This window comes from Aquila chrysaetos, chromosome 2, assembly GCF_900496995.4.
Source record: "Aquila chrysaetos chrysaetos chromosome 2, bAquChr1.4, whole genome shotgun sequence".
In the NCBI taxonomy this organism is placed as follows: Eukaryota; Metazoa; Chordata; class Aves; order Accipitriformes; family Accipitridae; genus Aquila; species Aquila chrysaetos.
The window spans coordinates 35,948,870-36,068,619 of record NC_044005.1 but is presented as its reverse complement, the minus strand read 5'-3'; the positions used below and the strand labels follow the sequence as shown (position 1 = coordinate 36,068,619).

Sequence of the window (119,750 nt, the reverse complement as noted above, 5' to 3'; positions counted from 1 at the left end):
CAGCTAAGCATTGTTCAACGGTTAATCTTTTCTTTATTACATCTCATCGTATATTCTTCTAGCTTTATTACCTAAGTATTGTCTTATGTATGTTTTAACTGTGTTATCTCATTCCTCATCACATTAGATAAATGAAAACTGACCATATTTAGTGTCAACGTAGTCAGGATTCCTATTAAAATAAACTTGAAGTTTCATGTAGTAAACCTGTTTATTTTACAGGATTAGAATTAAGTGTCTGCTCATCTATTATTTTCAATTATTTTAGAAGAAAACATAAAAGATGACTGAAAGAGACTAAATACATGGAGAATGATGACTTAAGAGAAGGCAGCAACTCAGAAGACAAAAGAACAGAAAAGTTGCTTGAGACAGTTAACGAAAGAGGCAAATAAGAACCTACTGCTGTATACTTAAATTTCCTCTGTTCTTTGTGATCTCTGGAGCTTTGCACTGTTTTTAGCATGATTTTACAGCTCACTGTATTGGACTCTTTCCACAACTTTACTAGGCAAACTAGTTCTAACTATGTATATATAGCTATTTTTGACATATATGTTATTTTAAAATTTATTTTATTTTTAGCTAGTTATTTTTGCTCCTAAAAATACACGTAAGATCAGCACTCATCTAGGAAATGCAGAAGTTCTTCTGGTTTTTTTTTGTCTCATGACTACCAATAAGTTTAGATACTTACTGCATCTGAAAAAAATTACCTGCCTTTCACTTGAAGGCATTCACACTGGTGTCAAGATATGTCAAGATCTTTTGCTGTGCCACCTCCAGTGAAAGGCTGTCAAGGTGAAAACGCTACATGTCATCCTAGCTTCCCACGCTACATCCAATTTTAATTTCCTCTTAAATTGCCACAATATCTTGTGAGTACTGTATTCTATCATTATAATCCATGTTTCCTTCAAAAATAAAAAAATAAAGGAATACAGCAAAATAAAGAAATACTGCACTTTTCAGATTGTGGTATTTGTAGCTGTTTTTGGCAGAAAGGAAAAGTGAAAATGAGACATTTCCAGCAGAAACAGACTATGAATTGCACATGCTTTTGGAGGAAATTTTGCCAGGAATGGAAGACTGGCATCCACCAGTTCCAGTGTCACAACTGTAGGACTGCTCTTCCCCTTTTCAAATTAGATAGTTTTCCCCTTACCAGTCAGGTACTTCTTTAAATAACCTACATCCTGTAATCCTCAAACAAGCAAAACTTCCCGTGTTCATGTTTTAGAGGAAACAAAGTTATTAGCATATTATTGCATAAGCATATAATTTCTTCCATTTGGTTTAATCTTTCATAAATATACAAGCTCTCAAGACAGCTAAATGTAGAATAAAAAAGAATTATTGGAATGTGAAGAAATTCTAATTTCAGTAATTTCTACATCCATTTATTTATAGCTTTATGAGACATTATCAGGTAGCTACAGAGATACTTAACTCTCTCCATTGACTCTGCACAAAACTATCCGTTTAAAAACCTGCAAAGATCAAACAATTCCTACGTTGGTTATGTTAGCTGCAGAAAAACCACCACCCCTGAAGCTGATTTCCTGCTTGAGAAACCATAAGCTAATTGCAGAACAAAAGGTATGTTTTGAGAGTTCCTCGCTTTCAGCAGTTACTGCGTTAAAGCATATCTGATGCAGAGCAGCTTGTAAATGTTTTGCATGTTCTGTGAAGAAGATATTCTGCTTGATGCATGCTGTTAATACTGCTGGATGTCATGATATAGCATGAAGAAAAGCAAGGTGCATCCTTTAGTGTCAAAATCTTCAGTATCAACTGCTCCAAAGAGCATGTATTTGGGTAAAGAGTAGGCGCTGCTTTTTTTTCAACTGTCATCTTTACCAAGTCACTTTCCACCTGCTGCTTTTTTGAAAAATTACAATCCTTCCCACTCTCTTCAAGTCGGTTACCAAGATTCAAACCCATGGTGCCAAGATAATGGCTGTTACATGACTGACAATGAAACGAACAACATGAAGAGAGCAACAGGTAACTTGTGGTACTTGGCAGATTGGTTTTGTGTTTTTGTAAAAAATTATACTCGTTGATACTTATTACTGATTTCTTGTCTGGTGATGATGACTCCTAGTTTTCTACTCATTTTTCAAAGCCAAATGTTCACTGTATTTAATGTCCAATTTAAACTCAAGTTTTTCCATAAGTAAAATTATTACGATTAATTAATGAAAATAGCTTAGACTTTAACACCTTAAAAAGTACATTTTCAGAAAACAGCTTCATTATCTTAGGTATTCAGCTTCCAAAAGTATTTAGGCAATACTGTGGTTGGTACTGCTAGGCCTGTGTGACGCTGATGAGAGTTTCATTTCTGAAATATGATAGGATGCCCTTAACCCCAGACCTTCTAACCGTCTACATTAAAGGTCTCTTCATCTAATCCCCAGGAAGTTTGCTTCGTGCCAGGGCCTGAAGTCAGTCGCGTGGCTCTGCCAAGCTGCCCCCGTCTCCTCCCCGCTGTGTGTTTGAAACCTGTCTGTGTGTGAAGGGCTCGAGCATAGGAAGCCAAGTAGAAGTAACTCCACAGCTTGCAGGCCCTGGCTTCCCACCCATCGGCACTTCACCGGCTGCACCTCCGAAATACAGTCCCGTGGTGGAGGGACGTGACTGCTTCATGGGGCAGGGGTGGCATTATCAGCATTACGTGACCCGCCGAGGGACAGGGTACAAAGACAAGGCGCGCGCAGGAGAGAAGAAAAGGGGTTACAGGGCTTCGGGTGCTGAAAATGATCTCACCGATCGTTAGCACAGTCAGTGTTACAGTTTAGCTTCTACCACTAAGACCTGGGGCCCTAAGTTAAACGGATTTCATAAAGTTGGCTGGAATAGTACTTAATAATTAAAAGAAGGGCTGTAGGGTTTTAGGAGCTGTTTGAATTTAAATGCCATTTTGACTGATTATCTCCAAATATCTAGGACCTGATGCACAGGAATAGTCAGCACTAAGAATAGCTGGTGTAGTCACCAGTGGGCACCCCCAGAGACCTGGATTTGCCAATCAAGTGCAGAGAAAACTGAAATATCCAGAGTGACTGGCACTTTTGAAAACAAAGTCCAGATGTAGATTTAAGGTTTTAAATGCTCTGATTTCATCCATTAAAAGACTTTCAAAACTTGTGGGTGTGGATATGAAAACGCTTCTCATACATTATTATCAGCACTCTCTCGTTTTTCCTGGTTCTTATTGATTATGACCCTAATTAACTTGTAAATCAACAGCAACTCCATTAAAATCCTTCTGGCTTTGTAATGTTCTAAGTGGTCTAAGACAAAAGAAATTACTGTCTAAATGTCTAAATTTTTTATAAATATATATTTTATATATAAGCATTTGAATATAAGCATTTCATATAATAAGCATTTCAATTTAAGCTAAACAGAACTCATAAAATCTTGATGAAATAACTGTAGACTTCAGTATTGTACAACCATGATTTTATAGAAGTTATAACACAACTTTTGATACCTATGTAACTTTTGCTATGGAGCTAATACGGTTGTTCACATGCACCAACATTGGACACTTGCTATCAGTAAAGTCAAGTAAGTTGGTTTATATTAACCAGGTAGGAGCAGAACTTCAGTATAGTGCTTATTGGCCTAGAAAAATATAACTCTTAGACGAAGTTCTCTGTCAAGTGATGTAAAATCTGCACATTGTACAGAGATAAATTAGGATCTTCATTCAGTGCTATTGCAAATATTTTCTCATCATGGAGGTTACACTATAACAAGTCAATTCCTTATACACTTTTTGTATAGCAGCTTTCCTTCTAAAAGCTCAAAATATCACACAAATGACATGTGCCACTCTTGTGAAAATCCATCCTTCTACAAACCTAAGGGTTAGCAGCAAGATTCATGTAAATATTTTGTTGGGTTTTTTTTAGACAGATTATAAAAAAGCCTGGCTTCCCTTCGTATCCTTTGAATTTTGCTACCATTGGCAATTACTTATACTCGCCTAGCATAATGGAAGGAATAAAGCACATGTATGGCAAGGGGACACTAAAAGAATTGGCTTTTGTGGAAAAAAAGAACAAATCCAATTGTCTAGAAAGGCATTCGAGAAACCCTTCACAGAGAAAGTAAGGTATTATTTAGATTAAGGCTAATGATAGTCAAGACACAAGTAGATATATGTGGTATGAAGACACTTAGATTGTAAATTAGAAGAAAATTTCCAACCATCAGGAAACTAAGGTTCCAAAATAGCCTTACAATTGGAGTAATGGGGTAAATAAGCTCACTGGCTCTAGGATGGCACCTTATTACTTTACAAAAGAGATTTCATGGTTGCCTCTAAAAGGGAACTAGACTGAGTGACTCAAGAAGTCATTTCTAATCCTATGTTTCTGAATTCCACTTCTTTGTTTGGGTGGGGGTGGGGCAGAGAAGGGTTTATGTAGGAAAGTGAATCATTAATGTCATGTCAGATTTTAAAAGGAGAAATAAGGTAGTGTGTTTATATTCTCAGCCATCTAAACATAAATATGGAGGAGAGCAGTAAGAGAATGTGCAAGACTAGGTTCAATTGCAAATAAATACAGTAGAGTAAAAATGACGCAGTAGCTTTTATTATTTTGTGCCTGTGAAGTGCATACCTATACTTTATTGGTCTTGTAGAAAGAAATTTTAATAGAACTGTCCAATTTATATGCAGGTACATTAAGTTTCTATACAGGTGAGAAGGCTTCCAAAATTATATGTGTTAATAGGGAAAGATGGGAATCTTCTGTAAGGCAATTCAGACCACCTACATGGAGCAGCAATTTGACTTCTGACACAGATGGTCTGAATAGCCCCATAGAAATGCCTCCCTTCTGTCATTGACTGTAGAGCACTAATTTAGTCTTCCAAGTTGGGGGCCTAAAATTGAGAATGGAAATAATTCTTCTTCATTTTCCTAAATAAAATCTGTACAGACATGAATAAAGAAAGACCCTGCCCTGAGGATCTTATGATGAGAAGGCAGAGCATTTCAAACATTTTGCTACTTTATAGGAAGCTAGCCGTTTCCAGTACGGCTCCAATTACTCTTTATCAAATCAATTAAACCTGTACAATATTATAATAAACAATATATTTTTGTGCAAGTATCTTTGTATCAATATCATTACCTGTGTACTTGTGATGGAGTGAAGATGTAGTTTTATTTATTTTTGAGGTAGAGATGTAGTTTTATGTACTCTTACAATTAACAATTTTGTATGTAGTCAAATAATGCAAATAAAGCAACTAATGCATGTTACTGTTACAGGACCAGTTTATTAGTTTTCTTTCCTCCTTCTTTAATTAAAAAAGATTTTTAAGCCCCATTTCCTAATAAATAGCATCCTATTAAAAACAGCTTGCGATTTAAATAGCTGCTTGCCTTTATTTTTAGATAACTACCACTGAAAGAGTAAGATGAAAAAGGTTTTCTTTGTTTTGCTATGTATTACTTGCTGAAAAATCAGATATATCAAGTGGTATCAGATATACTTTAGTCAAGTGGGTCCTACCAATTTTCTTGTATTTTATACAACAGAGGAGAAACAAACATTAAAATTACATGAGGTAAAACAACAGAGATAGCAGTAAAAGACAGGTAAGTCATCTAATTTTATTTCTAATTTTTTTTTCAAATTATCTAGATACTAACTCAACTGATTTCGTTAATTACAGGTAAGTGTTTATGCTGAACTTGCTTATGTCCCTCTTCAGTAGCATTTCATGCCAAAGTTTACTTGGCAGATACTATAAAATAACAAGTAACTGAAAGGAAAACAAATTTCACTCATTATCAGGAATGTCATTCACATCTGTGTCTAGCTGTGTTGTCTGACACATGGGTGTTGTGTCTCTGCACAGAAATTTATTTTTCTTCTTCTTTCTTGTTCCCTAATAGGAAACGAGCCCCTAGGTCCAGAGCTCAGGAGGGAATGGAGTTTCCACCCTGTAGCATTTCTCTGAAACCACTCTCGGGTTGTGAATCTCTCCTTCTCTGCTGGTAATGGAATCCCACACACAGCCAGTTTATACTAATGATTTTAGTTGCCTCCAGCACCACTTATGACTAAGTGCAAAACCCTCTCTTCTACCTCACTACCCCCCCACCCTGCTGAACCACAAGTCTAACAAGATAACCAAGCCTTTTTCTTCTAAGGACTTCTTCACAGTGGAGCTAATTATACACAATGACATGAACATTTCCTTTGAGAGTTAGCAATAAAGACACCATGGCCATCTGTGTGTTCAGGAGCTAAAATTGCTGCACAAGTACGTGTATCTAAGTTAGCTGTGAGTTCCCCCCAGTACTTTTACAATCTGAGGGCTGGAAGGGCAGAAGATGATAAACTTTTAAAAATCTGTATACATATTCTATTACTTTATAATGTTACATATTGCACAATGCCACCCAGTGTTGTCAGAGTATGACAGTCAACTCTAAGAAATGTGTTCATTTCAGGTCACATCTGAAAAATTTACAGTGCTAGAGTTCTTGTTCTGCAAACTGTTAACCAAGAAAGCTTACCTGTTTTTTTAGTTAAAATTTAATCATTCTGTGTCAACACAGTGCAACCCCAGTTCTAGGCAAGGGATCATTCTGCTGTGGGTGTGTCACTCCTCACATGCAAGAGCTTGGGAAGTTTTTAAGCATTTCTTCACCCCTCATGCATTGCACCAAGGATAAAGGGTGGGTTGCTTCTATAGAACTTCAGTTTTGGCATTATTGTGCTTTCCTAACTCGTGTAACTATACTTGGACTTTTTAGTTAGCTAGGCTAGTAAAGGTATCTTTTCCTGATTTTTTCCCAAGTGATCTTCCTTGTAATTTCCCAAAAGTATCCCTTAGATGTTTAGGATGTCTAGTTTCATCTATTACTTTGTGTGTAAGAGAACCATGCAGTGAATGATGGGCATTCTGATTGCCTTGACTGTCTGACAGACTCCTACATCATTGGAAATGCTCTACAAATCCTTTACTTGGCATGTTCTTAAGGGATGCAAAGCTGCACATACACTTCCTGAGAAATCTATAGGACTGGTCTTGGATGTAGCAGCACATTATTTTTCTGGATATTTCAGCAGGGAACCTAAGAATGTAAGTGCAGGTTTCCTGCACAAATCTTCACTTTCAGAACTGGAGTTAAAAAGGGAAGATAACCTCAACACATTCTCCCCATTTCTCTTCAGTAATGTCTAATAAAATGGGCACCAGAATCACCCTGTTGACACCACATTATTGTGTGACCAAGCATGCACAGATATGCTGCAGAACAAGCTCTCGGTAAAGAAGAATGTACATATATTAGATCCTAGGGTCACTAGCAAGGTCTTCATACTATTTTATGTAACACACATTGAGATAGTTAATACAGGCTATGACAACAAACACTGTAGCTGGTTTTGTTTTAAACAAAAAGGCTAAAGCAAATTATTTCACATATCATGAATCAGCCAAGTTCTGAAAACATACATTGGTGTAAGATATATTGCTCCTGGGAGATGTACCATAAACTTAGCATAAGGCAATATAAACAGAAATTTCTCTTGAAATATAAATGAAAAATTGTCATGATTCACACAGGTGGTTTCCCAGAAAAACCTTTTTTCAGAGAAAAAAAAAAAACACAAAACAACAAAAAGCACCAAGTCTCTCTGGCTCCTGCGTGGTGTTGAACTCATTCCTAACTGATAACCTTTTGATCTTGTGGACACTGGTATTGATACACCTTTCTCTCTGATTCCTAGCCTTTTCTTCCAAGTCAAACAGGATTTTGCCAGTTTTGCTCAATGTAGCATGGCCAACGTAGTTGTGGCTTCTGGTTCCCATATTGCTTGTCAAACTTTGTTCCTGACTTTTTTATCAGGGTGAAGATGAGATGAAGACATGATCTTCCAAAAGGACATGATATTCACTCTATCCAATGACTTGGATGAGTGTTGTGAAGAACAAAGCAGTCTTGCACTTCAACAGTCACATGTCGCCAGGATCAAAACCATGAAAATTTTGAAAAAAAGAATGAGATTAATTTCTTTTTGCAGGCCAGGTACTGTGCAAAATGTCAACTGTAATCCATCCAATGAAGTGCATATGCTTTCCAGTATAATATGCATTCAAGCTACCATTGTAAATAACTTGTGTCTTTCAGTAAAATATGAGTTATTGGTCCCCTGGCAAATTCACTGAACAGCCTTAAAACAGCAATTCAAAACAAAAATCAGAACTGAGAAAAATAAATTAGGAACTTACTTCTTTGCGTTTGTATTTCTACACTCTTTGACATTGTGTATTGATTTTCATCTACAGACTCAATTACTCTGAAATAGTGATAATGAAAAAAAAGATACAAAATTAAAATGTAGCAATATCTAGGAATAACTTCAAAAACCAGCCTCAATTTTAAAAACATTTTTTTTCCTAGCAGTTAATTGATAATGTGTCTACTAACATTTGAGCTATTAATGTCCTGATTTACAACCAGACTTACTCTGGATTACACGCTTCCAGAGTGCAGTATTTGAATTTATTCCTCAATTACTAATGCAATCAATTGTAGCTATACATTAGCCTATTTTTAACACATCAAGCTTATAGTATAGGAGATTAAGAACTAGATCAAAACCCAACAAATTATGGTATGCTATATATAAAACATCATATGCCTGATTAGATACTCTTTGTAACTGAATTTTCTAAAGAGCCTATAGGAATGAAGAGCCTAATGGGCCCTTTACTTCCTTTTGAAATGTGCCTTGCTGTTTACCCTTTGCATCACGCTAAGATTATTTCAGTTAAGAGGAACTGGCATGCCAAATTTTCTCTTACTATATTGCAATACTGGATGACTAGATAAAGTTGTGCTCTTGCTTGCTTACTAGAGAAAGCATTTCTAAAATGAAGTATGTGCATCTCAAAATGAGTCTAGATTTCAAATAACATTACAATTTGAAAGAGTTCAGAATGATACTTTGCATTTTAGCCCATTTTAATGTTTTCAATACTTAAAAATTTGCTATGTAGTCAGTATGTTCTCAGAGAGGCCATTTTTAGCATAAAGTAGAGATACAAGAATATATATTGAAAGATTTAACTAGGTTCAATGGAGAAGAATACTGTTTAGCAACAACTTTAAGAAAAAATTTATCAATTAATCTCAGTGTTAAATGGTCTGAGTTATTAAATGAAAAATTACCTCATTAAAGTGATATGACTAAAAGTGGTCATTCTTGTGTCAACCAATGTTTCCATTTAACTAAAATGTTCTCTTATTTACTAAGCCACATGGAGTTTCTGGTGTTTTTATTCAAATGCATTAAAATGGTAGACCTGCTGAACTCTCTTTATCTACGTATTTTTTCAGTCTAGAACAACCAGACATTATCTATATACAATATATGAACAATAAATATTATTTTCCCTTAAAAATAATAAATTAATTCAGAGAAGTAATAAATGCTCATCCTTTGGTAAACTTTTTAAAAAATAGCTTTTAACTACAGAGAAAACACCTCACAGGCAAGTTTTATACGTTTTGAATGTTCTACTGCTTTCAAAATATAGTCAGTCAGTTCCATTTAATAGCTGAATATTATTCTTCTCTATATAGCTGTGCTTGATCATTTTGCCATATGCTACCGTCTCCTTTTCAAAAGCTTTCTCTAATGGTCTTTGATGTTTCCTTACAGAACTTTTTGTTCTTTTCCTTTCCTTCCATTTTAGTTCCAACACATACTCAGGCTGTAAAGGGAACATCTATTTAAGATATCTTCAGAGCCTAAGGATATGGATTCTTCTTTAATCAACAATTACAAAGCTCAGAAACACTGCTGATAACATCTTAAACTTTATGTACTTATCTATAGTAATCTCTGAAAATTGCTTCTTCTAAATCATGACTCCTTTGCACTGCTGCTGAAAGGTATATAGTGGAGATTGTCTCTTGAATATGTAATTAAATATTGAATGCAAGGCAAATTAGGCTCTCACCAAAAGGGCTTTATTCTGTGACAAATATATACATTACATTTTTCTTGTGAGGGTGAAAGTAGATCAAAATAGGAGGATGTATCATCTAGTATGTTCTTGTCTTAGTTTTTGACACCCTGCAGGAAAGCAATATTCAGGCTTGTGCATTATCTCATGCACTCAGCATGAGATGTACCTAATTGGTTACGGTGTCCACCAAAGAGCAAGACAGAGGTCCACATCCCCGGTCTTTCATCTGAATGCTTGTGTATATATTCGTGTGGAAATCAGAATACAGATGATTACTCTAGACAGTAGGCTAGAGTTTAAGGCTGATTTTTTAATTGGAATTTTAAATTATAAGTGTTACTGATATGCTTCGGTGGCTAAGTTTAAAGTAATCAGGGAATCATGCAGATTACAAGATACAGAATTGTTTAGGCATAGACTTAGGGTAGGAAGGCTGTAGTTTCCCATTAAGCACACATGGCATACCATGTCAGCAGAAAGGCCATGTAGTTCCTTCCTCCTCCTCTACTGTGATGTTGTTTCCATCTATTCTTTAAAGACTATACAATTTATTTGTTCATGTAACAAGGGACACATTTGTGACTTCTTAAAAGACAGCAAATAAATTACTACTCTGAGAGGAGAGAGAGCATGGAAGAGAAAGAAAAGAAGTGAAACCAAAGCAATATTTCTAATAGGATAAATTTTGCATTAGGTGAACCAATGCCTGGGAACTTCAATGAGAACTGTGGTTTTGTCTTCTCTACTCAGTGATGCATGCAGCACTGAACTTTACTCCCTTCCCTCCCTCAACTAATCTGTTCAATGAGTTAAATATAATTCTCAATTGTAGAATTTCTTTAAAAAATGTCTAGTCTTATTTGTTAGGCGTTACATGCCATAAAAACAGGAAGGTAGAATCTATCTGTTTAAGAAATGAAATTTTCCATAACACTTTTCTTACTGGATAAGGGTTTACTTCACAGGGAGCCTTGTCTGCACTTTCAGATAGAATGAGAGGAAAAGAAGAAGTTAAGTTTTCATCCCATGGATTTACTGTTTGAAATATAGGCGGTGTTCCTTTACACAAAAGCTTGGATTGAGAAAGGGACTTTGGCTGTTACTCATTTAGAATTCATGTTTCAGTATCTATTCGCTTTTATTTATTTATAAGTTTTCCTCATTTTCAAACCAGAAACAAGTGCTTTCTAAAGCACAAACCTAGGCTATAAATGAGCGAAAGACTTCTAGATATCACAATGTTGTAGCATATAGCATTTACATTCAAGTTAGGTTAGTTTAGTTAACTAACTCGTTTGAAATCTGTCACATGTGCCTTTTTTAGACTCAATATAAGACCACAATTGAGTTAGCAAGAAAGTTGGTGAGCAAAATTTGAATAGACAAAATACAAAAAGATTGCAGCATGGATTAATCTTTAAGCAGCCATTCCCAGTTTCTACAATTAAAGTAACTTGAAGGGCTATCCTTCAACTTACCACTCACTGCTCAATACTAGGTAGAATGAAAACATCGGCACTTGCCTTACGTGATCCCTATGAGAAGCATATGCAAAAAGGAAGATAATTGTTTTACTATAATTATCTCATCTGCTAAAATTTCCAGCTTTTACCTTCTCTTTGAAAGGAATGGTATCAAAAGCAGAATGATGGCAGGTGAGCTTGGCAGAATACTCTAACATGAAGTCCATGAACATACAAATTCTGGCTTAAATTCAAGTCTTTAATAAACATCTGAGAGAAAACACTTCTCCAATGCACCTGTGCAATCTGCAGTACCTTATAGTGTGAGAAAACTTCAGGTCTGACTGTTCAGGAATTCTGACTAAATAGAAACTACTTGCACAACTGAGAAAGAAAGTTAAAGAAGAAACTGGTATCTGGTGATGAGATTAACGCTCTCTTTTTTTGTCAGATTTTACAAAATCACTACCTGACAGGCACAAAGATTTCCCAGAAGCACACTTTAAAAACACCTATCATATCACGGTTTTTAGAAGTGCTCATACAGGCTGTGTCAAAATCAAAGCAGAGCATGTAAAGACAGAGTAAAACCACAGCTTAAAGACAACATTCCTGCCTTTTTTTTTTAAGTAGGGCACTAAGTGCAATGCTTACGAGGTTAGCATTTTGTAAGTGTTACAATACTTATAATTTTCCATAATAAGAACTTACTTTTTCTTGTTTCTAACTAGCAAACTGCAACTATTTGGGCTGAAATTCTTCATGCCACTGTTTGCCACTAGCTGGGTATTTCTGTAAATTTCAGCTACCACAATGGAACCATCTCTGAGAGTAAAATCAAGAGAAAATACCTTGTATTGTCTGTGTTAAATTACATCCTAGACTTCTGTAGATTGAGAAGATTAAATTATAGGATCAATGTATGCACAGTACCAGTGGATATAATCAATCTTTTCATGCTTTGTTAAGTTCACCAAGGTGATGGTATGGATTTGCCCGCCCTGATTAAAACTTGTTTCATCTGATAATTTTGTAATGACTACAGGCACTTTTACCAAACAGAGATTCACAGTTGAACTGTTTTGTCTACCCAAGCAACGGTCACACATCTAGCGTCCAACACAGACATACCCAGAAATCATTGTTCTATGATACCATAGCTTGAGGAGCTATTCAGGTTCATTGTTCCTGGACTCATGCGGTAGTGCATATCCCCCTTCTAGGTTAAGCCAGAGCAACAGTTTGTGAGTCATTCTGTGAACTGGAGGACATAACTGATTTATGTTAGAAAGAAAGAAAACGTGCACAAATAAGGCAGATCAGTTGGCTGACTTGGTTCACAACATAGTCCCACAGTCAGCTGTACAGATACGAAGCAGGGGACGTAAACTGCAGCACTGGAGTAATGAATGTCCAGGCATGGGAAAGACAACAACGCCTTAGACTGGCATTACAACTGAAGCTCTGTATAGTGGAATTGGAGCCTGTGTGGGGGCTATCCTCTAAACCGAAACTCAGGGGGATAATAACAGTGACTGGCAGAGCAGCTAACAAATGATACTAATTCAACCATGTCGTCTAGTTAAGTCCTTTGCATAAATTGCGTATCAGCACCATTTCAGTTTCAACCCTTAACAGTCACCTTGAGATAAAACATTGCTTGGATAAACATCTGTACTTGTTAGGGACAAATCAGGTGAAAAGAAGTATGGTCTTTTGCTACAGCTTAAACTAGTGTTATAGAACTTAATGGAGGATTTTATATTAAATTGTCTCTTCCACACAGTTCCTCAATCTAAGCATCACTCAAGACACAGAAGGAAAAAAAAAAAAGGCACCTGTGGTCTGACTTGCAGCAGAGCTGAGTTTCCTCAGCAGAAGTTAGTAATAAGTGTGGTTTGAATATAAATTTCTAAATACTTGGAAAACCAGATTATAAAGTTCTTAGATGGGACACCCAACATTACTTGGTTTAACTGTTTGGGTTTTACTCTCAGTACATTGGTATTCCATATATACAACATAAGCAGTTTTTCTTTCAATCTTTACTAAAATAAATTAAGTAATAACAACAGAAATTTTTAAATGGAAGCTAATTATTCTGTTTTCAGTACAGACTGCAGTAAACTGTAAATACTTCATGCAGCAGTATACTGCAGAAAATAGCAAACTGTTCATAGCACCATACAACTATCAGACCTAAATTATGCTATGGGTCACTAAATCTAATTTCCTGCAATTGCAACCAACCACATAATCTAATCCTTTTCCTAAATGTTCCAAATTGATTTTAAGGATTATTGAATTGCTTGCTTATAATAGGAGAAGCTATAACCCAGCCATCTCTGGATTTTACTGACAATTTTGTCAGAAACTTCTAATGCTCAATCTGAATTTATTCATGGGAAGTTGCTATCTGTTCTTGTGCTAATGTTTTCCTTTAGAATGAAATTTCATATATTCAGCTAAATGAACAAAGATTTTATGACAGATTGGAATATAGTAGAGAAATAGAGCACCTCCTTCCATAACATTTCTTTCACTCTGAATTCATCTTTCTTAAGCTTGGATGCCAAGAACTATTGTCGATGAGATAGCTCCTGCACATCAAATAACACAGCTGCTTTCCAACACTACTGTAACCAATGTCATCTAGTACACTTGCCTATTCCACAGCCATATCACACTGGTGACTAATAAATCATTCTGTGATCAACCACTCACTGCAGTTGTCCCGACCACAGCTGTTTCCAGTCAGTGAGCTCACAAATTAACAGAAATTCTCAGTATTAGTCCCTAAGAGTACTTGTACTTCATACTATTTAATTTCATCCCTTGTATATTATTCCAGTCCTTACAGTCATCCAAGTCTTCCTGGATGTTGCAGCTGCCTTCTGTGTTAATGACAGATGTATTTTTTGCTATTGGCAAACTCAATTCCCACACTCTTGTACCTCCATACTAAGCTAATTAATGAAATTATTAAACAAGAACTGTTTAAACGCTGGCCCTTGAAGAGTCCAGTAATCATACTCTCGTAACGGCACTTTCCCTTTCAATGTCACTTGTTATCTTCCTTTTAGCTAGCTTCCTCCCTTGCAATACAGTGCTTTCAATAATCAGTGAGCATTGATTATCATGAACACTGAATGCACAGTCATTAGGCAGGAGTCCTACAGAAATAATACGTTCTTACTTAGGTAAAGAGTGTCTGATGATGCATGTTTACCTAGAGACTAAAGTAAGGATTTAGATAAATCTAGGGAATTTTTTTAATAACAAAAAATGTCATTTTCTACTGTACTAACACTATTTGCAAACAGTAGTTGAATCTGATACATAATACTAAGAGGTATGTAATATTAAACTCTAGTTTTTTGCTATTATTAAGGGAAAACTTTTCATTTCATAAATGATGAAATATTTTTGATGTTTCATTTTGAAAAATCATGCCTTGTTTCATTACTGAGCTAAATTAAAAACAATTCAAAAGACCCAAATGTTACATGGAATAAATGAATAGAATTCTTAATGACTCACAATGAAGTCTTTTTTGTGAATCCAGACTAAGAAAAACATATTTTGAGAAAAAAAAAAAAAAAGTCTTTTGGATTGACATAAAATTAACATACTTTCTGATTGTTTTGTTTTTGCAACCAAACCGAAAAAAATTATTTGTTTCACCCACTTCTACTTTTATAGGCAGCAGGAATTCTGGTCTCCTCATATGCCAACCCCATCACTTTGCAGGTTTAGTGTTCATTTAACATAGGTTTTTCAGGACACAATTTATAATTAAATAGCAGTGTGGCAGAGATGGCTCTGGTCTTAAAGCTCAGATTGTGTCACACTATCCACAAGCATAAGTTCTGGAGGTGGTTGGACTAATGGAGGAGTGATAGTGCCTGCAAATTTTCCCAGTCCCTCCAAGAAAGCATTTCATGCAGGGACAGAGTGCCATGTGCATGAACAAGCCTGTAGTTCTAAGATGAAGACACAGAAGCATATATCAAGCGCCATATGCACATTTGAGGTAATGTTTTTATACTGGTCCTCAGAAAAAACTAGGAGAAGCTTGAAGCAAAGATAAAAACTGATTATAGGCAAGCAACAATGACAGAGTGGGCCAGTGGGGAAAAAAATAAGTCAAGGAAAACCACCCAGGAAACTATTGTATCACACGCATATGGCAGAAATAAAAAGTTGTTTACTGAAATGGAAAAAAAAATTGTCATACGTATCAGTTAGGGATTGTGTACAATACAACCCAATATTTATTTGAAGGCATAAAATGTCATCCTGTTTTGCATAATTAACTACTAGCAGAAACATTTATTGAATAAAAAACCCTACAGATTTGTTCATTATATACTTAAAAACCCCAACTATTTCTAACAGGTACTTTATATGTCAGAGTGATCACATGTACCCTAGCAACCAGGATGTTATTGAAATTCTACATACAAGCGCATGAGTCATTTTAAGCGATGTAGTAAGTCTAATAACGAATGTTTAATGAATGGCAGAATCAGTAAGCTATGAGCTAGATTTTATAAATGTGCAAAGCTTGGTAAATTAATTTTGTTCATAAATGTGCTGATAAGAAAGGATAAATATCTGTGCTATTTTTTTTTTCAAAATAATGTTAATTAATATTTTCGATGTTGTCAAGTTATTTCCCTTATTTATCATCTGAAGCTTTTTACACAGCAACTTCACTTATGTCAGTTGTAAGGATTTGATCTAAAAACATACCTCATATCTCTCTTATCCTGCCCCAAACTTGAAAAAGAGTCTTCTCTACTCCACATATAGCTGTGTGAGTACACGTGTCACATATCTAAGTTACAGAAAACATCCATGTAGTGTATTTTATATGCCCTCCCTGACACCAGTTTCCTGATGCTTCAGCTCTGATCTTTGATATAGAGGCATTACCCGTTTTTTTGAAACAGTGTTTTGTAGTTACTGCACACAATTTGCACAATGTGCTACTTCAAAGATCATCACAAGGCATTTGAAAAAAAAATGTAAATATAATTAAGACCCCAAGTCAAATTTCTTTCCACCTAGGGGATCTCAAAAGGTCCTGTTTCATGACACTACTGTTGCATTGATTACAAGGTTGAACTCCAGCTACTTGGGATTCTTTCCTAAGCAGCAGTCTAAGTACAAAATAGCCTATTATAAAGTCTACAACAACACATGATGGAAATATTTGCTTAAGTAAAAAGTAAAAACGCACTTTTTTTTCAAGTCGTGCTTGAAGTAGTTAATGTATTATATAAATACAAGGTTCAAGGTTGAAAGGAAAGAGCACTGATGCATTCTAGAATGACAGTTCTCACATTCCTAGCACAGACAATATATTTGCTTCTCCTTACTATTCCAACATCTATTCATCAGCTTAACTGTACTCATTGCTACTGCGTTTCATGCTAATTTGCATAGAGCATCAGTTAATGCTAGCTTAAAGGGGTTTTTTTTTTAGTACTTGGCTGTTAATTGATGCTGTGTATACTAGTCATATCTTATTGTTAAAGTTTTTCTTAAAATTCCTTTTATGAATCAGGAACAAATTCTGATAAGTTATCAATCAGATAGGAAAATTAATCAGAAGTTTCTGAACTTCTGATTGGAAATTCCCAGTAGTGCATGAAAGAGAAATAGGCCTTTGTAAACACACTGTACATAAGAAGCAGGAGACCTAAAAGTAACTGGCAGAACGAAGTGGCTTTGTCAATACAAAACTTGTTACTGATTTAACATAAACTGAGAATGGTGGACACCTAATCCAAATTAAGCTTAAGTTTCACTGACTGCTCCTCATAATTTGCACAAGCTTTGTGGGATCACTGTTATATTACTCCAAAGCACAGCACACATTTGTCAGGCAAAATGAGACTACGTCCGTTATGGTTAAGCCAAGGATGGCTTTTTAACAGTTCAGAACCCTTATTTGTAGACATTAAACTTGAGGCACAAATCCATTATTTTAATCTGTGCTGAAAGAAAGCAGAGGAAAATAGCATCTCAGAGAGGCAGTGTGAATGAAAACCTGTCACTTTTTCTGATGTAACTGAATCTAGGGTGTGGTGTGTGCTTACTATCTTATCGTAGAACCCATCCCTTGGTCTGTTTACAGTAAGGTACTGAGCAAGCCAAGCTTTTATAGCTCTTTTGAACTCGCTTAAAAAATTCTACTGCAGTTATCAGCACTTGCATCACCAGCAACATCAAAACTAGACAGGATTTCTCAATGTAGTTTTCATTCTCAATTTAGAAAAAGGAGAAATAGTAAGACCGTAATTAGCTCTTAGGATCCTTGTGTTTTGTAAATAGCCAAAGAAATGAGTGCTTAAGAGACAAATCCTTCAGAAGAGTGTTTAAGAGTAGAAGAAACTAGTAATTTGGATTAATTCTTCATAAGGAGTAATTTATTTGATTTTTTTTTCTGCTTTTAAATGATCCAGAAAAAGATGTACCAGTTTAAAATTGTCCACAGAGTCAATAAACAAATCCCCCCTAATCTGCAGGAAGATTTCAAAAAGTTAGCTGTGAACAGCTCTATTTTCTGGTGTGTTGGTGACTGAAGTCCTCAGATGTTGTTTCTGTTCTGGTTAATTGTACAATAATCAACTAGAGGAATGCTGCACTACGTATTTGAATTGATTTTCAGAGTCTTTCATGGGCATCAGCATGCTAAGCACTGTAAAGACATGGATAAAGTGCTTGCTCCTGCCTGACCAAACTGTGTCTAAACAGGCAAAAGGGGAAATGGGAGATGAGAATTTGACCAAAATTATGCAACTGCCTAATAGCAAACAAAGGAATCAAGATTTCCTGCATTTAAGCCTGATAAGCAGTGGGTCAGGCTGCTTTTTACCTTTAGAACTTACAGGGGAAATTAAATACTCCATTTTTTCACTTGCTAGAATGTGGATAGCATATTGGATTAGGAGACACAATTTTGAGTTCTCTGGTTTTGCCTCTTGTTTTCAGTCTGGTTTCCTAAGGAAATGAAACTTGTGCAATCACGGTGGGTGTGTATGGGTGCCTGCACATGTGTTCAAGTAGTAACTTTTGAACCTGTCGGCAAACTGTAGCAAAATTGGACACCAAATATTGGTCTCAAAGATAATGTTATTCAAAGGTATTGGTCTCAAAGGTAATGTTAAATATAAGTGTTGTGAAAATAGGGGAGCAACTGTAGATGCCAGACTGTACCCTGAGAGCAAGAAAATTTATGTGATACAAATCATACTACTTTAATTTTGATGTTAACAGAAACACTCACTGACCTCTTCAGTTAGGTTTTCCTCTGTATTAAGAAATCTATTAATTAAAAACCCAACAACAAAATGGAATCTCATGAAACAATGCAACATTAAGAACTGGAGCTTAAAGGAAGAAAGCCAAATACAGTATTATTCATAATAAAATAATGAACTAGAATAACTGCTCATGCATGGATAGCAAGGATCTCTCCTTTCAGCCTGTGTGTATCATGTCTTTATGAACATTCACAAGACCTCTCAGATTTCCTCTGCACTTCAGAGGATAAAACTGGTGGTAGCATAAAGCCCCACTGCTGTATTTAAAGGAAGAAGGAGGAAACAGAGTTGAAAACTGGGGTGAAGCTATGATTCATGATTGAGAATATTTATGTTAGTGATCTCCGATGTTATAATTAGGCAAGGTCTACTCAAAAACATCAGTGTAGACAAGGCCTCATTGAGGCTCAGGGAAGGCAATGATTCAACTTCTAACATTAGAATATGCAGTTTGAGCACGTGTCTCATGTTGGAACTTATTTGCTCCTTTACAAGCACTGCTCCTCTTCCTAGCTGGTGAGATACCCTGCTAAGAGTGTGTGAATGAAGCTGGAGAGGGCACATATGTTTCATTTGAGTACTGCTGAGCAGGTCAGAAATTTTATTTCCCTTTTTAAAACAAGGGTTCAAGTATAATTCCGTTTTCCACCCTCACTAATGTGAGCAGCCTTCAACCAAACCAAAGCACACAATTTCCATTGTGTCACACACATTCACTCAGCATAAGCATAAAATGAGAGAAGCTGAAACTCTAAGACCTTTTTACATGGGATGGGCTAGGGAATGTTTTTATTCTGGTTGCTATAGTAATGAATACAGATAAAGCTGGTTATGCAATCACTGCAATTACACATTTAAAGAGGGTGGTACTTTCAATCAGTAGCAATACAACTGCAATGTGAGAAAGTGATGTAATCAAGGAAAGATGGAAGCATAAGTCAACAGCATGCTTATGACGTCTTTATTGGATTTGAGAGAGGAAGACTGGCTCTTGGTTAAGATGTTATCATCAGATTTTTGACATCTAAATTCAGTATTTTGCTCTTCCACAGCTTGCTTTTGTGACCTTGACCATGTCATGCAGTTCCAGATCCAGTGAAACACAGTGTTGACTGAAAATTATGAGCAGTAACAAGCCATCTTAGATGCTTGACCAGGGAGCAGAATCCAGAACCTTAAGTTACTCAGATTGACAACAGGCTGCATTCTGAGGTGGGAACAGATGAACATAGTTAATAGTAATTACTTCTGAGAGATCACATCTTAAATTACAACATCTGAGGTACATAAGTCCTCTTTGCTGAAAGGAGGCATTTCTTTTACTTGAGGTTCTAGAATCTCTCCTCAAGATAGATTCCCTTCAAAGGACAAGGAAGTCAATGCTCTGTTTTTGCAATGTATTTAAATTCAATGGCTTGGACGCTGGGAGCCCTTGTAGAGATGATCTCACTCAGAGAGAGTGCTCTGGCACTCATGATACCATTCTATGAGACGCCTAGGTTCAATTCCTTCTGCTGTTTGTGGAAATTCAAATCTTACCTCCCACGTCCCATTTTTCCACATGGAAAAATGTCTTAAATGCCAGGCTATAGGATATTTAAAAGGGAAGGGTGCTCTCGCTCTCTCCTATTCAATAATTAAAGAACCTTGTGTGCACAGAGAATGCACACAACAAATGTTAACACAACCAACTACCAGAACACCTTCTTGGGAAGGGGAGAAATTAGGTTCCATTTCTGTTATATTTAATATTAAGTAGTCCTTGGTAGCTCTTCAAGCAACATAGCCAGAGGAGCAAAGAGCCTATGGATTTTGATTTCTGGACAGGCTTACTAGCCTGTCCAGAAACAGCGCTTCAGATGACACCAGAATGAGGAAGCAGCTATGTCAGGGTATTAAGAATTTTAACTTGGATCTAAAGAATTTGAAATACAGAATACTCCATGGACTGAGATGTCAATCTTGCTGAACAGTTGCCATTAGTAAAATGACAATGTTGGTAGTTCCCTAGCTGCCCCAGGTTCTGTGTAATTAACTACATTACAACTCTGAGAAAATCAGAAATCACCGCCATATGGCCATGGAAGATAAAAATACAACTGGCAAAGATTTAACAAAGTTAAACATCTTCAAAATAAAAGATTCTTTTAAGCAATTTTTCAAAGTATCAAAAAGATTAAAAGAATTAAGCTTGCAACAAGCATAGTATTTAATCAGTCAAAAGATAGCACAAGGACTTTGTATAGTGGGAAGTTTTCGTTGTTTTTCAAAACATATTCCATAAACAAACTGCAAAGCGCTTTGAATAATTGTCTTGTTGGATAATTTGCCTTGTGATAGCCAAAGAGACAGATGAGATACAAAGAAATAAAAAAGGAAAAGGAGATATTTGCACAACAGATAAAATTAAATTTTAAAAAAAACCCAACATATTCTAGTCTATACATAAATGGCAGAGAAAGGAAAGACAGAAGGTACATGATTGAGATAAGCTTGTTATATAGCTGGGGTGACAACCTGAATTTCCTCTTATCTCTGATGTTTCCAAAACCACTGAGATTAGAATTCAAGGAACAGGAGAATGAGGTAAATGATGAAAGTAGTGTTGAGGGATACAAACAATGCTTGAAAAGGTAGCTGCATATTAACTTGAACTGTATATAAGTAAATACAGGCAGTTAAAATAAAACATGAAAACAAAAGAAAAAATCAATTAAATAACTCTTTCAGTCCTCTGTGGTATACCTAAGCATGTTCTACAATCTACACAGCTCCAAGGGAACAAATTCCTATGGAAGCATGTCAAACATTAAAATTATATCTGTTTATCTGAGCATCATCACCACAACTATTAGCATAGCACAGTCTTGGAAATGTGTATGAAAATGAAATGGTCTAGCACATCTACATACTTGCCCAACTTCTAATGGTGATGAACAAATTTGTAAAGTCAGCGTGGCACATGAATGCTTCCCACTGGTGGATCAAACTGAATCCTCAGTAACCAGTACTTAAATACACTGTGTGTTAGAGAAATCATAAAAGCTATGTAAAAGAGGTATAAGGTTCTGAATCTCAATCAGCAATTACTCCTACAGGGTCCTACTACCTATTTTTTGCCACCTATTCTGCAAAAAAGCTGAGGGATCTGCAGACCTATTTTGTTTAAGAGTTTGAACTATTTTTTCATTGCCACAACCACAGACTGACACAAAAGCACTTAAACAACCTTCCTGTCTGAATACAAATAGTTCGCACCTTGTAGAATAGTAATTTGAATATTGGTAGTATCTGACATGTCCATTTAAGCATGATTTTCCTTCCTTATTGTCATTTCTCTCTACTATGGAAACACACATTAAACTTTTTTGTCCACATTATTAAATAATATTCTGTAACTGATGCTGAGAATAATACTGTTTGGCATGTTCTTAAAAGCAATGTAAACCAATCTGCATTAAGAATACTAGTTCAGTTATTCTGACTCATTAGTCACACATATTATTGACAATGTTTTTCCCTCCTCCTCTTTGTCTTCTGACCTTTAAAGATAGATACCACTAAGTTTAAACTCAAATTTTAAAATGTGCTTGTATTTGACAAAGAAATAGCACACAACATTTTTTTTTTTTTAACCCGTGAGTCATCCTGAACAAACATTAACAACTCTTCCTCTCAAAATTCCAAGAAAGTGATAAAATAGGACAGGTAGATAGGAAGAGAGAAAACACACCCAAACAATCACTTTTGAGACAGAAATAGAAAGTCTAACTTTTACTACCGTATTATTTTCAGGTTGCCATAAGACTTCACTGTTCATGTTTATACCAAGGATTTTAGAAGCTTTCAAAAGTGTTAAAGAAAGGTACTGTTAAACTCTTTTTTACAGATGCTCAAAGGGGCAAAATAGAAAGCTGCAAACTAACGATTTTGAAAAAAACTTCTAGCTGAGGCTACAAAAAGGTTTGGAAACTTTACCTAACCCTCTTGTAGCCTGACCACCAGAACTCTTAGCACTGAAGGTGCTCAGCATGTCTTGACAATTGTGCATTGTTTTCTAAGTTAAATGTTCACAGAGCCACCTATAATTAAGAGACCAAGTTCCTGAACCTAACAACGTACTTGGGCTAGGGCTTTACAAGAACCCCTTAATATTGCCCCTCGAGGAGCTCCTAACAAATAAGGATTTCTTTTAAACCAGATTAATTTTCAGCATATGAATTTTCAGCCTGTCCCTGTTTGGCATTTTAAAATAAGAGTGGGTTTAAATGTGTTTGCTGAATTGGTGCCTAAATACCTTCAAATTATGTGATTATTGATACAGGACCGAACACTGGGTTTGGTATATATTTGCAATTACATTCTGTTCAGTACTGCTATAGCTACTCTCCTGATTAAAACTGAAGCCAGCAATAGATAATGCTTCTAATCCAGAAAAGTGACAGTAATGCTTGACAACATTGCTATTCTGAGCAGTCCTTTAAAACAGGAAACAATATGCATTGCTTTAAAGCTGAGAAGGTAAGGGGGTATAAAACTGGGAGATAGAAAAGATCTTAGGAGTTCAGGAAAATTTGCATCATTTTAGGTCTAAGTAATTGACATTTCCCCATATTCATTTTACACCTAGCCACAATGGACCACAAATGAAGGTGGTCCATTATCTCTCTGCTCACGCAAAATTTTCTTTATTGCATTCATCTGCCTGATCCTGTTCCCACCATCATTTATTGCAAAGTGTCTATTAAATCAAGCAAACTGAGGAACGGGTTTTACATTCCCTTCATGTAAGTAGAAGTCTGATGGTATCAACATACGAGTGTTAAATATCCTTCTGTAAAGCGTCCGAGCACAGTTTTGCTGCTATTTTGGTCACCCACCTCTTCAAGGTGTTTTCTCCATTCATTCTTAATAACCCTAAGAACTATGGAGACTGACCAGTGCATTGACCTATCCTGATGATATTCTTCAGGGACAAAGTAGAAATTCAACAAAGTACTGTTGTATGTAACAATTTTTGTAAACAGCTTTGCAAAAAAACAAGATTTTTTTCTAACTAGCTCCAAATACGTTGTGAAATACCAGTTCTGTTCAACTGAAAAGGCGTCAAATAAATTCTTCAGTCCTGAAGAAGGACCTTCCTTCTGCCGGACATGTGGAGCAAATAGGCTCCAGGTCAAGTCATATGTATACAGACTAACTGAGAACAAGAGAGCACGTGAAAGACAAATGGAGTCCTAGAAAGATTAATCTTTCGCTTCATGCATACATATGGCTGGTAAACTTACCATTTTCAGCCCCCTATTTTTTTCCTTTTATATAATGGTCAAGGTACTGTTTAATTCTTGTATCAATAACAACAGAAGACTAAGCCATTGGCAGCCACTGCTATTACCTGCAGCTATACTGCCTTTGTTCTTAGCTCTGTTCTGCTTCCTTCTAATCCCCTAGCACGAAGGGCTCTGGTGAGCTGCTGGAATGGATTTGAGGGAAGATGCTCTTCCTCCCCTCTTCTCTCACTTCCTCTCTTCTCCAGCTGACTCACATACTGAGCATACTGAGAGAAACAGAGAGAGAGTCAAGCAAAACCTGGTGAGAAGGGAAAAGTGCATTTCCCTTAAAGCGATGCAAGAGGAAAGAGTTCCTCAGCAGAGGAGGAGTATGGGCCTTGTCTATGTGGCGTATGATGTCCACTTACGTTTTCAGGACTCAGTCCCGTGTTCAGCTCAAATCAGCACAACCTTGCACTTCAGGGTGAAATCCCCTTGGAAAAGGTTCCTGCCCAGCAGATGAGATCAGAAAGGCCAGAGAAATGCCACTTCCTACACACCCACATCCCGTGAAACCCCTGTGATTACTTCTCATTTCTCCTCACCTCAACTGTGTCACACAAAACCTACCACTGACTTTGTCACTGCAAATAACAAGGGCAAAATCATTAATGCTGGCCTTGAACACTGCAGCAGCAAAATTAAATTTTGCCCACTCAGTTTGGAAATTTTGAAGCAGCTCTGTCAGAAACAAACTATGTGGAAATCATGTCTACATTTCTTTCCAACTCAAAGGAGCACTGTAATTTTAGGTCCTATTTGCTAAACAGAAAAATTTTAAGTAAATACTACATAAAACAACAACCCCACACACACTTCTGTGAGCCCAACTTTCATCCTGTGATACTTTCAAAGGGACTGTTATATCCACAACAATTTATCTGTGAAACCACTTAAAAAAGGTTAAAACAATACACTTAATATATTTCTAGTGAGTGTGTCTTGCCTCTTGCTGCTGACCAAGAGATATCCTGTAAAGGAAGTAGCTAATCACTGTCTCCTTGGAAAATGTTTACAAAGGGACGTTTGGGATGATGTTATCTACATCCTGTTTAAGTAGCTGTTTTGTTCTTTTTAAATCAGATGGTGAACCAAAAAGTAGCATTCTTAGCAGTATTGTTATGCTTTTCCTTTCTGTATCTTGAGTCTCACTGTTTCTGGACAGTAGTTATTTCAAGGGTACCAGCTGTTTTTCACCTTATCTCTCCATACTTTATAAATGTGCATTTTAAGAAAGAAGGTGTTGCGGCATGGTTGGGGTTTTGGGGGGAGTGGGAGAAGGAAAGGAAGGAGATTCAGTTTTGTGCAATTCTTAGCAAAATCAATTGGTAAATTATATGTACACATAAGCATCCTGACGACCTGAATCGAAACTGGTAAGGTATGTTAATTCTGAAAGACAATAAAGGAAAGAAAACTATTTTGCTATGGACTACTGGAGAGAAACAGAAGTTATATTGACAATGCTCTTGGACTTGGTTATAGTAAATAAAAGCTCTTATCTTTCCCTGATGCCAGAATTAAATGTGATTTTGGTTTTAATGATACAGAACACAGACTTCAGTTAGCAATACCATTACCTTTCACTGCCTATTGCAGTATCATAAACAGTCCCACTCTGTGCTACTTCTGAAACAGCTGGGCATTAATGCAAGGTAGGCAGATGATCCTTATAAGTGGATGATCAGTGTTTACTGTATTTCAGCATTTTCCTAAATAGGAAAACATCAAAATCTTTAATCAGTAGAAAGGCTGAGGTATTACTTGTAGGACTGAGCCTCAAAGCCACACAAAACAAAGTGTGCTTCTACTCAGAAGAATGCCACCAGCTACTAACATTTTCTGACTTACCAGACTTGATGTTTTTATATGTTATCAAGATACATGTCCATTACTTTTCTTACTGGAACAATTAATTTCAGTCCACTGTTATTTAAAGTCTTCCAGATTAAAAACAACCCCCCAAAAATATAACAGTTTCAGTTACACATAGCTGACAGTGCAAGACTGTTGCCAATCAGCAGCTTGCAAATTATCTGTACAAACAACTAATGATAAACTTAGGCATAGTTCTTAAAGTAAATTTTAGACTCTGATGACTTTTAAGTTATTTAGGGAGTCCAAGGTGAAAATAGAAGGAGAAATTAAGTTATTAAAAATTATGAAATACCTAAATTTTCCTGGACTGGTTCACTTCACCTTGTAAGATTTGTGTGAAAAGAAGAAAAAGGGAAGAGGACTTTGGCCATTTTGGGGGGGATTTGTCCCTGCTTAATATCCCAGTCAGGGTACTGATGAAACTCAGGTACTGGTGCACTGTATGCACTGCCTGATGCATATATCCGTCTATCAGTGTCAAATTTGCTGGACTGAATGCAAAACCTCTAATTTGGGTTGTAAAATCATGCGCTCATTTATACTGTGCATCACTGGAATATATGAGCACTTTCACAAGCATAAATGCAATTATTTTCAGAGTATTGCTAAGCAATTGGATCAATTCTTACCAACATAGCTGTAAGTCAAGGGAAGACTTTATCAATCATCTTTGTGAAGTACAGCAAGGTGGTTTTTCCCATTTAAAAAGGGGGACCAGAGGCACAAGAGAAAGGCCACATAAGTTGTGGCACTTGAAAAGAGACAATGAGGACCTTTTTTCCAAAAAACTAATTATCATTACTTAGTGCTTTGCATGATCAAAGTACATGTTTTTATTTCATTTTCACTAGTGAATGTTCAGATTTCTGCAATTTCTGCAGGTAAAAGAATGCCCAGTCAGCATCCAAAACCTGAGGAATACAGTCAATAGATATGTAGAAGGCTCTTTTCAGCATCATTACTTGAAGGGCAAGGGACTCTAGGAGAGTCCATAGAAGATGCACAAGCAGTTTTCAATTATCTTAGCCATCAGACCACAATTTTACTTCTACAATCCCTTCCCCTAGTGACTACAAGCTTTGGTTACCTTCTGTAACCAAAGTGGATGAAAATGACAACTCCCATCAGTATGCCTCCTTATTTGCCCCTACTACATATCCATACTATGATCTGAATAGAAGCAGAGGTGCTATAAAAAGAAACTGTATCTTGTTTTATAGTTAAAGGCAATATTGACATCCATACACGCAATAAGACATGAATCTCCTAATTTTGGAGTACACAATTTTTCAAGGGCATCTCTACATGGTAACACTGTGATAACTGCAATGGCCTAAAGATACAGTCAAGACAAGATCTATAGGTAGAGATAATGCCTTTTATTAGACCAACTAGTATAATACAGGAAAAAGCAGACAGATTTCCAGATGTTGCTATTTTTTAAGTTTAGTAAAGCTTTCAACATCATTTCCTAAAGTATTCTTGTATTCAGTTTGGGACATTGAGGTCTGGATGGTTGGACAACTAGCTACCCACCTAGTAAAAAGCTGTTTGAATGGTTAGGCTCAGAGGGCATGGCTTGTACTCTAACTGTAGGCTGGCAGTGAGTAGCACAGGGGTCTATCCTGGGACCTGTTCATTTTAACAGTTATCAAGAGTCTGGGGGAGGCAATGCAGTGCACTCTCTTCAAGTTTGCAGGCAGCATCAAATCGGGATGACAATTCAGTACACTTGAGGGCACGGCTGCCATCCAGAGAGATCTAGAAAGGCTGGAGGAATGAACTGACAGCAACTTCTACGAAATGCAGCAAGGACAAATGCGTAGTTCTGCACCTGGGAAGGAAGAGACCCTTGCACCAACATAGGCTGGGGACTGACCAGCTGGGGAGCAGCACTGCTGAAAAGGAGGTGGAGGTCTTGCCAGGCAGCAAGCAGCACACAAGCCTGCTATGTGCCCTGACAGCAGGGAAGGCCAACAGCATCCTGGGCTGTATTCACAGGCATGGAGCCAGCAGATCGAGGGAAGTGATTACACCACCTCTACTCAGCACTCTAGATGGAGTCCAATTCTGGGCTCCCCAGTACAAGAAGGACATTGACAAACTGGAGTGAGTTCACCAGAGGGCCACTGAGATTTTTTGGAGGCGGAGCACTTGCCCTGTGAGGAGATGCTAAGAGAACTGGGCCTTTTCAGCCTGGAGAAGAGATGGCCTCAGGGGTCATGTAATAGCAGATTGACTGTACTTCTGAGAAGGTTATTGAGAAGGAGCCAGGTTCTTCACAGCAGGACATGGCAGGAGTATGAGAGACAACAAATAAACTGGAACAAGAGAAGATATTGTGGATATAAAGAAAAATCTTTATTATTTTTTTTTTTTAACCATGAGAGCAATCAAACATTGCAACAGGTTGCTCAGAGAAGCTGTGCAGTCTTCAGACTTGGATCCAACTGGATAAAGCCCTGAGCAACCAGTTCTAGTCCTACAGCTGGCTGTGCTTTGAGCAGGAGGCTGGACCTGAGGTCCCTTCCAAACTCAGTCATTTTGTGATTCTGTGATTCTCTGCAGAAACACTCTTCAAGTCTACTCAAAATCTTGTCTTTTTCTAACTGTGCCAGTTGGTCTGATAAGAGATACTGCTTTTACCTACAAACTATGTCTTGCCTGTAATTTCCAAGAATAAAAACCACAATGTTCCATCAAGTGGCAGCATGTTTACGCCTACATGGATCATTATTAGGACTGGACTCATTCAATCCATCCCACAGACCTTTGGCATTTGAACTGACAAAATGACTCACAGTAGCTATAATGATCAACCTGAGTGTTCCCTGAGAGTGGTGGGGAACCCATGGCTGGCAAATAACCTAAGAAATGCTCTGGCAAAATCCAAAACCAGTGAGGCCCGGGTATTCCATGCTCTACTCTAGGTTTTGACAATTTTCCTAAGCTTTTCCTTTTTCTCTTTCATGAATTCTAGTCTTGCCTCTTTTCTACCTTGTTCAGCTCAAGGCTGACTGCTGGACATTGGAAGGTTTAACAGAAGCAGCCTTTACAGAAGAAATGTCAGTATAGAGGTAAGTTGGATAGGTAGATCTGTTAGTAGCATAGCCACTAACTTTGTAAGATGTCTTGCACATAATATACAGAAACCTATGGCCCTTAAACGTGAGGAGGCAACAGCTACTGGGTGCTCTCAATTCCTTCTATTCTTGCAGAAAAGCTAGAACCTCAGAGGTACCTTATTGACAACCCAAAGCACTCAAATAAGATTAGTCCAGTCTTCTTCAACCTGACCTAAAGATCATGTTTAAAAAGAGAATTAACTTTCTTCTTAATTTACTATCCACGCTCTCAATCCTACAGTCTTACACCTTCAGGCCCCATCCTGCAGTCATGAGTATGAGTTTTATTGCCTCCCACTTACTAATTTGTATTTACTAAGCTGTATTTGTCCAAAATGTCAAGCTAGAACATGCACCATTGAAGGAAGGTACTTGTGATAAAGTCACAAAAACTAACACTGTTATAGGTCACATTGCTTCAGAGAGTGGAACATGCCATCCCTGGCCACTATGGCAAAGGTGCGTCAAGAGAAAAATGGCAAGAGAGTTACCATGATCTGATAACCTCAGTGGCGTTATCAGACCAAAACCTTCACTAACACTACAACTTTCTAAAAGTAGAAACATTTGATAAATTAGTGAAAGCACCCAAAGCCTAGATCATCCTGATCAAAAGTTATGACCCAAGCTCGGAACAAGACATTAGAAATGTTCTACTAGCTGTAACAGAAATCGACACTCACACCAACAGTAATTGTTCTGACATTACAAACTTTAATTGTAACAGGGAAGTACATTTAGATGATGCCTTAAATAGGGCTGCTATTCCTATCAGCTGTTCATACAGGATAGCCACACTTTGGTGTATCACAGCTCAGATGAAAGAAGTTTTTTCATGTGCAATTGCTAGCAGGCCCTCACTGATGACAACCTGTTAAACCCAATGATTCTGATTACTACCTAGGTTGCATAACATATATTGACTTTTCTTACAGTCACTCTTCATAGCTTTCCATTTGCTGTCCTTCCTTTCAAATATGTTAGCAAGCTTTTATCCTTTTCTGGAATTGCTTCCTACGCTGGATCGTCTGGCCTGCCTTTCTAATGTTGTCTCCTGTCCCCGCCACCTAGCAGATGTTCTGTCAGCGCCAAGGAACCTTCTCATTCATGATCCTACAAGGACACCAAAAAGCTTTTGGAATCAGGCTGTGATTTTACAAGGATCTATGTAAAACAGATCTAAGTGAAAGCTACTGGAAAAATGTGTGGTCTTGCTCTCTTGCCATTGTTTGATTGTGGCAGCAGTTGAGCTAATGAGTGGGTGGTGAAATGAATCAAATAATTGATACTGTATGGCAGAACATGTATCATTTTTAGTTGGGTTGGGTTTTTTGCTTTAATTTTTGTGTGCAACTCACTGTGTGGTTGTACAAGCTCCACTAGTTGGCCCATTGGGAAGAGCAAGAATATGGACCCAGGAAAGATGGCAAATTAAAAGAGCTTAAAGTAGATAGGAAAGAACAGCTTAAGAAAATTATTTTCACTTCGCTTCAAGGACAAGCTAGGTTCATGGACTCGCACTAACTTGGAGGGAGAAAGGCATATCCTGAAGTGCAACAGAACTTGAAAGATCCAGCTTGCGCTGAGGTGGTAAGCTGGTCCCTTCACTTAGTTCCAGTGGTAAAATCCAATTTATAAGTTACTATTGCTGCAAGATCTTCCAGGAATCTGAGCACAACAGTATAAAAACGTCTAGCTGGTTGTGTTCCCTTGGGAGCAATATGGCCCAACCTAGCCATCATCATCTTGCAACTCTGTTAGCATGGCTCCTTTGGATCCTAAGTTATATTTTAAAGTAATCATCTACTGATTGAAGCTCTGAGAACAGAAGAAGTATCTTGCCTTTCCACAGAGCAGATCTCTGAACCTCTGAGGACACAAAACAGGCATGAGTCTACTTTACAGTAGAAGACCATTTCTTCTGAAGAATGTCACATTCAAGGATCAGTATGTCAGACTGTTGTGTGAGCATGTAGGTTACAACTGAATTTTTGTATGAGATTGTGTACTGCCAGATTTACATATGGATTGCCTTCTGACCAAAAAGCTAGAGAATATTCTTTCTGTCAAACCTCCATTTATTTGTGTGTGTACGCATGCACGTGAACTTCTCAAGGAAAGTGTGTTACAGCAAAGGTAGCTGGGATGTAGCTCTCTGAAGCAGAATTCGGCCAGGAGGTTGGCTTGACAACATAATTGCTACAGATAATATCACAGACCACATGACCTGTGGTCTTGGGTATATATTAATATATTTGTGTTTCTTAAACCACAGTGACCTACAAGCTCTATGCTAGGAATCAGCTTAAAACTTACTCAGAAGGGTGTCACCTACTGAATCACTGATGTGATTTCCAGGAGTATGTAGGGTTTTTCCTTTTACCTGGAGGTCTTCTGCAAAGCAAAAGTCAGGTTTGCACAGCTCCTGTTGTGATAATGGTAGTTACCACTGTCTCTGAGAAAACGCCAGTGAGCTGCGTCCTTGGCAAAACTGATCATTTTGGAGATCTAGAATGATGTGCCCTGGTTGTTGGCAGAGAATTACTTCGAATCCCTGAACCTTACCAGTTAGTCTTAAACAGTTTACGAAAACTGTCTGGATCTCAGTGTGAGGCACAATGGCATTATGTTGCCTAAGTAATTTTTAAGAACGTAAACTGCGCTCTCAAAATAAGCTGTCGAGAATGCGGCAGCCGAAGCGCCCTGTGACCCAGAACTTTTGTACAGCTCCACCGTGTGTATTTCTCAACCAAAGACCATTTGGTCAAACTGTAAGTCACGGGATATGGGGCAAATTTGCCCTTTCAGATTTTCTGCCAGGTCATTTCTCCTCAGAAGCGAAGGAGCTGTCCATGTTGAGTTGGAAGAGCTCTCAGAAACTCCTAATTATGATACGAGGACCGTGAAAACCTCTGGGTCCTCTCTCCTTGCTCTGTGACCAGGCTGGAGGGACAGCGTAAGGTGCCAAATAAGCACTGAGCCTTTAAAACGACAATCGCCGGTGCGGGCATCTCAATTGTGTGCCCCCACCCCAGCACTGCGCAGATGCTTACGTCCCGCTGCGTGTGTGTTCCTGCCGACGCGGAGCCGAGTGACCTGGGCACCTTCCCGTCAGCCGGCCTCTCGCCAGGCCCCCGCCGCGCACCACCCGGGGCCGGGCCGGTGCGGGGCGGGGGCCGGTGCCGGTGCCGCCAGCGACCTTCGGATCCCTTCGCCAAGGCGAGCGCTCGCCCCGCCCCGCCTCTCGCCGCGGCCGGCGGCAGGTAGCGGCGCGGAGGGGCCTCGCCCGACACCCCACCCCTGCGCCGGCCGTTGGCGAGCCGGCCAATCAGCGCGCGCGGGCTCGGGGCGCGCGTGGGGCCACCCCACCCGCAGTCACGTAACCCCGGGGTGGCGTGGCGTGGCGTGGCGCGGCATGGGGGGGGGGGGGGGTATAGGGGCCCGGCCGCGGCGGCCGGTGCTGTTGTAGGCGGGGTGTCGCCGCGCTTGGAGCGGCTGGGGTTTGGCCAAGAGCTTGTCCCCCGCGGCCCGGCCCGCCCCGCCCCGGCACAGCCTTCCCAGGTGCCCCGGCAGCGGCTGCCCTCGGCCAGCGGGGGCCGCGGGCGGGCGGGCGTGCTGCGGTGGCGTGCCGGCGGCTGAGGCACGCGTGAGCCCCGGCGGCTCAGCCCGCCGTGGGGAGGGGGCTTGCCCAGAGGGGAGGGCCTGCCCTGCCCTGGCGAAGTTGTGCCGTGGAAAAAGTTGCGGCCGCTTTAGAGCCAGGCGGCGTGAGCAGGAGAGCGCGTTTGGGTACCTGGTAAATCCGGCGGCTTCAGAGAAGAGCAGCCCAGTAGCCGAGTACTTCCTTCTGCCGATAAGATCTTCGCCTGCGCTCGTCACGGGTGGCGGCCGCCGCCGCTGCCCCACTTGAATTGGTTTCAGACTCCTCCCGAGGCGAGACGGGGAGCGGGAGAGCGGCGAGGCGGGAGGAGGCGATGCGCGGGGCCGCGCTGCTCCCCCCGGCCTCCTCCGCCCCGCGCAGCCCCGCTCCCTGCGCTGCTGGCAGAGCCGGCCGGGCGGCGGAGCCGCGGCTGGCACCGACATGGGAACCTTAGGGAAAAGGAGAGAAAACCAGTGAGTCCGCCGTCGCTGTTTCGGTCTCCCGCTCCCCGCGGCGGCGGGACGGTGCCCCGCCGCGGGGCAGGCTGCGGTCCGGCCGCGGGCGGCGGCGGCGGGCCTCGGGGTCGCACGCCGCCGCGCCTGAGGGCGTGAGGTGCCCGCCCGGGGCGGTGGGGACGGGTGCGACGTGCTGCTGCTGCGCTGCCCCCCGCGGCGGGGCAGGCGGGGGCTTCCGTGGGGCCCGGGGGCGGCAGTCCGGGCTCCGCGGGGGGGGGGGGAGGGGGCGGCCGAGGCTCTCCCGGGTGGGAAGGAGAGGGGGAAAAGCGGCGCGGGAGGGGGGGTGTGGGGGAGGACTTTGTTTCACCCTTTTGAGTGCGAGTGTGCGCCGGGCAGGTCGGTCAGCGCGGGCGGGGAAGAGCCTCACGTTCCGGTGCCAGCGTGACAGCTGAGCGGGAGGGGCGGCTCGGCCCTCGCCCGGGCTCCGGTTACCTGCGGCGCCGCCGGCGGGCCGACTGCCGGGGGGACGCCGAGCGAGGGGCCGGGGCCGCGGAGCAAGGCTGTCCCCTCCGCGGCGGGGGACGGCCACCTGCCCCGGGTGTCAGTTCGCGAGCTGAGGATCAGTCGTTTGTGGTTTCTGCCCCACCGCCGAATAGCGTTCAGTGGAAACGCAGGGTGCTCGTCGTCCCCCGCCCCGTCGCCCCCCAGCACAGCTTTAATCTATTTTTCATGTCAAGTAACTGCTGCTGTAAGGCGATCCGTTCGGATGAATGGTTAGTTTCAGCCGTGTCACCGGCTGAGTTTTGCCTGTCCAGTGTTGACACGTTGGCCGCAGTGTTATTGTAAACTTTTTTGGGGGTGTGGACACTTTAGTTTTTCTACTCTCTGTTGCCAAGACCTAAAGTATCTTCTGCCGTAACTCCTACTTCATACTTCATTGCTACTGCATTTCTAGGATCCTCTGCCCTGTGTGGAAGAGGCACTGGAACAAACTTAGGAGAGGGGTTTAAGCTTGTAAAAAGAAAACCCGGAATCAGGCCTTTGCTCTTTTCATATGAGAACAGGAAGTCAGATCACAAAGCTAAGAGGGAAATTTAGAGAAAGGGGAAGGGAAGAGAACATTCTTCGCATAGCCGCTGTCAGCTTAACTACGGGGGAGCTGGGTGATGGTCACTACCTCTGCGGGGTCAGGCCTGTATTTTCCTGACTTTGAAACGATGGAGGTCTGGGGTCAGTGTTGGGTTATAAGTGACATCATGTACAGTTTTGTGGCTTTCCCAGCATTCAAATGAGACAGAAATTTAAGATGAGGCTTGAAATTCACTGGGATGAGGTAGGGTCCAGTCTGTCTTCATAAGGCATGCATATTTCCAACTTCATCCAGGAGTGCCTATACGGAGCTGTTTATGTCTTTTACCTTGCCTGTCTGTATGTAATATGCACACTGGATAAATTTCTATGCCTTTTCTTCCCAGGACTGTCAGTTTATTAATAAAGTCTTGCATAGCGTTCCAAGAAAAGTTGTAAGAAAACTTAAGATAGCATCTTAAAGATGCTGGAATCACTTGTTTAGAAAGACTGTGGAGTGTAAATTGTCCCTGAAATAAACCCAAGTTTTATTGAAACAACAGTGGTTGTTGCCCTTTTGTGAACAGTATGGTTATGCTCTCAAGTCAAATTTTGAAGTGGTTCCTGTTATTTGCAGGCAAAAATGTTTCAGCACTTTGCATCGATATAATAATGTGCCTATTTACTATTTCATATAGAATTATGACCTTGTATGCAAACAATGAACAGCCTTTAATATTATCTGTAGACATACACATTCTTGAAATCTAAGATATTATATCATCAAAATACAAGCCTAAAACCAGATATGTGCTTTATTTTGGTGTCTTTTACCTTTAATAATAAAGACATTAATTTAGTCACGTATGCGATTTTAAAACAACTTAGTAGGAAAAAGTAGTATAGAACAGATGCAAATTAATCTGTTTTTTGTTTTTTGTTTTTTTTTAAATTGTGAAATACTCCACTGTGAAGTTGCACTGATATTTTGTTTACTTAATAGTGATTTTCCAAATGAAATTAATAAAGCTAGTCTGGCATTTTTGAATGTTTGTAACATTTGATTATAGTTATTTTTTTCTCCTTTACTTTCAGTGGGCACAAAAATATGTGGTGGTAGATTACTGCATAACAGTGTTCCTGTTACATAGTTTGAGGGGGTTTATGCTTGTGCTGAAATCGTAATGTAAACATAACTCCCCAACAAAGAAACAAGACTTCTGGTAATCTTGACAGATCATTGAAGGAGCTCTATAACCTTAGGGTCTACAATCCACATTTAACAGGGGGGAAAAAAAGAATAAAAAAAAAAGTCATTTACTGAGCAGTCTCTTTGGTGTACGTATTAAGTGGGAGGGTTATGTCTTTCAGCACCATAGCTACAGGGACTTAATTGTCCTTTGAATTTCTCCTCCTTTCCCATGTAGTGTAAAATTTACCACTCGATCTTCTTGTATTTACTTCACTATTGTGCTTTCTTTTAGGCAACCTGCCCAAGCATGCAGCACTGCCCCTGAATCAGCACTTGAGCTGAAGCAGATCAGTCATTGTCCCAGCATCTCAAATCTTACCCAGGTCACAATGGTGCCGTTGGGGCACTTAGCCAAAGGGGCCACTTTGGAAGATCTTCTTGAAATCTGCATTCAGTCTTTTGGTGAGTGTCTGTACATTTTTAGAATCGTATTAATTCATTTGTGTCCTGGCTATGTTTAGGTCACTTACTAGTGAATTACATTGATTTATTAGTGGAGTAGAAAGATGTAACTGAGAATTTTCTATACCTAGGTGACTGCATATTTTTATAGGTTTCTGGATCTGTTTATGCATGTGTGTGTAATATATGCTAAGAGGTTAGTGTGACTACTGCTTTTTCTTGAGAGAATAAGACAAACGCCAGTCATCTATACTTCTATGTGTGTTTTTTGTTGTTCCTTCAAGTACCAATTTGGTAAACTTCAGCAAGTAATCACTATATTTTGCATATTGCAGTAATATTCTCATCATGTCTGTAAACAACATGTTTATATTAAACATTTTGAAATGACCAGGGCTATTTTTACACTAGGTGAAATAACATTGGGCTGCTTTTTGCATTATTAGTACAGATTTAAACTTGATTCTTTACAAAATAGAAAGAATCCAAACAAAAATCACAACTGTATACCTTTTTGAAGCTATCAGTTATCCATTTATCTTTTTACAGTAAGAATTGTAATATATGGACAAGCCTGAATCTTGCCTGAGCCCTACGTCCCTAGTTTCCTTTCCCAATTTTTTCATTAGTACATATGTTTTTTTTTTATATTATTAAAATATGTTAGTACTGAAGGCACTCAAAATGATTCTGAATAATTTGCTTGTTAAGTAGTGCATCTGTTCGTTAATGCTGTGTCTTTCAGTGCTGTGAGCTATTCCCAAAGCATATGTGGCAAAGTCTTAGTTGCAGAGTAGTCCTTAGAAAAATAAATGTACTTCAACACCCACTAAGCTCTAAAATAATTAATCTATATAGTTAAATAGTAACACGTAGTGCTGATCGAGTGATACAGCACATAAATACTGTATAAACAATCACTAATCTTTCATATTCATTGGATTTTTTTTTTTTTTTAAACTTTAAAGCCTTCTAATCAGCATGTGTAGAAAAATGCATGTCTGAGAAAAGTCGATGAAACATGTAATTGTCAATAATGTTTTTCTTTTTGGCTTCTTTTCCATTTAATTATTGTAAAGAACATATCCACTGAGCTGCTCTAAAGCCCTAATTCCTAAATGTTGATTCATATTTTTATGAGTTTTGGTTCACTTGGGGTGAGATAAGACATCTAAAGCATGTGTAAGACCTTCATACAGTTTTAATATTTTGACTACTTGATCAATAATACTGTGTCCACATTTCTATGAAAAAATGCTACTATAAATGTAACATTATAAAAATCTAGTAAAATGATTACGGTGATTGATTTCAAGTAGTGTAGGTGAAACCCTGAATGGGAGATTATTGTTGGCTTAATTATTTTAATACTTTATTTAATACTCTATGTATATCAGCTTAGACATGCTTATGTGTTCTTAGATTCCTGGGCATCTGTATATTATAAGGACTAATGTGACAAAAAAAATCAAGTGTACCTGTCCAGTTCAGCTATATATGCATGTGGATCTTTCTAAAGCATTTCATACTTCAGTTAGAAAATTTACCATAGCCCACTAAATTGGATTTTCTTGAACCTTGACAAATGGTATGTAGGTCTAGCAAAGCGAATTGTAGTGCATCTGCAAACATAATCTTAAACTCACTAAGGACTGCTAGAATTATAACGTGTGCTGCAGAAGTTTAGACTCTTCATTGGGCAATTCATAGTAGTAGTGTCTGTATTTGTACATCTTCTATGACATTATGCAGGTTCTTCAGCTATGTTGGAATTTCCCAGTAGGGTATTTAAATAAATTGTAAAGTGCAACTGTTACAACTATAAATAACCAACATAACTAAGTTCCTTAAAGAAGGGTCTTGTAGCTACCAACAAAAACACTATGCAAAATTCATTCACATCATTGTGCCGATAAAGGAAGAGATGGAAAAAACTTTAATCTGGGAGTTTGAGGAGGGGTGGTGGTAGCAAGAAAAATGGTGGGGAAAAAAGCATATTTGCTGAATGATTGTGAGTAAACTGAGTGATTGAGGAAGTCTCTTCCTGTGCATAGTATTAAAGTAAAGTTGTCACCCTGTACTCTAATAGTTCTATTTCAGACTGAGGTTATATCTTCAGTCTTGGATATGCTGACCTATAATATTTTGTATATTATTCTAGAAATTCATTATTGTGATCTCAGCAAATTTTATTTCAATATTAAAAATACAGAAACCCCCAAGATATAAGCACAGATTTGCTCTGTATATTTTAAGTTTACTTTCTGGAAAAAGCCCTTGATTCATTTGCTGTCTAGGGTTAAGGAGAACAATACGCAGTAGGTAGAGATGGTGATTTGTCACATTTCAGAATATATACTGCATCATGTTAATATTATGTGTACAATTACAAATACAATTCCTACACAAAGTATGCAGCTGAATTTATGTTCCTGGACTCAATTATACAAGTTTGGAAAAAGTAAATAATGTGTAAGAGAGGCTGCTGTCAACAATGGTGTGTAAGGGGAAGTTGGCAGCCTTTTCCTATATGCAGAGAATGTCACAAGAAGGTCTAACCAAGAAGGTATTAAGAATTAATACACACAGCTGTGAAGAACACAAGTGTAAGTATTTATCTTACAGTATGGATGAGGGGAAAAAGTGAGAAAGGGATATGCTAAGTTGAAGTTAAGAGTGAGAAAGCTAAGCTTGCCACGGTGTTGTAAATGAATTCCAGGATGTTTTGTAGAAAGACAAGTCTTGTCTAGAGAGCCAAGCTTAATCCAAAACCTGTGCAGAGGAGGCAAGGAACAAAGATTGGATCTTGGAGTTAGTGATACTGTCTGTGGGTCTACAACAGTGCTGGGTAGAAGATGACACTAGAATGTGGACAAAATAGCATAAATCACAGTGGTGGTGTTTTACCTGCTAATTCCAAAAGTAAAGAGTTAGGAGGCCTTTTGTTTTGTTTTCTTTTTTTTTTTTTTTTATTTTTTTAGAAAAGACCAAAAGTTTATTCAGTGTAATTACCTTAAACATCTACTTTGGGATGATTAGTGTGTGTTCTTTCACCTCTCAAATTTGGTTGTCTTTAGCTTGAACTGATGAATGATAGGCATGTGCTTTAGTGACAGAAATAGTGAGGGTCATATGAGGGAGTGTGAAGTCATGTAGATGTGGTTCATGATAACTACATCCGAGAGATCAGGTTTACACCAGTGTTTATTCAATTGCATGATGAGGAGATGCTGAAAGTAGAGGTTTCTTCAAATCCCGTGAAAGGTTGCATCAGGGTGTGTAAGATGAATTATTCTGCAAATCCATTGCCAAAAGAAAAGGCAACAGAAAAGCCAGGACGTAAGCTAGGGCAAGAGTTCAGGAAAAATAGCATGATGGGACGTTGAAGGCAGGAAGTGTCTTAGAAAGCAGTATTGGTCCTGAGATTAGGAGAAGATTTGTAGAGACTTGAAACCGCTCTTATCAGTTTAAGGAGAAGAGATTTGGTTATATAGGACAGTGATTCAAAACACGTTCTACATGACTTGGAAGATCTCTCAACATTGTAAGTAGCTACAGGATGCTGTTACTGCTATGATCTGGATTGACAAGAAGAGCTGTAGAGCTCAAGTAAATGCATCACATGTGATTGCCTTAGAAAAGAAGAGGAAGTGTAGCATGTAAGTGGAGCTGACAATAACTTTTAAAGATGAAAAAGTGATCATGTGGAAAGAAAGAGCAGTCATAATAGGGAAATGAAAGGAAAGAGAAATCAAAGAAGGGAAGAGAGTGCTTAGAGTGGAAGAGCAGGAGGTAGGGCAAAATCATTGAAAAGACTAGAAAATACAGAGGATTCAGTGAAACATCTCCATCAGAGAGGTTAATTCTGAACAGAAAGATCATAAAGAGAAAATTAAAGGTAGATGTTCAATTGGCAACAAGATGGCTGAAGTTGTGAGTTCAGGGAAGCAAAGAAGTAATAAATAGATCTTGGCTTGGAATATGACAGCTTCAGGAGGGAGATGATTTATTCTGGAGAAAATCTTCATTAGTGACTGTGATTCTGGAGTGGAATTGTAAGTAGAACAGTGACTTTAACCCCCTGCATCCATGTTTTTCCATTATGTAGTATATAAAATGCCTGGAAAAGAATGTAGTTTGACTGGCAGACAGTTCTCTGAAAGTCAATATGGCTTTGTCTCCTACTTTGCTGCTAGCTGTGAAGACACTTACCAGCTTTGTTGTTGAAACCAGCAGAGTAGGGTCTGCTTTGCTGGTCCACAGCCATATTAACTGTTTAATGCTGACAGTTCAGTAGAACACAGGAAGCATATGCCTAGTAGCACAGCCCTATGTTTTGCTAGTTCTTCTTACAGTATTCTTTGTGAGACTGCATAAATGCATGTTAACATATTTAGTCCAGCAAGTGTTACAGATCAGAGGCGAAAAATATATCGGCAGCATTCACTTCACTGGATATCTTGTTAACTGTATACCTGCTAACTACAGAAATGAAATAATAGTTGTTCCTAACACTTTTCACCCTAGACTGTCATGCTACTGTGAGCTTGATGTTCTGACTATGTGTTAGCAAGTCAGTTTCTATTCTAGCAGATACTTTTTTTGTATTTGTATCTTCACTACATGTTTGTGCATGGTAAGAGGTCCCTGTTTCATTCCTTTGACTGTAAGCGTTTCTCTTTATCTTATAAATGTACTTTTTTTTTTTTTTTAATCTTGAGTAAGGTTTAAGTGTGCTTATTTTTTTAAACAAATACAGCTTTCAAGTATTGGATGAACTATTTTAACATGCATTCAAGCTTATAGACCATGTAGGGTCAGAGGGCCTTTTCTGTGCCTACACAAAACATTTGTTTAAATTGTTTTTACAAGTGTTTAAAAACTCTGTTGCAATTGGGACAAAATGTATCTTCAGCATAGTGTCAATTTGCTATGTCCCTGAAGTGTTACTTAGAACTACCTAACAAACAATTCCAAGAGTGCACTTGAAAGTCATAACTCATACAAACACTTGTGTCCTCCTAAAAACATCTGAGGGTCATTTAAGAGCTGAGAAATCCCTAAGATCTCAAAATTTTAATATTATGAAGGTATTTCTGTCCTTAACCTTTGAGTGCGAGATCTTACTCATTCGCCTCTTACTTTTGAGTACTGGAAGCATGTATGTTGTAGCCCACAGAAGACCTATGCTTATTCTACAATTCAGGCACTTCAGTTACTGCTAGACAAGATGAATGTGCTCAATGGAAAAAAGAAATAATGAAACATCATCTTTAAATGCATGTTGCCATGTAGTGTCCCTGTGTCTGGTTTCTTAAGAGAGATGTAAGTAAAGTGCTTTAGGAGAGCAACCGAAATATTTCCCAGAGCGTGTAGCATAATTCTGTGTGGAAGATGAGCCACAATAAACTGTTTGCAGTGGATTTAGTTGTTTATACCGCTACGTCAATCTTCAATATGAAAAAAAAAAAGATTAAAATAAGATTTAAGCCCATGGCTAGTACTTTTCAAAGCAGTTAAAAATCATAACCTCAAAGATTAGCAATGTTATTAATAGAATTTAGGTGAACCTAGTGCAATTTGCAACTTCTAATGGTCATAATACTCTTGGACAGCTAGGTGTAAGAGGAGGTTGTGATGCAAATTGTTCTGCAGTGTCTGATCAGTGCTAAGCTAGCCTGTTGCCTCAATGTATGATAGAGATGTTTGTAAACAAACCTTAGAAACTCTGGAAACCACTTCCAGACTGATCTGGATGAAAGATGCCACAGAATTGTTTTGACAGAAATCAGAAATCTGGCAAAGGTGCTGGTGCTGGTTGCCTCCTAGGTGCTAGCTGCCTAAAACTGTACAAGTTAATCATAGTTAACATTTTCTAGAATAAAAAAATAACTACATTAGCAGAGCTGTCTAGTTCTATGAACTGATATTTTTATAGCTCAACTTTGTATCAATATCATGCAAAAATATATCGAGTCTTAGGAATTCTTTGAAAGCCAGGTAAGTATTGCATCCATTTTACAAACAATGAAACAGGCAAGTTAACTCATTAGGAGAACTGTAGCCATCTTCTCTAAAATACAGAAAATTTGAAAGTTCTATCCAGTTTTTCTGCTTTCAGTTATCTAGAAAAACCTATTCTACTCTTAACATAAGTACTTTCTTCCAGTCTAGTTAAAATATACAATAACTAGTAAAACAATCACAGTTCAAGTACCAAGTTTATCCTTTTACCAAATTTACCATATACCAAATTCTAACATAGAATTCTGACTCAAAAGCAGTTACATCTTTCGAGGCATATGCACACCCACAGAAGGCAAGTTTGGTCATTTACTTTTTTCTGTTAGGTTTGCCTGAATAGGCATTTGTTTTTATCTTATGCTCCACAAACTTGCAGGGTTCCACCCCTTGCCCCTGAAGCCTAGGCTGAATGTTGAGGTCTCCAGACCCCCCAAAAGTACTTAAAGTTTGTTCATGGTATTGTTCCGTATTAAAATGTTGTTGATCATTGTGTGTTAAGTAATCTGGGTGCGATTTGGTCATATACGGTGCAGAAACTTTAGTGTTGCTTGGCAAGAGAAACTATGTTAATGATCAATTAATGACATTGTGGGAACAGAAGAGTCATTACGGCTCTGTAGAATGCATGACATTGTGGGAACAGAAGAGTAGTTACTGCTCTGGAGAACACTAAGTGCTGTTTAGCTAACTATTAAAGTTAATTGTGATTGTACCAAAATGAAAATAGATTTCATTTTTAACCTGATGTCTGTGGAAAAAGTTTTCCCAAAGACAAGCAACTTAGATATCTTTATATTTTAAAGTTCCATTTAGCTAATTTGACTTCAGTCTTTTCAATATAATTTTCCAAAGTCAAGAAATAAGTAATAAAAGAAAATGAAGAAAACTTAGACTTCTTGCTTTATGAAGCAGTCTCCCATTTACTTATATTTACCACAGCGATGTGATAGAAAATTCTATCTTCATACCTCTAAATATAACTTCAGAAAAAAAATATAACTTTTATTTAGCAATGCAAAAAAGCTTAGATAGCAATAGAAAATAATTCATTCTCCTGAGGATGTTGTATGAATTTAATTCTTTCTCCTCCTCAATCTATGTATGAAGTTGAAGCAAGAAATAAGTCACTTGTTCTTTAGGCTTCCCCATGCATTTTACTTCCTATGTTATTTGGTTTGGTTTGTGTGTGCTTTAGTGTGAAGACTTTTAGTGTTTTGCTGTGTATCGCCAAGTGTGAAGACATGTTTTTACATTGCTTTTTTAAGTCTGAAAAATAAGGGGCTTCCCTTAGACTGTTACATAGTTCAGTAGATCTTTCTGTTATGCAGGACGGGCTGGAGGTTAAAAGCTAAGGTAACTTTCTAAACATGATATCACTTTTTTTCCCCCCATTACTGAGGTAAGACAGTCCAAGTGCAACCACTGGCAAAAGGCAAAGATAAGAGAGTACCTGTTGGGAGCTATTAAGATTACACTTGCATTGGTGATGACTTTAGGAATCCCTAAACACTGCAGTTTTAATAATCAAATGTATATGGAGGTCACGTTCAGAAAAATTCAGTGCCTTGTGCCGCCTGTATAGTGTCGAAAGATCATTTAGAGATATGCAGTAATATCTTTCTTTGGAAATACGGAACTCCTCCGGCAGAGAACAGCGTGAGATGTCAAGAGTTTCTTTTCTATTTTAACCTTTACATTTTTTGGGGGAAAAAGATTCACCCTCAAAATACTCACTTTGGGTATGGGTGAGATTGTCTTCTCTCTTCCTTCAGGAGAACCAGTTATGTTTAATGTTGGTCTCCAGTGTGTAGTGTTACTCTTTTAAAAGTGTGCATTTAAGAAAAAAGAAAAAAAAGTACTTAGGTTGAATAACATAGAAAACAATCAGATACCTTTATTAGTAATATTAACAAATGCCCTGCAACAGTACTTGGGAGGCATAAGACTCTTGCTCTGAACTAGACCAGCTGATGCAATGGGGCCAATAAAGCTTACACTTGAACACATGTGGGAATGTTTCTCTGAAAATTTGGCATACTGCAGCTAGCTTGAATTGGCAATTGGGAAGCTGCTTCTGTATGCAGATAATTTGATAGCAGTACCTGGTGATTAGGTATGTTTTTTAAGTTTGGAATGAAGCTGCGGGGGGGGTTTGGGGGTTTTTGTTTGTTTGTTCATTTCTTAAACTTTGGTTCTTTTCGTCCATGGTGAACAAGAGATGTTTCAGTCTAAGGGTGAACTGTTGTGGTTTAACCCCAGCCATCAGCCAAGCACAACACAGCTGCTTGCTTACCCCCCCTCCCCGCCAGCCCCTGCAGTGGGATGGGGGGGAGAATTGGAAGGGTAAAAGTGAGAAAACTCATGGGTTGAGATAAAGAGAGTTTAATAAGTTTAAAACAAACAAACAAACAAAACCAACAACCAAAAAACCCAAACAAAACCAAGAAAAACATGTGATGTGAAAAAAACCTAATTGCTCATCCCCAGCCAACTGATGCCCAGCCAGTCCCCGAGCAATGGCAGCCCTGGCAAACTTCAACTCAGTTTTTGTTGCTGAGCATGACATGATATGGTGTGCAGTATCTGTTTTGTCAGTTGGAGTCAGCTGTCCTAGCTGTGTCCCCTCCCAGCTTCTTGCCCACCGCCAGCCTACTTGCTGGTGGGGCAGTTGTGAAAAGGCATGCCCCATCTGCTGGGTTAGAAGCTACTTTGCCAGAGTCTGTAAACACTAATACTAGAAATATATCTGGAAGTTAGAGAAAAGACTAGAAAGCTGAGGTGTGTAAGGGAGGGAAACATGAAACAGTAAGTCAGAAATACTCGAGCAGGAGTAGAGTTGGAGCATGCATCAGTAATGAAAATCATGGCCAGGAACTGGGATCTAAGTGATCTGCAACATCTTCGAGTCCCTGAGAGGAAAGCAACTTGATGTCTGCTAGTCTGTTACAATTTGAATCTTTGGATGGGGCTGACTTCATACTTCCTTGGATCTGATAACTGGCTGCCCCAGGATCAATCATGCAGTTAGAGAGAAGCTTGTTATAAAACCCTGCAGCTGTGGGATGAATAAGTGTGAAGCATGCAGCTGGGTTCAGTGGTCAAATAGTGATACCGGCCTCAGAAGTTTCTGATTCTGTTCCAGGAGTCTCATTTGTCTTATCTATCCGTGCTTATGCCACCCCAGCTGTGTGGCCAGGCATTACAGTTGAATTATTTAAGAGTTGCCTGCAGCTCAAAAGCTGCACGTGGCTCCAGTATCGTGATTTAAAGCTTTGAAAAAATCTTGAACACTCAAATGATGTTTTGTAGGCTTTGGAGGAAAAGACTATTTGATTAAAAAGTTCTCATCTAAATTTGCTAAAATCAATATTTTAAACATGCTGTAGGACAATGTATGGGGGGGGTGTGTGTGTGTGAACTTTCTATCTTGTTCTGTGTACTTGATCTGAATTTCCAAGGCTAATGGAATGCTTTCCACCCACATTTCATTTGGTTTCTCTCGAAGTACATTTTAATTTTTCAAAATCATCCCATTTCGCCTTGACAAGAGCTTTTATCTTCTTGTTTTCATTTCAAAGAATTACCCACCCAGAGTTCTTTCTGCAAGATGTAGCTTCCCAAAAGCTATTTCTGAGAGAGGGTAATGGCTTTCCCTTGAGGTTTTTCTCCCCTAATGTTCCCTACCCTCACATAGTACAGTCTTATTATCCTTTTTGGATGCATATTAGACTCACTTGTGTCTTGAATATATCTGCATTGTTAATGAGTATTTGGAGGAACAGCAGTGGGTTCTCCCCCCCCACATTCTGTAGGGAATTTGAAGGGGGAAGTAGACTTGGAGAAGTGTCAAGTTTATAGGGTTTCTTCCAACATCTGTGTTTACTTGGCTTGTTTAGGGTTCTGTTGGTGCAGGATTGATCACAAAGTAGTATGATTCTTTCCTCTCTGGAAAATACTGATTTGTTCTCATTTTAATTTTGGAGTTTTCCTCCTAAGACCAATTACTTGTGTAAATAAATTTATGTATTACTCACTTAATAGTTACAAGCATGTATGGACAATAAGCCAATTTAAAAAAAAAAAAAAGCTTTAGCGCAATTCCCTGAGTATTTTGGTACTGTCTGCTAAACATTATAGCATTCTAGTTGCATGAGAGGGAACACCACCATCCTGTATAGAATTAAATGTAAGTTGGAGAGCTTAAGACTCCACCTGCTTTCTGCTTCAGCTAAAATTAAAACAATAATTCTTTTACCTAATTAGTGTGTCATCTTTGTAAGGACATTGTAATTAAGTTATTTCTGAAAGATATTACGCACTTAAAATACTGATCTGAAATAAAGAAAAATTCATTAAGGAGAAGTACAAAGTTCTACACTTAGGGTAATCAGTTGTGAAAACAGTAAGGTAAAATCCTTGATATATAGCATTTCTTCAGAAAAGGATCTGAATGGGAAGATGGATTTTAAAACTGAAGATAGTTTAATGATATTGTACCACTGCAGAAACTCTAAGGATAGAAGTGCATGCGTAGAGGGATATGTGTGCTTATTTTTATTTTTTTATATAAATACACACATTATATATGTACATTTACATATATAAAAATGTATATATATATATAAAGGTATTATGTACCTATATAAAATTGACAAATTTGGTGTTTCCTAGCTCAGAAAAGAGACAAGGGGAGCAATCCTTAAATAGAGAAAATATATTGATAATGGACAGAGAGTGTTTTTTCTGTCTGCTGGGGGCCAGGCATAATGTGCTTAAGCTTGCCCAAGTTGCCTGAAGTCTTTGATTAGATGGTAAGGAGGAGTCTAATGACGGATGTGCTCAAGTGCTGGAATAAGTCACCTACAGAGGCTGTGAAATCCTCATCACTGTAGAATTTTAACAACAGATTAAACTGGTTCTGAAGCATACTGGCTTTGAGAAAGCTGATTCTGCACTGGAGCAGGGGAATAGAGTACATTAGCTCCTAGCCCTGATTTCTGCCATCATCTGAGCTTTCAGCTGTCATTAAAAAATAAAGACTATTTCCAATTCAAAAAGTAAACACCCTAGTTTAAGTTGAAAGTGCTTGCTGACCCTCAATGGTGTCATAACTGATGAGCAGGGTGATGGCTTCTTATGAATCTGATTCTGACCAAATGTGATCAATTTAATGAAGAGAGTTAAATGACAGGGTACCAAATTCCAACACAGCAATAATAAATCTGTAGTAAGAAGACTACTATGTGTTGTGTAAGTTTTAAGCTGAAGGGGAACAGTGTTTCCTGTTTGTGAAGGGAAGTTCCAGGAAGTATCCATGAAATACTCATGAAATATTTAATTCAAATTTGGTTGCTTCTAGCCATTCTAAGATTGTCTCGTAGTACTGCACCTCTCATGTGGGGCAGAGACATTGACTTATGGCTGTTTCAGTTCAGTCACTAAACCCTAGCGTGTACTCCCACATGTACCTCCAGATTTCAGACATGTCTGTGTGCTTCATCGAAGTCTTTGAGACCTTAAGAACATCAGTTCCCTCAGTTTTCAAATCACATGCTGCTTTAGTAATCTTTGCAGAAATTTATAACATCATCTCCACGCCATCATCTTTAAGCCACCAGAAAAAAAAACACTTTGCAGAAATCTTGAAGAATTCGATGTAGCACATCAGTATAGCAACCCATGACTTTCAGCTTTGCACTTAATAAGACTGCCTGGCAATTGCTTGATGCTTTCTTGCATTGCATTGCTTCTGGTGCTACTTTTTGATAACCACTGGAAGACTTAAGGGAGTTTACAAGAAGTTATTCATGTTCTAAAGAAATTATTCATGTTCTTAGTAGCTTAGTCACTGATCACGTGATGTCAGTGCTCTGTGACTAATTTCTGATTCATTTCAAATTGTACACTAAGTGATAGAGTTGGAGCCTGCTTATGAAACAAAGACAATGCTTATGAAATAAAGGCCTCTTAGACCTAGAAAAGCTAACTTTTCTTTCTTGCAAAATTCAGTTCAGTTAAGACATCCTTGGCATTCTTCCTGTTGCCTTTATCATTGCACTCATGAGTGGGAAGGTCTCAGTACAATGATCTTCTCTATTGAACATACTCTTTCTGTTAAGTGTGTTTACCACAGGCTTCATGGCCATCAGGACCTGGTGAAAAGCGGGCAGTGTGCTCTTAAAGCCTTGCTTATTGGCCTTTGAGTACTTCGATTCTTTCAACTATTCTAGGAACAAGTGATACTTCAGTTATTTCTAAGTCATAGATTACAGGGAGCCACCAATTGGATTGTGCAATAGAGTGGCTGATGGGCCTACATTATGATGTTCTTACCCTTGTGCGTTCTGAGTCTCGCATATGCAATGGAACTTTTGTAATTGTAGTTTTTAGCAGCTTTGTGTTACTATGTAGATAATAAAATATTTAGCCCTAAATGTCTTTGTGCTTTGACTCATGTAGTGAAGTACTGGAAAATTATATTCAACTCCTGCTTCCTTGTTTGTTTCAAAGAATATTTATTAAAACATCTTAGTACAATAAAGGCATTTAGAGGAGGAAAAACGTGTAACCATTGGGTTATTTGTATTTTGGTGCAGTGAAACAAAACTAAGGCTTACGCAGTATTTTGCAGCTTGCTTTAAGGTAAATCAACTAACTGAAACACACCCATTCCACTTTATTTAGTATTCACTTAGTGGTTTTTGCTCAGCAGGGTGTGTGGTTAGAAACAGGTATACAAACGGAAGTGAAAATGAGTCTCAAAGTTTTAAAACAAACTGCTGGAGGTTCAGGACAATGCTGCAGAGGCATTCAGAGACACTTGCAACGCAGTCAGGAAAGCCCTCTTATTGGCTCCGCCGTTTGCACAGAGATAGTTTACCACTGCTTTTGTTACTTCCTTACACGCAGCTACGTTTAGCAGGTTAGCTCTCTGAAAAGAAGTGACCTAGTGGTCAGAGATGTGAAAGACCTAGTGACAGTTCTGAAACTGAAACTGAGCTGGAGTCTCTGCTCACCTAAGGCCCATTTTTAGCCGTTTAACTCCATGGATTTTTTTGAATTATGAATTTGGGAAATACAGATGGAAGAGGAATCAGATTCAATATTTTTCTGTTTAGTAACACCTGCTGGATCATGGTGTATGCACTTGAAAAGTCCTTCCTTTTAAAACTGGGCAGGAAGATGACATTACATATTTGATACTGCTCGTGTTTGTAAAATTGTGTGCTGCTACAGTTCCATGCAGGCTTGCTGTTAAGTGCTGAACTGTACTGGGAACCTTAAGGGGTTTTTTTTCTGCAGGGTGTTTATTTTGGTTTTTAAACCATCACTAATACAATGGTTTTCTTTGTGGAGATAAGCCTTTTAGTTGGGTGAGAGAATGGACAGCACAAAACTTAGTACTGCTTTAATGCGTGCAGAATAATTGCATGCGTGCAGAATAATTGCATGTCGTCATAATGAAGTCTATCTCTGTTGTGAGATAATTAGGTCTGAATGTTGTGAAGCACAAATGCACTTTCATTATGCAAGAAAATACCGTAAATGTGTTGACCTAATCACTAGTAGTAGTCAGAACATACTGTTTTTCTCTGAATTGTAAAATGGAAAAGAGTCCTTCTAGAGGACAGAAATTCAATCTGGAACCTGGTACCAAGTGGTACCTGTGTTATGTCATGGCAGAGGATTTTGGAATATGCACAAAGGAGAAACTGCTAGGAGAGAGAGTTATATGCTGTCTTTGTTAGCTGGAGATGATCTATATTGAGCACTTCTGAAAGCCTGGTGATTTAATTACAGCTGTGTATACTTAATAGTATGTGTGCACATGACGATTTGGCTTCAAAGTTAAGGATATATTGAACTGCTTTTCTGATTAAACAAGAGCTGTTGGATGGAGGCTCTGACAGAACACCAAGTTTTTTTAAAATGGGTGAAAATTGTTACAGACCTCTGTGTCCAAGGCCTAAAATAATTTTAGTCTTCCTGAAGACACTGGAAGAGTACAAAATGCCAAATATTAAAGGCCTGAATAAGTACTGATTTCTGATGTCCCAGCCTTCCTCTGCAAATTTCCTACTTCTCTGGATGAATACTTTGCTGTTTTGCCCTCAGTGCACCTGGTGTAATACCTAGGCAGTTTATATCCCGGAAAGATTCTCTAGGTAATGAATGAAATTATGTGAGAACACGAACAAGGAACGCATAAACTTCGGTTCATGCTATAAAACTGAGAACTTGTAGTATAAGTCAAAAGGCAGCTCAAGAACTTTTAGTTACTTGGGGTCTCATTTATGGGGCTATAGGACAAGCAGACTTTCCCCTCGCCCATATCGCTGTAAGTAGAATTGCTCCTTACAATTTAAGTATAACTACAGAAGATAGATTCAGAAAGTGGTGTCTCGTGTTCAATGTTGAAGATCACCTGATGCATAAAGTTCTCATTCTGGGCTTGATAGTGCTGAGTGGGTTGATGCATGTTCACATAGGCTCTGCCAGAATTTACTGATCAGGATTTTTCTGCCTGTCTTGCCTGAGAGGCTGGCTGTAGGTATTTCAAGACTCTTTATTGTATGAAGTTTCCTCCAAACTGACTAAGCTTTTGCTAGAAGAATGAAATTACCCACACCAGGTATATGATACCCAGCATATCCTCTGCTTTCAGGGCTTCAAACAGTCAGCTAAAACAATAACTTCACTTGTAAACTACAGATCTAGGCCATTCTGAGTCACCTTCCTACTAAACTGTATCTACTCTGCATGAAATAGTCAGCCTGTCTGCCAGCTTAAACTAAATTTAATGGAAAGATAGGAATCTCAAAGAATTGCTTGTGTAGAAGAGAGACATCCAGATCAGAACCCACATTGGTGTAGGGGCAGCTGTGCGAGACCAGCACTGGTTTGATTTGATTTCCTGTCTGGCCAGTCAGCCTGGATTCAAGCTTTTGTGTAGCTGATAGCTTTAAGCATGAGTGAGGAGTTATGGCATTGTTGTGAGGAAGAGAAGGAAAAGACTTTCAGGGGAGAGTATAGTGATAAAGGGCATGAATAGGACTATTGTGGAGTGAAGAACAGAGGAGACAGATCTAGAGGAAATCAGGCTTTATTAGTTCTACCAAAGATCCAATGTATTGTTTGAAAGGAAAGACCTGGGCTTGGGGTTCTTTTTTCACATTTGATACCTTCCTGTAGAAAGGCATGGAAACTCTTGCTGAATGACTAACATGGATTATATTGTTTTGCAAGTGGGCTAAGTTTAATGTTCCCTTTTGGTGTTGTGCAATTTAAAATTTTTTTTTTCCCCTCTAGTAATAGATGCCATTTCATATGCTGCAAATCTGCTGTTTCACCTACCTCTTCCATTTTGCCTTATTGTGCGTTGTTTCTGTATATTGTTTCTGTTATTGCTATTTTAAGTGACAAGTACATTTGCCCTCATAGAGGACAGTGTATTTAAAATTATTCAAAAAGGTAAATTTTCTTTTGTGTTTGAAATGGCGTCTAATTGCAGTTCAAGCTACTTAGGTTCTCTCATGGCAGGCTGTAGGAAAACATCATCTGTTAATGTTTACAAACACTTTCACTACTGTGTTTGTTACAGAAATGGAAACTATTTTAAACATTGTTACATTCGATGTCCTTGATCTTTTCTGAATATGGAAAAAACCCCCACAAGACCCAGAAGATAGATGTAGTCTAAAAACCTTCTTCAAGTGAAATCCTTGTAGCGCATAGTTCAAGGAAATGTGTTGGGACATTTAGGTCCAGCAACAGGAGTATGCATAGGTTAACCTCTGGGCTTCTGCATACGTTATATCTTGTTCCATGTGCATCTAGGTATAGATCCTAACCTGTGCACGTACTTTAGTGTTATGTATGTCAGTTGTACAAAAAGCCTCACAAACACTTAAGAATATCACCGTTCTGTTTGATAAGTTCAGTCATGCCACTGACTGACTGGTGTAGATCAGTAACTGAATTCTTTTGCTCTGCAATTCATTAGTTTGTTTCAAAGGTTATACTCATCTGCCTAAAGCTAAGCATTTAAGTGCATTGCTGGGCTGAGATCATGATGTATAATTATCTGGATATTTTGAGTGCTTTTGAGACATAACTGCCTTTTTTTTTTTTTTTTTTTTTTTTTTGTAAGGATCTTCCAAATCCTGGTAGTGAAATAAAGTTGTTGATATATAGCTCTCATCAGAACAATGATGCACTTCCTAAGTTACTAAGTTACTGCTATCTTTCAAATAGTGTAGGTGAACAGGCCTGATTAGAATTAGTGTTCTGAAAAAGCCTTTTGCAAGTTGTTTACCAAGGTATACCAAGATTTCAATATGAATACTCCTTTTTTTTTTTTTTTTTTTTTTTTTCAGATTTAGAAGGAAATGCATATCAAAACAACCAGCTGCTAAAGATAATTCTGGCCATGCATCAGTTTATCATCTCCTCTGCAGACATGCTCCAGAAACTCATTGATCTATATCCTTTGTAATATTCACCTGCTGTTAAGGTAATATTAGATAACTTGACAACATTGAAATGGATAAGTAGAGGATATTTAATATATGGGTGTATTACTGTTCTACTCATTAAACAATATACTTGTTCTTTACAGGTTTTGGTTGTATAGTGTGTTTTTGTTTGGTTTAGGGTTGGGTTTTTTTGGTTGGTTGCTTTAGCTTATCATCCACAGAGAAAAAGATGAAACTCCAATTCAGATTTGAAGTAGCATAAATCACTGTCCATTGGCCATGGAGGGACTACCTAGCAGGTATTAGATTAACGTAGGCACCTCAGTTAGGTACTGTGAACCTGGGCCTAAGTTTCAGATCTCTTTCTGTCCTCCATACAAGTAGAAGAGCAAAGAACAGAAGTGTAATTTTTGAAAATACTCTGATTGTATCATCTGGAGATGAAAATTTTCAACAAATACTATTTCTCACTCACACACTCAAAATTACAATGCACTGAAATAAATCATAAGCTTTTCCTTCCCATTTGTTCCCATTTTGAGGTGACTGCCTGGACTTATACATGTGTGTTTCTGGCTCATTAGGTTTTTCACAACAAAGCTACTAGATCATATTGGCAATACTAGCTTTTCTTAGGAATTGTGGAATATATTACCTGACTTCTTAGCTTTACAAAATGTTTACTCCTAATTAGATGAGCACAGCACAGGAAGCAGACCTGACAGGCTAAGAATCTCTAGCCAATTTTGGTACAATTTAATTCAGATAATTCTTTCTTCCCCCAGATTCTGTATCTTTCTGGGTTTTAAAAGCAGCGTCATTTACCACAGAGTGTTACTGTAGTGTTGGATTCTGACTGTCCTGCTGCTTCTCTAACCACAAGTGTTAGATCAAGTGTGCTAAGCTACAACTGTGGTGTAGTGTTGCATTTAACTTAGGCTCATGCACTCTTTGAAAATGGAAGGAAGTAATTGCATGTTTCTGAGAAGTAACGTTTTCTACAGTCAGAGAAGTGATTCAAACTTTTATCAGACTTGCATATTTTGCAAGCTTGGTTTTTGGCTCTGTGTATAGCTCCCTGTAAAAATATTGAAAGGTAAAGACGGTTTTGAATTGATCAGATAGTCTGGGTTCTTGTATTTTGAAAAACCTTGCAAATGTCCTGGTTTCACCATTTTCCATCCCCTAAATTATGTGAGTGATTTTAGATAGTTATGGATGATTTGTAAGCAATCTAACTTCAGACATTCAGTTCAGGGCCCTTCAGAATATTTGGGAACTTATTCAGACCTCACTAGTTCTATAGTCAGCCTAATTTAAGCACTTAATATGGGTGCTTAAATTGTGGATGGTATGTTCCGTCAGTTGCAGTAGATTTAGCATGCAGTTAATTTCAATCAGGCTGTGGGAGGATCCACAAAGTATTTTCATTGAATTATGTTTTTTAGTACTGAAAATATGTGTGTAATCTACAGCAGAAGAATCAAGATATGCATAATACATTTTCCAAATGGATTTTCCATGTCTTCAAAATATATTGGCTACAATATCACAAATTGTTTTATAGAGCTAATAGACTAAAAATCCGGGTGTTTCTTTCCAGTTATTTATACAGCAAATCAAATGAAAACTGTTGCGCAGTTAGGAAGGTGAGGTTAGCAAGGAGAGGCATTTCACATTTTTCTCTCCCATTGTATACAACTGGTTATGTTTAAAGGAAAATAGCATCTTTTTGGGAAAAGCTCCAGTGAATCGTAATTAACTGAAAAGGATTTCTTCATAAAAGCAGTAATTGATAAATTTGGTATTACTGTTTCAAATTCTAGTGAGATGTGCAAGGGCATGAGTTTTATTAGAAATTGTGAGGCATGTTGCAAAGAAACACCTGTAGAAAGCTGAATCATTTTGTTACTTAACACTATTCAGTACTTGGGCAGTTACATCAGTATTACTCATAGTAGTCATATTTGCAATAAACTTTTGCTAACCCTAATCTGATATTATATGCCATCAGTAGAATGATTCCTACTGCTTACAGATAGGGAATCATCAAGCATGTTACATTTCATGTCATATGTGAATGGATGTGGTTTTCCTTAACAGTTTTCTACCTATCTTAATGCTTTAGAAAATAAATCTTCTATGCTGTGTGTGAAGATATGCTATTTTGTGAGGTAAGAATATTCTTGCTTGGTAGCTATTAGTCTGCAGCTATCCATGTGCCATACCTAAGAATAATTTTGCATATCTTAAGCTGACATTAAAAAGAGAAACAGCTATACTGCTTCAGCTTTTCAAGGTTCAGTTTAGCAGCATTACACAAAAAGGCCCAACCAGCTTTGTGCAGATCTGTTGAAGTCAGCGCATGAATTGTTGGGTCACAGTTTTGAACTGAGTCTGTACGAATCTGTATCTTAAACATCAGTGAAAATTGACAGTGCTCAGGAATTGGTAGCATTGTGTCTAATATTATATAGGTCTATTAAAAAAAAAAAGTGGGATATTGCAGCTATATTGCTTATATTAAGCAAAACTTTATTGCATTCTGTAGGTAATTCTCCTTAGTAATTCTACTTAGTCACTTGCAATGATTCCAGATCACTTTTTTTTTTAATTAAGTATAGTAAAGTTTGATATCTCAGTTTACAGAAAACAGAACAGAGGAAAAAAAGATGCAACTTTTTTTATACAAAATGGGAAATAAGTAGTAACAGGAAGGTAAAATTTGTTTTAAGTAGTGATGATTTTATTATCTCAAAGCAGATTACTGGTTAGGTCAGAATGCTTTGGTATTGTATGAGATCTGGGAGCATTTTTGCTTCTAGGCAAATTCATACATACATGCATCTGTAAGAACGTGCATTTCCATTTTTCCAACAAGCACAGATTTTTACATGCATGTGTCTAGTGGGTCTGGCTGGGATGGAGTTAACTGTCTTCATAGCAGCCCCTATGATAATGTGCTTTGCATCTGTAAGTAAAACACACCAACGTTTTAGCTATTGCTGAACAGTGATTGCACAGCATGCAATTTCTGTTTCTCACTCTGCCCCCGCAGGCTGTAGGCTGGGGGTGAACTTGAGGTTGTGAGGGGACACAGGCAGGACAGCTGACCTGAATTGACCAAAGGGGTGTTCCCATGCCATACGGCATCATGTTCAGCAATAAAAACTTGGGGGGTAGTCATTCCAAAGTAGCTGTTGCTCAGATACTGGCTGGGCATCTTGTGGGAGATAGTGAGTGATTGCCTTTGCATCACTTCTTTGTTTGGTTAGCTTTTTTCTTTCAGTTATTAAACTGTCTTTATCTTGACTCACACATTATTCTCACTTTTGCCCTTCCTATTCTCTCCGTGATTCTGCTGGGGGGGGGGTGGGGAAGGAGTGAGCAAGCAGCTGGGTGGATACCTAGTTGCTGGCCAGGGTCAAGCCACCACAGTGGGTGACAAGTCACCTATAGGAATTGAAATATAAAATATATAACTGAAACAATTTGAATGCCCAACATAGAAAAGTGTAGTTCTCGGAAAATATTTTGTGCATGTGAGACTGAGTCATCTGTAAACTATTAAATATATTTAATTAGTAAATTTTTCTTCAGTTAATAGATAAAATTCCAACTACCATAGTGCATTTTTTTATGTCCAGACCAAATAATTTCAAGTTTTAAAGGGGTATATAAAATTATCTAGAAGTTCATGAAGAAAAAATCAGCATGCATATTATCTAGATTTAATGTGAAACCAGAAATTTTAATATTGAATTTTTTGCAAACATTTATGTAGTATAGTTCTATACAGCATTAAGACAGGTAGTTTCTAATTCATTTTTGATCTTGAAATTCTGATTTTTGATAAAATCAAGGTGGCCTAGCAAAAGCATCTAAAAGCAAGATTTATCCCCTGAAGTTGGTCAAGAAGAAACATAACTCATAAACAGGAGCAACTATCTAAATTTCAGCCTTGCTGATGTTAGAGCAAAACCTTTATTTTTGTGTTTCTGTATTTTCAATGTGCAATAGGTATTGGATTACAGAGTTCTGGGTTATGTTCAAAATGGACTCTAAACTATCCACAACTATGGAAGAATTTCAAGAACTGGTTAAAGCTAATGGTGAGGAGTTACACTGTCATCTAATTGACACAACCCAAATGTGAGTGCCAAAGTCGCATTATGCTTGGAAAACAAACTTTTGCTCTGAATTTCCTTTATTCAAATATAATGTCTCTCCAGTATAGCAGGATAGTGGTCCTATAGTGGGTTAATTTTAGTAAGTCATATGTTATCTATCCTTAGAAGAGTTTATATATCATTATAGATTAAATATATATTATGTAGAGGAACAGAATGCCTTTCAAGTATGACTTAGGTTGAATTTAACTGCTGTGTAGACTTTGTGCTGATTCTTTATGCTAGATAAATTTTACTCTATCCAGGGAACTTAGAAAATTTGTAGAGGCCTAATGATTTTGAAAGATCACTTGAAGTCAGTGAGAAAAGCGAATACTTTTTGATCGGGTAACAGATGAGGTAAAAAAAGTGTTTGTTTTTAACACCAAAGGTAAGTGAGAAGATACAGTTTATTACATTGTCAAACTCTTGATACTATTTTCTGTGATTTTAGTTATAAAATTCCTTGTCCTGTCCAGAATAAATCCTACAGCTGTATATCACATAGTTCCTTCTTGGGAAGAGAACCTTCCTTGTTACATGACAGTAAGATAGTTCTGCGGAATTGTATAACAGTGTCAATTCATACTTTGGTTGGAAATGCACAGGCAAAAGCAGAGCAGAATTTGGCATACATTTTATATCTGGTTATGAGAGAGAATATTTAGTTTTTCAAATCCAATTAAATTTCATTACTCTGTGGGTGAATAGCATAGGCAGACAGTTCATACTCAGAGGCTGGTCAAGGAAATGTGTAAGAATTATTAAATGGAGGAGCACTGGATGTGTTCAATGGAGACAAAGTTACGGACAGCAATTCTGGAAGTACAATATATAATCTCATGCTGTTTAGTAATATAGTTGTATTGTACTTATGTGCTACATCAATATAATAAAGACTAACAATAATGTTTTGTCCTATAACCTCTAATGCATGAAAGGAGCTTGCTGTTTAGAAATTCAAATAATTCACTTTTTATTGCAGTAAGGCATGAAAACAATGTTACTTTTGTATTAGGGAGAGAGGAAAAGTTTGCTCTTCAGAAAATAACTCAGGGTAATTCTGTTTTAAAATTTGTCTAAAAGAAATTCTAGGGATTGGTCTAGAAAGCTGACACAGCGTGTGAAGGCCAACACCAGTAAGAAACGGAAAGTCTCGCTTCTTTTTGATCACCTTGAACCAGAGGAGCTGTCAGACCACCTTACCTATCTTGAATTTAAGTCTTTCAGAAGAATATCAGTAAGTGATTATTTATTTATTTATTCAGTCATTTATTTTAAAGATGGGAAGGACGTAGAAAAGATGGGAGAGGGGTAGTATTACAACATTAACCCTGCAGCGCAAGCTGTTGGACAAGCTGAGTCTGTCCAGACTCTTTTTGTTTTACTAGTTTTGAAGGTGGTTGGTGGTACTTATTCTGAGTACATACCCTTTTGCTGCAGTCATTTCAGAGAGGGAGAGTGAAGCTTTTAAGCAACTGTGGAACAGAGCTGGGGCATGGTCAGTTGGAAGGGAGAGGAGTAAACCATTTGATCTTCTTCCAAATAATCTCTTTTTGTTAAAACAAGTGGTGTCATTGGGCACAGGAACAAGCAGCCTCCTTTGACCCAAATCAGTAATCAGGCTAAAAAGGGATGAAGGAAACTTGGAATATTCTCCTAGAATGCTAACCTCCTGTGGTTGTAGGAAACAGTGCAGCATTCTTGTGCAGTGACTAATGGACTGTCTGTATAGAAGATGTCCACTGGACTCTGCTTGCCATTTTTGATTATGCATAACAAAATAAAGACTAAGGATAAGAAAGCACTTGAGAAAATGCCATGTTTTTAATGTAAGAGGGGCTTAAAATATTTTATTAGACAAGCTTTCAAGTACACAAACAATTCTTAAGGATTTGTCTCATGTTTTCTTTCATTTGATATGTTTTCTCAGCTATTTTGGTAACAGTTAAGTTGCTAACTTCCCTAGGCACCTTGGCTTTGCTTGCATCCTTATATGCTACAACATTACTTCTATTCAAACCTGATACAGTTCACACATGGAAAAGAAAAGTGAACATTAGAGACCAGAATCTAAGATGGTTGCAAAGTCAGTGTGATGATAACAGTGAAAGCAAAGTGGTTTTTTTAGGGTTTTTTGTTTGTTTTGGTTATTTGGTGGGGTTTTTTTTTGAAACACTACAATCTGAAGATGAAGTCTGGCAAGGAAAGGGGCTCTCAATAGATTGTGGAAGATTTCACAGTTGTGTGTTAGTGTACTTTATTTTGAGCTGACAGTATATGACTCTTCATGTTTTGTGTTAAATTCAAAAAGCCATAGAACCAGAGTCATGCACAGATTACTGCCTGTAGGCAGTAATAATACGCAAAGCTTATATAATTCTTAACATTTTCAAGCTCTGTGCAGACATTAAGTAATTAATGATTAATAAGCATAACAAGTATGATGGCAGTCAGTGTCAGATGTGTCATAGAGTTCCAACAGTTACATACTTGTATACATTTTATATGCAGGGTCCCTGCATATGTTGTGGTATAAACTGAGTTTACCAAGACCTCAGATCAGAAAATAACGTGTAATTAATAAATAGCTATATTAATTAACTCTTTGCAGAATGTATTCACTATATACTAAGCCACAGAATCCTTCTGTTATTCTAACATGGCAGCATATACTGGGAGAAAGGCTGCAAATGACCTGCTGTGTTATCAGTCACTGGAATAAACTATTCATAGGTTAAGTCATTTGAAAGTCAGAAAGGAATACTTGATCCCCTGAACGTATAGAGCACACAGCAAAATCTTCCATGGGACACCATGTGTCTTGCAGCAAAGAAAAATGCAGGGAGTAGTGTTCACAGAGTAATGACTGCAGGTATGTTGGTGTTTGGAAACCATTTTAATTTATAGTTATAAAATACAGGGAGGCTACATTCTGTTGTAAGAATCTGGATTCTGCTTTCCTGTTCAGGCTCATAAGTTAGTCATTGCAATACCAGACTCTTGCATTATTTAGATACCTGGACTTCTTTACCATCTGCCACTAACAATCTTGTTACAGCTGACCTTGTTAATAAATTCTTGCACCAAAGTTATTTTGAAACTTTAAGTAGTATGTTAGATAAAAATTTATTCAGCATTTAAAAAAATTCCTTTTGTGAAGGAGAGAGCTGCTGAGAACAAAATATAAACTAATCAAACTGATTCATAATTGTACTGAAACTGCTATGAAGTCCATAATTATGTAGTCAGATATTGAAAAATTATCTATCTGTATAGAGTAGTTGCTTAAAAATCAAGATCCAGCCAAATCTGGCTGGGGTTCAAAATTCAAACAATAAGTATAAGTAGGTACTATGTAATCTCAGAGACAGCTCTTCTTATTACTGTTAATGTTTCTTCCATTTTTAATTTAATAAGAGGACAAATCCAGAGATGTCTGCTGTCATATCTGCTTTTTAAAGTTTTAATAGTTCTTATTAAATGGATGGAAAAAAGTTAAAAAGCAGAGAGAAAGTGAGAGGGGGAGAGCAAGAAACAAAAAGCAGCTTGACAATTTGCGACCTTTTCTTAAGGATCAATGCCATTCAGCATCTTCCTGTTGCCTTAAGAAAGGAATATGTGTCTATTACAGCTATGAATGTTTTTGGTAAGATGTTAGTATTAGTGGTCATAGTAAAGAATGGATGTATAAATCCTGTGTCATATTTTATGATGGTTCAAATTCTTGTGTATTCTTGTTAATGGATAAATCAAGGGAACAGATAAACATTGTATCAACAAAAACAAATGATTACTTCTCTTTGATCTTAATCAGAAAAATGGCTTAAAAAAATCTATTTGTCACATACAGGTGTCTACTGAACAATTTTAGATCGCTTTGGTTAAATAAGAGAATCTCACAAGCTGTATTAAAAATATTAAGGAATCTGTAGCCCTCACTCTTTTATGGTCTTATCTCAGTTTTAGATGAATCTCATTGAACTTGCTTTTGTATTAGCTTAATTCAGAAGTGTGCCCTAGCTACATAAACTGAACACTTAACTTCCTTAAACTATCACTGAGTTACTAGATTACACTTTGAATTCAGTTTCACCTTCCCTGAAGAAGCCTAGATGCAATGAATCTATGGAGCCACTGAGGCTAGGAGGAAGGCCCCAGTTCTACTTATCCTAGGGTTTATAAGAGCCAAGGCTCCTGAGATATACATGATGCAAATGATGTGATACAAATCAGGGTGAAAAGATGCTTTCAGCTAATTCAATTAGTTGAAGCCTTCTGCTTTGAACTGAACAAAGCTTTGACAAAGGAGAGATTTCAGTCTTATGGATATTTCGGGTGTAAAATATATCTTGTATATTTCATTTGAAAAGCAGACCTGTATCTGCACACAGATCATGAGGTATATGAAACTGTAGATGAGTTTTCGTTTACACCTTTTTTTGGTTTTTTTAAGTTCTCAGATTATCAGAACTACATTGTGAATAGTTGTGTGAAGGAGAATCCAACAATGGAAAGATCAATTGCTCTTTGCAATGGTATCTCTCAGTGGGTGCAGCTAATGGTTCTCAGCAGACCAACACCACAGCTTCGGGCTGAAGTGTTCATCAAGTTCATTCATGTTGCACAGGTCAGTTAAATTTTGACATGTGTTGTTTAAGAGCCCTTTAGTTGCTCTTCCCACACTACTACTGCAGGGTCAGCTGGGGGTGTTGGCACTGGTCTCCTGGTTCATACATACAGCATGTGTATTTGTGTATGCTGTGGTTTCATACCAAGTATTCAGATATTACAGTGACATGGCACCATGGCTTTCTCATATCCATTCTGAAGAAATTATTTTCATTGAAAAACTAGACTTGCTTTTGAATCAGCTGGTGAGATTCCAAGCTGTGACTGCGTACCTTTCCAAAGCATGAACCACTATCATGCCTTTGGCCATGATTAGAAGCATTTCTACCAGATATGCCTTACTGGATAGAAGCAGAGCTGCTATGGTCCTATTGATATTCTTTGCATACTAATTCAACTGTAGTCATAACCAAGATAACAGGCAGTGTTTCCTAGTTGTGGTAGAGTGTGGGAAGAGGGAGAAGTACTGAGGAAGTACTTTGAAGACTTACTGTATCGGCATAATTAATACCTGATTTAATAACAGTAGAATAAGTACATGTTACACCCAGTAAAATAACAACTCATTACCAAAATGAATGAAACCAAATGGATAGTGGCACAAAACTTGTAAGACTTTAGAGGAAGACAATAGAGGCAATGTAGAATTGGGATGTGCATATTGAACAACTTGAACCTTTAAATAATAAATACTGATTTTTTTTGTATGTCAACACAGAAGCTCCACCAGCTGCAGAATTTCAATACGTTAATGGCAGTGATAGGAGGTCTTTGTCACAGTTCCATTTCCAGACTCAAGGAAACAAGCTCATGTGTTCCTCATGATGTAATTAAGGTTGGTATAGCTCCTCTAAGTTTTACAAATGAGTTAACCTTTAACTTTTTTGTCATCGCACACACAAAAAACAACCTTACTTCATTGGATAAGGTGGAGAGAAAGACAGGAAAAAAGAAAAAGGAAGACTTCCTTTGGTTTTGGAGGGTTTTTCTTTGTCTTTTCATCTCTACGATACCAGTTACTCCTACACTTCCAACCCCACCTTTCTTCAAGATTTGTACAGCTTCTCTAAAGTTTCTCTTAATACTCAGATGTGACAGGCTGCATTTCCATTTATATGCAGTAGTACAGAGTAGCATTCAAACACAAAAGCAGAGAATTGGATCCTAGAACATTTGAGAACAAAACTATTGTCATCCATAGCAACATTAACCATCCTGAGTGTATGGAATGCTAGCACAGAGCTCTACACTTTGAGTTTAAAACTGAAAGGATTGGTTTTGTTCATCTGATCTTTCCCTATGACAGATTTTATCTAGTTCAGACTTGAACAAACAGCTCTAATACACACATTATAATGCAGTGGAATGTTAGGAATCAGTTGTAATTTCCAATTAAATTCTTGTGAAATACAGACGGATATATTTTTTGCTGAGATTCTGGCTACTAAAACTGTGAAGGAAAGCATATTTTCTAGCAATGGCTTCTTAAGAGACTAATATGCTTTATTATTTTATCTTGTTTGGGGCCTGAAAGATTTCATACAGGTATCTAATGAACCTGATTTTATCACAGTACAATCAGCTTGAATGAACAGTGCATACCTGGAGTGTAGACCAGAAACATGACTTCCCACTGATAATGGTTGCAGCTCTCAGGATTGTCGTGGTTTAACCCCAGCCAGCAACTAAGCACCACGCAGCCACTCGCTCCCTCCCTCCCTCCCAACGCAGTGGGACTGGGGAGAGAATCAGGGAAAAAAGTAAAACTCGTGGGTTGAGATAAGGACAGTTTAATAGGACAGAAAGGAAAAAAAAGAATGATAATAAAAAAATGACAATAATAATAATAAAAGAATTGGAATATACAAAACAAGTTATGCAGAATGCAGTTGCTCACCACTCGCTGATCAATGCCCAGTTAGTTCCCGAGCAGTGTTCTGCCCCCCAGACAACTCCCCCCAGTTTATATACTGGGCATGATGTCACATAGAATGGAACATTCCTTTGGCCAGTTTGCGTCAGCTGTCCTGGCTGTGTCCCCTCCCAACTTTTTGTGCCCCTCCAGCCTTCTTGCTGGCTGCGCACGAGAAGCTGGAAAATCCTTAACTTAGTATAAGCACTACTTAGCAACAACTGAACACATCAGCGTGTTATCAACATTACTCTCATACTGAACCCAAAATATAACACTATACTAGCTACTAGAAAGAAAATTAACTCTATCCCAGCCAAAACCAGGGCAAGGATCTATAAAACCAGTTAGCAAGCTTATTTTAGAAGCATGCTGTTTTACAAATTTTGTCATTATGAGGAGTGGACTGCATATGTGTCCATCATTTGAATAACTTTTTGCATCAAGAAATTGTATACAAGTGCTAAGAGAAAGCAGGTAAATAAAAGCTGGTAATTAATGACTTGGGAGCACACTTTAAAGTTTAACTGTAACAAACAGTTTGTAAAGGTTAAAAATCAAGGGGTTAGACAGGAACTTCTGCAAGAAAACATTGGTCTGTTGATTTTATAGTGTTGAGTCAGCTTTGTACCTGTATAGTTTTAAACAAGGGAAATTTTTATATTGCTAGACTTAAAATTAATTTGGCCTTTACAACAAGTCCAATATATTGTTTCTTCTTCATTTCCATGGAAAAAAAGTTTTCTTAAAAGCACAGATGTGCCACCTTGAACTGTAATAGGAGTTCTGGTCACGCTGTGATGGGACCATAGCACAACGTAGGGTTTCTCAGCCAGGACTTTCCAATTCCAGCAATTCCAGATGGTGAGCTGGAGGCCAGAGAAGTGCATTCCACATTTGAAGGTGAAGATGGTTGCTTTTATGAAGGTCAGAGAGCTTGTGCTGTGCTTACGCATTAACTGCATACGCATGCCCTTGATTTGAGAGGATCCTATTTCTTTTCATTGACTAAATAAGGAATGGAGGAAGACCAGCATTATAGATTAGGCTGTAGATTAACTATCTGTAATTACATATTACAGATAGTTAAATTAGGTGAGGTGAATACCTAGATTTCATTTGAAGCCTAAAGTTTTAAAATCCATTTCAGGAGTCATTGTGAGTAAACCCTTAACAATAACACGGGAAATTCTTGTGCTGTATGACCAGAACAAAACCAGTAACCGATTTTGATTTTTTTTTTGTTTTCTTTTTATTTTTAGGTGTTTAATGAAATGACAGAACTGCTTTCATCTTACAGAAATTATGATAGTTACCGACGTGCCTATAACGAGTGCAGTAACTTTAAGATCCCAATCCTTGGGGTCCACCTGAAAGACTTGATATCACTTTATGAGGGCATGCCAGACTACTTGGAGGACAAAAAAATTAACATATACAAACTATACTCTCTCTATAACCATATAAATGAGCTGATACAACTCCAGGAAATGCCACTTCCCCTGGAGGCTAATATGGACCTTGTTCATTTGCTTACAGTAAGTCTGTTAGATGAGATAAATACCTCCATTTAAAAAATAATTTCATATATCTGTCAAACAACTAAGTAGAGAATTCCATTAACTATAAATACATAATAACATAAGATTTTTTTTTTTTTTTTCCTTTAAGGAAATATACAATAATAGAAGAAGAGAAAAAGTTAGTGATACTGATTTATCTGGCAGCAAGGGTGAGGTACCAGTTCAGCAGTATGCTTCCAATTATTTCTGTAAGGGAAGGAAATGTTTCTTTCTGCTTTGCTATAGTAGTATGCATTCTCTCTGTACTTTCACTAAGGAAGTGCTCTGAATCTTCTGCTGATTAAGCCTAAATAGGGAGAAAGGTAGAAAGCTTCCTTGGAGGCAGAAGATTGCATACAGAGCTTTCTTGTGTTGAACACACAAACTTTCATTTTTAAAAGTTCAGTCCCTCAAGATGTGTAAGGTTAACATACCATATTTCTAGCCAAGTTTCTTCTGGTACTAAAGAAAGTACTATGTCTGACATAAATGTTAGTCAAATATAGTTGTATTACTCTTCCAGTCATATCTAGTCAGTGCCACATTACTAACAAAATTGATACTACCTAGGACCTATGTCACAACAATAGTTTTAGCTTCTCCTAGTAAGTTAAAATACTACCTTTTATTAAAATAGTAAATCTACCTTTCTTGTTTCTCAGTTTTGTTTGGCCTTAAGTACCTCAGCTTGGAAAAACTAGATAGGCTGCTTCCACTTTCTGGTTACAAGTCCTGTTTTAGCAAAAAGCTAATAGATGAAAATGGTTATGTGCTTGAGGTTATTTGTTCTCTCTGGGAGCACTCGTGTGTGAAATTAGGCATGTATGCCCAGGGCCTGAAATAGAGCTACATAAAGTGGTGAATTTCTTCCTGCTAAATGTTTTAAATGTTTTGTCTCAAATTATTGTAAGTCCCTTTTTTTTTTTTCCTAAAACTTTTATAAAAATGGTTATTACAAATATGTAGAACTTTGGCCACAATTTCATGCAGCTGTATATGACAGGACATAAATTAAAAGAATACTTCATTTCAGAGCAGGAGCTTCTGATGTACTAACATTCCAGGGCACATAATTTTTGTGTTTCTCTGATTTTTCCAACAGTCTTTCTCCTTCTGTTTCCTTTAGTCATATGCTTTCCCATTAGCAGGCAAGTCAGTTTGAAGAGGTATTAATAATTACATACATAAGTTAATAATTCATAGAGGTATTGTAACATTTGGACTTTTGGTTTTTGAGTGTCAGAAACTACTTTAAGATTTCCCCAATAATCTAAAATTGTTCACTATTACGACTACAACAGTAATTCTTGCAGTTGTTCACAAGAAAGTTATTGCATATCTGCAGTTTCAGTACGGTTATTAATTGGATAAAACGGCATATTTTGGTTTCTTAATTTATATCCATATGAACGCTGCAATCTTGGCTCTCTGTAACAAGTTTATATTTTCTTTGGACTTGCTATGGATTGAGGCTTGTAACACATTTACGTCTGGCTTTTCTATTCAATCACATCTAGTGTGAATATTATCATGTAAATATTCAAAAAGTGTCATGTTACCTGTCTTCAATCTTAGCTGGAAATTTGTTTCCAGTCCATAAAATATTTGCTATACTATTTTCCAGGACACATGCAAAATCAAAGGTATAAATTTGATAATTTTTTCAAATTCCTTTATTTACCCAGGTGTAATGTTTCTTGCTTTACATAACTGCTGTTGACAGCTAAAGGTTCTCACTAAATATATGCAAGTCCATCTTTTATCCTCATCATATACTTCTCAGTTCAGTGTGGTCACAGCTGGATTGGATAAATATGACATGTTGAAACAAGAGTTTTCTGAGAATTTGAGTTGGTGGACAGTTTCATTGGAATGGTGCTTTTGTGCTTTGTTGCATGATAGATCACTTGAATATTATGGGAGTAACAGTTTTTTGCAAGTTACTTATTAACTGACTGCTAATTATGCCTATAGTCACTTACTGTGCTAATGACTGTAGCTGTGTAATGTTACAGATTTCCAGATAACGGCAATAATAGTCTGGAATTTAGAAATGTACCCATTTCAAATCACTGTGAACACCTGTGCAGCTCAAATGCATTTTTTCTAGGTGCAACCTAAATTAAAAGTTAATGCACCAAAAAATACTCATGCATGCCACAAGCAAGTTTATCAAGTAGCAGTGACTCTTTTGGGCTTAAACTAATGTTGTGTTTGTTTTCAGCTGTCCCTTGATCTTTACTACACAGAAGATGAAATTTATGAGCTTTCATATGCACGAGAGCCACGAAGTCACCGAGCTGCTGTAAGGGCCTTTACAGATTCTTAACAAAAAGATTTTTTTGATGAGTAATGTAACTTTTATCCCTTGCATTCATTTTATTTTATTTTATGCTAAATTGAAAACATTTTAGCTTTACAGACTGAGCAAAATATGTTAAAGCATAAATTGTTTGGTTGTTGATGAAGCCTAAGCTAGAATATATGGGAGAGTTTACACCATATCAGGTTTTATAATATGAACACAAACACAAATGAAGTTACTTGTGTAGAGACATGACATCAGGCTCAGTCTTGGAAACTGATACTGATTCTTCAAAATGAAGAATTCTGATGTGATTCAAATGATGAAACCCATGAGTATTATATTTTAGTTTTTTTCCTGTTTTATAAATACAGAAAAGACAGTGAATTTACAGGGCTGTCAGTGAACTGTGACAATTTAAGGAACAACCACTGTTTTGGACAGTTCAGGGAAGAGCTTCCTCTGAAGTACCATGTAATTATCAAAAGTATCCTGTTGGGTCCAACAGGCCATTTTTGCAGTCCTGTATCACATAGTCCACTGTCACAAACGAAAGAAGTGTAATACCGAAAATCTTTCCATGTGGTACTAATGAAGTTCCGTTCAATTTATTCTAGCCTTTGACACCTTCCAGACCACCAGTAGTTGCAGACTGGGCCTCAGGAGTAGCCCCAAAACCCGATCCAAAAACCATCAGCAAACATGTTCAGAGGATGGTAGATGTAAGTACGGTTGGCCCATTTACCTTACATATCAGTTGTAGCCTTAATCTCTAGGTATGAGAAGATACAAAGAAGGGAAGAATTACTGGACACATTCAGAGCTGTGCCGAGTTTGTAAGCACTTCCATCCTCACAAATAGATATTTCTGTGTAGCTGTAAATAGCAGCAGCAGCAGCCTGTGAGGCATGCAAGGAAATTCCTTAAATGCCTAAGGAGGCACTGGAGAGTGTGAATGCTGGTTTGTATACTTCCAGAGTCATTCTTCCACGGAGCCAGAGAGTCCATTTCTATCAGGGACTCCAACATCGTGTTTCGTCGAGTCTGAAAGTGGGCCTGTCAATGGCTTTGTTACTAGCAGCCATTGCTTTTTCTCTCTCTTTTGGGTCACCTGCTTTACTGGAAACCATCAAGTAAGCTCAAGTGATTGATTCCAAAACTGATGGGGAGAGAGAGAGGTTAAGAGTTTGTCTTTGCATCCCTGCTTTATCTCTTTTCCTTCTAAACACTTACGATATTGCTAGGTATCCTTTGATACACGCCGTTTTGGAATATATTTCTAAATTTGGCTTAGGTATGCTCCTTGCCTTAGGGCCAGAGACAAACAGTAATGTTCCACAATTGGAAATAGGTGTCTACATGACAATTCTGTCATATAACTACTTTTCACATAATAGTGACCTGATGAAATAAGCTAGGCAGCTACACTGATTCAGCTACAGAGATCATCACTGAGAGGGCTAATTGAGAGCATTAGTACAAGTTGTATATGTAGGCCTGGACATAATGATATTAAAGCGAAACTGAAAAATAGCTGTCATTGTGTAGTGAAGCATGTAGTCCAGCCTATGTTGACTTATCTACATTTTGCTACAAATCAAGAAATTGTAATGCTGCTTTAGTAGTTAGACTGTTGCACTGTTTAATAGATACTGGGAGAAAGTGGGAGAGGAAATCCATAAATATTGTGGAGACTTTCTAAAATGGTAATTCAGCTCATCCTTGTTATAAACTATTCTACTATTATCTTGCACAGTCTGTCTTCAAAAATTATGACCATGATCAGGATGGATACATTTCCCAGGAAGAATTTGAAAAGATAGCTGCCAGTTTTCCATTCTCATTTTGTGTAATGGCTAAGGACTGGTGAGTACCTAGTTCTGCTTATCAACTTTATAGCATCTGTTTTGGGAGGGGGTTTGGGGTTTTTGTGTTTAAATTTTATTTCTGTCATTAGTATGGTAAAATCATCCTCTTCACCCACAAATAGAAGTGAAAACATAACTGACAAAAGCATCTTCTGAATGTATTGTGAATGACATCTTCACGAGCTTACAGCAGTGGTAACCAGGCTGATGTAGAAGAAGAACAGATATTAGAAAAAGAAACATTTTTTTTGAACAATATTCAGTATATACTTTGGGAGCAGTTGACAAGATTACTGAGATCACTGTAGTTTTTGGCCCATGAAACTATCGCCATTTTAAATTGCAAAGATATGTTTAATTCTCCTTATGCTTTTAAGAAAAATGTATGTCTCACAAACAACTTTTCTTGTTTATTTCCAGGGAAGGTCTGATTAGCAGGGATGAAATAACAGCTTACTTTATGAGGGCTAGCTCAATCTATTCCAAATTAGGACTTGGCTTTTCTCACAACTTCCAAGAGACCACTTATTTAAGGCCTACTTTCTGCGACAACTGTGCTGGATTTGTAAGCTTACTTTTTAGTATATTATGTTAATGTTGTTTGGAATAATGCCTTTTTTTTTACCTCATAATCACCATATGTCATATACATCTATTTCTGTATATAAAACGCCAGTGAAGCTATATAGGACAGCAAGCTTCTGCCTGCGTAGCTATTTAAGGTACCCTTTACACCCTTCTTGGCAGTACTATTACCTGTTTAAACATGGCTCCTACCTTGTGGTGTTTGGTTGTGTCACCAAACACCTTCTCAGGCAAGACTTCCAAATCCAGAGCCTGCCACTCCATGGGGCTGTTAGAATGCATGTCCTGGTACAGACGTGACATGCCCCCTGCCTATGGCACAGAAAGATCGAGTAAAACTGACTGTCCTACCAATCCCCAGTTTCGCTGGGATCAAACAAGGGTGCTGAGATTAGAATTCTCCCATCTACTTCAGCTCCACAACTTCTCTGGGGCTGTCAGATCTGCTGATAAATTCATTAGAGACTAGCTTAAGGTATTTTGTTTGTGACTGAGGAACACACATAAAATATTCTGTTTACCTTATGCTAAAGAGGTAAATAGTTCATATCTTGACCTCACCATTAAAAGGGTAGAAACCCAAGATATTCTGCAGATGTTCAGATCTTAAAAGTGAGTGGAGCTTTTAGTGGATTTTTATATCTGGAGGTATCAAGTGTGCAGAGAAATATTTTAATACATAGTCTTTCTGTTTGTTTGAATTTCAGCTATGGGGAGTCATTAAACAAGGATACAGATGCAAAGGTAAGGTACTTTATACTTTTAATTTTAATCTATAATTGATGGTGAATGACAAAAAAACCTGATCATCCTGAGATCAATTGCTGTGTCCATGGACCTATTTAATCTGACCTCTCAGGGAGGAGAAGACTGATTCAAGAATAGTATGATAGACAGATGGTCCAGAAGAAATGCAAAGATGAAGGAACTAAAAACTGATAGCTCTAACCCTTTGCAAAACATAACTGAATTCAAGAGGGTTTGGGAACAAACCCCTTCTATTCCAAAGGGGGCAAACACCAACACTGTGAAAACCGTGCAGCACATTCACAACATGTATTTTGCAGAGTTTTCTTCCTCATACAGGTATTTGCTTTCTCTGCAACTCTTACAGTCAGAACACTGTTGCGACTGAATGTTGCTGTTTTGTATTTTCACAGTGAAAAGGAGTTTGGGATGTATATAGCAAAGGGATGTCGTTGGTCTGTTTACCAGATGTATGTTGTAACAGGTAATGCATGTAGAGAACACCAAAGAAGCTTTCTTGCTTCTTGGGGAGGCAACAAAGTGTGAGAGCTGATCTTAGATGCTACAACAGAGCCACTGAATCATGTAAACTTTGTTTTGTTTACAGACTGTGGAATGAACTGTCACAAGCAATGCAAAGACCTGGTTGTGATAGAGTGCAAGCGAAGACCCAAAACTTCAGTTGCAGACAACAGCCCAACATCGGCTCTTGCTTCAAGCCTCTGCCCAGTAGGAGTCAAAGAGCAATTCCATGGTGAGAAAAGATCACATTAAAAAGATTAAAAGATATAGATAATCTTTCCTTTGCTCCTTTTTCTTTTAAAGCTGAGTTGTAGAGCATCATTTTAGGTTTTGTTAGTTAACTGCAGTGATTTATCAACATACAAACTAGAAACAGGTGTAAGTGAGCCTGTACCAAGTAACACCATTCCAGTTCTAGTCTGAATAAGTAAGGACTCCCTTTCTGGGAGATCTCTTGTCACACTACACAATGTGTGGTGCACAAATTCTACGAAAACTGAGTAAATCTTCTGCCAGACTCTCATGAGAACTAGATCATATGAACTGAACAGCTGACAGGTTCCCTTAACTCTCTCACTTTGTGACAAACAGGTCTTGGTACACTCCAGTTTTTACCATTGTTGTCACATTAAGCAACTACTGCACTGCTACAGTTCTGACTCAGATTTCAATCTGGAGTTTATAAATTCAGTTTACTTACGTATCTGTGTGCTAGGAAAACCAACAGCTAATTGTGTTTATTTTTTCCACTTCAGTAGCTGAAACTACAACTCCTCTTTGTCCATTCATCTTTCATTTAATCAGAAATGAAAAATTACACCTCTCTGTTCTTTTCCCCTTATATCAAACAAGCTGTATAAATTTTTCATATTGTGTATTACCATGTGGGCCTCCAAAGGAGGAAGTGTTGTCCTTGAATAAGACCTCAGGCTACTTTTGTTTTGCTTTTCTTTTGATGTTCCAACTCTCTCCATACTCACTTTCTTTGAATTTCTCTCCTGCTCTTTGCCTGTATCTAACATTCTTCAAATCTATTTCTTGCCACTTTGATATCAATCTTTTGTGTTATATTTAAGATTCATACTGCTGCAATCCATCTTAGGCTTCCTATTAGCATTTATATAGAGCACAATGCAGCCAGTTTCCCTTGATAACTGACCATGTGCACCTCTATGATTGCACCTGCAATGGCTGAAGCACTGCATAATAACCACCTTGTAGGATGTCACGCTTATAAAGAGATTGAACCGTAGTGTGTTGCCCCATCATCACCTAGTGTGCCAGAACGTGGTACCTCTCAGCACTACATCATGCTGAAGAATGAGAATTCAGGTCTAGGTTGAAGGTGTAAGCCTCATCTGTTCATCCATATTCTCATTTAATGCCCCAGAGCCTGCAGCAGCTACTGGACTGACTTTGTTCTTTCTCCTCATGTGTTTGAACATTCAGTCTCATTTTGTTTTCTTCCCAACAACAGAAATTACTTTATCTGAAAAAGGTCTTTTTAAATCCTTTAATCACATCTCCTGCCCACTGCTTCCAGCATTGTGGTTCCCCCCGCCCCAGTTTTTACTTTTAACTGCAAAAGCTAAAGTATTTTAGGATGACCTATAGAAAAACAGTGTAAAACTAAAACCATCATTATTTCACCGTTATAAAAATGCATGAGATGGGTTGTATCTTACAGCTGCAAGTTGTGATAACGCTGAAGTAACACCCGGGTTTAATCTTCCAGCCCAATCACTAAGATCAATGGTCTACATAAAACCTCTTAGCCATCTAGAGGTTTTTCTTTAGCTGACCTTGGTGGCACACCTGTTTTCCTCTTACTGATCCATATTTATGTTACTGAGACAAGGCAAAGAGTTGTTCCAAGAGACACAACATTGAGAAACCTCCAGTGACACCTATTTTGGAGAGCAATGAACGTAAAATCAATAAAGAATAAATGTTGGCTTATTTCTTAAAATCATGTTTAATTACTGTGCCTCCTGTTTCTCCTTTCCTGGGATAAGATCTTGACTGAATTTACTATGTATATTCTACAGGACAAGAAGAAGGACCGTTCACATTTCCTAATGGAGAAGTAGTGGAACACAATGAAGACAGCAAGGACCGAACCATTATGCTCATGGGTTCCTCAGCTCAGAAAATCTCAGTGAGACTGAAACCAGCTGTGGTTCATAAAGGTACACAGACTGATCACATACTGCTGGCTGGTGATGTATCTCGTAGGCAGACAGAGAAGAAAGAACATAGGATGCCAGAAAATCCTTATCTCCAGGCAGCTCCACCATCCCCACGTCCAAGCCCCATTCTAGGCCGCAAAAAGGCATATGTTAAATGGGAAAACAAGGACTCCAGCCAGAAAATGAAGGAGGAGCATCACAGCTGTAAACCCTCATACCAGGAACTTGAGCAGGTACAGACATGATGAAACAAATTCTATTTTACACAACAGTACCATAAAGCGGTTGGAGGGTGTAGGGTAGTGGCTGGGTGGGAAGGTGTCACCTTACTCCAAGGTAATTAATTGCCAGAACAATCCATGAGTGGCATCATAAATTCTTAGCCACTTTTACTCCAGCAATGCTTCACTTCAAGCATAAATTTTAGTACTAGCATAGGGCTTAGGAAATAAATTTTGAAGCCCTTGTTATGATTACACTGATCCCTGTCAGTCTTAAAAGTGACACGCACGAATGTGTACATAATCCAATCACTTAGAACAGGATGGAACTCCATAAAACGAGTAACGGTCCCAAATTTCTTCCTGCTTTTGGTGGCCTCTGCTTCCCTAAGAGACAGAATATATGGGGTGGGGAGGGTGGGGAGCTCTGCTTTTGTTCAACTGACAGTAAATCCCTTCTTTTTTTTTGATAACTTTAAGTCACCAAGAAATTTTGCTGTGTGAACAGACACGATGCCTCTTGCTAGATTTCACCTGCATCAGCCCAGTTGTGGCTCACCTTGCTCTACAAGTGTTCTGACAAAGTAGCTATTCATAAGGCTGTGTCACCTCAGATTTGGCCCAAATTCAGGTTTGTAGAAACAACACCTTTCCAGACTGATTAAAGAGACTATCACAATATCAACAATGCAGCTCATAGATGGATCTAGATATGATTATGAGAAACAAAGGTGAACTTATTTTCATACTTTACTCATTACTATTGCTATTCTGAGATGGACCAACATGGAAGCAGTCCAACAACAGGACCACAGCCTGATCTTAGAATGATCAGTGTAACTTTCAAAGTATCCTTCGTTGTTGATAAAATGAGCTCATCTTTTATGAAAGATGATTGGTTTATTAAGACAGAGATTAAGACAATGAGAAAGAGTTCTCCAGTACAGACCAATTCTCTTCAGTCAACAGTACATTCAGTATAGACAAGGATGTGAAGTGTGGATGTACTTGTAAGAACTGGTTCTTTAAAATGTCCCATTTATGCGAGTCCCACAATTTACGCTTCTCCTTGCTCCCTCAGCAGATCCTGACCTCAATTACTGAACAGCAGCTGATGTTATAAATTAATGTCTTAGATTATTGTACATCAATTTCTGCATTCGTAGAGCAGTAAAGTGTGAGCTGTGTTCTTGTTTCCCCTAGATTACTGCTGCTATGACAGGAGCAGTGGAGGGTGCATAAATGCAGGTTGTGGACATGACATCAGATACCAGCTGCTGCAAAGTTTTAAAAGTATACACAAAGGATAGAGCAGTGACTATTGAAACATTCAGATAAGTTACTGGTTCTGTTCCACTGATAAGAGCTACTTACGTTTATGTCAGTCAACCTAAACATACAACCAGAGAGTCCTGAAACAAATTCAAAATGAAATAACCATTCTCTATTTTTTTTGTTTGTTTGTTTGTTTAGGAAAGAAATATTCTAAAGGCAGACAATGAAGGTTTAAAGATCCAACTGGAACAGGCACATAAAACAATTGAATCTCTCACAATCCAGAGAAGAAGCCATGTAGTCGACAACCCACAACACAGAGACTGCTCCTAGCAGACAAGACAGGAAATCTCCTATGGAAGAATGTAAGACTGAAGGAGGGGTTGTGATAAAGCTGCTTTTACCACGTGAACTGGAAAGAGAGTCTGAAGGATGTTATACAGAAATACTCTCTTTACTGAACCCATTTCCATATTAAACATACACTCCCAAATATACAAATCCATTCCTTTGACTTAAGGTAATTTAGCATTATGTATGCAATGAAAATAGTATTTTCTGGGTTTGCTTTTAAAAGGAGTGACATTGTTGCTGGAGTTTCTGCTCATGACGAAGACCATGCGGATTCCCCAGTGACTTGGCTGCCAGCAGCACACCTTACTCTACAAGTGTTCTGACAAAGTAGCTATTCATAAGACTGTCACCTCAGATTTGGCCCAAATTCAGGTTTGTAGGAACAATGTTTGATAAAGCAGAGTATTTAATTAAAACTGTAGAAATATTCCATTAAGAGAAACAATTCTTTCTCATTGTGGCTGAAACCAATTAAAATCATGAAGTGAACTGTCATCTTTATTTCCAAAGTTTAACAAGAACATCAAAATAAGTAGTTAAGCTAATGATATTTGATTATTTGATTCTTAGACTTTGTTAAGATAAACTGACAATTTTTTTAAACCTCTTTCAGAGCTTTAGAAGTCCTGCTGCTCAAATGCTTACCTCTGTTAAGGTAAAATAGATAAGACTATAAAGAGTTTATATTGAATACTGCTTCCATTTTTGTGTTCCATGCCACAGCTTGGAACTCTTAGCCCTACTTATTTGGCTTAAGGGATAACTTGCTGTCCACGTATGGTAGATACGGGACAAGGCTGATTATTTTTCTGTCATGTCAAAGTGGATGCCATTGTTGAGTAGAACCTTGAGGGCCATATTATGAGGAAAACTGTACAGTAATTCCAGTGCAACAGTTACTGTATTCCAGAGCTCCTAACAGCTTCTGGTTCTAACCAAGGCTTCTCCATTTTCTCTCTCCTAGATTTCACATGCACTTTAGGTAAAGAGTTAAGATAAATGTGCTCTTATGTGTGTAAATTTTGTACAATAAAAGGTGCTAGGAAGGTAACTTTAGTTTTCTTAAAGCTATGAATTGTACATATTGTTAAGAGACAACAAAACAGTCTTTCAAGTTACTGATAAATCTACTTGTCAGAATAGCCGATTTTAAAATTGCATTTGCATTCCAAGAGAATCTGTACGCTTACAGTTGTATAAAACTTGCTTGCATTTATCAAACAGGCATATGTCATCACACATTTAAACATCAGAAACTTATGACTTCAATGTATTTACCTACAAAGTCCACTTAATGCTCCTCAAAACTTGTAAGTTACAAGTCCATTATAGATTGCAATGTAGTCAACCTATTATAATAGCATGTGTGCTTTGTGTTCAAAGTGGTATAAATGTATGTTCCACCCATAATTTATGGTCATTATCAAGTATATGAATGCTTTATTTATAAAAAAAGTCCATTTGAAACTACTTGCCAGTTTAGTGATTCTAAATTCTTGTTTTGAACTTGGATTGTGCTTGCATCTCCATGTATAAGTAAAAACAAATGGAGGGAAATAGTAGTAGTAGTGGTAGTAGTAGATTTTGTTACTTTATGTAAATAACTGAAATGCATAGGACAAAAACCAGCAGCTGTGAAGATTGTGCAGCTTTTTCTTCCTCATACACTAAACCTGAATTATTAACAATTAACATGGAATTGCACTTTGATCAATGAAGCAATCAGAATGGCTTTCAGGTCATGTCTGCAAACTTGCTTTGCCCATTTTCTGTAAGCTTCTTGATTATGTCCTCTGTTCAGGGAACCACAGCAAGGCATATTTCTAATAGGCATTTAGCAAATAAAAGTCTGTTTCTGCAACAACTAAAATAAAAGTTGAATATATTTTCACATACTTTGAAAATACCCCAAAAGAGCACCTAAGACTCATAAATCTTGTTGTGTAGCTAAGATAACTGCTTGCTTGTGGTCTAAGCTCTGGATTCTAATAGAACTTGTGTGTGCGCATACACTTTGTCTATGCTGGGGGGGGTGGAGATCATGAACAAACCCTTATTTAAAAAGAAAATTCCCTAATATCAGCAGTTGGCCCAAAGGCTACTGTGTTACTAGGTTGAATACTTGATACTCAAAATTGAGTTATGACCATAGATTTGTACAATCTTAAATGCTAACTTAATGTTTCTCTGTGTTGTCGTCCTGTTCCTATAAACAATCTGAATGACTTAAAAGGGATCTGTTTGCAGGAATATCTTACAGAACAAGTATGTGGTGCTTCATGTATGCTGAAAACTTCCTGCTTCAAAGAAGTCAGTTGATACCCAGAGAATTTCAGAGCTCTCAAACTACCTTCAGGTTCTGTTTGCCCAAAGCCCCTTATACTCTTCTCTCTCTTCCCCCCCCAGCCCCAGTGGTAGTCCCTTCTTATTTTTTTCAGGACTTCCTTTTTGCTGCATGAAAGACTAATAGCAGAAACTGACTACAGGGATACTGCTAAAACTGACAAAGCTACTGAACAAAAATCACTCACATCTGTATTAATCTTCAAGCTGCTTTATGCTAGGAAAAAAGATACAATTAAAGTACTAAGTGCTGTTCAAAAGTCATGTTAGCAAACACTGATACTGAAATTTATCTTGTCATGGATAATTTAAATGAAAAGCACTCACCTTTGTTCCTTCTCTAGGCTCAGCTGTGTTTCATGTACATACAGGAAGGAATAAAAAACAAGTGCCCCCCCCAACTACTGTTTATTTTTTAAGTGTGAATTCTGATCATTTAAAGATAGAAGTAAATAGATTGAGTAATATCACAATTAACAAGGCAGGGCTAATTCAGATTAAACACAACAGCCTTTAAAGTAGCTTGTATGTTTTTGGAAATACATTTTTGTTACAGTAGCAATCTGTTATTTTGTTGTAACTGATCTCTATGGCAACTTGAAAAATTTTTGGTTTAATGCTGTTTGAGAAGATTGAAAAAGTATACAGATTGTAAAGATTTTATATAAATTGTAAGATTTCTGTTTAATATTTATAATAGAAAAGATATTAAAATTGCATTTCATGACTCTGATTTTCTATCTCAAAGAAATCTAAACAACCTATATTCATCTTCCTTGACTCTGTCACCCAAGATGCTTCTGCAGGATTAACCTAGTACCAGAGTCCCTAGTCTAGTTTGACCTTCTGTGAGCCCTGGAACATTGCCTGAGAAAATTTAGGAAGCTAGGTATTTGCAGATTATTCTTTCAGTATTTTAGTGGTTGACACAGTACAGACACGGTTTTGCTACTCATATTCCAAGTATTAGAAAGAAAAATTCTTCATTAGCACAGTCTCTCACTTTTGTTAAGAAGGCTAATTCTGAAAAGATTTCACAGCATGATAACCAAGTTTAAAGGAGGCTTCTGTAGTGTCTGCTAATGCTGGCTATTACACAGACAGCATTGTAGCACCCTGAAGACTTGCTATTCTTTACCTTGTACTAAACCTCAAAATACCTTATCTCAAATATGTTTTTATATGGGGTAATGAACATTCATTCAGTTATCTTCAGTCATCTGAGGGAGGAGAGGGAAGAAGACAAGGAATGCAGACTACTGAAAACACAATTCCTATTTATATGGGCAAATCTGCTCTACAGTCTTGCATATATGAAACAAACTGTGTTTTACTTCATAATTATAGAAATTAAAACCCAAAAACTTCAGAAGTGGGGGATGTTTCCTTACTTCACATAAAGACAAAAGTAATGATCATATAGACCTATGTAATTTTTTTTTTTTTTTTTTTAACCAAGATAAAATTTAACTGAGATTCCTTAGTAATCCCAGACAATGTAATAGGGATATATTTGTGACATGCCCTGTCTGTTGAAATCTTCCTGTATTGTAATCTACAGCCTTCTGCATGTTGGTCAAAATGTATCATCTGTTACTTTTTATGATAATGAAAAACAAGTTCCATCACTACTGTAAGTCACCAGCAGGCATTCTTCCTTAGGAACATATGATAGTGGATCCAAATCACACTACACAAGTGATGCAAATAACTTCAACTACAGTACTTTATTCCTTAGTGTTTACAGCTCTTAACAAAAGTGTCTCTCAAATCCTGAAAAAAACCCCCAACCTATTTTTCAATTCTTGATCAAACAAAACAATATTCAGGTAGATATTCACTAAGTGTGAATAAACACAAAAATGCTCACAAACATATATATGAAAAATCTTTTACTTACAACAGAATTTTTGAAAATACTTTTTTTCAAGACAAACATAGAAAATTTGAGAAGAGGTTTAAATCAATTATTTTTATGGTATTATTGCATCTTTTGATAAAGTAAAAGCATACATTCTGACAACAGAGGACAGAAAAGGATACCTCTATGAAACATGGTGGTGCTTACTTTAGTTTTCAACTACTGGCTTCACATTTTAGAATTTTTTAAGAAAAAATGAAATGGCCAGATTAAACAACACAATCTCCAACCTATTTAAATTTCCATCTTTTACATAGTCTACATAAATATCAGTGAAATATGATATTGTAATAGTTTAACTGTTAGAATTACACGTGGGCACATTTCTAAATGAAGTAAACCATCAAGTGAACCAGCTCTGTCCTGCTTGCTACAAACAGGGTAAACTGACAAGTGTAAAAGTACCAAGGCACATCCACATACACAGTTACAACAGTTCAACTAAACCAGTGCAACTTCACATCTTAAGACTGATGAAATCATTATGCATAGATAAGCCATTTGATTTTCCTAGCATATTTCCTCAGTGAAGCTAAATGCTTGACTGCTGTTCGGAAATTACTTGTAGCAGAAAATAAGACTGAGATGAACAAACAGAATTTTATATTTAGGCTTTGGTTGTTAAAAACTACTCCTTCCATTCCTTTACTGACCAACGCTTCACCTCCAAGGCCAGCAGTCTCACTTGGTACGTCATCAGTTTGTGAGCTATTCCAGAGCATTAAGCAAAAACCAAGCTCAAAAGCAAGGAAACCAGTACTATGCTCCTGTGTGACCTGTGAGGGTCTCTCCATAATGACTGCAGAGGCTGACGACTGCTTAGGCCAGAAAGGGGTATAGAAAAAAAAACGGCACAGGAACTATATTGCTAGCAGTTGGGTGAAGTTCAGCCATTATTTCAAGAGTTCACATTGAAGCTAACACGTTCAAGCAAGAAAAACTCCTGCCCTTTTGTGCTAGGCACCTGCTGGGACCCTAAGGTATGGGTAAGGCTGTATCTATCAATCACATCACAAGCAGCATTCTCAAGCAGACTGTGATCAGAGAGGAAGTAATAGGAGAGAAACTTCTGAAGTTTATCATCTGGATTAAGATTTCAAATGAAAAGGTTGGTGATGGCTAATTAATAAAATCTGACACAGGCTTTTGAAAGAGATAGTAATCTGATTTTGAACAGAGCTTTACATTCATGCATAAAGCTGCCTGTGAAACAGGACACGATGCACATGTTCCTGAAGGTAAAGTAACATCTTTAAAGCAATGCCAAATGGGGACACCAATAGGAAGTCTGTGCAGAAAGAACTCGTAACTGTGGAACATCATAAAACCAAAATCAAATCCTAAAGTTCAATCTGCAGTTAAGCCTACAGCTCCACACTCCCAAGTGCTTCAGGGTTTCTATGCTATGCAATCAACAGACACACCCAGGTTTATCAGATGCCTTCCTGAATCTCTCTGTAGTAGCCTGACCCTGATAAAAGACTGTTGTGAGTATATACTTGGGCATCACCTCCCTGTTCCACCTCTGTACTCTGGCCTCACAGCAGGGGAGGCGATCTAAAAGACACTGGACAACAGAAACTGTCTTCAACCAACAGCTCTAAATTTAATGCTTGTCTACATGTATTTACAGCCATAATTGTAGGAAAGCTAACTCCTCCTTCTAGACTACCGCTGCCTGTGAAGGAGAAGGCACCCATGCGATATCAAGACAGAGTTTTTTAGGTTATCAGACCAATTGGTTGGCAGAGTAAGAGAGAGAGAAGTCACTGAAGAAGGGCAACTGCTGTATGAAATGTCTTGTTAGCTGAGCAGTTGGCTATTCCCAAACATAGAGCAGGCGGGGGAGAAATGGTATGTTCTTTCTCAAGAAGCTCAGCTTATTTGACCTTTATGTCTCAAGGCTGATTCAGAAGGAATATATAAATGAACTCTTACCAGACATGATGGCTGCAGAAGTTTCTTGCCCAATCTGATCTTAAAGTGTGTTTATGGAACACCAATAAAATGGAAAACAGGTAAAATGAAAATAGACACTATCAAAACTTACCATGATTCTGAGTTTACAGTACCTGCTGTGACCTTCAAATAGTCTCTGATATATTTATGAACACACAAAACAACCTGCTTTTATTAGTTTCTGTAGAGTATTAATTCAGAATGTTACTTTTATGTGAAGTTCTGGAAGAATAAGAAACCTAATAGAACAATTTTGACCAAAGCCTTAAGGATTTTAACATTTGACATTAAAAATTGTTTACACATCCCACATGAAAACTACATGAAGAGAAAAAGGCTGAAAGCAGCGTTCTAGAGTCTCTTAAAAGTGTTTCCATCTGGTTCTTAGGCCTATTTTGGTTTTTCTACACAACATTTTGGAGCAGAGGAGTGGACATGCAACATGCAATAATTAGAGAGGCCTGAACATTAAATAATATATTTTTGTTTGTTTAGAAAGGGGTTTATTCAGTTTTCTGAGGCTTATTTTAAATAAAATAACATATTAAAAAACACCATATGAGCAGTACGAAAAAAAAGAACTTTAGTCATCACATTTTAGTATAAAAGTTCTGGTCAGTTAACTAAAAGAATTCAATGACAACATCAGTTGGTCTAATGCAATGATTCATATGGTCATACTTAATTCTAACCTAAACCCAAGTTAACATATCTAAATTCCTGATACCAGTAAACACCACCACTATATTTTGCCAGTTACTCTGTTAACATTTACAGTATTTTAGTATCTTCTGTATCCTCCCCCTCCTCTTCCACCATATGGATCACCATAGCCTCCCCTGCCACCATAACCTCCCCTGCCACCATAATCTCCCCTGCCACCATAATCTCCCCTGCCACCTTGGAAGCCACCTCCACCTCTTCCACCACCTCTGAAACCCCCACCTCCAAACCCACCACCTCCTCCTCCTCCTCCTCCTCTACCCCCTCCACCCCCCCAGTTGCCTCTTCCACCACCACCGCCACCTCCCCAGCCACCCCTTCCACCACCTTCTTGTCTTTTTTGCCAAGGAGGCATTTCTGGAGGAGGTGGTTCAATCTCTGTTGGTCTGCCTCCACGGTCAGGTACTCTCCCCATCAGAACCTATACAGAAAAATAGGTCATTTTTAGTTTAAAAAAAAATAGTAATAACTTGAAGGGACACAGGGTTCTTCTCCTATGGACAAAGACATGCTGCCTGCTCTTTACAGGATATAAGGTCCCCTCGGTGTGGAGCCTGACAGAAGAATCCCTATTTCCTGTCCTTGTAACTTGCCACAACACAACAGAACTCTGAAAGTGATCCCATTTTCCACCTGTAAAATTGAAATAACTGCAACTAGCTAGCTCATGTTACTTTTGTGAAATCTTTATGAAGAAAACCACACGCATGTGAAGTATTAGTATTACGATAAGCAACGTACATGATTCATATATAATACATATGAATATATAAATATATATTCATATAGAAAAGACTCCTTAAGATGCAGCTCTTCTACTTAAATTTCAAAGTTAAAGTTCAAACCTAATCAGCTGGCAGAAAACAAACTGGCAAACTGATGTGCAACTCTAAAAGGAACGCCAGTTTGCCTTAGATTAGAAACTACTAACACTCAGTAGAGAGCTGGAACAGACAAAATACATAACATGCTGCAGTAACACTTTCAACAACAACAAAAAAAAGGGATCTTGACTTTGGTGGATATTACTCAGTGTACAAAAAGGGAGACTGTACTGGACAAAGTTACACAAAACATCAAGTTGAAGAACAAAGAGGTATCCAAATAGGCCTTTTTGTTGTTGTTTTCGTATTTCCTAAACTCTCTGTGTGATGAATGTTAACATACTCTGGTCAGTCTCAAGCACTCCAATTAAAGTCCTCTCAAGGAAAAAAAGAAAAACCAAACAACTTTCTCTGAGATCCTACAATAATTAAGAAATTTCATAATCTTTGGGATAAAAACACATTAAAGGGTATCTAAATGATGCACAAAACTTTTTAAAAATCTGTAAATAAAGGATTAATAAAACCAGGCTTAAGTCACTATTTGAATGGTGAAACTAACTTCATTACTTGCAAGCTTCAGCTTTTATCATACACAAGAAAGTAGTACAATATTGATTACTGTAGCCAAACCAAGTAATTTTACTTTGCAGCAAAATGACACTTCCACAGAAACTTTTGTGATTTTAATATACTGATAAACTAAAGACGCTAGTTTACAAACTGAACAATGTAATCCTGGCAAGAGGTAGCCCAGGAACTGACACCAGAAAGACTTACATGTATCCTTAACTTGACGTGTGCAGTTCCACTGAACTCGAGGTCATTTATACACACATGCGTGTGAATGCATGCACACACATACACCCCCCACCACTGTTCCTTCTCATCTAGGCTGCTGTTTCATCCTGTTGCATGACTGTGTAATAAGATAAAAAAGAAGTTGCTGCAATGTTTACTGGAATGCTGCAAACCTTCCTTTCTTAAAGCACCAGGTATTTTGCAAAAAGAAATGAAAGTATTAAGAAAAGAGTAGAATTCTGGAATTACTTTTGATAGGTCTGTAAACTCCCATGTCCTTTTATCACATCCCAGAAAGAAAAAGTATACCTTGTTGATCGCACAGACTGTATTTTCCCGTGTTGATCCACTACTTGTTCTTATGATCTTTGATAAATCTTCTCGAGCAGCAAGAAGGTGAGCTAATGTAATAGTTGACTTTGGAGATAATGCATAGCGCTTGGGCTGATAGATTCGTGCTATGTCATCTGTTTTTACCTAAATGATAAAATCAAACACAACTTAATTGCTAGACATAAAACACACACACACACTTACTGTAAACCACGTATTGGTCTCGGTAAGTTTCAGCTTGAACACAGGGTGTAATGTCTGAACATCTGGGTTATCTTACAAAATATAGTGCCAGTTGTTACCAATTCTCTTCAAATTGATGGAGCTATTAAACATAATCAGCAGCATTTTTTGTACAATTGATGCTGAAACTTAGCACCGTTACAAAAGAAACTCTCCTATCAATTGGCATCAAACAGATTCTTTGATGTTTTCCAACATATCTAAAACCTAAAATTTAAGAGTCCAAACAGCTCTCAAGAGTTTTACATAGCCATATTCAATAGATCACTTCTAAATGTGGTGAAAACAGAACAGCTTCAAAGTAAGGTCAATTTGTGGAAAAAAAATTAAAATGTATCAATGCAGCAAAACACTTGTGCAAGCCATGAAGAAGTGAGACTGAGAAGGGGAGAAAATAAGATTTTTTCCAAACACACGTTGATGTTTCATTTGTTTAACAAAAAAAAAAAATAAATACACTTTCTGGGAACATCCAGAATGATCTTCAGAGTAAAAAAAAAATTTTATCTTGGATGGACCAGACATCAGGTGCTGTTCCTTTACATGATTGTTTTGCTAGGCAATTACTACACCATTTATGGATCCATTTCAGTCTGCAAACTTACCCCTCTTGGGGACTGAACAAGTTAAAAAAAAAACAACCAACAAAAACAAACCACAAAAAATACCACACCATCAAAAGCAGAAAAAGGTATCAATATCTATTTAATGGTGGGAAAAAAAGGCAAGCTAACAAATAAATAAAAAAGGACAACAATTTGCCTCTTGGCTTAAAAAAAAAAATTAAAATCTAAATTATATCAATGCCAAAACATTTTCAATCCCCAAAACCTTCTTAGAGAAGTTATAAACAAATATTACTACAAGAGAAATAAGGAAAAAAAGATTAAAAATCATATGTAATTTTGAATTAACATGTAACCTTGTTATTTCTGTAACTACATACTATTTCACATCAACAGTCTTTATAAGTACCATCTTACTACTTTATCATCATTAAAAATCTCTTTATCCTATTGTGAAAGTGCATTCATTGTTTTTCATGTTGTTTGAATGGAATAATACCAAGTGACTTAAAATTTTAGTCTGTTTCAGTTAGTCATGAGTTAACATCAACTACATTTTAGAAGCATACTTTAAATTTGAGAATACGTAGCTTTATTGGTACAGCTATCAGGAAGTTATACGCATAGGGACATCTGGCTTCTGTGAGCTAAATGCCCTCTCCTTTTCCTTTCTTGCAGCATAAAAGCATTCACAACCCCTGCAGAAATTAAATAGTGAGCCATTCCAAAGCAGCACAGCAGCATCGAGACTCATGTCTTCCAGTGATACTTGAGCTTCACAAAACCGATTCTGTCTGCATGTGTCAAGGACAAATTGTGACACCAGAAAGACTTGTAACAATCCATACTTTCAGCAAGCTTTCAAAGTTTTAAGACTTATCCATCTTAAGCTTTCTACACAAACCTTTGGAAGCAAAGTTGATCCTGTAGTTCATGAGCAAAACCATCTGCCTCCAGCTAGTACACATGTATATTCATCAAATTACAAACTTTTTGTATCTTATCTCGCTACTCTCTTGGATAGAAACAATATATATTTCTAGCTCAGAAATATCAGACTGGTTATGACTATTTTTAACATACAGCTAGGAAATAGTACAAATGAAATGATCACATTTAAAATGATACCAGCAGAGAAAATCCAGGAATGGTTTTGAATTTTTAGTCACTTGAAGGATTACAAGTAATTGTGTGCTTTTCTCATACAAGCTGTTATTCAAATAACCTGTTCAACTGTCCATCTGTTTATTCAGTAACTTTGAATCCAAGTGTCCTAGTTTCAGCTGGAATAGAGTTAACTGTCTTCCTAGTAGCTGGTACGGTGCTATGTTTTGAGTTCAGTATGAGAAGAATGTTGATAACACCGATGTTTTCAGTTGCTGCTAGTAGTGTTTAGACTAATGTCAAGGATTTTTCAGCTTCTCATGCCCAGCCAGCGAGAAAGCTGGAGGGGCACAAGAAGTTGGCACAGGACACAGCCAGAGCACCTGACCCAAACTGGCCAACAGGGTATTCCATACCATGTGACGTCCCATCCAGTATAGGAACTGGGAAGTGGGGGCGGGGAATCGCCGCTCGGGGACTAGCTGGGTGCCGGTCGGTGGGTGGTGAGCAATTACACTGCGCATCATTTGTACATTCCAATCCTTTCATTATTGCTGTTGTCATTTTATTAGTATTATCATTATTCGTTTCTTCTTTTCTGTTCTATTAAACTGTTCTTATCTCAACCCGTGGATTTGCTTCTTTTTCCCAATTTTCTCCCCCATCCCACTGGGTGGGGGGGGGAGTGAGTGAGCGGCTGCGTGGTGCTTAGTTGCTGGCTGGGGTTAAACCACGACACCAAGATAGGTAGCAGTCACTGTAATCTCACTGACTTTATGGGCAGTCACTCTTTGCACCCAATCTATGTTAAGGCCCAGTGTTTGTCTTCCTCTGGCATCTGCATGAGAAATGCTGAGGTTCCCTCCTAGTTTACTTGATCAGGGGGGTGTGGGTATAGGAAAGAAGAAGGGGAGATGTGAACTTATTAAATTGAGAAACCCCAACAGAGGATGCTAGAATTTATAATTGTAAAGCTATAAACAGTCACAAAGGGTGGACTGTGCCATCTAATCCTTCCCCTTCCTCAATATCTAGGACTTGGATGTTACAACACGGGATGAAAAATTGGTTGGAAAAAAGACAACAGTAATGGAAGTGTATTTACATGGTATGTATATTTGGTACAAAGACCTGGAGAATTGTAGCAGACTCCCACCTACAGGAAGCAAAAAATACAGCAAGCTTACCTTTGCTCTATCAGACCAGCCAAAAGACTGTACTGTCACATCTAGCCTCTTCATTAACATACGTCGGCGACATTCGTACTCACTGCGGAGAGCATCATTAATTTTTTCCAATCTTTCCTGCAGTGTCACAATAAAAAAGCCAAACGTTCAAATCTATAAAGTTATAGAGGTCAATTTAAAGTTAACCCCATTCAGCAACTAAGATGTCTATCCCCAGGTGCCCACTATAAACTATATACAATTAGGGGTGCATCTGTGTAGTGCTACAGTAGTATGTATATTAAAAATATTTTGAAAGTTAGTAAGTGGATGAATAATTCTAGAAGTATCTGATTAGCATTGTTAATATTTAGCAATAGAATTTTAGTGTTAATATTTAGCAATAGAGTAGTGACTGTAAGATGGACAAAGTTAGATAAAGCCGTATGCATTAATTTGACCATCCTGTTAAATACAGAAAAGAAATGGAGAGGGTTTTTTTACCACTTGGTCAGAATTCAGAGGTTTTGTTAGCAGTGATTTCCCCACATGGTTATTTTGAACTTTTGAGAGAATGTCCTTTATCTGAAACGAAACACAGACTTCTCAGAACACAAGTGATATTTACATTTATTTCAGCACAATTTGCTGCCATCACTATTTGCTACTCGTAAGATCAAATATAGCACATTTGTTTTGGCAGACTCATAAAAATAGATACGCATCTTCTGGCTTATCATCTGTTGCAAAAAGAAGATTTCCTGAATAGTTTCACTACATGACCAACCTCTATACAAAAATATTTTATGGCACACCACTTCTCCTCCCAGTTATAATAGAACAATATCTATATGGCAAATTTATCAAGTGCTTATAGGCAGTAGGACTAGTTAAACTACTCATTGTACTTATTATTAAGTGTTGTAACTACAACTAAGGAAATGTAACAACTGGAAGCTAGGAGTTCTGTTACCAAATGCCAGACTTGGCTACAAAAATCTGGTGATGGGTGCTAGTAAGAAAGGCAGGAGATGCAATAGGTATGCGGTCATTCTGTCTCACTAATTTTCTTCTAATCTTACGATTGGTTCCATTTAACATTATGTTTAAGACTCCAAACTTACGTGAGTCTGCATTCACTCCGTATCAGCCTTGCTTATACTTCTTCCATTAGTTTTTGCCCTCAATAATCGGGGATGAAGCATGCTCTCTCTTTCTGCCTTCCAAACTCCACTGCATTCTCCTCTCTCGTTACAAGAAACCTCTACCTCCTCTCCTTGAAGGAACTTCCTTTGGCACAGCTCTTCTAAAACCGTTATCATGAATGCGCGCAGCACTCGTACATGACTCTCCGGCCAACTGATTTTTCAGCTGGAGTAGACTGCATGCATATTATTGTTCCTGCAAGTTTTGCATACAGTCTGATGGGGAGAAGAACTATATCTTAATTTGCTTTTGTAAATAATTACGGGGAACGAAGTCAAACAAGACTAAAACTAGAGTTCATTTTCTTTTACATATCACAAGGAAGGACTGAGGTAGTGCATGATCTACAGTAAAACCTGTAGCTGAGGACAGCCATTAGATACATTTGCAAGGATTGTAAGACTTCATGTAGGCACACAGGCATTTACATTACATTTATCATAAAGGTATGGTTCAAAGCTCGCTCTTCCAGTATTATCTTAGTTCATCTTGTCAGAGTTTTGAGCTCTACATATTATAGAAATATCACCTCCAGTGACCACTATGAAAAAAACTCTAGGAGACAGAAATAAAATTCTAGAGCAGCTAGTTAATTGATTAAAGAAAGCTACTTGAAAAGGATACTTGATAAATCAAGTCTCACATTTCAGGGTTTTCGTAATTACCTCCTTTTCCTTTTTTTGCATATACCAAGGAAAGAATCTGATCTCAAATGTTGTCTGAAAACCAAGGTGTGTATTTTGTTCTTTTTACATCACCTTTGGGCAGTGCTGTGGTAAATTAAAAACATAATACCCCCACAAAAAGCCTGAAGTAAATAATACTGTGCAGTGAGCAAATTATGTGAAAACAGTGTTTTGACTCCAGCAGAAACGACAGCCTAGTAGTATCTGAAAAGTGGCCATCTAGTTACTGTAATATTCCCTGCTATTATACTCCATCCCTATCAAAAAAGAGGTTACAATAAGGCGTGAAGTTCAGTTTCATGTACCCTACTGATCCCTACACTCCTCTTCTCTGCTACTTCTTGCTCCTTTGCAACCTTTATTTTCTTTACAAAAAGCCCTCCAGGGTTGTCTGATGTGTCTGTCTTCTAAATGTAGCTAACTTGTTTTGGTTTTAGTGAGGCATGTACATGATGCCTCTCATAATCTACTTCAAAATTCAAATGTACCTAAGCACAAACTATGCTTGAATTTAAATAAATGTCTGAAGAATCAAAACCTAAAGTTAATAATCAACAACATAATAACATCAGCGTGACAGCAAGAGATGAAAAAATCAGTAATTAGTATAGAAGAAGGAATAAACAGCAGATTAATTAAAAATTCTATTAAGCAAGAGGTATCTATCCATATACCATTAAGGTCAGAAATATAACCTCAAAGGCTCTAATGAGTTGAAAGGAAGAGAATCTATCAAAATGAGACTGGCTGGTGGAAAAAAACCAACACAACAAAATCAAAACAAATCCTCAATGTGATTTACAGCTATAGAGTGAAAGAAAATCTGGAAACCAGTGGTGCTGAACACTATCTAGAGATTAGAATTATTTCAAGTTTTCAGCTGCAAGGGCAGCCAAGAGGTAAATACAACACTGGGCTCCACATAAAAAAGCCATACATTCTGCCATCACAAGTTGATCACAATTAAAAGACCTAACCCAGCACTGCGTGCTCCTGATTTCCATAAACTGAAAAATGAAAGGAAGTTTAGAGAGAACAGTTAAAGAAGAGAATCAGTGAAAATCAGAACTAGAAGAAACAAGAGCAGCTATATGAAACAATCCTTTATTGACTGGGAAACTGCCCCCAGATTTCTGCAACCTTTTCTTTCCAAGTTAAAGAGAACATCTATGTAATTTTATCCAGTGACAGGTTCATTAATCAAGTGACATTTAAGGAGGAATCTTTTCACTGATGAACTGGTCTATGTTCATGTTTGTGACACACTGTAAAGTCATACCCAGATTACTGAATCTCTACTTTACTCCCTCACTCCCATCAGCAGGACTCTGAGGGCATATCCTACAACTATAATGGTGAAATAAGCTTAGCTGCCTTACAGTTGCAGAATACATCATCCAACCTTGACTGATGACAGGGCTATGAGTACAAGAGCTTTAACATACACCTGTCTGCCAGAAGACAAGAATACAACTGATGTGAGAATCTATGCTATAACCCACATTCCTAAACATGACAGTTGGCCTAGATTAAGAAGGATAAGCAGGAATTTAAAAAAACCACCACCGCCACCAAAACCCAGAAAGAAGTCTGTATGTGTAAGTGGGAACAATACCAAAAGCAGTGCCCAGATAAAACAGCAGTGAAAACATACTCATAGAAATGTAAAACAAATTGTAACAGCCAAATCATCCTAGAGTTCTCACACACTCAGCTGCAAAAACCAAACCAATTACTTAAAAGCTAAATGGAGGTGAATATATTCGACTATTCGACATACTGTGTAATAAATGACCTTGGTAACATTAAATATTTATGGGATTGCTTGGGAAGTTCACACGCTCTAAAAATAGTTTAAAAACAAAGCAGTTATTGGATTTGTTTGAGACAAAAATATTGACTTCAAAATCTGTTGTATAAAAATACTTATTCTATCGTTACCAAATAAAGCATATCTTTATGTATTGAACATGACATTTCTCATCTGTTTTATAAGTCTATACTCCTTTAAAAAAAAATTTAGCTCACATTTCACTACCATGTTCCATGTATTTATTAATTATCTTTACCCTCTGTCAAAATAGAGCAATGGTTTTTTCGTTTAACACCGTTTGCACAGATAAACATCATATATGCCTGCACCTCCAGGGTTTCTAAAATTTTGAAAAAAACCTGACCTGGAGAGAGGTGTTATTTTATTAATTTAAGTTAAACTATCACACTTTAAGGAAAGAACATTGTCTTAATTAGTCATAAGGTATACTGCACAATTGCAGAAAGATCACCTAAAATCTTAAGCACAAAATATTTTTAACCCATCCTATGCCTCTCTTCCGTTTACCTGCAGATCATTTGAATTTCAATATTTATCTAACTTTAAAGACATATTTGTTTGACCTTTACATCTGGTGAACAGGACAACTCTTTTCGTCTTGTTCCCTGCAACTACGTTGATACTTAATGTACAGGCACCATTACGTCTGTAAAACTATTAAACACTAACAGTTAAAAGCAACACATTAACTTAAATATGAATAAATTCTAGGAAGTATTCCCAAATATTTTTAAAGATATTCTTCTCATATTTCACTTAAATGTTATTTTAGCTTAGTTTTGATTTAATTTCTTTGGTAACCCTTTATAGTTTCTTTTCATTCTCGAATATTAGTGGACTACTTTTCACATATTAGAAAACAAATAGTGTGGGCAAAAAAAAATTTAGAAGTCTTTCAAATAATATCATATTAAGAAGTCTTTCAAATAAACAGTATTAGAATGTCACTTTGTAATTAGGTTTGAAATTTACACTATCTTGACTGGAAAAAAGCCAGATGTGAGGATGAGTTACAAGGCACAACACTGGCATAAACTTTTCTGAATCTTTCATCAATGTTAATTTAGAATTTATGGGGGTTTTGGTACTAAATTTCAGAATGCCTCCCAGAGTTACCCTTTGTAACTTTACAAGGGAACAGAATCTTAAAAAACCAAAAAATTACTGTTAGTTTTTCAGTGCTATACAGTAAAATAAAATATATTTAGTGGTAGGAGGCTGTAATACTGTCAATTCATCTCAAATTTTCTCTGTATGTTGATAACCACTATCCCAATTTATTACAGGAAATGCAAATTTAAAAGGTACTTTCTACGATTGCATATTCAAAGTTTGAGCTACTATAAAACTCATAGTTTGAATGAAGAAAGCAATCCTCATTTTATACTAGTCTTTTAAATAAACTGAAAAACTATTAAAAACAATCAATGTTCTAACATTCCATACCAAAATACAATGTGTGATCTGTCCCTTTGGTAGATTGCTGCTGCACAGCCAAACTATTCTCAGAACTATTCCCACAGCTACTGACAATGCTGAAGATGCTAGACAGAGACAAAGAGTAGACATGTTGAAATGCTGTAGATACATTTGCAAATTCAATAAAAATACTAGATTAGTATGTAAGTTTCTATTACAAATTATATAGTGTAATACTAAAAATCAACAGTGCAATTTTACACAGAACCTAAGTAAATCAGAAACAACAAAGTATCTGGAAAAAGAAATTGATCATTTCAAGTGAGTTTTTGTGAGAATCTAAAAAAAAGTTACAAATGGCACTCTGAAAAAAATGTTTACAAAGCCCATGAATTCCAGTTGGTGGTATCACCGTTCCAACGCAGCTACATCTACAGATGTAGGTGTCTAGCTTTGTACTGTATCAAACTAACTCTGAACCTGTCCTGTATTAAAGTAAGGGATGAAGGACAAGGAAACATATAGTAGAAATTCTACAAAATCTCCTGGCAGGTAGGAAAAAAAAAATCCTTTGTTTGTAAGGGATGAAACATGCAGAGAACAAATTACACTATTAATTTGGAGTCACAGAAGATAAATGAACTAGTTCATCTGTACTGAAGTGAGTATAAGTGGTGTAACCACTGTGGAATTGACAGACCTGAAAACCATCACAAAATAGCCCAGGCAGTATTATTAAAAAAACAAAAACAAAATTTAAAAAGGCAACACGCTTTGAAGATTCTGCTCATTTTAGTACTTAGGAAGCCTGTGATGCTATCTGAAAGGAAACCTTGGACTTTCCAAAAGGTGGCAGGTACCAGGAGTCTAGTAATTCAGAGAAAACTTTCTAGACTCTCTCTACGTGCGCGTGAAGGAACTGGCCCACCAGCTCTGGTCTTGCTGTCCTGCAATTGCCAAACTACTGTCCTACCCCTTCAACATGGGATGAAACTAAATCTTTACCCAAGAAGTGAAGCAAGGAAGTGTGCAAGGAAGGCCACTGCCCATAGCTGCAGCCTACAAACCCACATGGGTGTAAACACACCTAACACACATGGAGGGCGATCAACAGTACTAGGCAAGTTTCAATCAATCAGTTATTAGCTAGAACTCTGACATTTCAATCCTCAGAAAACAGTGCTAGAATTGTTTCTTCATCCTTCCAAAAATATTTCATGGAAAGACTGGATATGAAGATTTTGTTAGAACTAAATAGATCAAGCACCGTTAATAGTGCAGGAATAGGCATTTTCACCATCACCTGGATGCTGCTTTTTATAAATTAATCTATTAAAGGTTTCATCTTGTCACACTAAAGATGTACAGATGTAAGAAAAATCATGCAAGTAACAGGTCCTCTCCCCAAAACCTCAAAATGTTCAACTGCCCACTGGCCAATGAGAATAAGAGAAGGAAGAAGGAAAAAAGAAGCGTAATCATGTATAAACTCAGACTCAGCAACAGAGGGAGATTCATTCCATGTATCTCCCATAATTCTTAAAGGGGATCAGTCACCCACTCTCTCTCCAAATACTAGGGAGAAATAAAGAGCACAACTTTCAGGTGCCTGACAGAGAAGATAAATTCCACTCCAAGAGCCTATTTATATTCTGCAGTGAGAAAGTCAGATTAAGGATCACATCAGTGAAACGAGTTAGAAAGTGGTGGGACACAACTGAAAACTATCCTATTGAATAAGGTTTAAGTTGGCTTATTCACTGGCTATTGGTAATTCAGGCATTTTCATCCTCTTCTGCAACTAAGGAAATGGCACTAACAGATCAATACTTGCAATTAAGTCATAAACTAAAAAGCAAAAAATTAAGTTTTGGATATTAAATTTAAATAGATGCCAGAAATGACTACAGGTACATAAATGCACAATCAGTTATTACCCAAAGTCTTCTGCTTGATGCAGCACATTTGAATGGGTAACAGGAAAACCATGTTACTTCAACTCGTACCTTAAATTTGCACAGCAAAGTATGCCTCATCAGATACACTGCATTCTCAGGGAAACGCTGAAATACTTCATCTCATAACAAAAACAGTTTAACTTAAACACTAAGCTGGCTTTCAGAATAAAAATTCCTTTGCACTTGTCAGATAGGGCTTTTATGGATTAGACTGTTGGGCCCTTAACTCTAAGATAAACGCTTACAGAGATAATGCTTACAGTTTAACAATAGAGAGAAGACATGAAAGCCCATACCTTTTGTTCCACATTGGTTAACAAGGGAGGAATATCAGAAGACGAGGAGTTTGGCAGGCCAAGTGCATCGCAAATAGCTTGCACTTCCTGATAAATTTCATTGTGCTTTTCCAAATGAGAGCCTTTAATTTGCTTGCTGTGCAGTATCTTTAAAGCCTGAAGTTCTGTACTTAGAAATACTAGAGAGAAAAGTGTCATAATGGCAGATTTAGAGACACTTGAATATTTCTGCATCCACATTCTCATATACAAATACAATATATACATTTATAACAAGACCATGATAAAAGGGAGACTCTTTCTCAGTTCTCTCCTGGACAGGTCAGTATCAGTTTCCCATTCTTTATCTGAACTAACTCTCACCTGACTTCCTATCATCAGTCTACACATCATATTCAACTGCTTAACCCACTTCTACCACCAGACCCCTACTTCCTTGGCTAGTTTCGTATTATCACAGTGGTTCCTGCTGCTACTCCTTTGTCCAAGTCCAGCTTAAACCTAGACTTTGCTTCTCTCAATCCTGCTTTCAGCACTTTCAAATCATGTAGCGTTTTCTTTTAAGCTGCCCAGAAACCTCTCAGAAACATGGGAAGCAAGGCCTTGGTTTCAGCTGAGCTGGAACTGGATCAAGAGAGGGATCAGGAGGCTTCAGTAGGTTGAATCATACTTCACAAAGTAATTTTAGTTTCTACTAAAATAGTTTTTTCATAGTTTTCTATTTCCCACTTCTGCAAAAGTGAGCTGATGCATGCTCAGCTAGGTTGTAATGATTGTACACATATACTTAAATACACATAAAGAACTATTTAATGTAAATTGTACATAACGATAGAGCATGCACGTAAAATACCGTATTATAAATGGGAAAAATGGTTATAACTTACAGAGGAGTTTAAGACAATCTTCTTTCTCTCTTAATCTGTCCTTGATGTCTCCAGATATAAGTGAAGAATACGGACAAGCCATTTCTCTCAGAAAGCCACTAATCTCAAGCTGTAAACTCTCTATATCTTTATCACCTATGGGAATAAATAAATGCAAAGCTAATGGCTTTTAACAGAAACATCAAACTGTAATCTAATTTTCTTAACTTATACATTTAAATTGCTGTTTTCAATAGCCCAAAGATTTACCACCCTACTACCCTAGTAACACTTTCTTTGTTCTCAAAGTCCTACATACAAGCAGACAAGCCTTTTAATAGCTACAGCAATATTGTACTCATGCGTTGAACGAGGTGATGCTACAGCAGTCTTTGAAGACATGAATGCAAATGAACATCACAAGGAAGTGAACAGCTTATGTCACAAAACAGTGTATCAATGTAACTAATTTTCTGATGAACAAGTTACAAGAGTCATAAGCCCATTATTTTCAATGGTTGTTTTTAGTTTCACTACTTTTTTGTGAAAACATAAGCGATATAAAATCTCATCCAAGTTCCAGCACTAAACAGAAAGATTCAGGTAGCGCTAACAGGCAACTTCTGTATCTACAGACAGTGCTGAATGGAACACTGCATTGGACCAACCAGCTGAAAATACCAGGCACTGTAATTTAAGCCGTCAAAATATGATTACATATAACAACCACTTATTGGATGTATGAAAGTACTTTTTATATTTATGCAGATCTAAAAAAACCCCAAAGCATCTTTTTTTTCCCCTTTGAAAGATTCAAGAGTTGCATACATGCAAATATCAGCCTCAGTTTGGCTACCTTTCAGCTACCTTCTGAACTTCAACACTGTAATTTCACTACTAGCTGAACAACATGGGCCTAAATCTATTGAACAAATACTAAATTGCTTTAATCAATTAACATTCGTATACCATCTGTTGAAGTGATGCTTTCTTCCATATTACAAAGTGACTTTATTTGGGAACCTAACCAAACGCAAAGCTCAAAAAATTCTGGTGAAGACAATCCATTTTCTGCCGCTTTGTTCAGGGCTTCCTCCTCCAAGAGGGGACCCGTGTAACTGCACGGAGAGATTAACGTTAGTGATAAGAAGCATGTTTAATATAAAATATACACATTTCAAAATCATTTTACTATAAGCCGGATAGAAAGAAATTAATTTTTGTAAGTTACTTTTGTCGAGGAATAACTCAGACGTTTTTTAAACGCACCAAAAAAAGAGTGGTAATTTATAAACAAAATGGTTTGTCAGAAAATGGGAGGCAAGCATTTTCACGTATCCCACGTGTATGTGAAAACAGAGTTTCATGTCTCCACGCATGCTAAACAGACAAAAATAGAAGTATCAATTCAAGCGGTTAGTCAAACAACAACCCACTGCCCTAGAGCACGGGCAATGAGATAACTGAAAATTAAACTAATTTTACACCGCGTCCGCTCAGCTGCATCTGAAGCCCCTCCGCGGGAGGCCGGCGGGGGTGAAGGAACCGGGCGGGCGGCCCGGCCGGCGGCAGAGCCGGACCCGCCCGCGGAGCTGCTGCCCCGCCACCCCCGCGCCCGCTCCCGGGCGAGGCAAGAGGCCCAGCCCCGGCCGCCGCCGGCCTCCCCCGGCACCCGCCGGAACGCGGGGCCCATCCCTCCGCCGCCCCCCCCGCCTCGGCCGCCGCCGCCGCCGCGCTCCCGCTCCGCTCCCCTCCCCTCCGCCTCCGGCCCGGCCTCCCGCCGACGGCGAAGGGGCCCCGCTCCGCGCACGGCCGGGCGGCGCGGCGGCGGGCTCCCCTCTGCCCCTCGCCCCGCGAAGAGGGAGCCGCTGCCGCTGCCCGATTACCCCAAGGCCTCCAGCGCGTCCAAGATGTCGCACTCCATCTTCACGCCGGGCGCCAGCTCCCTCATGCCGGCACCGCGGCTCGCCGCCCGCCGCGCCGCGCTGTGCCCTCCTCAAACCGGCCCTCCGCAACCTGCGCCCGCCGCTGCGTTCCGCTGCCGCCGCAGGCCCCGGGGCCCGGCGGGAGGCCCCGGGCTGCCCCCGCCCCGTCTCCCGGCGGCTGCCTCGCCCGCTGGGAGAGGCTGCGGGGCCGCCCCGTGCCACCGCGCCGCACTTAGCTGGAGATGCCGGCCCTTGCTTTCCTCCCTTGCCGAGGAGCGTCCGAGCTCTCCCACCCCTCCCCGGCGGGGCTTGTCTCCTGGCCCCACGGCTGTCCCTGCTGCCCTGCTCGGGATTTGGCCCCAAACCACTGCCCGCCGCAGTCGGCTCGGCCATCACCTACCCCCCTCCGTCAGATACCAGCCACCTGGAGAAACACAGGGCCGGGAGAGACCGCGGCCGCCCTTTCGGCCTCCGGACGTGGCTCCTGCCCGGGGAGCCCGCTCCGCCACCCACAGACCCGTACAGCCGGCCCCGTGCCTCGTCTGGGACGTGGTTAGAAAAAGTGGTTAGAAAAAGCAGGTTTTTAGGCCTGGACGCCTGCAGTGTTGCTGGGATCTCTCTGGGATTTCCAACTGTGACATTCTGCCTGAGGCGGTGCAGACCACGACTGCAGGGCGCCCGTCGCCCTGATTTTCCACTCTGGGGGTGCAGGCCTAGCGGGGACCAGCTCCCGGAGCCGGTCTGAACTTAAAATCCAGGCCGTTTGTGATATTTTTAATGAATTGCGGAGGGAAGCTGCGATAGGTGGGTTGCGTTGTACTGACACACGCGATGGTACCGGCTACGAGCGTGACCAAGCCTGAGCTCCCGCCTGAGGAGTGCGGGGTTTCCAGCTGGATGTGGCTGTTGTGAGGAAGACCTTGGAAGCGGCATACATCTTGTAGCCTATGACGGATTGTGTACTGCATGTAATAGAGTGGGGTGACCCGCTGTGTCTCCCTGAGCACGTCACTTTTCAGCCCTATGACCTGCAGGGATTTCCAGTTTCAGTGCTATTACACCTATTAATTGGAAAACTGGAAGGCACGTCTCCCAAAACCTGTGACTTTGATCTTTGATTTTTTTTTGTCTGCTATTTTGAGATGTCTGCGTTCTCATTTCCAAGCTTTTCTTAGCGACAGCAATGTTGAGAGAGAGACATAAAGTAGCACCAGCTTTTTTTGTCTGTTTGGTCCCAAACTATCTGTCTTTTAATGCTCACTCACAGCCACTTCTGGTGAAGCATTCCTCAAATTCCCTCTAAAACAGTATTGCTACATTACCTCCTCAGAGTTTTTCATTTCATCTAGCTCAGCCATAGACTCCTATCTTTCCTATTAACTAGAAGGAATATTCTGCCTTTTTTTTTTTTCTACCAGTGTTGTCTTATATGCACCTTCAGAAAATCTAGTGCCTGAATCCGTGATGAAGACCTGTAAAGGTGTGCAATCAGATTGAAGTAATTACAACATAGATATTCTTAATGAGTGACATTTCCACAATTTTTGAAGCAACTATTTTGAATTATTTCAATTTAGCATATAGACGTGGCCTTACTGAGTACTAAGCTTTAAAAAAAATGGGAATCAGGACAGCCATGACATCCTCCCCCACACAGAGACAGAAATGTAGAAATTAAAAAAAAAATTTATGGCAGTTGGTGGAAAAAGAAGAGCATCTTAAAGTCTGATAGGCTTATGTTGACCATATGATGTATATCAGTGCCAGTAGCTCACCGGTCTCTTTCATGACTGTCAACCGTGTCTTGCTCCATATGACTGAGCTTTAAGAGGGCTTTTATTACAAAGGGGTTAACATAATAATTTCTCTAAATGAAGGAGCATGCATCTGAGAGCAGAGATTCTGAAAGTAAGAACTCTTACTCCTGTTTAAACAGCATTAATGTCCAATTAATACAGCGTCCAATTAATAGAGTAAGAAAACAAGATATGCAGAAAAAGACAGAAATAGCCAGTTTTCTTTCCCTTTCTTTTCTAAAGTTGTATGTTTATGCTACCCACAGTGAATCGTCACTGTACAGTTGTTCTGAGAAACCGAGTAGTTTTCATATCACCCAACAGTGCCATGCTAAGAAAAAGAACTGGGAACAACTGGAAGTGAAACTAGCATAACATAATCTATCAAAACTAAAAAGTAATCTGGTAATTTAAGAGGTACTGTGTGGTACAAGTAGGTGGCAGCATTATTCCCTGGGTCTCTGTAAATTTTCCTACATGCCGTAAATGTATTTTGCTAGTTTATGTTACAGGACAATAGATAAACCAGTAATTTCTCCTACTGTCTTTTGATAACATTGCATATATATGATAGCCAAGCACATGCATCAATCACTGTTTTAATTCCACAAGATTTTTTTGAAAAATCCTAACTTTTCTGTATAGTGGAGATATTACATATATGAGGAAGTACAAGTCTGTGTTGTGGACACATATTTAGCTAATGGTCGCAAGAGCATTCCAGACGCCTTTAGAAGACCTTGAACAGAATAAACAAGAAGACAAAAAAAGAAAGATACCAATTAGAAAAACACAGGTGCGCATTCCACGATAAAGGGAACTTGGCACAAAGAACCTCAATTCGGCAGTTTATCTTGACCAATTAGATTGAGAGAAGTCTCGCATGTTTTAGTTGATATAACCAATTCTGTCCTATGTTTATGCGCCTGTGCAGAGTTAGTATAACCAATTATATCTTACGTTTATGCACGTGGACTCTATATGCTTGCATGCAGCAACCAATCAGAGCTTTTAAGGAACTTAGAGAATAGTATAAGAATAATCAGCTATGACTAATAAAAACTGGTGACTTTGATCATCATATCGGTGTCCTGTCGTCCGTCCCCGCATGGAATTTCTCTACAGTCTGAATTTCACAAATTGTGTCTTGAGACCCACAAGGGAAAGACATTTTTGGTTGTGATCATATACTTAGGTTGCCTAACACCTTCTCACAACTTTGCCATTCATTCAGTCCACAACTTTCTCCATGTCCATTCCTGAGTTTCCCATCCCTGGGGGAAGAACAAAAATTGCGATAAAGCTGACTAAAAAATACGCTGTAGCAGCCTAATCCCACAGGAGTGGACTTTGCCATTGCCCCATGCCCTTTGTAATACGCAAACAAGAACACCAAAGGATGAGGTCTTAGCATACAGCCATTACTTTCATGTGAAAGGCGTATGTGGCTTCAACTAGGTCATCAGCGCCCTAGAGCTTTTTGGGTTTTGTTAGGATTTCTTTTTCATTAGTCTGCCAGTTAGCCATCTCCCTCAGCAGTCAGGTAAGTCCTGCACGAGGAAGGAGTAGAAATGCATAGCCAAGATTAGAAAATGAAGATAGCACTGGGTCAGCACTGACGTGAATCAATGTGAAATGGCATCTTGATTGAGCGTGTAGCTGCAGCTGTCTACACCTCTCTTAAATACATTGGAAAGTACCCTGCGTCGAAAGCAAGATGAAGATAGGAATTTGGGGGATAGGTTTTCTGCCAATTCATATTAAATCTCTACAACTACAAGTTGCCTGTAATCTTACTGAAAAACAAAAACACATAGCTCAGTTTTCTATTGATGTTACACTAAGGTAAATCTCAAGTACTCACCGAACTACTTGTATGAATAGGGCAAGTCATATGTTGTTATGCTATTCAAAACTGCTCGAGAAGTGTTCCTACTGCCAGGCGTGCGGATGGGCACCGGGCATTCTCACACTGCCTAATGGCAAGGGTGGGGTGGAAGGGTCCTGCTTACTGCTGCAGCAGAGCGGTCACCTCCTGGTCTGCACTGCCAACCGGGCAGGCTTTCGGTTGTACGCGGTGTGTACAATCTATCTGCTCCTAGTAGGGAAAGTAAAACTGCCCACAGATACGCTAGCTGCACGTTTCAAAAGATTCAGTTGCTTTGTCCTCCTCAGCACAGGAATAAAAAACCAGATCCTTTGAATTCAAATGAAGAGGAGACAGACTCTTTTTTAATGCAGAAGAGGTACAAATAATTTGTACTACTAAGAAACGTTTAGCAGGCAATTATTGACCACTAGAGGGGCTCATAGGAGTGGAGAAGAACTCGAATATGCTACATAAATGCTTTCCTCTAGCACAAACTTGCCTATGTGCAATGTTGTACTGTTTGTGCACAGTTTAAAAACGATTGAGAAAAGACAGCACTTTATGCATGCTGAAGTCAATATAAGAAGCTTATATTAATTGAGTTTAAAACAGATCAATAACAGGTTTAATTGTTAAAATGAAATAACTTCTTTACACAGATTTTTTTTTCATCAGTTTAAATTAACAGGTTAAACCTGTTCAGCTTCCATCTGTAAAAAAAGTACTAGCTGTTCTTTCAATCTATTAAAAAAGAATAGGTGCTGTTTTTCAGGCTTGCTGACATTTAAACAAGTGTAGCTTGCTTGTTTAAAAACTAATGTTAGATTGCTTTTAATCCTTCTGTAAACTCCTTCTTATCGTTAAGGATGATTTGGGAGTACCCACCCCAGGCAGTATCAACTTAGTTACATCACTGTGGAACGGGACTGCAAGGTAAAATTGATCTATACATAAATTCCATCAATCTTGCAAATAAAGTAGATATGAATGATGGATATACTAACTTCACTGAACCTGAATGGATTTATACTAGCTACAAGAATCCTGCCCATGAATTTAAGGGCTACCCCACAGAAATTGAAGCTGACCTCCCATCATAAACATTTGATTTAGAAATCACCCTTCTAACATCTCCCAGGCCAAACCAAGCCACCTGAAATAACGACATCAAATTTTTCAATCCAAAATGAATTATTTTGAGAAATTATGCAGAGTGATAAATTCTGCAGAATGAAAATTTCGATTTCTTGAAAATGGAGTGCTCTCAAACTACTTTCTCAGGGCTCATGTCTCTGCACAGATGGTGGGGGAGAGGTCACAACCAGGCAGTCATCAACAGCTTGCACAATGACTGCAACATACTGACTAGTCCTCTTTTTCCAGTACTTGCCTAAGGAGACAGTGGCTTCTCACTGTCCTTGCATTGGAATAAAATTAATAAGGCACAGTGTAGCTCTGTAATGTTATGGACTTAATTACACATAGTTGAAGTTACTGAGATTTTTGTCATTTACTTTAGAAGGAGTAGGTGTGGAGCCTAAATATTTCAGTGAGATGTGCTCATACCTTTTAGCATCACTGATAAAAATAAATAAATCCTTGCAGACCAGGCATTTACATTTATTTGCTTCTGTTTTTTCTAGTGGTGCATTACAAGAGAAGTGTTATGACTATTGAAAGAACCTAGATTTCTTTTTGCTTAAGTGGAGTCTCACACTGAATATATTAATACACAACAATATAGCAAGAAAGGTGTTGACCGTGAGCAGCTTTACAAAAGGGGAAGCTGAGTGACTCGTGGAATTGCCAGCACCTTTCACCTGTCAGGGGACTCAATTTAATTGTCTTCTCACTCCCAAGATAATCGTTACACCTATTTGCTTCTGAAGTTTCTCATGGATTTTTTTAAAGACAAAGTGAGAAGATGATTTAGTCTGTTTGCCCAGTGAGCATTTGTCTGCAGAAGAGGCTGCTGAATACTGGTCATAATTTTGTGGACATTATTCCATTATGAATGAGACTGAAGCCTCAAACTAGTGCAACATATTAAGTGAGCAAAAAAAGACAGGCCTGCAGTAAGTCTGGCCCCTGCTACAGCAAATGTTCAGCCTGGCAGGACAAAGCAATGAATATTCCAAGTTCATATTTCTCATTCTTTTAAAAATAAACTGTGCCCGTTTTGCTCTTCAGACCATATGGCATGAATCATTTCGGTGAAGCATTCATCACATCATGATTTGCACTGACATTATTTCTTAGAAGTTAAGTGGTGGGGCTTCACTGTGAGGAGCTTCATGTGTTACAGCCGTTCTCTGTTCCCTTTCACTTGTTTCACTGAAAGGTAACTTTATTAATCTCAGCTCAAAACTAGAGTTACAGGAGTGAAAAACCAAGCACAAAGTGTTCCTGCTTTTAGGTTTTTTTGGTTGAAAATGAATCTCCTGATAAATGTACACAAACTTTTATTTTAAGCTTTTATACTCATGTGTGATGTAGTCATAGGTGCCTGTTTGATACTTACTCTGTTTTCATTTTAAGAAAGTACAACAAAGAAAAGTCTTATGATAGTTCTTATGCAAATACCAATTTAATTAAAATATGCTGAATATTTAAATGATGAAGGAGGTATGTAACCAGGTGTGTGAGTTGTCTGAGAGAGATTATCTGAGGTCAGAAACCTACTACCGAGTCCCCACAATCTATGTCACTAACACTAGAAGGCTGCAGAGTTCTCCAGAAAAGCGTGTGTGCGAGGGCACCACAGATGCTATGCTGCCTCCATAGGTAAACCAGGCATATAGATTTGCAAAAGCTTCCTCTTTCAGCTCACAAGTCTTTTTTTTTTTTTTTTTTTAGCAGTTACCTGTTTCTTTATTCCATGGATTTGCCACAGTTAAGTGAATTTTCTGTGGTTTTTTTCCTATTAGCTTCTTTCTGATGAGGAGAACAGAAGCCAGAGAAAGGAAGATCTTTTGCAAATACCAAGACAAAATTATTACCCTGCTAGTCATGTACACAGTGTGACCTTGGGAAATCACTTTAAAACTCTTTGTGCTTCAGGTGTAAAAAACAGTGTTATCTGGGTACTAAAGAGAGTAGGCCAGAACTTAATAAATTTAAGAAATAATAATAATCATCATACTCTCCTCAACTGATAAAATGTGAAGTATCAGAATATGTGTCCTAGTTCAAATAAAAGATAGGAAACATGCGATATTATTAAATGATGGGAATAGTTTACTTCTAAAAAAATCCAAATCAAAACATCATAAAGTGGCAAATGTTGGGTCTTGAATGTAAAGCTGAGACTTTCAAAGTATGAGACATCCATTCCACTGGGGCTTGACTCACAAGTCATACTTCACAATTTGTAGCAAAACTGGATTCTTAACATATTGGAATAAAGATTTTTAACAAGCTTCCATCTGTTAAACCAGCAAGCTGGCTTGGTCTGATCATGCTTGCTGTTTTAATAAATAGCCAGCATCATTTTTCAAACCACAGCTTTCAAATTAGTTTGGAGGATTTCAACTTGCACTAGTTGTGGCCAGTCCTGAAAGGTTTACATTGCTTGTACGTTTGGAGGAGCTTACACCACAGAGGGGGCCCAACCTTACGGCCCAGTGGCTTGGAAGAAAGGCATACCAGTGCCATTTAGGAAGGGAGGGCTGAGAAGTGACCTCAGGATAGCCACTTCCTTGACTAATGGTATTGCAAATGAGACGTAATTGGTCTCAAACAGGAAGGGAGTGAACCGCTAAAGTCCGAAAGCAACTCCCTGTCTGGAAGGTGTGCTTGCCACAGAAAAAAAAGCTACTCTGTTAGCATGGGAAAATGAACTGAGGGCATATTTGTCTTTTTGTTGTGTTTTTTTTTTTCAACAGCACGAATGAGAATGTCAACAAAGAAGTGTGCATGAAATGAAATTCTTGCTTTTCCCTCTCTAAAAGAAGACGCACTTATAATTTAAAGGCTTCAGTAGTGCTACACAAGCAGTTTTCAGGGAGCCTGGTAATGGAAAGGTTTCAACAAGCAAGATTAGAACCCGATGTTTTGCATTCTCTGACAGAAATTCCCTTCTAGGTAGGGAATTAAGCTCCAAATCAAAGTGTGACCTGAATGTAAATCAGCATAAACTTGTGATTCTGAAACTGTAAACAGGCTACTCACCTCTGTGTGTACTAACTCGGAAAGTTAATAATGATGTATCAATAATGGGTACTTACTGATAATCATGTTGTGAGGGAAAAACCAACAAACGTTCCCCGTGACTTACCTGGCTAACACATCTATCCCAGCACTCACTACTGCCAAATTGCCTTTCCTTTCTAATCACTGTATGTGAGAATAGAGAAAATTAATTCAATATCCTAAATGGTTTTCTCTGAACAATAGACATCAAATTAATAACCTGTTGTACTTGTGCTCATTAAAAATGAAAACTGTACAGAGTTTGTAGATAACGTGACTGAAAGAATCTGAAGAGGAGAGAGGCAACAGGAGGCTGTGAGAGGGTGGGGGAAGGGACATTTAGGGGGTGTGTATATATATGTGTGTATATATATATATTTTTGATCTTTTATATATTAGTATTAAAGGTTAAAGCAAAGCATCAATAAAGTTAAGATGAATGCTTGTGGTCTAGAGTAAAGCATTCAAAAACCATCAAAGAGAAATCATAATGGGAGAGGTGATTAAAAAAAAAAGGATTAAGAAATTACTAAACATTAATAGCTAAAAATCTACACTGGCTAGAAAGGCTGAGCATGCTTGCTTTATGCCCGATGCCTCTCAAGTCCTGAGTGCGAGGAGTATCCAAAATAGGAAGTGGTGAGGATTTGGATGCTGGCCTCCAACCCATACCATTACAGGTTTTCTTATGAGACAACAGAAAAAAATGTCCAGTCTGTTGTCTCTTCTCCATCTTCTCTGTTTCTACATCCAAGCTCATCAGTTTCTCATGCATGCTTTCCTGGGGTGTTTGATTCAGACGTTTTCTCCTTTCCATCTCAGTCTTGTCCTTGTCCCAGTTCCCCTCATGAATTTCAAGAGACTGCAAAGCATGGAAAGTGCTAAAGGTTCAGTGAAATGGTTGCTGAAATAATCTAATCTACGGGAAGCAGCTGAGCCGACATGGCTGAAGTAATAAAAAATTAAGTAAACTGAAGGAGCATGAAGCATTTGAACCCAAATGATTGAAGTCTGACAACATTAGAAGGAATTAAAAAATGTATGACTTGGCCTTTAATGCATACAGTCTTCCTCTCATGGAAAACTGAATACAAACACACATACATACATATACGTATGTATATATAAAAGCAGGTCACTAACTTATGTTTGAGGTTGAGGGTAGGTTTTGGTTCTTAGGGTCTCTCTTTCAAATTATTCACCTATGTACTGCATTTGTAAAAAGTTCTTGACCTAATTCTATTGGATTCTCCTAGAAAAAGAAAGAAGGTATTTTTCGAAAGCTTATTTTGCTTTGCCTTGGACTGTAGGTCTTGGTTTTTTTAATAGTAACTCAGCCTTTTGGTTTTCTTTCACCCCTTTCACCCTCTCTGTTGCTATTCCTTGAGAACTGTGGGTGGCCGATGAAGCAGTGAACATCACATGATGTCACTTAGCAACCTGATGTTCATAAATAGCAACAATCATTTTTCTAATGGCTATTTTTCCCCATCAAGAAAAATGCTTAGACCCAGGCCATTCTGACAGTGCCAAATTCTTCCTCTGACCTTCCAGCATATTTATTGCTTATGTTTTCTTTTTTGGGGGGTCCGATTTCAAATGATAACATCATGGCTGATGCTCTTAGAAGGCTTCTAATATATTTCTGAGCTTACTGGTAACAAATAATGACAATAATTGTTAGCACCCTTGAAGCTCTTTAAGAATAGTCTCCTCTCCCTTTCCCCGACTGTCTATGTTGCATAAATCTCAGATGACCTCAACATACTGTTGGTGAGATGAAATCAGAAGGGTCATCCACAAATTACTTTCTTTTTTAAATGCCTTTGGGGAATACTCAGGAAGGTCAGAAATTTTTCAATTCTTTCAGAAAGAATCTGGCAGGATTTTTGTGCATCCTCTTAATATTAGTATAATTCTTTAAAATATTGGCTATGCTGTGAAGGACTGCCTTTGTTAAATGACGGATTTTCACCAATAGCATACCTTCACATGCGTTATTAAGACAGAAACCAAAGGATAAGATTATAAACCAAGAAAAGTAGAATTGTGCAAGCTTTGAAAAGGATCTTGCAAAAAATTGCTTAGGAAATATAGCGAAATTATGCAACCACCTAAGCCCAGCTTGTCCCCAAGGAGCTCTCTGTCTGAGAGCACAGAAAAAACCCAAAATCCTGTCTGTGAAGCATCAGTTCCCCTCTCCCTAACCATATGGCTGCTCCTCAAAGAGTTGGGGGCTCTGTAACTGAGAAGAGGGAGTAATGTGGGTGAAACCAAGACACTGTCATCACGCGTGTGTGACGGCTTCCACAAATCCTCCAGCTACTCTGTAAATACTCTTCTCCCTCTCACTATTTGCATTGCTAATTCATACACCAAATAACTAGTGGCTAAACTACACAGATAGGGAAAAGTATCTGGATTTCTTGCTCCCTTTATAGGTTTTGTTATTTGATTTTTTTAAGAATTTAATATACTATGGAACAGAGAAGTAAGGAAGACTCAACTTACTTTTTATTTCCAAGACATCTTTTGTCATTCATACCTTCTTTCTGCGGAGCTGCATTTCATTTCTACAAAAGCAGGGGGAAAAAAATCTACATTAGAAACATTTAGCCCACAGAGCTCTATACACCTCTGACATAGCTGCACTATCTCATATCAGCAAACTATTGTTATCTGAGCCACTTCAGGGACACAGGCTCATATCTGGAGGGTAACAGCAGTAAAACTGCTACAAGCAGTCTTGAAATTTCAACTTCAGTGTGTCTGGTGGAAGCCAGAGGAATAGGAACTGCGAAATACACCACTTCCTCTTGTTTGAGGGCAGTAAGTACAGTGGTACTTAATCAACAGCTCTCAAGTAGTCTACTAAAACCTTTAAACTCAGCTTAACAGGAAAGGCAGATACAGTGATCCCTGTAATATATTACTTTCTACTGTTTCTTCCCACAAGCAAGCAAAGTTAAGACTACTGTCATGAAAGATGAATCCATCCAAGCTGGGATTTGGTGTAAATCGATGCAAATGCAAATGCATGTTTTACTCCCTGCCAATGCCAGAAGTTTTTTTTTTTTTTTTGAAATTCACATTTTTATTACTATATACATGATGTGATTACTCACAGAAATCATCACATTCAGGACATGTGCTGGCTGGAGACATAGGAAGAGCAAGTCCTTAGCCTGATTACTTCCCAACATATTTTTATTTGCCCTATAGTCCTTTTACACGTTATAGTGTGAATTAGAATTGGGAGACATAGCTAAGTGAAGGACAGATTGTGGGGTGTAACACAACTAAAATCACAAACAGTTATGAGCTGCAATGAAGATGATTTAGGAAGGAAGAATATTTCATGCTCTTTGTATGCCAATAGACAGTGCTCTGTATACTATCTACATACACAACGTATGTGCACAGAGTGCTTTTATAGACAAGCTTTATTATGTAGCCTTCTCTTAGTGGAATGGAAAGGACTTCTGGGGAGAAAAAGCATATTAAATTAAAGTTATTTATAATTTTAGTCATATTAACTTAAAGATATACTTTTTGCCTCTTATTTTTTTCCAACTCGTCTTTCTGTTTAGGTATATTCTTAGAGGGTTTTTGCTTCAGTAGATCTTCTGGTTTCTGCATCAGCATATAAGATAGTAAATAAAAAAACCCTAGTAAATAAGCTTGCTTCACAGCTTAACTGATTTTCATTGTAACCCCCATACACACAGCTACATGTAGCTCTATATGTAGATCCATTTAGGTCCTTATCTGAGAATGATATTCCTTAATAGTCTTTCAAAACCCCCATTTTAGCAATAAACTTATTTTTAATACATTTTATGTTAGCTCTTGCTGCTGGTCTTCACAAATTATCATTCCCCTTATTTGTTCCCATCATTAGGTGACACCTATACACACGTTAGCATTATTTAAGAGCTCTCTTGTAGGAGCTTCTGCTCATCCTTGTTTTATTTTTTACAATATAGGCATCCATTCAGACACCGGACTACCTAGAAAATTTCCAATCATAAATACAAATAAAAAAAAAAGTATTGTTGAGACACAACCAAACCTTGAGGTATGCTGTTTCCTATTGGCTTTACTAAGATGAAGAGTTCAGCATCTTGCAAGACAGGAAGCTCTTTGTTTGGGAACAGTTAACAAATCACAGCCTGTACAAAGTATATAAGTTGTCAATGGCCCACTCTAGTCCCATGATGTCAATGGAAAAAGCTCCTTTACTCTAAGAGGAATTGAGTACACCATGTGGGCACCCAAGGATCTTTTCATCACTCCTTTCTCACACAGGGTTGGTGCTCCTTGCTGTCTTTCTAAACATAAAGATAAAATAAAGGTATTGAAAAAGTATTTCTAGGTGGAAAAAAAATGGTTTTAGTTTGTGATTCCACTGAGACATTGCCGTGTTTCAAGAAGAAAAATATAGTGGATAGAAAGGAGGAATCAGGATAACATGCTGGAGCAGAGATTCTGGGTCAGTTCTCGGCTCTGTCAGTCTTCTTGCAGACAAGTTAATGGAGGTGCTCAAATCTTCAGCTCGATTTTGCATGCCAGCAGCTGCAATGCATGCCCTGATGGAAGTGCCTAGCCTATACTCCACGAAGCATTAAAAGACTTAGATGTTGAAGGGTGAAGTTCATAAGACTTGAGTGATCTGAGCAGGAGAAAGCTTGGTTATCCAGTAGGACACATCAAGGGGCAGGCAAGGGTCTAAGTGTCGCTGTTCTTCTAAATAACAGTCAAATTCTTTTTTTAATAGCTAAGAAAAGAGGGTTGGAGGTGGTACACTTCAACTCATTAGTCCAGCATTTTGTGTATTGTGGGAGATCCAAATTCAAACCTCTACTGTGTAGCCAACAGGCTGAGGCTTTCTCAGGCAAGCCCTCTCCTTGAAGGTCATCAGTTATGAATAAATTGGTTTCACAGAGAAATTCCTAAAGCCCAGTCCTCCCCTGCCCAGCTGCATGTGCCTTTTTGGCATGGCAAATACGTGTTTTATAGAAAGCAAACTCCACTAAAGAAATTTGTCAGAGCACCTGGTGGATGGAGCAATCACCTAGGAGCAATCACACCAGCGCTGATGGGGACCAAGCCTGGGACCCACAGCCCAAGGGGTTACTCAGACAGGCTGAACTAGTGGGACCACCTCACATGCCCGTCTTACTGGAGAATTTATACCCCAGATTTAGGTAGTAAATCAAGAATCATGGATAAAAAAGGATGAGGAACCTCTGTTTTGTGAATCCTGGCTGAGCTCTGGAGCTGCCCAGCAGCTAGCTGTTTGATATGGTTGCAACTTGATGCACCTCTATGTCTGTCCAACAGATAATATAACTTCACACATGAAACACTAGGTATTGAGTGACTTTAGGTACCTTTCCGTGTTGAGTAGATAAGGCAACTGAATGTGTCTGTAAGTGCCTACGGAGACACTTGAGGAAGAAATCCTTGCTCTGAATTTAGCCCACAATCCCTCTGAGACTCAGTTGGCTGTCCATGAAATGGGAACACTACGACATCCTTACCTCCTGGAAGTATTGTAAAGGAAAGCACTTGGTAAGATTGAGAAGCGTAGAGGCAGTGCAGCTGTACAGAAAGGGAGGGAACTTAAGGTACCTGATAGAATAAAACACTTTCTTGAGATTTCAGGAGAAGAAATCATATTTTCAGCTGACAATGTTAAATAAGCCTCCTCCTAGATACTACAACCGTAGTAACATTTATAAAGAAATGACCAACTCTAGAATCAAAAGGAAGATTAACAGCTTTAGTTTTATACGCTAGCAGCCAAATTCTTTTCTCACTTTGTGGAATTCATCCAGGCTTCTACTCTGTAACTTTAGTAAGTTACTCCAGATTTAAACCAGTGTAAGCAAGGGCAAGTTAAAAATACTTGTGCCACAATTGGCCTCGGAAAATACATTTCTCCATGATAGACATTAAACTGACTGCTGAGGCAGACAGCATGTCTTGCCCATAATCATCTTGTATTTGCTTCTCTTCCTCAGTCCTTAAAATGAGTTCATGACTTCATGACTCTAAGAGTAAATACATTATATAATGAATACACTTTTTATTCAATATTTGGAGGAAATTAAAGTAAATGTTGTATGCAATAATACTGCATGGAAAAAGCAATGATAATTATCTCATGAGAGAGTTAATATGAAGGGCACTCAGTTAATCCTGTGGTCTGAGGTAAATGGCAGACAATCAAGTAAACCTAATTAACATCATAAAACAAAGAGCATTAGCCTACCAGCTCTTGGCTAACCTATTATTTTCTTCAGAATACCATTGCATGAAAGGGTTAGGGCATACACACTCAAATAAACCCCATTCCATAAATGAATTGTCACATTGTACTGCTGAAAAAATATCAGTAAAAACCTTTTGTTCCATTTATAGAACGTTGCTTATATAGATTTCCTTTTCATTTGGAATAAGAAAGGGTGGTTTTTGTTTGTTTTGGTTTTAAATGAAGCTATCATGCTTTAGCCAAATTTGACCCAGACTTTCAATCTGCACTCTTGCAAGCTAGTCCTTACTCATGCAGATAGATCTTTGGAAATGAGTTTTGCCTAATGGCATTTCCTCCCCATTATTGTGGCAGATGAGCATTGCACAGGGAGAGAGGGATTAGTGAGAAAAGAGCAAAACCACACAACCATTTCAATAATAATGATATCACATTTCAGTGCAGACAGTTAAATGAGAGCAACTTTGCTGCTTTAGGTGCACTTCACCATTTGCATCAGTAATCATTGAAGGTGAAGCATCAGCACCTGGGAAAAGCTCCTGAAAACAAGTATATTTTCTGTGGATTATGTTTTTGGTTGGGGGGAAGGATTTGTGACATTTTCTTTGAGGTTTTACAAAGAAAATATACATAATGTTTCATTAAATTTGATTTCTTGTCATCCTGTTGGTTCCTTCTGCTGTTCATTAAAACCTGGAGGACTCTACATCACTTGTAGAGAGTCTTCCCATGAATATAGCACTATGGATAAACATTATGGGATGTACTTTGGACGTGACAAGGGTCATTTCTTTCTACATTTAAACGCAGAGACTTGGACAGAATATCAGAGGATGGACAATACGAAACCTTTTTAAAACTGCCTATTTTCCCAAATTTACATAGAATTGAGTGAATGGGACTCTGAAGGGTTTTTGGAAAGTGAGTATTTCTTTTCCTCTACACGAGCCATCTGAGGTGAACAGAGTTTCATCTCTCAGATGAGGAGGATTACCAGATAAAAATAGCTACCAGTAGGATGAACTAGCATGTTTTTCCTAGGGAAAAGGGTAGTAGAGCATTTTCATTTTTTTCTGTTCATACAGTACATATATGCTGCTTAAGAGTAAGCAGTTCAGTTATTTCATTGTGTCGATTTTTAAAGGCTAAAAGGAGTAAATTAGGGTGCCAGCCCTGAATTCTTGTCCCTCTTCAGTCCTGACCTGGCAGGTGGCCTTTCCCGGGGAGAGTCAGCGGGGATTTTGCCATATATATTAGGAGTGACTGGGAAGGCACATAGAGTAGCAATTGTCCATCTACTGGAAATCTCTGGTACATTGTTCTGTAAACATGCTCAATTTTACCTAGGTTTCTTCATCTGCAAAAGGAAGAGGGGTAGAAGATGACTAAATAGAGAACAGTTTTCTACATTAAACTCAGGATTTGTGCAAAATATTGAGTGCTTTGACCATGATTTATAAAATTCAATGAGCATTAGCTATAAACTTCAGAATTTTGTTTTGTTTTGCATAGATGTGACTATGATGGACTTTGATTAACCTTTTTACGCATTTTGTGTTGTCATACTTTGTTAACTGTATTGCCCTTTTCCTGTTAATCCTTCATGTTTCTTTTTTCTCCTAATGACAAAGCACTGTCTAGTTAGATTTATATAAAATTTATCCAACTATTAGTCTTTATTGGGAACTAATAGAATAGAGAACTCACTATTAAGAAATAAAGCAAGTTGAGGGATACGTGCACGTAGTAAAGAGGTGGCATGGAATGACAGGAAAAGGGCAGCAGCTTTAAATTAAGAAAGGAAAATGATGTAATAATGATTAAACCACAAAACAGAACTCCAACACAGTGAATAAGCAATGAAAATAAGGTAATAAAAAGCAGTACTGAACTAGCTCATGAGACATGTTATTACAGTGAACATTATGCTAGGACTGTTTATTTTGCTTAGCATTATGGCCACCTTCAAGGTTGCTATGACAAATGTGTGTGAGCATTTAACGGAAAGTGAACATTTTTTTTTTAGCTAAGAAGGCATCCACCAGCTCTCTGCCTACTCAATTTCCTAAATTACGTGCCACATAAATTTAACTTTATTGGCACTAGACAAATGTTAACATTAACCACTTATGTGTTAAAACAATTTTGGAACTATTCAGTGTGCTTCTCTGTTGACATTCTTCAATCCATACATTGAAATCCATGCAGTTTTGCTTGAAAAAAGTATTCACTCAAAATGTATGGCACAATAACAGCACCTAAATAAGAAGCTCTACTAGCTAAAGGGCTGATCCAGAGATAAAATGAATATATACAGCTTCTACTGGATTTAAGGGAAATTAAAGTTGTTTTCATAACTGGCCTTTCAATGACTTTTTTTTCACGGCACTGAAAGAGTCTTGTTCATGTGTGACTAAGCGACACTAAAATTTATGCAAGCTTCTTACAGCAGAGGGAGTAAAGGAGGAAAAGCACAACAGGGTTTCTCCATGCAACTTACAAAAACATTATCAATGTGGTTCATTCATTGAGCAATGAGAAACTCGGAGGCCCGTTACCAGCTGGAATGGATGTACTGGAGCAAACAAAGAGGGCAAGTGGAATTGGGACAACCACAGCCTGAGAGTGAGCTGAAAATAGAGCACAACAAGGCCATTGGAACACAACACACAGCAGGGTCACACATTGACAGTGCCACTTTCCAGGTTGTTATGCAGTGATGCAATTTATAAAGATTAAACTAGGTATTTGGGAGCTTTGGTGGTATAGGAAGCAGGGGGAGGGGTTCCCACCTGGCCTGTCAGGACATGTAGAGGGAGCAGAAGAAGGCTAGATGAGCCTTGCAGCATTTGAAGCTGTGCACGTAGTGTTTAATAATGTACTAAAATAATGAAAACACTAAAAGGCAATAGAGTGGGGTCACAATGGAAGTTCTGAGGCAAGCTGAAAAGCTGGTGTAAAAAAAGAATATGAGATCAGGGAGCCCATCTAACCAGACTTCATCATTTCAAAAGGAATGTATCAATTTCCTCTGCTGGGACCTCAAGCTGAAGGTACACTGCACTCTAACCTGGTAACTAAAGAATTTTGTGATATTATTGTTGGAAATCTTGATATATGCTTTCTCTTTCCTGAAATGTTGTTTACGAGATGCCTTTTTTTGCAAGTTTTTTTGCTTTGTTCCTAGGGGATGATCGGTAGAAAACTCTGTCATGGTCTGTACATCTTAGCACAAGATTGCAATTTCGTTGTTGGGGTGCCTGGTGAAATGTAACGCTGTCACTGCTAGACTAACAAAAAGCATCAGGAGGCCTCAAGTCACACCACAGGAGCCTGTAAGACTGCAAGTGATATTGATCATGTTCTTGTCTGATGTTCGTTGTCAAAGATTCAAGCTCATAACAGATCTCCTAAAGAGCTGGCCATGGCCCTGTCAAAAGGACTCTAAAGCAGCATGCATATAGAGGAGACACTTCTACAAATGTTCCTAAAGTTGATGTCTTTCTAATGCTACAGGTGGCAAATAGCGTAAGAGCCTAAGCATGTACATTTGCTGCTCAGGGAACACTGTATGTAAGCAAACAAGTGACTGAGAACAAAAAAAAAAAAAAAAAAAGCACTTTTCTAGGATGTACTTGGTGATGGGAGAGGAGCAGAATCACCTGGCTGTGGAGATTTTGCTTGAGATACCACATTCTGTTTCAATACGGGAGTGGATATTTTTGCCGTTCCTGGGGATGTGCTGTGGTTCAGTAAGCTCTGCCCCACTGAAAAGAAACTTTTCATGCCATGTCTCTGCAAAGGGCCGCATGAGATTTTTGTGTTGGTAGAAGAGCTGGAATGGCTGTGATTGAGTTGAACGCAAGAGCAGAACGAATGCAGGGGTTGAGCAAGGTTGAATACCAAGTTGCCAAGGTAAACCCCATCCCAGCTTTCTCATTCTAGTCCATTAATAACTTGAAAAAATGGAAGCAACCTTATACAGTTGATGTTTAGCATCAGTCCTCAATAACTCCTCAGGAGCTATTTCACCTGAAGACGACTGTCAATAAGCCATTTTAAGACATTGTGTGCAGTGTTATCTAGCTGACTCAAACTGCTGCTTGCTCACTGACATAGCTACAGGATGTAAAAGTCTTCAGCAAGCTAAAGTTTTTGGAAGAAACCAAGGCTGTGCTCTCAGCAATTCTTTGCATTCACCACATCAGATATGAGCCCAGTTAACTTTTTAAGCAATTCTACATCCTGAATGCCCAATATCTATTACGACCACTGCAAGTTGCTATATTACAACATGTAATTCATTTGGAGGATGCTGTCACAGCCCATACTGGACAGACCAGGGAGGGGTCGTGGTGAGTTTGGAATTCCCTTGGACTAAATTAAGGTGAAGGGACATCAAACAATCAGTTGAACGTTTTATTTATGGCAGAAGCAAACTGAACTTGGAAAGCGTAACAGTAGGCGGCATGGCTTCTCACAACAGGAATTAGCATGAAACTACGTCAGTAAACGGTGTAACACGTGCTAACCATATCTATCAATTCAGGGAAGACAGTAAGGAGAGCCCTCCCGTTGAGTCACGAGGTTCAGAGCGGGCCCCCTTGCTTTCCAGACTCCTTCTCAGAGAGGAGCCTAGGGGTGGCTGGATCCACTCTTAGTCTCAGACTTAGTCAACAGTTTTGTGTCTAAAGGGATGAGGTGCAGTGGGTGATGGAAAAGAGAGAAAGATTTCACCAGCCCTGGGTCCAGCATTGGTCCAGCCAGTCTAGACGTCCGGTTCCAGAAGGCACACACACATGGGGCTTCAATTCGTGTCCTTTCATAATCTCCTTGCCCCTCCTTCGGGTGGGCACTCGAACTCATTAGGCTAATTAGATGTCATGGGCGGTTTGTGCTTTCAGAACCTTCAGGAAATGGGTTGATGGGCTTGGGGGTCGTTTGGGGAGTAAATTCTCCCTCCCTGCCTTGCTCAGGGTATCAGAACAGGGAACTGCGCACCCTCCGGCATGGCGTGGCCTCCACACTTCAGCTCCTCTCCTGCGGTTCGTTGTTAAGGCAGAACTTGCCCAGCCACAACGTTTGAGACATTAACTTTTTCAGTTCCTCACGTGGTGTTGCTATGCAGCCTTGCAAGTTCCATTCCTTCCCTCAACCGCAAAAGCCAGGCCCTGGTCTCTGCAGGTCCCAGTCTCTGTCCATCACGATGGGTGTTTGAGGCATTAACTCCATCCAGTCTCTCACAGATGCTACCCAAAAAAACTCATTTGGGAAGAATCTTTGCTTCAGTGCCGATTTGACATCACAAATTACTGTCAACTGTCATGTATCATATGTCAGTATCATAAACAGGGAAAGGTAAGACACTAATTTTTCGGGTATTGTGATGATACACGACAACATGGCAGCTTTTCAATACTTCTGCATTCTAGCTATGTCCACTGACACTAAGAAGCACCTGTTGATACTTACCTCCTCTTGACTAGCTTTCTCTACTTTTATAACAAATCAAGAGTGAACTGATATTCTTTCATGATCTTTCAACTGTCGCTGTGGATGTGTTATTGACAAGATACTTACTGTCCAAAAAAGGAAGCAAAGAACTCACTGAAAAATTATATTAACATGTTGTTATCAGCCACATTTCAGAAGCTGTTTAAAGTCTGGTAACTGACTATCCAAACATGTCAGCAGCTGGTGAGACTACTGCAAGTAGAGTTGATCTTCCAAGTCAGAGAGATAGTTAAGCCCTAACTACACCGTGTAGTGGAAATAGAAAAAAAAAATTCATTGCAAGATGGACTGTGGCTGATGAGGTGCCATCTCATCATCCATGTAAATATGCAAGCTGAAATTGCGCTTGGGCTGCATCACAGATATCAAAGTTCCACCAAGTCCTGGCAGCACGTTCACCAAATGCTCCGACAGCCAAGACTTTCATTTCAAGTGATGTTGTGATAGTATGTCAGTCGCTCTGTTTTTGCAGACATGAATCACTCATGATGTCAACCTTTCCTAAATGACCTTCGCAACACATGGGAGCAGTTTCATTTAAATGTTCTTACATCCAGTTACCACACACACAGTTTTGAACCGGGCATGTTTAAAGATCTTTTCTACAATATAATCATTAATTACACAAAGTGAGATTTTTCACACACGCAAAATTTTGAGAAGGCATATGATCCCAGAAGAGGTCCGCACATATAGCAGGATCTAGTTTGACCATTTACAAATCTGTATCACTTTGATATCTTGCAAAGCACAGTTCTTTAACCAACAGCCTGATAAAGAAGCCTACATTTGTTAAAGGTTCATTTGTGGATAAAATATGGTAACACAAACCGTCACTGATTTAGTAGATGCTACTTTTGAATTGAAGAGCAAGCCCATACAGCGTTCTGTCCAGCTCTACAAAAAGACTCCACTGTATTACCTAAAGATTGCCTGCTCCATGAAGGGGAAGGCTTCTATATCATCCTCAAAAGATTAAAAGTCGGTTTTCAAGTGCAGGTGCTAAGGAAGAGAGTGAAAAAATACAAATCAAGGGATCAGGGACTTGGAAAAAAAAGCAGTTGCCAAGTGCAGGGTAGCTTTGCACTTGAGATGTAACTGAAGCCTAAACCCTAGGGGTATGTTACAGCTAACTTCTAGATCATGCTTCAGCAGATATACAGCCAATTAGAAATACCTGCACTGGACAAAGCACATTGTAAAGGTTAGTTTGGAAGATCTGAAACTACTCTAAGTCATCTAGAAATACAAAGCTCAACTGGATGAGCCGGTTTTCTAAATTCTTCTGAATAATAGTAACTGTCCTAACATACTGTTACAATACAAATCTGCTACAGTTCTCACCCTGCTTTTCCCTCTAAATGTAAATGTTAAAGAAATTGAAAGGTAGAAACAGAGAAGCTGAAGAAAGGATGGAGATAACTGTTGCAGTGAAGGAGTTTCAGTAGGTACATATGGGCCACACGTTCAGGGTGTGAAGTCAGAGCGAGTCTTACAGCTCCAGTGGCTGACAACCATAACTCTGGTGCCTGTGGGACCTTTCCTCCTGCCCTACTGCTAGACTGGGGAGCAATAGCACAGAAAGTACAACCAACATATCCATTCCCACCTTCCCTCAGCTTACGTGCCACCTTGCGGGAAGGAGAGACTGAGTTTCTTTATGTTTTTTTTTCTGTTGATCTTGGGGCAAACCCCTTCTACTTTACTTACACTGCTGTAAGGCCTCAAGGCAGTGTTTACCAGGAAATGATATCTGCAATTAATAAATACAGGAAGACAATACTGTCAGTAGTCAGAACTGCCACTGCACTTGTGAATGTTTGAGTCAGTTCAGAGGTATCAGGCTGAACAAATAAGGACAGAGAAGAAAACAAAGAGTGACAGGTCTAAAGGGAAGAGAGACTTCAGGAAACAATTAAGCATTTTTTGGAAAGACTGGTAGATCAATGGAGAGAAAAGCTACAGAGAGCATGAAGTCATCAAAGATAGTGCAGGAAGGAATTGAGTCATGATCAGCATGTTACTGAGTAAGCTGATGAGCCAGAGCTACCACTTCAGAACTCGCTGGAGGTAAGCTAGCAGGCATCCACAGACAACAAGATACCTGACAGGCAAACAATGCAGTTCAGGTACTTTTGAATTTTCTAGAAACACAAAAGGGGCCAAGGTTTTTAGAATACTTCATTATTCTAAACTTTGTAAGAGAGAAACAGGACTAAGAAATGTGAACGGGCAATTCTATAGTTAAAATCTATTCTAGTAACCACTTGAGACAAATGCCTGTCTAAAAATGGGATGGATGTTTGTATGCAGTAACATTACTTTGATTTTTTTAGGAGAGGGATGAAGGGGAATGACTCAGTCTTCTTAACTCCCCACCCATCCTTTGGCTCTGGCTACTGACTACAGCATAAATTTTGTAGTAGGTACAGGGTCCCAGAGCCACAGCCATTGCTAGCTGCTAGGTCTGCGTGTGTTAGGACACCCATGTCCAGCCTCTCACTGAAGCTTCAGTCTGAGCATGTGTGTGTGCCTTCCAGGTACACTCTGCTCAGGCATTTTTGCCTGGCTTCGCTCAGCAAACTTGCCTCAGATTCCAGTCAGGTTTTAGAGATGCTGTTAAGCTAGATTGTTAATCTGGAAAAGGTTTGGAGGGCCCGATTTATTTATTTATTTATTTTACTAAATGATCTTAAAGTTAGCAACTCTGGGAAAACATTTTCTGTGCCAAAAGAGCATGTGAAGCAGCTGTTCAGTACTTATGTAAACACCTGTGCATATTTTTAAGCTTACTAACAGTTGGAATAGCTTTCCCCCTCACCTCAATACTATGCTAATACCTATTCCTTATATTGAAGCCTTTGTTCATGAAATATATTCATATTTTAATAATTCTGTCAGTGAAAAATATTGAGGTATAATGATGACATGACTAAAATGACAATCCTTCCACGGTACTTGAAATATTCAAGCATTAACAGGAGGATTTGCCTCCAAACCAGGGACCAGATTTAGCAGGCACAAAATCGCATCACTTTTCTGAGACCGCTCTCTTGCTTCTCCAAAATCTTCTTGTTCTTGAAAAACAAGCCACAGAACCACTGGTGCTGTAAGTGACTTCTGGA

General features: G+C 38.4%; 2 protein-coding genes across 7 annotated transcripts; one reads left to right on the top strand and one right to left on the bottom strand.

The window, feature by feature from the left end:
• The first annotated feature begins 32,608 nt into the window (after window positions 1–32,608).
• Window positions 32,609–78,570, top strand: RASGRP1 (RAS guanyl releasing protein 1). 6 transcript variants are annotated; one of them, XR_003926956.2, is made up of 18 exons: window positions 32,609–33,260; window positions 35,795–35,964; window positions 52,365–52,470; window positions 54,575–54,637; window positions 56,484–56,615; window positions 57,719–57,872; window positions 61,089–61,262; window positions 61,983–62,099; window positions 64,439–64,714; window positions 66,963–67,043; window positions 67,661–67,765; window positions 68,800–68,909; window positions 69,332–69,476; window positions 70,204–70,240; window positions 70,851–70,997; window positions 72,814–73,187; window positions 73,656–73,806; window positions 75,177–75,855. XR_003926956.2 is itself a non-coding variant. In XM_030039428.2 (17 exons), exons 1-17 carry the CDS (start codon window positions 33,229–33,231, stop codon window positions 74,781–74,783), a joined length of 2,358 nt encoding a protein of 785 aa, XP_029895288.1. In that variant the 5' UTR covers window positions 32,612–33,228; the 3' UTR covers window positions 74,784–75,855. The 6 variants fall into 6 exon arrangements, 3 of the variants coding, with proteins under 3 accessions (XP_040974220.1, XP_029895288.1, XP_029895301.1); XR_005930797.1 differs by lacking the exon at window positions 75,177–75,855 and adding an exon at window positions 74,649–74,737; XR_005930792.1 differs by lacking the exon at window positions 73,656–73,806 and adding an exon at window positions 77,038–78,570 and having other exon boundaries at window positions 32,612–33,260; window positions 74,649–75,459.
• Window positions 78,571–78,855: 285 nt separating this feature from the next.
• On the bottom strand, window positions 78,856–97,120 carry FAM98B (family with sequence similarity 98 member B). Its single transcript, XM_030039453.2, has 8 exons — window positions 96,939–97,120; window positions 96,022–96,170; window positions 95,074–95,208; window positions 94,187–94,365; window positions 87,292–87,372; window positions 86,809–86,925; window positions 83,685–83,852; window positions 78,856–82,171 (listed from the first exon to the last, which is right to left on the bottom strand). Exons 1-8 carry the CDS (start codon window positions 97,001–97,003, stop codon window positions 81,809–81,811), a joined length of 1,257 nt encoding a protein of 418 aa, XP_029895313.1. The 5' UTR covers window positions 97,004–97,120; the 3' UTR covers window positions 78,856–81,808.
• Between the last annotated feature and the right edge of the window lie 22,630 nt (window positions 97,121–119,750).

What these genes read in the sequence shown, in the direction of transcription:
- FAM98B (XM_030039453.2), bottom strand. Translation starts at nt 97,003, where the DNA reads ATGAGGGAGCTGGCGCCCGGCGTGAAGATGGAGTGCGACATCTTGGAC. An exon ending in AGATTGTCTTAAACTCCTCT is followed by an intron (nt 94,366 to 95,073) that starts GTAAGTTATAAC and finishes TTTTCTCTCTAG; the next exon opens with TATTTCTAAGTACAGAACTT. An exon ending in CAGTCTGTGCGATCAACAAG is followed by an intron (nt 82,172 to 83,684) that starts GTATACTTTTTC and finishes TTTTCTGTATAG; the next exon opens with GTTCTGATGGGGAGAGTACC.
- RASGRP1 (XM_030039428.2), top strand. Translation starts at nt 33,229, where the DNA reads ATGGGAACCTTAGGGAAAAGGAGAGAAAACCA. An exon ending in CACGAAGTCACCGAGCTGCT is followed by an intron (nt 67,044 to 67,660) that starts GTAAGGGCCTTT and finishes AATTTATTCTAG; the next exon opens with CCTTTGACACCTTCCAGACC. An exon ending in TGTGTAATGGCTAAGGACTG is followed by an intron (nt 68,910 to 69,331) that starts GTGAGTACCTAG and finishes GTTTATTTCCAG; the next exon opens with GGAAGGTCTGATTAGCAGGG.